Here is a 144,179-nt window from a genome sequence, read left to right as displayed (position 1 = left end):
TGACTGTGAGAAACACCTGGAAAGCATAATGGGATTCCAATGGAAGCTATAATGATTGAAAAAATCATCATCTATCCATTATGTTCATCTAGTTTCCCCTCAGCACATACACACCAGTCTCGCTGTTGTAAACGAAACACACATAATTGTTCACACAGACTCTCAGCTCATCCCAGATGTTACGTATGACTTTTTTCTTTTTCTTTTTCCTTTTTAGGTAAAGCTCTTACTTTGTTTCTTAATTTTCTGGTGATTTGCACACACTAAGCTGTGACAGGCTTTTATGAGAGCTGTTTTGTAGGTCAAGAAACCTTTGGCACTTTGACCATGACCGCAGCTGGCAGCTCTACCATCAGCTTCCCAGAGAAGGTGAAAACCCTCTAAAAGCTATCCTATCTGGAAGATGAATGAGGTCATCTCATGGGCATCTAAGGAGAATAAAAGCTTTGGAATCAGATTTACTAGCTTTGGGTGCTGGCCCTATATTTGTGATAATGGGAAAACATGGCTCTTTCATCTCTAAAAATAATGTTTTCTCTTTTAAAAAATGAGGATAGAAATGCTTATCCTACAGATTATTCTAAGGACTCAATGAAGTGCATAGAACAGTATCTGGAGCATAGAAAAACTTAAAATGGTAGGAATTTTTATTCTTGCCGAATCCCATAAAAAATTTATTCACAGAAATTATATCAACCAGACTTCCACAAGGTCAGGAACTTTATAACAGACTCCCTAGGAAAACAAAACAAAACAAAACAAAGTTTTGATATCAAAATTTTAGTTTCTTCATTGTTTTGAGGTATAACTTAATACATACATAAATCTGGTTCATATTCTGATATCACAGTCAGATATCCGTAATTCATGGATAAATGGCTTCTAGAAGCAATTCCTGTCAGGTTATCCCTTCATGAAATAGAAAATTGTTAAAATTGTTTGTTTATTTATTTATTTTTTTGGCAACAATGCCACTTCCAAGCAGAATTTTAAATAGCAAACAAAAATCGTTTCTTTTCTATCTTTCCTTGCTTTTGACTTTCTAGTTATACAAATAAAGCATTAAGGTCCTTTAAATAGAGGCGTACTTTTATGATATTGAATTTATTGACAACATAAAATCCTCTATGTGTGTATTTCCTCTGTCACTTTCTTTTCAGATTATACAAAAAAAAATCTTATTTCAAAAGCATGTAGAATTCCTATACCATTATACTCAAATACAAGAAGCAAATGATATTGTTCCATTTCTATCCAAAATGCCACTACAGAGTAGAAATTGAAAGTGCTTAGCAATGAACATGTTTTTTGAAAGTTATTTTATTTTTTTCATCATGATAAGTGTACTCTCTAATCCCTAATACCTATTTAACCCGCCCCCACCCGCCTCTCGGGTGGTAACCATCAGTTTGTTTTCTACAGTGAAGAGTCTGTTTCTTGGTTTGTCTCTCTTTTTTCCTTTGCTCATTTGTTTGGTTTCTTAAATTCCACATATGAGGGGGATCATATGGTATTTTCCTTTCTCTGGCTGACTTATTTTGCTTAACATTATGCTTTCTAGCTCTATCCATGTAGTTGCAAATGGCAAGATTCCATTTCATATATACACCACATCTTCTTTATCCTTTCAACTATCAGTGGACACTTGGGCTGCTCCATAGCTTAGCCATTGTAAATAATGCTGCAATAAACATCGGAAAGCACGCATCCCTTTGAATTAGCGTTTTTGTATTTTTTTGGTAAATAGTAGTGGGATTACTGGATCATAGGGTAGTTCTGGGAAGCCTTCATACCGTTTTCCACAGTGGCTGTGCCAGTTTGCAATCCCACCAAGAGGGCAAGAGGGTTCCTTTTTCTCCACATCCATGCCAACACTTGTTGTTTCTTGTGTTTTTGATTTTAGCCATTCTGACAGGTGTGAGGGCAATGAACATGTTTTTAATCACTGAGAAAAAGTTCCACATTAACAAAGCAACAACGGGGGGCAGCTGGGTGGCTCAGTGGCTAAGTGTCTGCTTCAGCTCAGTTCATGATCTCAGGGTCTGGACGGAGACAAGTGTTCAGCAACTACTCAGCAGGGAGCCAGCCTGTCCTCTATTCCTCTGCCATCCACCATCCCCCCAAATAAATAGGTGAAATCTTAAAAAAACAAAAAACAAAAACAAAGCGACAATGACAGCCAGTTTCTTTAAGTTCACTTCAAGTTTATAAATATTAAAGACTGGAATGATAAACTGTAGTCATAAAAAAAAGCCAAAATTATGACAATAAAGATCACATTTTGGTATTTATTTGAAGATGCAAATGGATGAATGCTATGGCTATTAATTGTCATTTATTAAGCACCTACTGTCCACCAGACACTTCATATGCATTTAAACATTCAATTGTAACAATAATCTTAAGTCATAAATATTCTTATTCTCCTCATGCATTTAACTAAGCTGATTATCAGAAAGGTTTTATCATTTGTCCATAGTCATGTTTGTAATCAATACCTGAATCGCTACTGGAATCTAGTTCTTTCTGAAGCTAAAACAAGGTTCTTTCTCCATCACCCTGCTGCCCCCAGCTCAGTGAAATGGAGTCAAGCAGGCAAATGTTTTCAGAATGTGGTTTCTGGGAAGGTTCCTGCTCCAAATATTCTTTCACCAACGATTATGATGCTTGAAATTTCTCCAAAGGATATTTATTTCTGTGAGTCTTAAGGGATTTTAATTCATTTAGAATCTTACACTGAAATCCAACTGCACTTAAGGTTAAAATAAAGTTTATTAGCTGACATCTTGACAATTATTGGTGAATGGCCGGCCAGAGCTTTTGTGAAGTAGAAGAAAGAATTACGCTGAATGGCCAAATGAGAGCAATAATGAGAACTTGTTACTTTTGCTATTTAGAAATTATGCCTTTTTGGTTGTTGTTTCTGCCCTTGCTATGTGGCTTTTCAAACATGAGTTTGAAGAGCAAAATATTTTGCTAATGTGGAATGATTTGTAACATTCACATTTTAGAATGGCAGTTGGCTATTGCCTTTGATGGTGTGTCTTAAAAGTGGTGGGAAGTGGCTTTAGGAAACGTTCAGTGGTAAACAGATGGCATGGGCTTATAAACACCACACATGGGTTTGAGAAGCTGCTTTATCTCTAACTCATGCACAAGCACATTAATGTTCTGTTGGTTCACTGTAAAGACTGGTATTTGGAAAGGAATAGTCTTGTTTTAATTGTAGGGGTTATGGATGTATGTAAATGTGTTTATTTGTGAGTGCATGTTAGTGTGGGTTTGGAATCTGAATAAAATGGTTTTATTTACAAATTTTCTGGATACACTGGCAAAATAGAAGGGGAGTGTAAACAAATTATTTGAATGATTCTAGTTAAAGTGATACTTTTACTTCCAAAACACAGCTCTTTCAAGGTAAAGAGGCAGTTGCTTTAATCCCAAATTCTTTCATATGTAGATATTCAAAATACATATTTTCAGTTGTTTTTCAAGTGAATGATTAGCCCCCGTGACGATGGTGATATAAACTCTCACCAGTAGCAAAAGATTTTTTTTTTAGTAGCAAAAGATTTTGAAAGAGGATCAGACTTTAAAACTAAACTTCTCTAATAATAATTATTATTATTGTAATAGTGCTCTTTGGTTTTAGATTGAGAGAATTCCCACTTGACAGGCCTTACTATGACTATTTGGAAAATACCTTGATTTGTTTAGAAAATCACACCAATCATTTTTATTTTTACTTATTTTTTTATTACAGTATAATTGACATACAATGTTATTATTAGCTTTAGGTGTACAACATATTCAACAATTCTGTACATTTGACAGTTCTGCACATCACTCAATGCTTATTGCAATCAGCATGGTCACCATCTGTCACCAAACAACATTATTACAATACTATTGACTATATTCTCTATGCTGTACTTTTCAGCTCTGTGACTTATTTATTTTATAATTGGAAGTTTGTATCTCTAAATCCACTTCACCTATTTTGTCTGTGTTCCTTCCCACTCCCCCTCTCACAAACCACCAGTTTGTTCTTTGTATTTAAGGGTCTATTTTTTCATTTGTTTCTTTGATTGTTTGTTCATTTGTTTTGGTTTTCAGATTCCACATAAAAGTGAAATGATATTGTGTTTGTGTTTTCCTGTCTGACTTACTTTATTTAACATAATATCTTCTAGGTCCATCCCATGTTGTCACAAATGGCAAGAACTCATTCTTTTTATGGCTGAGTAATATTCCATTGTGTATATATACCACATCTTCTGTATCCATTCATTTATCAGTGGACATTTGGGGTGCTTTCATAGTTTGGCTATTGTAAATAATGCTGCAACAAACATAGGGGTGCATACATTTTTTTGAATTACTGTTTTTGTTTTCCTTGGGTAAGTATCTGGTAGCAAAATTACTGGGGCATATGGTATTTCTAATTTTATTTACTTATTGATTGATTGATTGATTTAAAAAATTATTTATTTATTCATCAGAGACACAGAGAGACAGAGGCAGAGACCCAGGCAGAAGGAGAAGCAAGCTTCTCCCAGGGAGCCCAATGTGGGACTCGATCCTGGATCCCGGGATCACGACCCGAGCAGAAAGGCAGGCACCTAACCACTGAGCCACCCAAGTGTCCTGGTATTTGTAACTTTAATTATTTGAGAAAACTCCATACTGTTTTCTATAGTGGTTGCATCAATTTACATTTCTATCAATAATGCACAAGGGTTCTCTTTTCTCCACATCCTTGCCAGCACTTGTTATTTCTTATCTTTTTTTTTATAATAGCCATTCTGACAGATATGAGGTGATATTTCATTTTTCAAAGAAGACATAACAGATGGCCAAACGATACATGAAGAGAAAAAGCCAAATGAAATTTAGAGGAGTTCTAATTGCTAATAAAGGAATGCCATCTGACAATTACAGGTAAACTTTCCATGGGTTAGAATACTTTCGTTGCCTACCCCATCCCCATAAAATGATCATCTTGTCCCTTTAACATAAGTCTGTGGCATAACAACAGTCTCTGCAATATAATTAGATGATGCTAAACCTCTTCATTAATGGCCCTGCCAGCATTCTGTCCTTGGATTTCAGGGAGTATCCAGCATGAAATAAAGACTTGTTATTAAACAATATTTACTGGCAAGTTGTGTTTATTAAACAGTGTTTATTGGCATCTTATCTTACTGAGAATCCTGTGGCTCTCTGAACCATGAATAGATTTTTTTGGAGAGAAATTTATCAAGAACCTCTATTTTATTTCTGCTGCTTTCTTAAGAAATCTCATTTTAAGAATCTGTTAAATTACCACTACTGTTTATCAGGCCACAGAATTATCTCTTCTGGATTTCTAAAACATGTCTGCACTAATTATTCACTAATCATCAGTGATTATATGTCTGCACATGTGTGTGTATGTGTGCATGTTTCTTGAAACCAGAGATGATGTCTTTTAGCTTTTTGTATGTGTGCCATTCCCTAGCAGAATATGGCTTAAAGCAATACGTAAGTAACAGCAGTGTACAAAAATACTAGTCCCTTCAATCACCCGCATTACCACTTACTTTCTGAGAACAAACTATTTTTTTCCAATGTATTCTCTAGCTGGCACATTTATGGCATATTTTTCCTTTTCTACTTCACTGGTAAGAATTCCTGAGAGATTCTTTGTAGCAATTATCACACAAACATCTCATCTTTGTTAAATGCTGTCTTATGCCCCACTTGACAGACATATTTGAGAAGCAAATACCCAGAAATGAATGATCACTTACAGGCATCGGAAAGAACCCCCATAAGATTATATATACAGGCTGGATTTTAAATTAAGAGTGTCCCATACTTCACCTGGAAACATAGTCCTAAAACATGGCTTATTGGGAAGAACCTGATGTAACATTAACATTAGCGTCAGTAATCCTGAATTCAACTTCTACATCTGGCAATTGCTAGGTGTTTTTTTTGTTTGTTTGTTTGTTTGTGTGTTTGTTTGTTTGTTTTATTCTGGGAGCATTACCTCGATTCTCTTTTTTTTAGCAATCTACAGCAGCATGGAATACATTTTTCAGTGATGAAATAAGGTTCTTTTTGTAAAAATATCTTTCTTACACATACACAAAGACACACAAATAAAGATATAATGCATCACCAATAATGTCATTATATAGTATTCCAGGTTGGAGTTCATGCCATGTGAATGTGGATAGAAATATGTGAAATATTGGCAATTAAACATCACCTTCCCTAGGGGAAATTTTTTTTTTAAACTATGAAATTTTAGTGTGTTACATTTTAAAAGCTTCTTATGACAAAGAACATTATGTATATATTTTTTAATGATTTTATTTATTTATTTTAGAGATCATGAGAGTAAGAAGAGAGCCAGCAAGGGGAGGGAGAGAGACAAGTTAACTCCTCACTGAGGACAGAAGCCAATGTGGGGCTCAATCCCACAACCTTAAGATCATGACCTGAGCCGAAATCAAGAGTCAGATGCTTAACTGACTGAGCCACCCTGGAGCCCCTGTCTTCTTTTATTAGCTTTCAGATAGTAGATCCAAGAGAAGAATTTCAGAGCCTACTATCAACCCAAGGGAAAAGGTACAGGTGGAGAACATCCAGAACTGTCTAACATAGACTATTTTGCAAACAGGCTGGCCATGGATCTAAAGTCCCATAAACAGGAGGATAATCTGCCACACTCTGTTATTCTTTTAAGAAAGAGCAGTGAATTACTGTAACTAAACACTAGCATGGGGAAAATAGTTTTCAAAAGCTGTCATTGTGTTTACATTTTAAAAAGTCAAAACCCAAGATTTGATTTGAGAGATTTTAAGGACAAAGTATGGTAAATAGCTTCTTAGGTCAGAGCTTTGCAATACTATTTTCATTGTGGGTAATGTGAGGAAATAAGAAGAGAGAACATTAAATATGAGGTCCGCTCTCTGCTTGGATAATATTTCCTGTTTGTGTTATTACATTTCAACCATAAAGTAATTTGGCATTTGGATTTCACATCTTACCTATTTGTTTCTTTCGTTTTGTAAAATAAAACATTTTCACTATTGACGTGATTTTATACATACAAATAAATAAATAAATAAATACACATATAAAATTTTTCCACACAGAGTATTTTGCAAATGTAGTCAGAGATCAATACAATGAAATACTTATACCAAGAGTTTCAATATCCCAGTGATCTGAATTCCTGAAAAAAAATGGTAAAAAACAAACCTGGCTCTGAAATCTTAGGATATATCCCCTACACCTCTATCTATACTTTAGTGTTTTCATGCATAAAATAGAAATATTAACAGTATTCACTTTGTAGGGTTTTTGTCAGGATTTCCAAAGGGTACATTTATTAATTAAACTTGAGAAGTCCTGCTGTAAGGTCCTGTATTTCCCTTCCTATTAAATAGAGCTAAATGGTCATGATCTATGTTCACCCTTGCTTCCTCAGTGCACACACACCATGTACCTATATACTATCAGCTGTGAGTTTCTGTGCCAAAGAGATTTCTCCTGGTGCTGGAACTCCTTTGCTGCCCACTGAAGACCAGGAATACAGCTCTGAAACAATGTTTTCTGTTGTTGTTGTTGTTTGAAAATACCCAGCTCCCTCATCCCTCATGTATGATAACTGCAAAGCTTGTGTTCTGCAATGAATCCCAGAGTTTTTCCCAGTGAAGTTAAGCTCTAGTCCCAACAGTGATAGCTACCATTTATTATCTGTCTTCTCTGTCTTCCCAATTTTGCTACCAGGGCTTTTTTACCTCCAAAAATAAGTTCCTTCTATATAAATTCTTATCTCTGGCTTTGCTTCTAGGAGCTCAAACCAAACACTCTATATGTCACTTCTTCCTAACATGGTGTAGAATATCATGCAATTTTCATGTTCAGCTAATGTATTTAATCCAGTAAAAGAGATTATCAACTAATGTTTTTTATACAATGATGGAAGTGTTTGTGTTCATTTGCATTGCTCCAATTCCTATGGGTGGGCACTGCCAGCCATGAAATATAAAAGCAAGATGCCCTTGCTTTTGCCAAATAAGATCCCCAAGGGGAACTATTTAACAAATTTGAGTCAATGATCACATTGCAAATATATGAGAACTTAGAACACAAGAGACCTGGCTTTACAAATCAATGGTAAGGGATCCCTGGGTGGCGCAGCAGTTTGGCGCCTGCCTTTGGCCCAGAGCGCGATCCTGGAGACCGGGGATCGAATCCCACGTCGGGCTTCCGGTGCATGGAGCCTGCTTCTCCCTCTGCCTGTGTCTCTGCCTCTCTCTCTCTCTCTCTCTCTGTGACTATCATAAATAAAAAAATAAATAAATAAATAAATAAAAACAGTACAAATCAATGGTAAAAGGTCAGATTGTTTAAATACATGGTGTTGAGAAAAGTACTTTTTCTATGGAAGAAAATAAAACTTTAGATTGATTAAAGAAGTATATATGGAAAGCAGAAAACTATAAAGTTATTAAAAGAAAAAGTAGCAATTCATTATTTGTCTTTCTTTCATTCTTTCTTTCTTTCTTTCTTTTTTGTTTTTTAAGGAATCTATTTTTTTGGACTAGAGATCAGAAAGGATTTCTTAAACAAAACACCAATGGCAAAATTATTAACAATTTGATGCTATAGACATTAAGGATTTCTTTTCCAAAAAGGACAGCACAAAGTTAAAGATAAGTTGCTAGGCTGAAAGAAAATATTTGCAATGCCTAAAAGTTAAGAAAGATTAATAAAAAAAAACATGAGTAAAACTCATGAAAATCAATGCATATAATGATAGCAATATGAAGTGGGAAGTATCAATGAATAGCAAAATTGAAGAGGAAACACAAAAATCTCACAATCATATAGTAAGGTACACAGAATATTTTGTATCTGAGAAATGCACATTAAAACAATAATGAGAATGTAAACTTATACAACTAAGACTGGAAAAAATTACAAATCCAACTAATGTCAAATATTGATATGGTTATGGAGTCTGTCTGGATGGACTAATAAAAGCTATGAAGATGAATAACACCAAAATCTTCGTGGCTAAAATCACTGAAGGTTTATCTATTGCTCATGCTACATGTATATTGTAGTGTCAACAGCAGTCTTCTGCTCACTGTGCTCAGAGACCCAGGCTGACAGAGCACAACCAAAATTAAACATTGTTGGTTATGCTAGTGGGAAAAGGAGATCCCTCTGGGCAAAGAGCGTGGGTAGGATTGGAGGTGGGATGGAGTGGGGTGGGCCTTTGGATTGGCAAATAAATTAAATATGGCACTTCTACCTCTAATTTATTAGCCAGAAGTAGCCGTATATCTCCAACCACAGGAAATCAAAGGAGCCTTCATGCATTTCTGGTGGACGTGAAGACAGCTGTACTCATTTTGCAGAAAAACATGACAATACCTAGTCAAGGTAAGCTATGGCTCCATTCCCTTCCCAAGATCAGTGACTTTTTAATGTTTCTCCCTTTCAGACCAAGGGACAAACATCTCTTAACTGCTTTCAGCTTGGGATTTGTAGGGTCTCAGTTTTGTGTCCTAGATGATTCATTATTGCATTAGACCCTCCTAGAAAATGAAAAAAATATTCTTGCATTGGAATTTCCAATACCAATGAAATGAGATACTTGAAACTTTTAGGTCTTTCTTGAATGAAACTAGTTTCTTTTGACATTAATTATTTTAAAATGTCAAATTTTTTTATTGTAAACAATAAAAAATTCAAAGTGAAGTATATCTTTCGTACAGCTATTTCCTAATAACCCATGACAAATAGTGATTTTAAGCTATCTACTCTTGTTTTAAGAATTGGATCTTTCTGCTCACCTTGGGACCATTGTCACCATGAAGACAGAGATTCCAGTCTTGTCCAGCTTCTCTGTATCCTTGTTGCCATTTTGGTACTTAATGCATTTTTCTTCTTCCTCCTTATTTGCATGATTTCCATTCACTCTGTGGTCCATTTGAATCTTATCCCAGTGTGCCTCTTGAAGAATGGTTTGCTTAAACTGCTTGTGGCAAAGAACAAAGCATAAAAGGGAAAATCATTTCTAGATTGAAACTTCTCCATTCACATTTTTGAGCAACATTTGCTCAAGGTCTTAAGGATATAATCCAAGCAAAAAAAAAAAAAAATCTGTCTGTGGCTGCTGGACCACAGATGCTCAGTGAGCCCTCAAAAATACACTCTTGCAGTCTGTTTCCTCTTGCTAGGAACTATTCCCTTTGGAATGTCAGATTGTCCCCTAAACTGATGATTAAGAATGAAAAATTAAACTTTAGGGAAGGCAAGGAATTTCAAGTAAACAAATTCTTGACTTCTTCCTTAGTGTTCTGTATGTAGAAGACAAATGTGATTTTCTTTAGTATCTAAAACTTCTCAATTACAAAATTCTCTATGCTCTTTTGACTTTCAAATTTGAATGTCTATCAGAGCTGGAGGCATTCAGTGTTTGTTTTACACATTGTCTCTTGTGCCTAGAAGATAATATATGCTTAATAAATGTAATTTTTGTTAAATAAATAAGTAAATGCTCTGGTTCAAAGAGAAGATAAGAATGCATTGGAGCTCAGTATTCCAAATATAAATAAGTAATATGAATGGAGAAACTTGAACTTGGGAGACTAGAAACAGCATCAGATGATGAATCAAAGAGTTGCCACCTCCAAGGATCTATTGGTCAGTTTTAGAGTTTGAATTTTGTCTCCCCTAAATTTATACAGTTAAGTCTTACATTTTGGCATTTTATGGTGTGACCTTACTTGAAAATAGAGCCATTGCAGATGTAATTATTATAGATGAGGATATATTAGAATAGGGGGTGCTCCTAGTACAACAGGACTGGTGGTGACTTTGTAAGAAGGGGAGATTTTTGTCTCAGTCAGGCACACAGGGAGACACCATATGAAGATTGGAGATAATCTGCCACCAGCCAAGGAAGGCCAAAGATTTCTGGTAAACCCCTAGGAACTAAGAGAACGGCATGGATTGTATTCTTCCTCATAGCCCTCAGAAGAAACTAATGCTGCTGACATCTTGATTTTGTTTCTAGTTTCTAGAACTGTGAGGCATGACTTTCTGTTGCATAAGTCACTTAGTTTGTGATGCTTGCTATGGCAGCCCTTGGAAACCGATAGAGTTAGTAATACTAATCTTTTAAAAAGTTGTTAGAAGTGCTTAAGCTAAAGTCAGTAGCTCACACAATATCTCCTCTTTATACTCAGATTCCACTTACTGTGGGAAGAGACTCTCTTTTGAGATAAGCAATTAGAAAAATCTGAGTGATGGCTGGATCATTTATTACTGAAATACCAAGTGTGTGTGTGTGTGTGTGTGTGTGTGTGTGTGTGTAGGGGAAGGTTCTGGAAGAGAATATGTTCCTAAGAAAGCTGGGTGAGTTTACAAAATGTTTCCATTTTGAAGACACCGATTGCCTGAGCCTAATAGCTCCTGCTCAAAGTTTTCACATGATTAACTTGGGTAACAAGACACCTTTTCCTAGTCCCTTATCTACTTCCCTAATTTTAAAATAAGAATCTTAGTAAATTTAATGGAGACCCAGAGACATTCATACCCTCTTAAGACTAGAGGTCCAAAAACTGTAAAAAAAAAAAAAAAGGGGGGGGGGGAATAGTTTAGCTGTTGAATCTTGTCTAAAAGGCACAGGCTATATCAACTGCTGAGAATACATTTTGTCTTATCTTTATGCTTTGCTATAGGCAGGCAATCCTAAGATTGTTTAGGAAACTCACAACTGAGGAAGTGTTCAGGAGACTTATCGTCCAGCAGAAATGCCATCCCAACACCCAAGCTAAGAATAAAGGGTAAAATATTTTTACATTGGCTTCCACAGTGAATTTCTGGAACCATATTTATTACCTATGATATAGATGGGTCTTTAACATCATATCTATAGGATATATATAAAAAAATAAAGCACATGCCAAATCTGAAGTGGTTGATGAGGGAATTTTTCCATAATTCCTTGAAAGAACCCAATTGATAGTTTTTCTTCTCTTCATCAAAGATTGGAAAGAAGTAGTGAACCAAAGTTAGGCATTTGAAGTTAGGTGAAGAGTGGAAGCTATTTACATATTTTTTTTGTATTGTTGCTTTCCCACATCCTACTCTGACTCTTTTTAAATTTCACACTGGCCATTCAGAGCAAGGGGACATTTTAAGGGACATGTTAACCTGTTATGAAGACATCTGCCCTAGCATTTGGGGCTTGTGTGGGAAGGAATGTCTTAGCCACAAGCAATTCCTGTTGGCATTCGTACTAAGACAGCATCTAAAGAGATCCTCTACTCTTCAAAGTATAATAAAACACATATTTTAAAAACAGCAAACAGCATAGTCATTTGTGAGTACTTTGGGATAACCCTCTACTTAACTAGTTAAAGCATATATTTGCAACCAATCTATTTTCATATTCATTTTTTTGAAACAGATATTAGACTATCACCCACTAATTTTGTAACAATGTATTGGCAGAACAATTCTTAAGTTATTAGCAAGGTCTATGAAGATAACAAACGTAGAAAAAATATGTACACAACGTTTTGTAGAATCAAGAGTAAATAACAATGTCAAAGTGGAAACCATAGGAATGCAGAATCACTGGTCTTAGCCATCCACCAGAGATGGGACTGCCCATCCAAATGTACGGATCCCGTTATTCTTTTTTTATAAAATTATGTGAACTTTGTTTTGCTTTGTTAAGTTATATAACCTGGAATTCATTCTTGTTTTTCTCCCTCAAAGGCTAAATAACACAGAGATAAAATATCAGTTGTCCTGAGGAGTAACTGAAAATAAGTTAATAACCATACATTTACACAGACAACTTTATTTTTGTCATTCTGTTTGTCTGAATGAAAAAGCAGAGGTATCCAAACTGAATTTTTCCTTTGCTGTTATTAGTCATCCAAATATTTGCGTTCCCCTTGACTTAGGGTTTTAGTCTAAATAGCTTTCAATATGTTAAAATAAGTAACACACTATTAAGTATTGGCAGAGTTTTTTAATTAAAAAATTGAATGTATCATGCAGTGTCTGTTAATTAATAATTTATTCAAATATACGCTAATTAAATGACTTTTTTTCCCAAAGGCATTACATTTACTAAAATATTTAAATAGGTAATGATGTTGCCCCAAATTAAAATTGTAATACTATTTTCTTAGATTAAAAAACTGAGAGTCTGGGGATCCCTGGGGGGCGCAGCGGTTTGGTGCCTGCCTTTGGCCCAGGGCGCGATCCTGGAGACCCGGGATCGAATCCCACGTCGGGCTCCCGGTGCATGGAGCCTGCTTCTCCCTCTGCCTGTGTCTCTGCCTCTCTCTCTCTCTCTGTGACTATCATAAAAAAAAAAAAAAATAATAAAGGTTTAAAAAACTGAGAGTCTTAAAGACTCCTTAAAATACAAAACAAAATAGATTTAGTTACTATAAAGCATATGTGTCTGCGTATGCGGCAACGTACAATGCTTTTCTGTATGATTTTTACACAACGTCACGATTTTAAATTCAGAGATATGTCCTTCCAGAAAATGTTTGGGTTTAAACCAAATAGAAGACTTTAAATGAAATAAAATTGAATTTTAAATAAAAATATTACCTGCAAGGGCATCATTTATCAATCTATTAACAGTAATAAACTTTACCCTAATATATTAATTGATAAAAAATATGGAAAATGTACAAGGTTGAAAGTGTTTTTTGAAATCAATTAATATATTAGGGTGGTGGTAGGACCATACCTCTGTACTGAAGAGGACTGGCTGCCAGCAGCCCATCCTTCACATCTCTACCCCTGTGCTTCTTTTTGCTGAAAATAGATTGAGCATAATTATCTGCCTTGGGACTGAAAGGCCCAATATCATCACCCCTTTTATCTCTGAGATGTCGGTCGTCTCATTTTCCTCTATGTCTAATCTCCCTCCAGAGCATACATTGTTATTCTGAGCCCACTTCCCACTCCCTACTTCCATCCCTCCCACTCAGCATTATTTTCGTCCTTCCCATCATTCTGATGACACAGCCAAATTCCTTTTAACCTTAATAGATTTATGACAGTTTTCTCTACCTTTTTGCTCTGACGCTTGGCTCATTGGCACACAGCTTCTCTTGTGGGGTCAAGTGGCAGCTCAGTTGTTCCAACAAACTTGGTCTTATGGGCCTAGAGATGATGAGTAGGCATGCTCTTTGCTTTCTTTGCTTCTTTAAAGCTTTGGGACATATCGTATTTCCTCCTCTCTAAATTCCCCCAGTTTTAAATATCAAGTCTTCATATTATAACATTATCTACTGTATATTGGGCAAGTGTCTACTGATCCTAAAACTAAGCCCTTAATTCTCTGAAAATATTAGCCTCTAGTAAATACCACTCTCTCCAAAATACTCCTTTCCTAATTTTTGTGCTTGAAAACAACTGTGTGGACCTTTCCATAGATAAGTCTCTCTGTTTTTGACTTCCTTTACAGTTATTTTGCCCTCCATCTACTCAGCCACTCATCCACGTAGGCATGATTTTGTTGTTAACAACTGCAAACCTTCTATACTATCAATTTCAAGTATCACCGTCCAGCTTCACTTCCCACTTTGCCCACCCCTTCCAGCGCTCTGAGTCCAACAATCCTAAGGTCTTTTCCTTGTCCAGTTTCCCTTTGTGTTATAATGACCATAAGCTCTGGTTTGCATAAGAGAGTGTTGGGTTGAACCTGTTAGTTATCTCAGTATAAGAACGAATAGTGCCCTAGTTTAGAAAATAAATTATATGATTGCTTTACCTAATGTTCTCACTTTTTTTCTTACTGAGCCTAAGTTCTATAATCAACTAAAAGCTTTTCTTTGAATATACTTTTTGACTGCTTTGTCCGTCTTTCCCATAATCAATACTTTGGCAAAACCCCAACCCTGGTTAAATCTGACTCTCCAAATACTTTATATCTGCACCTGTGTCTCAGTGTGGCTGGAATCAAACACAAAACTCTGCTATATGATCTCATATTAAATTTACAATCCTCAACTTTAAGCTGTTGGGGAATCCTACTCTCTGCTGGTCCATTTACTTTTCCACTTTCCCAGATGATCATTTCATATCTTGTTTCTCCTTCAGCTTCTAGAACTTCTTAACACATTTTCACACTGAACTGATGAACTTCTATTTGAAATTTAACAAACTTTCACCCCCAAGAAAGGACTTGCCTAACACCAAACTCTCCACTTGTGCTCCAGACCCCACCCCATCTCAGCTCCTCTTTTTGTCATACAAATATGACACAATCTACTTACAATCTACTTACAAATACCACTAGCACATCTTCAAAATAGCTTTCTTCCTTCCACTTTCACTGATGCTATTCTGATCCGAGACATTGACATCTCTCAACTGAACAACTGTAGCCTGTAGCTGAATCACTGTCTTTTTTTTCTTTTTTCTTTCTTTTTTTTTTTTTTTTTTGTACCAACCCACATCTCCTAGCCTATTTGCAGCACAGGTGTTAAGTGATATTATCAAGATACAAGTTACATTATATAATTTTTCCTTTCAAATCCTCCCAATGGCTTCACATTTCATTCCAAATAAAAGCCAAAATTCAACAATGACTTATGAAGGCCTATGAATGTCTGCCTACTCCCACCCCTTACCTTTCTAGTTTTATCTTCCACTACCCAATTTTTATTTATTACCACTCAGCCACATTGGATTTTTTTTTCCTTCTCCTCAAACACTTCAGGAATCTTGATTCCCTAGGGATTTTTCATTGAAAGTTTCCTGTCCCTCAGATATCTTCTCTCTCCCACCCCCAAAGCCACAGGACTTAAGTCACCAGGACACCTTTTCCATAATGCTGCTGTAGTCCTTTCTCCTTAAAATGGAAGTCCCATCCCAAGCCCAACCCTCCTTATTCTTATCTCCTACCTTGTTTCTCTCCTTAGAACCTACCTTCTTGGGACACCTGGGTGGCTCAGGGGTCGAGCATCTGCCTTCAGCTCAGGACATGATCCCAGGTCTGGGGATCAAGTCCCACATCCGGCTCCCTGCAGGGAGCCTACTTCTCCCTCTGCTTATGTCTCTCCTTCTCCCTCTGTGTCCCTCATGAATAAATAAATAAAATCTTAAAAAAAAAAAAAAAGAAAAAGCCTACCTTCTTTCTACTTGTATAAGTACTTCTTTTATCAGGGGATTGATATACAGATATTTCCTTGAACAATGCAGGCTTAGATTGTGCAGGTCCACTTATATGTTTTATTTTGGGTTTTTTTTTTTCAGTAAATAAACCTATAGTACTGTAAATACATTTTCCTTAAAGAAAAAAAATATTTATTTGAGAGAGAGAGAGAGAGAGAGAGAGAGAGAAAGGCTTGATCCAAGGACCCTGAGATCATAACCTGAGCTAAAACCAAGAGTTGGTCACTTAACTGAATGCACCATCCAGGTACCCCTAAGTGTCTTTTCCTTATGGTTTTCTTAATAACGTTTTTCATCTAGCTTACTTTATTGTATAATACAGTATGTAACATATACAACATACAAAGTACAAGTTAATGGACTTTCTATATTATTGGTAAGGCTTTCAGCCAACAGTAGGCTATTAGTAGCAGAGGTTTTGAGGGAGTTGAAATTCATACATGATTTTTGACTGTAGGCAGTGTCCTTAACCCTTGTGGTGTTCAAGGATCAACTGTATTATTTCTTCTGGGATTCACTGATGTTATTCACAAAATCCAATGGTGTGGTGGTGAGGAATACAGCCAGAATATTACCTTTCTTCTTATTCACTGTAAAACCTCAGACATATTGTCTGACTTTTCTGATGCTCCACATCTCTATCAGTCTAGAGGAAGACTAAAATTGTCCTTTATTTTTCCTTTGTTATTTGGAGATAAATTACACGTTAAATGTATATATAATGTTTATCATAAGACCTAGTAGAAATTTGTTTAATAAATATTTTTCCTTATTTTTAAATTACTATTATTGGAATCATTTTGACTATTGCTAAGATGGATGAAAAATTCAGCCTGTATTTTAAACTTCATCACATCCCTGTGTAATTTCTGTGAAATTATTCGATTATAACTATAGGGACACCTGAGTGGGTCAGCAGTTGAGCTTCTGCCTTCAGCTCAAGGTGTGATCAATCCCGGGGCCAGAGATCGAGTCCCACATTGGGCTCCCTGAGAGGAGACTGCTTCTCTCTCTGCCTATGTCTCTGCCTCTCTCTCTGTGTCTCTCATGAATAAATAAATAAAATCTTTAAAAAAGATTGTAACTATAATGGATAACTATAAAATTGGCAGAAAACCCAAGCTTACAAAATTTAAAATTTTGCTCTTATGGTAGGCTATGTTGAAAAGCAAAATTTCAGTTGGTTTGGTGTCTGGAGAAAGTACTGAGAAAATATATACATTCCTTACATGACTAATTAAAACACCTATGTTTCAAGTATAAATAATTCAGTAACAAGAATTTCAAGTGGACAATTTAGATCTCCAATCCTGATAGTTCAGTTTATCTGAAATGTCTGTGAAGGGGAGGCCAAGATTAAAATGACAAAATCTTCAACTCACAGAGGGTATTTATTAGACCATCTTAGGGATTTCGTAAACCCAGATTCCAAAAGAATAGTATAAACCTGGTTCTCTTTGACAGTTCTACGTAAGTGGCTTAATTTCCAGAAAATGATACTATCACAACACCAAGCCTTAAAAAAAATGTCTAGTTAACAGTTTTATTTCTAGTAATTGGTAATTGGCTAAGATCTGAACTTTTTTGAAATAAGACTTCTGTAATGGTGCAAGAATGTTAGTAGGTCACTGATTTATCTTGCAGAGAAAGATGAATAATAAAAAGTTTTAAAACAATAAAGAGAATAATAAAGTTCTAAATTATTTATTGTACAAATACAGAGACAAAAATAAGATTTTCCCCTAAATTGCACAATAAATTTTTTTTGTACATTGGTGTGTCAGATTACAAATGTTATCTATGTACTTTTACACATGTAAATAAACATCTATTTTAAGTGTAACCTTCAAAGTGTTGTTTGTTAGAGTTTGGAAAATGAAAAACACACACGCACACAAAAGAGATGGGTGATGGACTACATTTAAAAGAAAACAATCTTGCTGATGAAAAGCATTTTAAAGAGGAAGCCATCGGCCTTATCTCCAAAAAGATCTATTCCACTGCAACTAATTACTCCCCAATATAGTTTGGAATTGGAAACAGCCCCCTACTCCCACCATCTAAATACCAGTGCACTGTAAATCCACCCTTCCGCCAGAACTGATTGTTGCAAGGAATAATTCAAACCAGAAATAGTCAAGTAGGGAGAATGCATACCAATCCGGCCCTCTTCATGAATTGCTTAAAACAACAGATTCTTGGCAGAATAACCCACAAAAGTTGCTCTTTACAGCAAGGATCAGTATCAGCCAATATTTCTTAATTTCTCCAGGGAACCCAAAGGGTGGAAACACTGTGAAGATAGGTCAACACCCTTCTTATAGGTTTCAAATTGCTAGCTGCTAATATTTTTTGAATTGCCTGCTTTTAATTATCCACATCCACATTGGCCAGTTAGCAGGTGAAATTGCTTAACTCCTCAAGGACTACATGTGGACTCAAATCAGCAATCTTTTCATTAATAACCTCTCCTTAGAGGAAACTTCTATCATATCAAGTGAACCCTCTCACCTGCTCCCATCTTACAAACGGAATTAATTGTTATCATTCCTTGTAAGCAGTTGAAAGGCTGCAGAAGTGAAACCAGGCACAGCACCCTGATAAGTTTCTACAGACAAGTTGCAGGCAAAGCCAGACTGCTGCGTGAAGAGAGCTGGCTCAGAACTTTCTTCCCCAAATGGCACGAGAAGCAATCGTGTCATAAGAAACCTCTACAGGGCAATGAAGCAGGCAACCCTGAATCACCAGCACTGAGGCCGTACAGGAGCATTATCATATAGGGAGCCACAAAGACCTCAGATAGAAAAAATTCTGGGGTCACCTGGGTGGCTCAGTGGTTGAGCCTCTACCTTTGGCTCAGGTTGCGATCCTAGGGTCCTAGGATCAAGTCCTGCAGGGAGCCTGCTTCTCCCTCTGCCTATGTCTCTGCCTCTCTCTGTGTCTCTCATAAATAAATGTGGTCTTAAAGAAGGGAAGAGTTCTGAAATTGAGGCAGCCCTGCCATTTGGCTTTCCCCCTACCCTGGTATGAAAACTGGCTCAGAAGAAGCCAGCCTCAAAAGCCACAGGTGATGACACCTCAGAACAGCTGAGTAGTTGACAGCATGAAGACCACCTTCCCAGCCCCTTCCCAGCCCCTTCCCATTACTTTTATGTTTGAAATTCCAGATTCTCGGCTAATTACAAATTCATTTGAGCTAAGGTTCGGTTCTCCTTTCAAATTACACCTAATCCTGGGGAAGTTTAACCAGACTGTATATAACTGTATATACTTATTTACCTATATTTATATAGGTAAATATAAAATATGTTTCTATTTAATATTTAGCTATGCATGCTTTATTTGAATTTATTTGATCAGGTTGCTTTCTTCCTAACATCTACTTGAAATTTTCAGACTTAAGAAAGGAATTTTAATGAAGGAATAAAGAGAGACAATTCATTTCTATCCATGCAAACTTAGATATGGACAATTCTGATGCCTCTTAGCAGCTTTGGGCCTCAGCTGACTGGGGAGAAGAAGAATAGAATGATGGGTTTTGAACCCTGAAGAACTGGGTACAGAAATACAAAGTAGTAGAGATAGGCATTAAGGGTCTTGCATGGGGCTAGTGGGCTAGCCTTGGGCTGACATTTCCATTCCTCCCTAATTTATATCTTGGTGCTTATGTTATGAGAAAAATATGCCAAGTCAGTCAGTTTATTCATGAAATAGTAGAATATAATAAAAAATGCATGGCATTTTAGATTTGCCTAGATTTGTCAATGTCTATTTTTTTTTGACCTCTGAACCATTTATTGGCCTCCTGCTCCTCAAAGGGTATCCTGTTTTGCTACCTCAATGCCTCAGAATTTTGGTGTCGTTGGTCTCAGACACCACCTTGCTGTGGTGATGGTCTTCTGGATGGTCTGCAAGGAGTTGCTGTTGTCCAGGGCATCAGTAAGACTGAAGTCCTCCCTGTCTTCCAACAGGCGACAGTAGGTGGCAATCTCAGCCTCCAGCTTGACCTTGACATTCAGCAGGGTCTCATACTCCTGGGCCTGGCACCTGCCCCTCTGCCTGGATCTGGGACAGCGCTGACTCCAGGTGCAGCAGGATCCCGTTGAGCTGCTCCATTTCCATCGAGTAGCAGGTGTCGACCTCCCTCAGGCTGTTCTCCAAGCTGGCCTTCAGGTTTCTCATTGAGTCCAGGTTGATCTCCAAGGACTGGGCCGTCTGTCCGTCTCAGCACCATGAGGGTCATCTCAGCTTCTCCTATCTCAGCGGTCTGTGTGGTGACCACTGTGGTGCTCTCCTTGATCTGCTGGGACCAGTACTTGTCCAGCTCCTCCCAGTTCTTCTAAGCCAGCTTGTCATACTGGGCCTGGATATTTGCCATGATCTTGCTGAGGTCCTGAGATTTGGGGGCATCCAACTCCACTGTCAACCCAGAGTTGGCGGTTTGGTTTTGTAGACCCTTTACTTCCTCCTCATGATTCTTCTTCATGAAGAGCAGCTCCTCCTTGAGAGCCTCGATCTCTGTCTCTAACTTCAGCTGAGTGACATTGGTGTCATCAATGACCTTGTGGAGCCCATGAATGTCACTCTCCACAGACTGGCGCATGGCCAGCTCCATCTCATACTTGACTCGGAAGTCATCAGCAGCAAGCCAGGCATTGTCAATCTGCAGAACCACGCGGGCATTGTGTCAATGTCTATTTTGAAATCTTATGTTATTTCTGTTGTTTCCTAGACTTCTTAAAAATTACCCCCACCCCACAAATATACTTCCGCTTGATCAAATTAATGACATAGGACACATATTGTCATTCTTTGCTTCTGAAACTCAAATAAATGTCTCCTCTACAGGGAGTGTTAATCTGCCAAGGGTGAAAACAAAACCAAAAGCAAAACCAACAACCAAAAAGCCAAAATAACTGGACTCTGTGTCTATCATACTGTATTAGTTTTCTTTATTCTGCCTGAATTTTGTTATTTTTTTTATTGGTAAGATATACAAAACATTATTTTTACATTAAAAGAAACATAGTTGTATACTACATAGACTGAAAAATTCGGATGGCTTCAGACATGTTCTGCTTCTTGTGAATCACTACTATTTACCTGTCTAGACTTTCAGGGTATAAACTTGTTTTAAATGTATGTCTGTGCGGAAGTTTTTAAAGCTAATGAATAGCATTATTTTGGGATTAGTTCTGCCACTAACTAGTTGTATAAACCTAACATCTTTCCCCTTTCTCTAAATCTACTTCTTCGTCTGGAATTTTAAAGGGATTGAAATAATACTCTCCTAGTTCCCTTGTGGGACACAATTGTAATATATGACAACTTTACATCACCAGTTTTGACTGAAAGAGTTGCAGCCCTCAGCCACATTTCATGACCCATATTTGACAAGAACTTTGCTAACAGATGTGGGGAGGGACAGCTTGTGGAATTCTTTGAGGTAATGTTATGTTATACCAAAAATATCTACTAAGGTTTTACAGAAATGCCAGACATTTTAGTAGAGCCTTTGGAATTCTTGCAGAAATGTTTTACATAGGAGCTGTCATATCTAATGTGCAGATTTTATTATGATTTCATCATGGAACATTTTGTTCTTTCAAATATATTTTTAAGAAATAACCTTGAGAGATAAATTCTTTCATATGATGAAGAACCCTCATTATCAAGCATAGGAATTCCCTTAATTTTCTTTCTTTCTTTTTCTTTCTTTCTTTCTTTCTTTCTTTCTTTCTTTCTTTTTCTTTCTTTCTTTCTTTCTTTCTTTCTTTCTTTCTTTCTTTCTTTCTTTCTTTCTTTCTTTCTTTCTCTTTCTTCCTTTCTTCTTTCTTCTTTATTTCTCTTTCTTTCTTGGAAAGTGGTGAACAGATGGAAAAAGAGAATCTTATGGAGGCTCCAGGCCCAGCACAAAGCCCAATGCAGGCCTTGATCTCACAACCCTGAGATCATGACCTGAGCTGAAATCAGGAGTTGGATGCTTAATTGACTGAGTCACCCAGCCATCTCTCTTTAGAATAATCTTCTAAAGTCTAAATATATATGAAATACTATATATATATGAAATCATATATATATACTATATATATGAAACTATATATATTTCATATATTTGTATATATACTATATATATAGCATAGTATATATATAGTGTATATATACTATATATGAAGTGTATACATAGTATATATATACTATACTATATATAGTATATGTACAAATATATGGTGTATATATAATATATATATGAAACTTTCATATATATATACTATATATATATGAAATACTTTTAATTTTGAGATGGATAATTTATAAAAAGTAATTCGTTCAACTACAGTTGGCTCTTTAAATAGCACAGGGGTTAGGGGCACCAACTCAGTCCCACTACCTCTAGTTGAAAATCTGCATATAACTTGTAAGTCCTAAAGAGCTTAACTACTACTAATAGCCTACTTAACTGGAAGCCTTCTAGATAACATAAACAGTTGATTGACATATTTTGTATGTTAGATGTATTAGGTATTATATTATTACAATAAGAAAAGATAAAGATAAAGAAAATGTTATTAAGAAAATCCTAAGGAAAACATACTTACAATACTATACTGTATTTACTGAATAAACCTCCTATATAAGTGGACCCATGCAATTCAAAACTGCGTTGTTCCAGAGTCAATTATATTTCACCTAATTTAAATTAAATTCACCTAATTTATTTAACTGTTTAATTAAGGCAAGGTAATCATAGCATGATGTTTCATTACTGTAACATTGCTTTTGTTTTGTTTTGTTTTAGCTTTTGTTTTGATTAACTAGATCTTTGAAAACAGATCTTTAGAGTTTGTTTTGCTAAGAGACCCAGGTGTCACCTTGAGGTGTTATGAAGATTTGGTGGCAAAATAGAAATAGTAGCTATCAATATAGTGGTTAATCTGGACACTCCATGACCTCTAACCTAATAAGCTAGAATGTTAGTGATGTCACAGTCTAAGTTTCCCATCTACTATAAGTGGGCCAATTAGCAGTGAACAGAAGCACCCTGTTCCATGGCTAGATATGAACTTACAAATGGTATATGGATGCAAAACTGACACTTAGCTTTCCTTTCATGTTGAATTACTGGTCAGTGTGCTCATCATGTTCTAGTCAGAGAAAACAAATAACTTTATATCCTGAGATAAAAACAAAACAAAGCGCAATAAAGCAAATGAGTATGAAAGGGTTTGCTTTCCAGATCTGGTTCCTCCCAAAATAAGTAAAATCTTAGCTATTATACCTCAATTTAAAAAAAAAAGTAAAAAAGAAAAAGATTGTAAAAAAATCCTAATATACTGGTTAATTTTACGTGTCAATTTGATTGGGCCACCAGTGAGTGCCCAGATATTTGGTTAAACATTATTTCTGGGTTTGTCTGTGAAGGTGTTTGTCCACTGAAGGCCTGAGTAGAAGAAAGGATTGAATAAGAAAGGATTCTCTCTCTATGCCTGTCTTTGAGATGAGACATTGTTCTCCTGCCTTTGGACTTGGCCTCAGTCTAGAACTTACAGTATTGGCTCTTCTGGCTCTCGGGCCTTCAGACTGGGGACTAGAACTGTACTATCCACTATCCTGGGACTTCTCAGCCTCCATAATTACATGAGCCAATTTCCTATGGTAAATTTCTTTAGGTAGGTCTATCTATCTATCATCTCTATCTATCTATCTATCTATCTATCTATCTATCTATCTATCTATCATCTATCTATCTATCTATCTATCTATCATCTATCTATCATCTATCTCCTTACCTACCTATTGATCTATCAATCCATTTACCTATCTTTATGTCTATCTCTATATAAAATCTCCTATTGGTTTTCTAGAAAAAAACCAGAATGATATACTTGGGCTTTCAGCTATAATTTCTGGCTTCCTAACAGAAACAACTTTCTCTGTCTTTTGCAATGGTGAGGTCTGATGATAGATCTCTTGTGTGTAAGATAATCCTGTGAGAACATTGTTTCTTTTTCACCATGAAAAGACTCATTGTAGACTTAGTGATTTTGTTAATTTTCTATCGTAGTTCTCCTGACCCCCGGTCCCTTTAAATATCCATTGTGAATTTTTGTTTGCTTGTTTGTTTTTTAGATTTTATTTATTTATTCATGAGAGACACACAGAGAGAGAGAGGGGCAGAGACACAGGCAGAGGGTGAAGCAGGCTCCATGCAGGGAGCCCGAAGTGGGACTCGATTCCGTGTCTCCAGGATCAGGCCCTGGGCTAAAGGTGGCGCTAAACCCCTGAGCCACCCAGGCCGCCCTTGTTTGTTGTTTAATGGAGAGAGTCTTTTGGAAATTCAGGTTCATTTGCAAAAATTTTTTACAACCACATGCCCTTTCTAAAATATTTTATATCTGATTAATTCTTTTCCAGATATATTACTAAATTTGAAGGGGAAGAAGGTGAGAAAAAATGGAAATCAAAGCAGACAATAGAAACAGACCATATAACTTCAGCTATGAAAGTTATCAGACATGTAATTTTAAAAAAATCACCAATACATAAAAAAAATCAATGAAAAAAGAGGATATCATAGAGAATCAAATTTATTAAACATATGGAGATGTGAAAGAACTGGAACGCTTGTGTACTGCTGAGTGGGAATGAAATGGTGCAGTTGCTAGAGACAGTAATATCATGATTCCTCAAAAAATTAAACACTAAAATTTGATATGATCCAGCAACTCCGTTTCTCAGTATATAACCCAAAAACGTGAAAGTAGGGCCTCTGAGACATTTGTACACTTGAGTTTATAACAACAGTATTCACAGCTATTGAAAGATGGAAACAATCCAAGTGTTCATTGATGGATGAATGACTAAACACAACGTGATATATACATATTATAAAATATGATTCACCCTTAAACAGAAAGAGAATTCTAACATGTGCTACAACATAAATCAATCTTGAAGACATTATGCTAAATGACTTGATAAGTCAGTCACAAAATGTCAGATACTGTATGATGCCTCTTTACTGGGTACCAAGAGTAATCCGATTCATACAGACAGAAGTAGAATGGTGGATGCCAAAAACTACATGGGGTGGGAGGGAAATGAGGAGTTACTGTTCAGTGAGTGTAGAGTTTCAGTTTGAGAAAATGAGAAAAAGTTCTGGAAATGGATGGTGGTGATGTTTGGACAGCGATGTGAACGTAATAACGCCACTGACCTCTATGCTGGAAAAAAGGATCAATTTTGTGTTGTGTATATTTTACCACAATAGCAAAAAGCACCTTAACAACAACCACAAAACAAGAATAATAATAATATGATTTATTACTATGAAGCTAATAGAGGATGAGGAGTGTAGAAATAAAGATACTTGATTTATCCAGAAAAGGGAAGAAATGAAAAGAGAAGAAACAAAACACTGATGAGACTAATTAGAATGCAAGTAGTACCCATGGTAGAAATTAATCTAAATTCATAGACAATGTTAATTATAAAGACTGAATTAAAAAATAAAACATCTGTAGATTGCTTACATGGGATGCATCTTAAAAGAGCATAGAATAATTGAAAGAAAAAATGAAGGAAAAGATGAATAGTGTAAATAGTAACCAACATAAAGCTGTAAAACTAGTAATATGAATCAAGTATTTATAGAAATGATTATTCATAGAGATACTCAACAGAAAAATTTATAAGGTCTAAATTTGTATACAACTAATATTATGTTATAAAAATTTATGTGGGGCTCCTGGGTGGCTCAGTTGGTTAAGAATCTGATCCCAGGATTCTGAGATCAAGCTCCCATATCATGCTCCCTGCTCTGCGGAGAACTTGCTTCTCTCTCTCCTTCTGTTGCTCCCCATACTTATGCTCTCTCTCTATCAAATAAATAAAATATTTAAAAAAAATCCTCTGGGACTTATGGGACAACAAGATGAATTCAGTCATAATTTGAGATTTATATACACCATATTTAGTAACTAATAGATGAGGCAGACAAAGATTCAGTGTTAGAAACGTAAATAATTAAACAACTTGACATAATTAAACAATTTGGTATAGTGCATAGATACATAACATAAATACTATATAATATATGTAATTCTCTCTCTTTACACACACACACACACACACACACACACACACCACTACACTCAACAACTGCAAAATTCAGTTCTTTTCAAGTGTCCTTGGAACATTTTCCAAAATAGGTCACCACATGCTGGGCCACAAAGCAAGTCCCAATAAATTTCAAAGGGTTTGAAAATGAAATCATAGAGAATATGTTCTGACAAAAATATAATTAAGCTGGGAGGGAAATTAACAAAACTAAAAAAAAAAAAACAACAACAACAAAACAAAACCCCCCCAACTTTGAAGATTAAGCAATGCATTTTAAAATTATGCATGTGCCAAAGAAGAAATCACATGGAAATGAGAAAATAGTTTGAACTAAGATGTAATGACAATATCACATGAAAACGTTTTAGGATGTCACATAAAAACAGTAGATATATATTAACAAGAAAAGAAAAAGTCTGAAAAATTAACAGCAATCTAAACTTCTATGTGAAGAAACTGAGAAAAAGTACTAAATGAAGTAGAAGAAAGGACTTCATAAAAAATAAAGACAGAAATCAATGAACAGAAAACAAATACATAGCAGAGAAAATAAAGATAAATTTTGGTTGTTTGAAAGTTGAAAACTGTTAAAATTGTAACCTAACAAACTATTCTTGATTAAAAGAGGGGATCCCTGGGTGGCTCAGCGGTTTGGCCCTGCCTTTGGCCCAGGGCGCGATCCTGGAGACCCGGGATCGAGTCCCACGTCGGGCTCCCGGTGCATGGAGCCTGCTTCTCCCTCTGCCTGTGTCTCTGCTTCTCTCTCTCTCTCTCTGTCTATCATAAATAAATAAATAAATCTTTAAAAAAAAATAAAAGAGAGATGGTGCAACTTTAAAAAAAATAAAAAGAATATATCTCTATCAAATAGATATGGACAATATCTAACAATTAAGATTATAAATAAAATGATTAAATATAAGTGAACCAATGTCTTAAAAACCACAGCTTCCTGAAACTGACATAAGACAGAATGTAAATTATTTTGTGTCTTTCAAAAATTGAATTCACAATTTAAGCTTTCCCCCAGGAAGACTCTCAGACAAAAAGATTTCAGTTTGAATCCTTCCAAAAATTTAGGGAGATAATATCATTATTACTATAAAAAGACCTTTGGGGGGTATCTCTGGGTGGCTCAGCAGTTGAGCGCCTGCCTTCGGCTCAGGGCATGATCCTCGAGTCCCGGGATCGAGTCCCGCATTGGGATCCCTGCATGGAGCCTGCTTCTCCCTCTGCCTCTCTCTCTCTCTCTCTCTCTCTCTCTCTCTGTCCCTCATTAATAAATAAATAAAATCTTTAAAAAAAAGATCTTTGGGATCAGAGGCAGAGGGAATCCTTCCCAGAACTTTTTTTTTTTAAGATTTTATTTATTTATTCATGAGAAACACACACACACAGAGGCAGAGACACAGGCAGAGGGAGAAGCAGGCTCCATGCAGGGAGCCCAAAGTGGGACTCGATCCTGGGACCTCCAGGATCAGGCCTTGGGCCAAAGGCAGGTGCTCAACTGCTGAGCCACTCAGCCTGCCCTTCCCAGAACTTTTTAATGGCAAGCATGTTGATGCCAAAACAAGGCATGGGCACTTTAAGGAAATTTGCAAACAAATTTATTCTGAGAACATAGACACAAAATTTGAAACCAAACATTAGCAAACTTCTTGCCTTAGTGCATAGAGCAGTTTTTTTTTTTTTTTTGAGTCATGGAAGAGCAGTGTAATATTTGTAATAAATCACTGTAACTTACTGCATTGATAAACTAAAGGAGAAAATATAGGATCATCTGATTAGATGTGGAACAATATATTGAAAAAATTAATTAAACATTTGTCAATGTTGTTAAATTAAAAATTAGACAATATTTATCAATATATTGATAAAGTCAATATCCATTTCTTTTTTATTTTTCACTTTGTGGACAAACTAGTATTAAAAGGAAATTTCATTGAACTGTTGAGAAACACTGTATACAGTTGCTTATTCCTGCTTAACATATCATGTCAAAACTCAATGACTAAAATATATATATATATATTTTGCTCTTGACTCTTTTGGTTGGCTGATCCAGGATAGGTTTGAAATTGACAAACAGTAATGAAATATTCAAATAATATCCTTCAAAATAGCATCAAACATAGCAAGTATCTGTTCTTGGAATAAATCTAGTGAAAGATGTGCAAAACCTTTACACAGAAAAGATGTGCAAAACCTTTACACAGAAAATTATTATAGTAATGAAATATTCAAATAATATCCTTCAAAATAGCATCAAACATAACAAGTATCTGTTTTTGGAATAAATCTAGTGAAATATGTGCAAAACCTTTACACAGAAAATTATATTACACAGAAAACAGACATTACTGAGAAAGAAAAGAAAAAGAGCAATTAAATGAAATAAATGTACCTTGTTTATGGACTGAAAGACTCATAATTTAAAGATATCAACTATATCCTCCCGCAAATAGTACATGCAATATACTAACAATCAAAATGCAAGCAAGGTTCTATCTGTGTGGATTGAAAACTGATTCAAAAATGTATGTGGAAATTCAAAGAGCTAAGAAGACCAAAGACAAATAAATTGGGGGAGGTACACTACCAGATACAATGTTTTATTATAAAGTTACAGTAAAATGTGTGATATTGACACAGACAAATAATCCAGTAACCCTAGAAAGGATACCCTACATTGTAATCATATAATGATACCCTACCATTTATAACAATGATGCATCATACTATGTACAGCAATCACAGCATTTATAAGGAAGGTGCCACTGGAATGTTAGGGAAGAAAGATGGATATTTTCAGTAGATGAGGCTGGAATAATTGGGTCTTTCTATGGGAAAAAAAAAAAGTTCTCAGTAGATGATGCTGAATCAACTAGATATTCAAGTGGAAGAAAAATTGGATTAAACTTTTTTTCACATCTCACACCTATATAAAAATTAATTCCAGATGGATTAAGATTCCAGATGAACTGAAGATCTAAATTTGAAAGGTAAATTATTAAAGCTTCTCTCCAAAACTGGAGATTATTTCCATGGCCATAACATGCATGAGTGGCTTTATACATTTGTGAGAAGTCAGTTGTGACAGTATCTTCTATACTCTAGAATCCCATTTATATAGAGTCTCCCTCCCCAAAATAAGTAAAACTAATCAGTGATGCTGGAAATCACAACAGTGGTGAACTTGGTGGGTTAATTTCTGTGAATTTGTACACAATTCAAATTCAATCTCTTGGATTTATGCAATCTCTTAGAGTGATGGTTATGTTTACAAAACCACTTACAATACTATCAAAAAGTGTCACATGCTTAAGAATAAGTTAAATAGAAAATGGAAAAGTCTCTACACAGATAATTAAAATATAAAAATTATTGAGAGAAATGGAACAAGAATGAATGAAAAAATAAATGATGTGACATTTTCGTGAGCTGGAAAGCTCATTATTATAAAGATGGCAACCGTATTCTCATATAATAAATGCAAACCAATCATAACCAAGAGATGATTTGCTATATTTCTATACAAAAAGTGTATATGTTATACTTCAACAAAAAATTAGCACAAAAAAGAAAACACAAAAAGAATTGTAATTGCCTACCAAAAAAGAAAAGAAAAAAAGAAATATGCTCTCGCTGCCCTGTAGTCTTGTTCTACCACATTTAGAAGGTGAGGATGAATGACTATCTGGATATGGTGCTAATGCATTCCATTCCTTGTGTCAAATTTCTCACCTTCTCAAATTGCATGAGTGCAAACGTTTTGGACCTTTATACCCATGACATTCTGGGAAATGACCTTACCATTCCTCAACAATATTTTACAAGTGAACTTGGTGTGGAAAGGATCACTGGCCTGAAATATATCTCTTTGATAGTGGAACTGTTAGCAGTCTTCTCAGTGACTACAGAACACAGTGATGTGCATGTGTGCAAATATCTTGAGGTCATCCTAATGTACTTTACTATCGCATGAGATGCAGCATCAAAGGAAGTTGGATTAAACATACCCTGTTATCTTGCTCTTTCTTTTGCAACTCAAATCCATGTCGGAGCATAGCATACAGCAGCTTCAGGTGAGAAGAATTTATGAATGTGAACTTACTTAAATGGAATAAAATATATCCTATGCATATAATAATTTAATAATTTTATTATAATTCTGCACAGCACTTCATGGAATCATTGAACAAAAGATTTGTGAATCTTTTTTTTTTTTAAATTTTTATTTATTTATGATAGTCACAGAGAGAGAGAGAGAGAGAGAGAGAGAGGCAGAGACACAGGCAGAGGGAGAAGCAGGCTCCATGCACCGGGAGCCCGATGTGGGATTTGATCCCTGGTCTCCAGGATCGCGCCCTGGGCCAAAGGCAGGCGCTAAACCGCTGCACCACCCAGGGATCCCAAGATTTGTGAATCTTTAGAGATAATTCAGCTTCTACCTGACACAGACTTTACCTGATACGTGCTTTTCTAAAGGCTCTCTTAACACCTCCAGGTGAGGAAGTTCATTATTTTATGATGCAATTTATTAATTTTTTATAGACTTCTATGTGCTTTTAGAGGACTCTTATGCTAATCCAAAATCTGTTTTCCTGTAATTTATATGGCTTTTTATTCTTCCCTGTGGTGCCATGTAGAATAACAGTTTAATTTCAGGCAAAGTCACATACACTTTTAAATTTTTCACAGTATTGGGGCACCTGGGCGGCTCAGTTGGTTAAGTGTCTGCCTTAGGTTCAGGTCAGGATCTCAGGGTCCTTGGATAGAGCCCCTTGTCAGACTCCCTGATCAGCAGAATGTATGCTTCCCCCTCTCCCTCTGCTCCTCCCCTCTGCTCTTGTACTATCTTTCCAATAAGTAAATAAAATCTTTGAAAAATATCAAAAATAAATTTTTACAATAGTTTTGGACTTCTAAATAAAATCAAATTGAAAAATAATCTAGTATATTTGAACTAGGCAACGTATTACAGTCAGTAAACATTTCTTAAAAGTGTATTTTGATTTTTCATGAACAAATTGCTAATTGGTTTCTACTCTAGACCTCCTTTATGCATGTCTTCTTCATCCAAAAGTACATCATCATCAACTCACTCACTGAAGCCAGATATCCTTAGGTCCTCTCTTCCTCAAACCCTCCATATCTAATCCATCAGCAAGTTCTATAGGCTGTACCTACATCATTTGCACCACTTTTGATCACTACAGTCCATTCTTCACATAGAGCTAGTAATCTTTCTAAAATCATAAAATCATGATATTTTGTAGTAGGCAGACTTCTAAGATAGCCCACAATAATTTCCATCTCCTGATATTCATGCCATTGTTCAATTCCTCCCCCTAAGAGTTGAATGGACATATTGGCATTTAATGAATAGAATATGGCAAAAGTAATGGTGCATTACTTCTGAGCTTAAGTTACAGAAGACTGTGACTTCTATCTTGTTTGCTCTTTCTCTCTCTCTCTGGCTCTTCTCAATCACACCCTCCAAAGAATCAAGCTGCCATGCTGTGAATTACCGTATGGGGAGACCCATGGGGCAAGAAAGTAAGGGTGGGCTCCAGCCAACAGCCAATAAGAAACTAAGGCTCTCAGTTCAACAGTTCACATGAAACCGAACCCTGCCAACAACTACATGAGTGAGCTCGGAAGTGATTTTTCCCCAGTGAAGCTTTGAGATGCCTACATCCTCAGCCAGGACTTTTTAGCTTTGTAAGAGACCGCGAGCCATATGTCCCAGGTCAGCTGCACTTTGATTCCTGTAGGAAATAGGGAGTGATAAAAGTTGTTGTCTTGAACCTCTAAGTTTTGGGACATTTGTTAGAAATAGATAACTAATACATATTCCTTTGCTTCAAACCCTTCAATCACTTTCAATAAAAAAATCTTTTTGCAAACGATCAACAGCCCATTGCCCATGGCTCTGTCCTCCCCTTCTGCTTCTTGGCTGTTTACAGAGCTCCAGACTGAGTTTCTTTCAGCTCTTGGAGCTAGTGAAACTCTTGTTTACTCGAAACTTGTCCTAGCTGATCTCTCCGCTGGCATGTTTTCATGCCCTGTCTTCTCCTGGCTGGTCTATTATCATCCTTTTATCTTCCCTGAACTCCTTCTAACCAGTCTCTTTAGATACCTTAATCCTATGTTAGGTTCGGAGCACTTTTCTAACTTGACATGATTTCAGTTATGGGGCTGCTTCTCTTTTTTAATCTTCCCTCCTACTGAGATCTGGTTAAGCCAGGATTCTGACCTGGAACCCAAGGGTCCCCACTGTGCACTGCTGCCAAAACTCTAGCCTATGCTCCTCTGTAAACTTCTAGAAGTTAATGCATTTGTCATCAAAATTTCTTTGTAGTTTTAGAGGATGCAATCTGAATAGGAAAAAAAAAAAGTTCAAAGAGCATTTAGAATAAAGGGCAGTAAAGAGTTACAACAAAGAATAGGTCCAAATCTAAGTCAGGTGTTAGCCATTTCTTAGTATATAGAACCTACTGCTCATGCTTTCTTGGTAGAAGTTTTTATTTTTATCCTCTAAGATTATACAGCAAAGAAATAATTTAGGAATTAATTTTTTTTGTAATGTGATATGTAGATTACAATTAAACTTTTAAAATCCCTCAGAAGATTGAATTGGATTTTTAGGTGATAAAGAAACAGAGCATTTTTCTCCTTCACCAGCCATTACATCCAGCCTGAAGAACACTTGAAACTATTTAAAATATATTGGTATGAACTGTTTTACCTTAATATCTTCATAGTTATATATTAAACAGAGAGCCATCTGAGATGAATGAATATTGAGAAAAATGATCAGGGAAAGGTTATATTTTAGGATTATATTACCATGTTTTCCTTGATAGTTTTGAAGACTCCACAAAGTGAGTAAAGTCATACCAAAAGCATTAAAACCCAGAGCCTAGAAGACTGTAATATAGGAATTCAGAAATCCTGAAAAGTAGAGCAATGCATTACTCCCCATTTCAATGAAACATAATAGCATTCAAGACAAGAGTCCATTACTTAGTTTTTACCACACGGGGTACCCAAAATCCCAGTTCCACTTTTAATGTGATTCCAACTATAAAATGAAATCATTCTCAGTCGGTCAATTTTATTTGCTCAATTTATCAAATGGTTCGCCGAACTACAAGAAAGGACAGTTAGTCCTTTCTTCCGTTTGAAAACATTCAAGCTTCCTTTTCTTTTTCCTTCTGCTGCTTGCCTCAGGGACATTTTATGCTTAAAAGCCTTTGGATTGATTTCTGTGCCCATTGGTGCTTCCATTTGCCATCTGTTAGTTGAAGTATTTATATATTTAGCAACACGGGAAAGATGGAACATGAAAAATTGGGGAAATTTGAATAGATAGGACAGAGCAACTGTCAAAGTCTTTGTATGAACAGTACTGCTTCATAATGTGTGGATAATTTCAAAAAGATATGAGGTTCTAAGATTCCTGAATAGCTTGTTATAAAAGCACTGGAACAAAGGAAAAAGTAGGGCTTTGATAACATATAAGAATGTGTAAAGAATGTTAATAGATACTGAGATTTTTGAAGACAGAGAAGTAGAAAAAACTTTACTCATGTTCTTAAAAAATTATTAACTTGTGAAAGGCCTTATTTTTCATGGAGGGAAAATGTAGGCCTTAAACTTGACTGAAACCATCGTAACCCTTTTCAGCCACTGATAATTTATTGTTGCTTTGAGAGCAAAGGAAGCTCTTTAATGGGGCGAAAAAACCCCTCACCTTGTCGCAGAGAAGGCAATTAGATTAACTTGGTGAAAATGTTAGGATTTAATTGTGTAAGATCTTTTGTAATTTTCACATTGTGCAAATTAATTCTTTTTAAAAGATTTTAATTATTTATTTGAGGAGAAAGAGAGAGAGGGAAAGAGAGAGCACGAGAAGGGGGAGGGGCAGAGAGAGGGAGAAGCAGGCTCCCTGAATGGGGTTGGAGGGGCTTGATCCCAGGATCCTGAGATCATGATCTGAGCCAAAAGCAGACTTTTAACCAACTGAGCCACCCAGATGCCCCTAAATTAATCCTCTTAAAAGTGGATTGAAAAAAAAAATTAAAAAAAAAAAAGTGGATTGAAAGACAAGTATCTTAGAATAATGTGATGCTGGGGTCTTACAAACGCAAAGAGAGTAACTTGTAGAATCTTTTATTCCATAATTTATTCTCTGAACTTTTAACACACACTCACTCACTCACTCACTCACATTTGAACAACCAATGAAAAGCATTACTCATTTGTTTATGTGTCTGGCTTTCTTGGCATTCGCTCTCTCTTCTCCTCCTCTCACTGCTTCATATGTTTTGCCTTATTCTCTTCACTTCCCCTCTGGTTCTCCTGTGACTCTGCACCTCCTTATGGTGGAGCCTGGCCAATGTCAACCATTGTTCCCATGATGTTTACTACCTCAATTAAATCAGGCTGCAACTGGAATGTACTTCCAAGATTTCTCTTCCCACAGCAGTAACTGCTCCCACAAAGAATACATTTGCCTAATATGTCAACATCTGGAAAAGCTGTGGCAGTGGCAGCTTATGATCCACAGGCCAAGCCCTGACATCAGCAAACATGTGAGGCAATAAAGAGGAAGGAACTCAGGGCATCACAAACAATACACACGGGGAGTGTTTGACCCAATCCACTGCTCTGTCCTCTAAAGGAATTAAGCAAAAAAACATTTTTTTTTTCTCTTGAGGACTGATCTTCAGAAGGGAAGGATCATAAAAGGATTATGGGAATTCAGAGCCATAAGAGAATTTAGAGATCATGTGGTTTATATGCTCCGTTTTCTAGTTTAGAGATGAGAATCCAGATGATGAAGGCAAAAAACTCCAAACTTGGTGACTTTTAATTATATGGGATTTTTTTAAAGATTTTATTTTGTATTTATTTATTCATGAGAGACAGAGACACACACAGAGAGAGACAGAGAGGCAGAGACACAGGCAGAGGGAGAAGCAGGCTCCATGCAGGGAGCCTGACGTGAGACTCGATCCTGAGTCTCTAGGATTACACCCCGGGGCCGAAGGCGGCACCAAACCGCTAAGCCACCAGGGCTGCCCATATCTGGGATTTTTATATAGATGCAAATCAAAACTTGAATTAGATTAAGTTTTACTAATCACTATACTCTTAACCTGGAAAAAAATTGTGTATGTGTAGATAGATGAATATTTTTGATTTTGAAATGATTTTGAAAAATCATTTTAATCTACTTATATAATAAGAGGATCAAATTTTATATAATAATGAACATATTCTTATGAAAGGCATTTAATAAAATTAACATATAACTATATAAAACTGTGAAAGCCATGTTGTAACTGGTAGTTGACAAAAATTAATGTTTTCTAGTATTTAATGATATATTTATGGATTTCAGTTTTGTACTTTAAAAAATGTTTTCAAATCATGTAAGTAATTTTTTAAAGATTTATTTATTTATTTTAAAGAGAGAAAGAGAGAGCGAGTACAGAATTGGGGGGTGGGCAAAGAGAGAATCTCCAGTAGACTCTTCATTCAGCACAAAGCCTGATGCAGGGCTCAATTCCAGGACCTTGAGATCATGACCTGAGTCAAAATCAAAAGTCAGACGCTTAACCAACTGAGCCACCCAGGGGCCCCTGTCAGTAAGTATATTACCCATCCCAAGTCTCAAACTTTTATGATATGCCCTTGGAAAATTACTGGGCCACTGATACTACGACTACCTTGCCTAGGTAAATAGAATAGCCCTGAGTTGATATATTGGAAAGAGATCTGAACTAAGCAAAAGAATTAGGTTCATGTTTTGCCACTAAGTTAATATATAGTGTTTGGCAAGTCACTTTTCCTATCTGGACTTGAGTTGAGAATTGATGGGATTAAACCAGTCATCTTATGACAGTTTCAGCTCTAGGATACTCAGAGACTATTTTGAAAACAAGGAATCAAAATTTAAATCCAGGAAGGGAGGTGAAACATCAGTCAAGCAATAAATGTTGTTTGGCTTGGAATGAAGTTAAAGTGTTCATCAAAATTTACAGGTAATAATCACTCCCTGAAGAAAAGTATAGCTTACTTTTTTCTTTTCTTTTCTTTTCTTTTTTTAAGAATGTATTTATTTATTTGAGAGAGAGAGCATGAGTGGAGAAGAGAGGCAGAGGCAGAGGGAGAAGCAGACTCCTCACTGAGCAGGGATCCCAGGGCTCCCTCAGGACCCTGAGATCATGACCTGAGCCAAAAGCAGACACTCAAATGACTGAACCACCCAGGTGCATCTTCATGGGGGTTGAACTAGAAAGAAATATACTTTATTTGAGTCTCATTTTTACATGAACATGCTTACTTGGTCAACTTACACTAGATAGAATATTGTTATCTGAAAAGAAACTAGGATCTTACAGTTTCAACCATCCATCTTTTCTTCTTTTTCTTCCTCTTCCTCTGCTTCTCCTTCCTCTTTTTCTCCTTCTCCTTCTCCTTCTTCTTTGGTTTATGAGTTTTAAGACCCAGATAAAAATCTCAGAAACTCTCCTAAAGAACATCTAGCTTTCAGTTATTTCTGAGATTTTCTAAAATGATTGATACATATCTCTATTGATTAAAATAATTTAAAAAATATATATATAGGGAGAGAACTTAGGAAGGCATCTCATTGGTGTTAAGGCAAATTCCTAAGTTTTCAGCATGTCCTTCAAGGCACTGCCCACCTTGGTCCAGCTCTGTGTCTCTGGCTCTCCCCCCTTCAATCTTCCAGCTGTCTTCCCTAGAGGCTTCTCTCAGTGCTGGGAACACTTCATGTCCCTTCCCTCTCAGGGCCTTTTAAAAATATATATACTTTTAATCTAATTTTAAAAATGCACATGGTGTCAAAAGTCAAATTATTTTCTACTGTTTATAACTAAGCAAAATTCTGAAAGCTACAAAAAGAAAATAATTTCTCTCTACAAAATACTCATTCCCTAGAGGAATTCATATTCACATCTTTTAGATATTTTTTCTGATACTGTCCTCCATATTTCTATATAATGTGCTGTACTGCTATTGCTTGAATTTTAATTAAAGTAGTACTACTGATTTCCTGATTTGAAAAATAGTTTCCATCAACCCCTCTGTCCTTCAAACATGTGCACATCTACCCCCACTTCTCATCCCACCATAATTGTGTCAGAATTGGAAAAGTTCAAAATTAATGATCATAATGTGTGTTTATCTAAGTGTTATTTTCAAGTGAATCATGGTTTAATTTTCTTTCTTTAGTATTTTTTCTTTATTTTTCTTGACTTTTTTTGTTTGTCTAGTTTTGCATGTGACAGCCAATGATTATCTCCAAATTCTTATACTAGAGGGTCAGATCTCCAAATATTGTGTTCTATAATACTCCAGAGTCTTTTTAAAATACTTTTTAATTTAAAAATTGGTCTCCTTGAACCTACTGTCTACCTGCTGCAATCAGAATGGTCTGCACTTGGACCTGTTGGACAGTTGTCATCCTGAGGTTTGCCTTCACTGTGGTCCTAGTGCTTCCTTACTCTATTTTTGTTGTTGTTGGGGCCTCTGCTTCTTAGATTTTAAGTTTTTTCTCTTCTAGGTTTCTTTCCTTGACTAATGGAATGCATATTCATAGGTTCATAAAAAGTGAGGATAGGGAAGGGATTTAGCCTTTGAGATCTTGTTTTCCCAAAATTTCTTTGTTGTGCCTTTATACTTGATTGAGAATTAAACTGGCTGGATAATTCCAGATTATAAGTCATTTTCTCTTAAAATTTGATCTTCAACTTCTTTCAAATATTTATTTCTGCTATTGTATTTTTTTCATTTCTATTTCCAGAGTATTTTGATGTTACTGCATGTTTCCAATATTTTTATAGATTTGTCTTCTTATTCCAAGTGTCTGTGGAACTCCACCACAATTTTTTTTAAAGATTTTTTTTTTAAGATTTTATTTATTTATCCATAGACACACACACACACACACACAGAGGCAGAGACACAGGCAGAGGGAGAAGCAGGCTCCATGCAGAGAACCTGACGTGGGACTCCATCCAGTGTCTCCAGGATCACGCCCTGGGCTGCAGGCGGCGCTAAACCGCTGCGCCACTGGGGCTGCCCCACCACCACAATTTTTGTTTCTTGAAAGTTCTTTGTGCTCCATGCATTGTTTCTATTTCTTAAACAATAAATAAATACACTCATAGTTAGGTATAGAGCTGCTACAATGCGATTAGAAACTCTGGATTTGGGCAGCCCCAGTGGCCCAGCGGTTTAGCACCGCCTTCAGCCCAGGGTGTGATCCTGGGGACCTGGGATGGAGTCCCATGTCCAGCTCCCTGCGTGGAGCCTGCTTCTCCCTCTGCCTGTGTCTCTGCCTCTCTCTCTCTCTCTCTCTCTCTCTCTCTCTCTTGAATAAATAAATAAAATCTTAAAAAAAAAAAAAAAAAAAGAAACTCTGGATTTTCCTATAGCATAATCTGGATTGACTGTTTTGCTAGGTAACATCTTTCTCCAGAAAGGAATCTTATTTCGTGTCTACAAGTTATAATCCTGGTTGCTCATCTGGGGAGCTGTTTGTAAGGAGACCTAGTGTGGTCTTATCTTTCAAGGTGCAGACTTTCACTTCATCTATTGGTTCTCCATATTTTATTCCATCTTCAACTATGACTGGTGGCCAAGAGTCCAAAATTTCTCTGGTTTTCTCTAATATAAATATCTAATTTTTGCCAGGGTTGGGAAACGCTGAACTAATAGAACCAGAGGGTAAAATGGTGGCTTCCAGGGGCTGATGGGTGGTGGAAATGGTGAGATATTGGGCAAACATCAAGTTATAAGATCAACTCTGGGAATCCAATTTAAAGCATGGTGACTATAGTTAATACTACTGTATAGTATACTTGAGATTTGCCGAGAGAGTAGATCATAAGAGTTCTCACCACCACACACACAGGAAAAAGGTGACTATATGAGATGATATATATGTTAATTACTTGATTATGGTATTAATTTTACAATGTCTACTTGTACTAAATCATCATATTGTACATCCTAAGCATACATAATTCTGTCAACTATACCTCAATAAATCTGAAAAAAAATTAAAAATGAAACAAAGGTTTATTCTTCACTTATACTAAATCATCAATGAGATTGCCATTTTCACTCAGGGTCCTTTACTCTACTATCTGGAACATTGCTGATTGTAGAAGTTATTTTCACCCATTACCCATACACATTGGCCACAAGTAGTTATTTGACCCCATACTTCAAGGCAGCAGGCAAATGATCCATGTACTCCCACCTAGAAATCAATATAAATCTGACATTAGTGACTAGTTGTCATGCTTCACAGGCTAGTGGATGCCTCCTAATCAGAGCTTAGAACATACTGCCATATATGAGATAAGCACCTCCTGTGTACATTGGCCTCAAAATCTAACCCAACATTCCCCAAATGCTATCCCCAAGCAATGCACTATGAATGCCTGCCATTGTCAGACAGGAACTAGGCATCCCTTTGAGAAAAGGGTCCAAATAAATAAATAAATAAATAAATAAGAGAAAAGGGTCCTGAGAAATATAGTCTCAGGTTTCTTCTCTGGGATAGGACACAGAAGCAACCAAGGGTAATGAAATCATCTTGTCCAGAGACAATCTAAGCATACTCAAGAAAGTTAAATAACTGTCTAGGCCCAAACAGCAAATACAGACTAACCCTTTATGGGATCCATGTTCTTGCTTCTAATTTCAATATAATTTTCATCATGCTGGTGTATCTCAGACTTCACACAATTATAATTTGTACTCTACCTTTAAAAAGCCTATTATGATATTTATATCATTCTGGAAAGAACCTATCTTTGGTTTAGATGCATCTATTTGAAAAGAAAATTAGTGCATAAGAAAATAAAAGTGAAAATTCAGGAGGGACCACGATGCTACACACAAAAAAGCTATTCCCGGAATTCAAAGGTAGAGGGAGTGTAGGAATGCCAGAGAAGAACAGAGATGCATGTCCCTGGCCCCAAAGGACTGAGACGAACAGAAGGTAGGCCTAGAGAGTGGGGTTCTCATAGTTCTGCAAGAAAGGAGAAAACTTGAATTAGAGAAAGTTCTCCCAGGGATGAAGATGGAAATGGATTAAAGTTTGGAACTGAGGATCTGAGGCAGTTATGGGCCTCACTGACACAATGAAATAGAGGCTGAGTCTAGTGAAGAGCATTGGAGTTGAGGAGAGAGATCTTGAGGAGGAGGAATCAAGGAATAAATTGCCTAGGGAGGCGTGGAGCTGCCCAGGCATGACCCTAGGTGATAACTTAGGGAACAGTGATTCAGGAAGACTGTAGGGTCTTAGATTGTTTTTAGGGGAAGGCTGCAAAGAGGGGTTGCTGAGGTTAGGGCAAAGGACTGGTTAGGGCTTTGGGACTGAGGTGAGGCAGCAAGAGCCCTGGGAGCCAAGCGTCCTGACCTGGGCTGGAAAGAGTCATGCATCATATCAAAGCCATTACAGGTGGTGAGACCCCACTGTAGTAGTCATCTCTGCTTCTCTGAGGACTTTGAATGAATCCCTTCCTATTAGAAATGGGAAAAGAAATTGGCATGAATACCATACCCCTTCTTTTATTTTTGCTTAGTGCTCAAAGGTTTTCTTCCAATCAAGTCCACACAAAGCAATAACAGTACAGAAAGAATGTTTTTATGATATGTATTAATTTAATAACATGTGCTTCCTTATCCTTTAATGTTTTTGTGGTTACAATAAATACCTGGAGAAAAGTACTGAGGAAATTCTAAATTGCTCACATTTGTTTTTACTTTTGTTTTTAGATTTTGCTTCATAGTTCAAACTGATGAAAATAATCAAGAGCTCAGTCAGTGGAGTAGGAACATGAAGATTATTTAATTTATTTAATGCACAATGAAAATATTTTCTATTTTTTTCCCTCAATAAATAACATGGTAAAGAACTCTGGCATTTTAAAATAGGGAAATCTGCTATTGAGACCATTGTTTATTTGGGGAAGGGGGTAGGATAAGAGGATATTTTATTCTCTTCTCTCTTTCTCGCTTTCTCTCTCTCTCTCTCTCTCTCTCTTTTTTTTTTCAGGAAGAAAGATTGAAATTAGTACTAAAATCTGTAGTGAAAGAGTTGCAAGTTTGCTTATCTTTATAAAGTTTGCTGATATCTAGACCTTGGGACCCAATGCTTAAAGCATCTTGTTTCACCTTGAAAGGCACCTCCTCATTAGAAAGACTTGTCATTTCAACAAAGAAAAGTCACTGGCTGATAATCTAATCTTTGAAAAAGAGTTTGGATTTTCCTGCAGCAAAGAAGAGAAATGCAGTATTGGAATCTATCTATCTATCTATGAATCTATGAAACTAAAAGCTTAAGAGGAAGAGGGAAAAATGCCTTGATCATAATTAGTACTCAGGCTGTTTCATCTGTTAAAAGACTTAGTACTGGGTGAGAGAGCTTGGTATTGTGGTGTCCAGCTTCAGTTAGAAACCCATCCAGAGTTCACCAGAGGGAGGAAGCAACTCACAAAAGATAATTTTTCTCTTTAAGGGTATTCTTTATTGATGAAAAAATAAAAAGAAGGAAAGAAAATCTCTCCCTCCCCATTTCCCCCAGACTGCTGTATTTTTAGCAACGAGAACAACAGCACAACAACATTTTTTACTGATCTGGACTAAGGCATGCCACATTTTTCTCTTGAAAATAATCACGATGATAAGAATGATTGGATTGTTGTTTTTGCTATTGTCACTGGGTCATATTGGCAAGCCTTAAAAACCAGAGTGTCAGGAAGTGATATGGGAAGGAACTCTTAAAAATAAATGTGCCCTCCTAACTTTGTAGATCCTTCCAAATTCTTTTCAGCTTAAAGTTTGTATTTTCTGCTCTAATGTTTCTTAAATTATGTTTTTCTGTAGTTCTCTGAAGTAGTGTATTTGTCTCTGCTATAACACCACCGGCTGGGTGGCTTAAGCAATGGAGACATATTTTCTCATAGTTCTGAAAGGTAGAAGTCAAAGATCAAGGATCAGCCTATTTAGTTTCTGGTGGAAGCTCTCTTCCTGGCTTGCTGATGGCTACTATCTTGCTATGTGGTCACATGGCCTCTTCACTGTGTCTGTGCAGAGAGAGAGAGAGAGAGGGAGGGAGAGAGAGAGAGAGAAAAAAAATCTCCTCTTCTAATAAGGCCACTTGTCCTATTGGATTAGGGCTCTACCCTTATAACTTTATTTAACCTTAATTACCTCTTAAAGGCCCAGTCTCCAAATACAGGGGTTGGGGCTTCAACATGAATTGGGGGCAAGGGGGCTACAACTGAGTTCATAGCAATCCGTATATGAAGTACATATTTATCAATGACAAATCATGACAAAAACATGAAAGACAATCTGTTTCTTGATAATACTGTGTTGTTATAAACACCTGAAATTACCTGTAAAGAGACCACTTGAACTTAACGGTTATTGTTTAACTTTAAAACATGCAACAGCTTACATTCTGGTTACACTTAATATTTTTTTTTCAATGTACTTCCTGCTCAAATATTTTGTGTGATCCTTCCAAGGCACTTGTGACGAGAAACCTATCATTAAGCCTTGGCTGAGGAAACTGGGTCATAACATAGCGGAGAGAGTGGTAAGTGCCCTGTGAAATGAGATCAGAAGAGAAGCTCTTCTGCTGTAGGGGGTTCAGTTAGTGTCTTGGGATATGGGACCCTCTCTCTAGAGTGAAAGAGTCGTTTTGGATGAAACTCCAAGGTTCCTCCTGGCTGTAAAATGGTCTGTATTTCTCTAAAACACAAAGAAAAGGAAGAGATTTTCTGACAGCCACACTGAGAATTAATAAAAGGTGTGGGTTTAAAACCCTGTTTTCCTGACTTACAGCTAATGGAAATTTCCAGAAATACTAAAGGTCTACTGTCAAGTCCCTCATCCTAATTCTCTTGACGGCATAGAAGTCTTATGTTTGCTTACTTCAGTGGTTAGAAACACAGAAGAACATCTCCCTTTAAGGCTTATTAAGAGAAAATAACTGCTTAACGTTCCATAGAGAGTGGTGCTTTTCCTTAAGAAAGAGGGGGAAAATGACGACTGCAGATGTTTAAGAGGTTGGCTATAAATTCAGTGAGCTATAAACAAGAATTGTGATGGGAATAAAATCCAATGCCCTTATAGGGAAACCCAGACATGCAGATTCGTACATGCGCCTCATGTTAGGTTTTTTTTTTTTTTTTTGTTTTGTTTTTTTTTTTTTTTAAGAAGCTTGTGGTGGTACTAAGGGTTTGCCTGTAAAATGAGACCTGAATGATGTCTGGCAGATCTGAAGCACAAAGAAAGATCTGAGAGCCCTTGTGTTTACACTTGCACGATGACGGTTGTAAGCAGATCTTTCTAAACACGACAGAGCAATTTAGAAGGATTAAGATCTGAATTTAGCCAAGTGTATGCCACAATTCTCCTGCTTGCTAAAGCTTCATGAAATTAAGTTCCCCCACGCTGATAAACCTAGAACAAAGGGATTTTGAAAGTTCCTCTTAAGGAATTTGCTCTCTCATGAGATCTTGTTGCTTGTCACTTGAGTTTATAGTGTTGCTTCTTTGTTCTATGGGGATAATCCATGTTGGTTATTTTCCATGTAGTAGCCAACAATTTCTCTATGAGGTAGCTCCCTAAAGCTAGGGAAGAAGGCACCGAGAGATTTTTCAGTCTCATTCTGAAGAGAATGCTTGCATCGCTTGAGAATATAATGGAAAACGTCTTTCAGTTTGTAAGTCATTCTTGTTTTGTCTCCATTCCAAGATAAATTCCGTTTGGGGGAAATTGCAATACAGTGTTCAGTCATTTTTGATTTATGTTAGAATAAAAGAGTAACTCAAATGCTGGAGCTTTTTCTCTAATGCTGTCCTGAGAGTTCATGTCTCAGTGCTGCCTTTCAGGTGAAATCACATCATGATTAGTCCTTTGGCTACTGCATTCAGTTAACACTATCAAATTCTCACCTCATGCTGGGGAGGAATCTCAGCTGTATGGGAAGAGGACATATGTTTTGATGCATTAAATTAGAAGTAACTCACGGAAGATTCATGAGTTTATGACGAAGTTATATATCCAGACGGTTACATCACTGAGTACTTCACATAGGTAAGAATGCTGCTTGGAACATTATTATGTACAAAGAAATAGGACTGATTAGCACACTTTGCTGAAAGGAAATTATATATATGATAGACATATTAAAATATGCATTATATATTAACATGTAACACGTAATTGTATTCATAAAATAAGATAACATTAATGACACATTAATTCTATATGATATTTACCATATAATTATACCAACCTTTCTTTTTTTAAGATTTATTTATTTATTCATGAGAGACGCAGAGAGAGGCAGAGACACAGGCAGAGGGAGAAGCAGGCTCCCCACAAGGATCCCATTGTGGGACTCGATCCCGGATCCTGGGATCACACCCTGAGCCAAAGGCATATGCTCAACTGCTGAGCCATTTTTAACTGCTATTAACCATTTTTAAAATATGGATCCCATTCAATGAAGTGCTTTTTGAATAATTTTATGAATTCAGCACTCTTGTTGGTACTGCTGAAGATACAAAAGAATAAGATAGCCCTCTAAGTGGTTCAGAGGGCTTTCAAGGAAGTTCTTTATTTCCATCCTTCCTAACATGAATCTTAACTCTTGGGATCCAGTGAGGAAAGTTAACTTCTTCGATTAAGTCTTTTTGGACTGTATTTCCAGTCTTTTGTGGAAAATAGATTTTCCTTGTTTCAGTGACAATAGCCAACATTCCCCATGGATATAGACACTGTTACAAGATTTATGACCTGTTTTAGGTTTGAGCAAAGGGAAAGCCTAATCTTAATAAAAATAAATTTTTATGGAATAGAGTATCATCAGTATTTTGTATCAGTTTGAAGATAAAGAAAAACTGTTCTGGGATGATGCTCTGAGGACTGATGCTCAATTGTGCCAGAGTCTACTTTTGTTTGGTTGTGTAAGAATCCAAAATTGTCATGTGAGGAGCAAGTTTGTGATGGACTTCCTACACCACCTCCTACTGGGAAGGTAGTGGCCTCACAGATAGTATTCCCAATACTGTGAGGTTGTTTGCACACTCTAATTTTTTTTTCCATACCTAAGGTAAGACAACATGACTTTATCAAATGAGTATATTCCCTCTGTGTCCCTGACAATTATCATTTCTAATCTTTATCAAGAAAATGGTTCAATAAGAAAACATGTTAGGGTGCAGTGTTGGTTAGAAGGGCAAGGAAGGGGCACCTGAGTGAATCAGTTGGTTAAGTATCCAAATCTTGGTTTTGGATCAGGTCATGTTGTCATGTTTGTGAGATCAAGCCCCACATCTGTCTCTGTGCTCTGCACAGACTCTATTTGAGATTCTTTCTCCCCTTTCCCCCACCATGCTTTCTCTGAAATAAGTAAATAAACAAATCTTAAAATAAAAAAAGGCAGAGAATACAGAAACAATGGAATTTTCTTTTTTCAGAAAGCAGCTTGATACTTAAAAAAAAAAAAAAAATTCCAGTTAGTGGATCAGGATCTAGATGCTAGATGCTACTAGATGCTACTCCATTTTCCTTCTTTACCATGTTTCTCTTGCCAGTCTCAACTCCCTCATCTCCATTAGGCCCATCATCCAGCAGTTCATCAGAATTTCTAGAAGATGAGGAATACAGAGTTGTGCCACCAACAAGAACTTTAGATCATCAGCACATTCCATACCACCATGTGTTCTCAATTATCTCCAGAATTTGATTAGATGACTCCAAAAGGCTATAGACTCAACTTTAAATTCAAAGATATGATACTGTTAATGCATTTAATGAGCCTGTGGAATTCTCACACAAGATCTTGTGTAACTTTATTATTATTTATTATTATTCATATTAGTCTTTGTCTAATGTGTTTGGATAGATTTTTTTAAAAGACTTTATCTATTCATGAGAGACACACAGAGAGAGGCAGAGACATAGGCAAAGAGAGAAGCAGGCTCCCCTGCTGGGAGCCTGATATGGGACTCGATCCCAGACCCCTGGGATCACGCCCTGAGCCAAAGGCAGATGCTCAACCTCTGAGCCACTCAGGTGTCCCCCTAGATTTTTATATGTAAATGAAATAACCATTCTTACTCTCACTGGCTTGTTTTTAGATAATTTTTTTTCACTTATAATGCTTTGCCTCTAAAAAGGTGAGATTTCTCTAACTTATTTAGATTATTTTATACAGTTATAACACATAATAATTTCTATTCATTCATTCAGAAAGTATTGATGCCTGTTTTGTAAAAGTTATGCTTTATCAAATTCATACATTTGCATGTTTCATCATCCAATAACACAGAAGATTATGAATAAAAGCAATGGCCTCCTTCCAACCAATCAGCAGCCTCACAAGATAAAGAACATCTTTTCAATGGTTTGTATTTTTCATTTTCCAGTGTAATTTTTGTCATTATGTATCTCTTATTTGATCTCTCCATTTTCCAGATAAAACCTATTGGCTTCTCAGTATGAAAGACTATGAGTTAGTTCAAAATCTTTACTTGTCTTGCACTTGGATGTTGATACCTATATTATTATTTTTGTTCCTCAAGTAGTCAGCTTTGTAGCTACTATAAGCTTTCTTTTTTAGTTTTTTTTTCAATTTTTTTTTAAAAAAATTATTTATTTATTCATGAGAGACCTAGAGAGAGAGGCAGAGACATAGACAGAGGGAGGAGCAGGCTCCCTTTGGGGATCCTGATTCAGGACTTGATCTCAGGACCCCAAGATCATGGCCTGAGCCAAAGGCAGACACTCAACCACTGAGCCACCCAGGCATTCCTACTATTAACTTTAATTTATTTTTTTCCACTAGCTTTCTACATCTCAATTTAAGCTAAGAGTACTATTTCTCCCATTCTTTACTGTATCTTGTCTCTCTTCTTCCTGCTACCATATTCCATTAACCAAATCTTTTCTTTTATACTCTCAAGATCATTAACATTTACAATCTATCTAGCAACCAAAACCAATCAACTTCCCATACCCCTGGTGTGGAAGGTCCAAATGTTTTGAGTTGTTGAATAGATTTTATAAGTAGGTTTGGTTGAAAAAGCTATGGAGAACTGGGAGTCCTAGTATACCAGAGTATTGGCAGAAAAATAAACACATAGATCAACAGAACAGAATAGAGAGCCCAGAAATAAACCCATAATATTATAGCCAATTAATATTCAGCAAAGGAGGAAAGTATATTCAAAAGCATATTCAATGGGAAAAAATAGTCTCTTCAACAAACAACATTGGGAAAATTGGATAGCTACATGCAAAATAATAAAACTTAACCACTTTCTTACACCATACACAAAAATAAACTCAAAATGGATTAAGGACTTAAATGTGAGACCTGAAACCATAAGAATTCCAGAAAAAAAAGCACAGACAGGAACTTTTCTGACATAGGCCATAGTAACATTTTTCTAGATATGTCTCCTGAGGCAAAGGAAACAAAAACAAACTATTGGAGCTATGTCAAAATAAAAAGCTTCCGCACAGCAAAGAAAACAACCAATAAAACTAAGACAACTGATTGAATGAGAGAAGATATTTACAAATAATGTATCTGATAAAGGTTTGGAATCCAAAATATATAAATAATTTATACAACTCCCTGCCCGCCCTCCCCCCCCCCAATAATCCAAGTAAAAATAGGCACAAGATGTGAACAGACACTTCTCCACAGAAGACATACAGATGGCCAACAGATGCAGGAAAAGACACTCAACATCACTCCTCATCATAGACATGCAAATCAAAGCCACAGTGAGATATCACCTTGTACCTGTCAGAATGGTTAAAATAAAAAACACAAGAAACAACACGTATTGGTGAGGATGTAGAGAAAAAGAACCCTCTAGCACTGTTGGTAGGAATGTAAACTGGTGCAGCAACTGTGGAAAACAGTATGGGGGTTCCTCAGAATGTTAAAAATAGAACTACCATACGATCCAATAATTTCATTACTGGGTATACACTTTCCACCCAGAAGTAATATTTCATTCATATTTCACTGATCAAAGCAAGTGCCAACACCCCATCAAATATTAAAGGGAAAAGTGCAATCTTACAACATGCCTAGAAAAAGAAGGAAATCAGATGATTTGTGAATAGTCATAATTCCAAACATTGCTTATCAATGAGTTTCCCTTCCATTTCCAAGGCATTATCTCATTGTCTTCTAACTGCTCTTCCACTGCTGGTGACCCATACCCCAACGAGGTAAAATATTAGAAATTTCATTTTAACTTCTAATATTATACAATTTTATCCTGGTGCGATTCAGTGTGGATTTTTAAAATTTCTTTTACTGGGCATTGAGTAGGACTTTTAAGACTGAAGGCTTAAAAAAAAAAAAAAAAGACTGAAGGCTTGCATCCTCCAATTCTGAATGAATTCTTGAATTATTTCTTCAATAATTTTCTCCATGTCTTTCTTCTATCTTTCTGGAATGCCTACTAGTTTACTTAGAGGTAAAATAGAGCTTTGAAAATCTTACATGAGAGATCAGAAAAATGAAATATAGTAGACCGTTCTATGAACTTAGTTTAATGGTGAAAAGGAAAGGTCTGTCTTGTAGGTCTGAAAACACCATAAAGAAGTAAATAAGTCACTAGTCACTACACTTTTAGCTATAAATCCATCATATTAATGTCTTTTTCCCCTAAATATTTTAATATTTTATTATATATTATATATTAATATTTTAATATTTTATCAAGGGTATGAAGACTGATTTAAGTTATTTTAAAAAATAGAAGAGAAATTATTACTTAGTATAATAGAAATTATTGCTTAAATATATATACCAGAAAATAAGAATAATGTATGTCAAATTTTAAATACAAAATAATTATTTATAAATATTAAATCCAAAACTTACATTACATTTATTAATTATACTCTGTATTGATGAAGAATATTTTCAGCTGTAGGTAAAGCCAAGTAATAATGGCAGTGGATTAAAGTAAAAGGATAATTATTATCCACCTAAAAATAGGTCCAGAGGTGTAGGCCTACTATTGTTTTGAAAGTTAAACCATATCACCAAGGAGCACAGCTCCTTATAGCCTTCCATTTTGCCAACCTCAGAAGGTTTATTTTTCTAGTGGATGTGGGTCACTTATTATAATACTATTACTTATATAGGTGGCAGCAATTAGGTGACTTAAGGGAAAATGGCTAATATATTTCCCAGAAGTCAAAATTATAAACTTATGCCTGGGATTTTCACCTTAACCAGACAAATGGTCTCATTTTGCTGTGCCATGTACTGTCCAAGACCAACCAAAACTCAATTAAATACAATGTTTTATAGGTGCCAGTTCTGAAATGTATGTGGGAAACAGAAATCTTCACCTCCACCCTCCTATACCAGTGATCAGTTGTCAAATCTTCAGGAGAAGGAAAATGATGTCATTTACTCCCTTGGGACCCAAGAGTTTGGATAAATGCTAATGCAAAGGTGTCAGATTCTATTCTCAACATCTGATACCTTGAGGAAGGTCCAATTTCATGGCCAGGAACCAATGCCAGGAACAGGAGCCAAGTACAGTTGGATTGACATGAAGGAAATTCTATTCTTGGGGCAACTTAGCAGCAATCAAGGTCCATGGAGCCTGGGATCGAATAAAGTGCCAGAGATATGGTGGCAAAAGTTACAGAACACATTTGCCAATAAGAAAATAGGCTGTCTTTTGTAATGATTGATCCTCTTTGTTCCTATTTGTTTAAAAGGCAGTGATTCTTTTGCTCTTAATTTTAGAACTAACAGAGGATAGATCAGCCCATAAGACAAAACCAAATCTATAGACACTACAGTAAGGAGGGATAGTCACTAGTTTAAGTAAGTGTGTTCTTTGCATTTAAGGCAACACTTTGTCCTGGTATTGTATTCATGTTCCTCTTATCCCAGAGGATGTTGTATTTTGGCCATTTCCCTTTTACCAGGTACATTCTTAAAACTTGGAGTGGTGTTTCCAGAGACTATTTTACAAATACAGTCATTTGAGATGTTGGCAGTTTTTTACATACTTGAAATCTATTTCAGAATAGAAAGTACCCAAAGAAGCACTAAAGTTAAGGACACTGGGTATTTCGCCTGCATCTGTCATGAACAGGCTATGTAAATGTTGGCAACATAAGCTTTCTAGAGCTTCTTATCTGTAATATGGAGCCACCAGGTGGCTAAAATCTTTCCAATTTCACTAGCGTGTGATTCCAAGATGATGAATGCTCTTAGGCTTCCCCTGGGATCACATCCCATGAGGCAACAAGGAAGCCAAGTATGGTGAACTCTCTTCTTCAGCCTGGCATAAACCACAGCTCTGGGGGCAGAATGGAGGTAGCTAGTTTTCACCCCATTTACTCCCTCTTACCTTAAATGTTGCCATTTCTAGGCTAATTCCATGCTCTTATAACTTAGGCATGAAAGTTCTAAGAGTTTTCCAGCAGGCCTTTGGTTTGCCTGTTGACTTTGTGAATCTAAAATCCAGCTTCCTTTGTTTCTTTCACTTCCTTTCTCTTTCTTCCCCACAAGGTTTAGATAATCCTCTGCTGTCATATTCGATTTTCTAATTCTTCCTCAGAGTGACAAGCCTATTGTATGTATTATACTGCATATGAGAGATATGGAAATATAGATTCCTCAACTACAAACTATTGAGTTATACCTCAAATGAACTCTTGTCCTAAAATCTTTCACAACGTGTTTGTACCTGAAAGAGCTAAACCAGATTGTTTGACATCTCAGCTGTGGGGCTGAGAGATGAGAAGGCCCAATTTTTGAGTGCATGCATGGAGAGAAATCTCAGAAAATGTGTTACTAAAATTCTTTCAGACTGGGATGCAACTCAGGTCACGTGGAAGCTGCTGCCATTTTGCATTGTCATCTACAGCTTGGCATCACTTTTGGGCTCTTTTCTTCATTCCTCTCATTTTATGGGCCGATGCTAATATTCTTCCTGATATACTTCAGCAATAGCTCAAGGAGCTCACCAGTTTATAGTCTACATAAATTTTTTTAATAAATTTATTTTTTATTGTTGTTCAATTTGTAAACATACAGAATAACAACCAGTGCTCATCCCATCAAGTGCCCACCTCAGGGCCCGCCACCCAGTCACCCCCACCCCCTGCCTACATTTATTGATCTGTATGGAACAAATAAAAGAAGCACAGCTTACACCGAGTTTTCTATGTATCATGTTGGAGTTTCTCATCACACAGGACAGAACAACTCCTTTATTAGAACCTATAAATTGACCAGCATCAATAAAGGAATCAGGTGCTTCACTTTTATTGATTGCCTATTTTATGCAAGGGATTATAAAGAAAGCAGGGGAGTATAAGATGCGCTCATGAAGAGCTCAGAATCTAGCAGGGAAATAATCAGCTTATCATAAAAAGATATAAGACACGTGGTAGGCAAAATAATGCCTCCTTTCCTCCCAAATGTCCAAGTCAAGATCTCTGAAATCTGTGAATATGTTATATTATCGGCAAAGGAAAATTAAGATTGCAGATGGAATTTAGGATGTAATCACCTGATCTTAAAATAGAGAGATTATCCTGGATTTTCCAGAAGGGACCAATATAATCACAAAGGCCCTTAGAAGTGAAAAAAGGAGGGATGCCTGTGTGGCTCAGTCAGCTAAGCATCTGCCTTCCACTCAGGTCATGATCCCTGAGTCCTGGGATCTGGATCAAGTCCCATGTCTGGCTCCCTGCTCGGTGGGAAGTTTGCCACTCCCTCTGCCTTTCATCCTATTTGTGATCTCTTTCTCTCTCTCAAATAAATAAATAAATAAAATCTTAAAAAAAAAAAAAAAAGAAAGAAAGAAAAAGGGAGGCTGAAGAGGAGTCAAAGTGAAGCAGTGTGAGAGGATTTTGACCTGCTGCTGCTGGCTTTGAAGATGGAGGAAAGGGGACATGAACTTTCTACTTCAGATGCTAGAAAAGACAAGGAGATATAGGTTCTGTACAAGGGCCTCCAGGAGGAATGCAGTCCTGCCAACAGCTTGATTTTAGTCCAGGGAGGCCCAAGTCAGATATCTGACTTACACAACCAGAGGATAATAAATGTGTGTTATGTCAAGCTGCTAAATTTGTGGTCATTTGTTACAGCAGCAATGGAAAACTAATATAGGGCACATGATTAATGCCCATTGAGGGGTTATATTATAACCAGTCAGAAGAGAGAGAGAAAATATGCATGAAAGTACTTTTTTGAACTTGAAAGCACTATTGAAATGCAATGTCCATTCTTAACTGCTTAAAAAAAAAAAGTAGCAAAAAAGAGGTTAATAATAGTACTTACCTCACAAGGCGGTAATGAGGATTAAGTAAATCTATACATATAAAGGGCTTGGAACAACGTCTGACATATAAGAAGTGACATATGAATGTGGAGTGTGACCATCACTTTAGTGTATTCTGTTAAACCACTTAAGTTCAATTAGCATTGCATAGGAGCAAAATATGCCACCCCAAAATACACCTCTTTGGCATAAAGATTATCCTGAGCTGGTTATTTTTAAGAAACTGCAGACATAGAAGAAGCTCTGAGAACAGAGTAGAAGTTACCCTTTTGTAAAGGACATTTACATTTATAAGAAAAATCTCCACGTGGAAGTTTGCCTCATTCTTTGTACCAGGAAGAGAAGGATGGGCTCTAAATCTCTAGAAACTCTTATCAATGGAGAAGGCCGTGATTTACATCTCTATAACAACTTTACCCTTGTTTACTATGTTTTACTGGGAATCTCCCATAACGGGACCTTCTCCCCAACCTCTTCTTTTGTCTTAAAGCTGAAGATGTTATTTAAGGTGGTGGCTTGGGCCATTTCAAGGAGTTACTCAGCTTTTTTGCAAATCTCCCTTATGTACAAGAGGGATATTGATATTCAATTTTTTTTGTTTGTTTTTCTCCTGTTAATCTGTCTTTTTATTATAGGAGTAGAAGGATAGAGGAAAATAATTTGTCCTTACCTGCAGTATAGTTTAGAGTGGCTCAGTTCACTTCAGTATATTGCTAAGAGTATAGAACCCTGCGCCCGTTAACTTAAGATCAAACCCTGGTTCAATTACTTTCTAGTGATGAGAACTTATTAATTTTAGGCTCTCAAATTCCCTAAGCACTAGTCTCCCTTCTCTTGAATAGTAAGACAGCATAGAAGTCATATGTTACATATATATATATCACTGTTCGGTTAGGAAAGCAGAAATATTTGTAACTGGAACCCAAAGGGTCCAAGAGCACCTGGCTTTGGGCATCCCTAACAGACCAGGTTCAGCTACTCACCACGGACAAAACCCAAAGGCAGAGAAATCACTGGTGGTGAAAGGAAGGAAGCAATTTATTTTAGTAAGATCAACATAAGGAAGATAGCAGACTACTGTTCCCAAATCTATCTCTCAAGTATTGAAAATACTTCTAGGTTCATCTAAGTAAAGTGTGAAACAAAGGCAGGGGGTGTACGTGCATCTGGGCAGTAAAGGTCAGGTCAGTGATTGTCTTGGGGTCAATCACACGGGGCCTCACAGATCAGGGCAGTTGTTGCTGGAGGGGTTAGTTTGGGTTGCCTTCAAGAAACCCTTTTCCCACAGGGGCTTTTGCCTGAGTTAAGAGATAAGCTGGAAAGAAGAATTTAATCAGTTAGAAGAAACACACTAAAGTCAAAATGGAGGTAGTTCAGGCAATAATTGGGTCCTCTTTCACACCCTGATGTTTGGGAATGCCACCTTCTCCTGTTGCCCTTCCATCCCTGGGGTGTTGGTGACTTTCTGCTGTGCTAGTCTCTGGATTGCCTCAGATCCTGGGCAGATGGGGAACCAGTCCACGGAAGGTGCTGCTGGTTGTATCCCGCAAGAGCTGCTTTTTGAAAGGCGGTTGCAGCAGCCTAAGGCTCCAGGGAGAAATATCTTGGCTTCACTTTCCTTCCATCCTCTGATCTCACAGTGCCTCCCACTGGTTGAACCCAGCCAGAAACCAATGAAGCAGTGCCTGGGAAATGCCTCTCTCCTTGCCCAACAGAGTGGAGCAGGAGGGGGAAGACAGGATCCAGAGCAAGCAGCAAAAGAACTGCACACAGGCATAAAAATAGCCCCTATGTTATTGGCTTGCTGGTGAGGTTTAAGCAATCTAAACTGTGTGAGGTACTTACATGGCACCTGCAGGCCCTACACACATGGTATGTGTTCATTTTATGTTTATTACTATGGATATTGCTTTATCTTTAATTACATAATTAAAGCAATGCAAGTGATGCTTAAATGTCTCACATAATCTAGGATTGCAAACTATTCTAAATGCTTTCAAATCTATTATTGTTTCCTCTGGAGGGAGCATATCAAGGTGTTGAGCTTTATAAGGTAACAAAATGCAGAAGAATGCTCTAGAGAGAGCTTGATTAGGGGAATGGTGATAAGAAATATTTGTTTGCGCTTTGGTTTCTCATACAGAGCTTCTAAAACACTAGGCCTTTCCTGATTCATAGTGGGGAGGGGCGCATCTAACTGTTATTCTTAGTAAGTACCTTTCATCCATACCTGATGACTCTTGGTCATCTCATTGCATAGCTTCAGGATCATTGCCCAAGGAACCAACCATGTGATTAGAACGTTGAATATTTTAGCCCTATCACACAACTTCCAGGGAGGGGAGAGGGGTTGGATATTGAGTTCAATCACCAATGGCCAATAATTTTATTAATCATACCTATGTAATGAAACTCTCCTAACACCTCAGACAGTTTGGAGAGCTTCTAAGTTGGTGAACATATCCGGACGCTGAGGGATGGTGTGCCTGGAGAGGACATTGGAGCTCTAAGCCCTTTCACCTATACCTTGCCCTATGCATCTCTTCCATTTGGCTACCCTTGAGCTGTATCCTTTATAATAAGCCAGTATAATAGTGCTCCCCTTATTCACTGGGTGTACATTCCAAGATCCCTAGTGGATTCTTTAAACCATAGAGTCTTGAGCCCTATATATACTATGTTTTTTCCTATACATTCATGACTATGCACAAAATTTAATTTATAAATTAGGCACGGTAAGAGATTAGTAACTAACAATACAATAAAATAGAACAATTATAACAATGTACTGGAACAAAAGTTATGTGAATGTGGTCACTCTCACTCTCAAAATATCTTATTGTACTACACTCACCCTTCTTGATGTGAGATGATAACATGGCTTCCTGATGAGATAAAGTGAGGTGAATGACACAGGCCTTGTGACATAGCTTGTTAGGCTGCTATTGACCTTCTTGACCAGACATCAGAAGAAGGATCACCTGCTTCTGGAATGCCGTTGACCTCAGGTAACTGAAACTGTGAAAATCAAAACTGTGGTTAAGGGGCAGACTGCTACAATGGTAAAGAAGGTGCTTCCTTGAGTTCTGTGAGCTGTTTTTGCACTGTTGGGCCTGAGGAAGGCATCATGGGACCCTCAATTTAGAAAATGTAAGCCTGAAGTATGGGAGTTGTGGGCCTTGCAATTGGCTGCTGAAGTGGGGGGCAGTCCTGTGGACTGAACCCTTCAATCTGTGGAGTCTAAGGCTAACTCGAGGTAGTTAGCTTCAGAGAGTCGGAGAATGGTGCTGGAAAAGACACCATGGATTTGTTGTCAGGAGGAAGAAACCCTCTCATTTAGCGTCAAGTTGTCAAAAGTAAACACAGCACAGAGAGACACAAACTTCACCCAAGGTGACTGGTGCTCGCAAACCTTTCCCTCCTTCAGCTATAAGATCTCGCTTTGAACACATGTTGGTGAACTGTACAAATAGCTTTTAAATCATCTTTTGAGAAAATTTAATAATAGTGCTTTGGCTGTCTCTTGAGTTTATTTAAGAAACTTATCTACTATATTGTCAGCATGGAAAATTGAATGTCTTGCCAAGTAAAATATACACGCAAGTCTTTGGTAAAGTGTTTCATTTCTATCTTGTTGCACATATATGTTTAGAGTTTGCATTAAAAAGATTCATATAGTGTCCTCTCACTTCATTCCACTTTTCATTCTTTTAAAAACATCCACATTGTGTCTGAGATCCTAGGTTATTTTAAGTCACTGAAAATTCTTGTATGTGTCTATACTGTCTTATCTATCTTGCCATATTTCTGCTGAGCTCCGAACCCACATGTAGCTACTGAATGGGTGTTTTTAATGGGTTTTCCAACAGAAAATCATATCCTGAAAGCAGTATATTATTGTTAGCCTCAAACCATTTCTCTTGCTCCTGTCATTAATATTTCGATGTATGAAGCCATCTTCCCCACTCCCAATGTTAGAAATGAAGAGTCATAATAATGTCTCCCACTCACATCCTTTTGCTTCTCTCCCTTCATACCACCTAAACAGCCACAAAGTTGTGAGTCTAGCCTGTTCAAGAGTTTCCAATCTGTTCTACCTTCCTCTCCTCCTATGACTACTGTTGTTGGCTCAGTCTCATGCCATCTTGTGCCTGGCTAACAGCCCAAGATTCTTATCTCAACTCTTGCTTCCAATCTGGCTCTTTTCCCATCTATTAGCTACCATTACAACTTGAATATTTTTACAAACATAAATTTGGTCACAATATTTCCAAGTTTAAAAGTATTTGTTTGTTCCCTATAATTTCAAGTTAAAATTCAAACTGTTAAGCTAGCTTGCAATGCTGGCAAAATCTGTCATTGATTAACTCTCCAGCATTATGTCCTGCAAGTACTCTTTGATAATATGAACTTACTTTTAAGTATATCAAGTAAGCAGCCCTTCCTCAAGAATGGTTTCCTGGAACTGCACCCTTTTTTAAGGAACATTTTTGTTTGTTTGTTCAATGGATAAATTTCTATCACTGCAGTTACCATACAGTGCTCTCATCCCCCCCCCCTTTTTTTAAACTTGTGTGTCTGACTACTTGGCCATAAGCTATTTGGGAACTGGTACCACACTTATTAAATTTTGTATGGCAAGTGCCTAGAACTGTGATGTCCAATATGGGGGTTACCCACTAGTCATATAAAACATGAAACGTTGTTGGTCTATGTTGAAAGGCACTATAAATGTAAAATACACATGAAATTCCAAATATTTAGTATGAAAAAAGTGTAAAATGTCTCATTAATCATTTTATATTGATTAAATGTTAAAATAACATTTTGGGTACATTAAGTTAAATGAAATTTATTGCTAAAATTAATTTCATGTGTTCTTTTTACTTTCTTTTAATGTAGCTTCTAGAAAACTTGATTAAGTATGTGGTTTGTGTTTGTGGATCACTTTAAAGCATCTATTAGACAGAACTGGCATACAGGTAATCAAGAAGTATTTGCAGGGGTGCCTGGGTGTCTCAGTTGGTTAAGTGTCTGACTCTTGATTTTGGCTCAGGTCATGACTTAGGGTCATGTCTGGCTCCCTGCTCAGTGGAGTATGTTTCTCTCCCTCTCCCTCTGCCCCTCCCCTTCGATCTCTCTCAAATAAGTAAAAAAAATAAATAAAATAAAATTTAGAGCATTTGCAAATGGAGACATGCTTTTGAAAAAAGACTTGAGAGCAGATCTAGATTTTTGACTGAGATCAGGGACACAAACTGAAGGACAAAAGATAAAGAAAACTGGATTATGCATTCAGCTAGGTAGTGGGGACCCAGTTGCCCATGGAGAAACCAGAGGTCCATGTGTTGCTTTCAGTTTATTTGTATTGGAGATAAATCTGAATTTGAATTCCGAAACATGAGAGCTGGAGAAAAACTTCTGAGGCACGTGTATTTGTGTTGGTTAAATATGGAGGGATGAATGCAAAAATTGACCTAGAGATCTCTTCAAACCCTTAAAGAAATGGCGGGCAAATACATTTTTGGAAAACAATAAACGGGCAGCCCCGGTGGCTCAGCGGTTTAGCACCGCCTTCAGCCCAGGGCCTGATCCTGGAGACCCGGAATCGAGTCCCACGTCAGGCTCCCTGCATGGAGCCCGTCTCTGCCTCTCTCTCTCTGTTTCTCATGAATAAGTAAATAAAATCTAAAAAAAAAAAAAAGATTTTTAAAAAAAGAAAAACAATAAACCCACAAAGACAAATAGAAAGTTGTAGAAGATGACAGCAATACAATTAAAAAAAGGAAATGATAGAGAAAAATAAAAATGAGTAATATGTAAGTATTGAATATGGTTGGTCTTCTAACAGGGATGATCAAAGCATAGAGCAAGAACTTGTATACTATGAAGCATTTCAGAAAAATATAAAAGAACCCTTGGAAGTTAAAAATATATTGATGGAAATGAAAAACTCAGTTGAAGAGTTGGAAGATGACATTGAAGAAAACTAGAAATCAGAGCAAAAAGACAGAGATACAAAATAGGATAAAAAAGATAAAAATTAGATGATTAATTTAAGACTTCCCACATCCCAAAAAGAGGAGTTTCATAATAAGAAAATTGAAAAAAGAGGGAGAAGGAAATTATCAAAGACAGATATATTTAAAATAAGTTTAACTTTATGGAACAGCCGTTTTCTAATTTAAAAGATCTTGCTAAGTGAGTGAAAATAGACCCAGACCAAGAAGCATAATTGTGAAATTTTAGAACAGTTGAGGTAAAGAAAATCTAGAGGCTTCCAGAAAGAAAGTTTTATGCAAGGGATGACAACCAGAATGTCATCAAATTTCTAAGGAGAATGTAGGAAAACAGAAGACACCAGAGAAATACTTCCAAAATGTTTTACAAAAATGATCTAAAACCAAACATCTGTAATACCTTAGACAAATATCCAGTGTGAGGTTAGGAATAAGGTAATTTAACATATGCAAGAACTTAAATTATCTTTCATAACCATGCAACGTTTTCAAGAGGTGTTTCTGCTGAACTCAGGGAGGAAACCAAGAAACAAGAAGCCATAGGAGTCAGCACAAGAAGGAGGCAACAGAAATTCCCAGGAAGGTGGAAAAGAAGTCCAAAAACTGTGGCTTTGCAGTAGGCCTGATCAACTGCTTTCTATTTTTGAGCACATCAGAATGAACCGAGAAAGATTTTTTTTTTAAGATTAAATTTTTAGGATACTTAGTGTGTTTAAATGTACCACACCAAGAAGAGATTTATGTGCTTGGCACAGCATCTGGAAATATATAAAAGATAAGAGGATAGTAAACTAAATAAAAAACAAAGCAAAGCAAATATAAACTTCAGAGAAAGATAAATGTTTTGCAAGAAGGAAAAAAATAACTTGTCTACATTGCTGAGCTTAGGATCAATAACACTGATTATTGTTCTAAACAAATTAACAGTATAACTATCATGGATTGATGGACAGAGTGAAGTTTATGTGTATGTGTGTGTTGGGCTTATGGGGTGGATGAATGTGGACAAGGGAAATCTTCCCTTTTCACAGGAAGAAAGTCAAGTGAAAATGTCTAAAGCTTAGCTTTTTAACATGCTCTCCAGGGATATAGGATCTTGTAATAATCACAGTTCCCCAGAGAAATCTTATAAAGCATATATTTATTAGATTTAATATAAAATAAACATAATATGAGATTTATAAAAGATATATACGTTTTATAAGGAGTTGGCTCACATGGTTATGGAGGCTGAGAAGTTCCATAATCTGCCATCTGCACGTTGGAAATTCAAGAAAGCTGGTAGTGTAGTTCTAGTCCAAATCTGTAGACTTGAGAACCAGAAGCCCTGATGGTATATATCCCAGTTTGAGGGCAGGCGAAGACCTGCTATTCCAGTTTAGTCAGTCAGGTAGAAAGTGAATTTTCCATTCCTCCACCTGCTTGTTCTGTTTAGGCTCTCAAAGTATTGGATGATTACTCTACCCATATTAGGGAGAGCAATTCATTTTACTTAGTCTATTAATTTAAATGCTAATCTCATCCAGAAACAGCATCACAGACACACCCAGAAATAATGTTTAATCAAACATCCTCGCGCCCTGTGACCTATTCACATTGACACATAAAATTAACCAGCATGGACGTTAATATAAAAAATATCCATTGAAGGAGGTTAATGTGCATGCCTCTGGAAAATATCAGTTAATTTATTTCTCATAATCAGTCTTGTATAATTCTTAGAATTAAAAAATGACAATGTGCATAAATAAACTTGATTACTTCATCACGTATGTGTGCATATGAGCAGGGACACTGCGCAGTTAAATCATTGAGACACAATTAGATCAGTCAAAATCTATAGACGAAGTTCAAGTCATAGCATGTGCTAGTGCAGGCCAGATCAAAGGTCCCAACTTTTGGTTAGTGATAGAAAGCTCCATCCTCAGATTTTAGAGAGAGCCATGATTCAATTCCCAAACCTTTGGCTGATGGGATCCAAAACATCTTGTTCAATTTTTTAAATACATTTTCAATAACTGAATGTATCTTACATGAACTAGCACAGATTTTGTAATTTGTACAAATTTTGGTGCATGGTCTATGTGAAGTATGATTGCTGCAAGGCACCTATTTCCAAGGAATGAGGAGCATTCCTGAATGCTTTGTAGGTGTGAAGCATTGTCATACTCCACAATATTTCCTCATTCAATAGTCTCATGAGATATAACAAGATGTAAGAATAATTATTTTCACTACACTGATGAATAAGTTAAAGCATAAGATATAAAATAATTTGCTCAAGGTTCTACGTGTACTTTTAATCCCAGGACTGTAATGATTACTCTAAACAAGTGATGATTTTTTTCAGAATAATTATTTTGAGGGGTGTTATGTGTATTTAATTGATACTTCTGCCATTGCTAAAATACTAATAAGCAGTATATGAATTTCCATTTTAGCATCACCTTTCACATCACTATTGAACAATCTCAGTCAGCAGATATTTTGTATTTCAAGAAAGGATTTGCAGTTCCTTTAATATTTAGCTGAACTGATACTTGATAAGCTAAATTGATAATTAATTTGAACATTTATTTATTTATTTGGTCAAAAACTACCAAATAAATCTTTCTATCTTGTCAATAGAAAGCATGATTTATGGCTAATACATTTGCTTGGGGGGCAGTTCCCCCAAAAGAATACCTAGTGTGTAGTGAGCAGACATTGTCATAAAAATATATGCAGCTTCATGTGGTAATGTTTTGAATGACAATATACATTCGAATATCTATCTATCTATCTATCTATCTGTCTATCTATCTATCCATCCATCCATATTTATTCAATACTCAGAAAGGGAAACTGAGGAGCATGCATTTAGGAGTAAATATTACCATCACACTGATCAAGATCAGTGTAATTGCCTCCCTTCTGGTCTTGCTATTTCATTATGCAATTTGGTGACAGACCACTGACACCATGACGATGAGGTGGCATAAGCATTCTGTTCACTGTGACAGGTATTCAAAACTGGTTAACCAAACAAATAACCTCACTCTGATGAAATGTTTAACTCTTTATTTCAATAGTGATATAGCACCTGTCTACTCATCTACCGAGTAGCCCTTTCTCTCTGTTTCCCTACTCTCAGCTACAATGTAAATATGGTTACTTTAGTTTCCTGTAAATAGGAAAGGAGCTTAGGTCAATATCCTCCCAGTTTCCAACTTTTAGCACAAACTTCCAAATTGTGGCTGAAAGTTCGTAAGTGCAGCTAAGTGCTTGCTGTGTGTTTTTATTATTCTCTTCTGCACCTTCATGCTTGTTTCAGTATTTTGGAATCTGTAGTCTTCATCAGATGCTGAGTGGCTGAGAAGCAACTCTAACTGCAAAACTCATTAATACCAGGAAAGAAGATTTTGCTAGTGTAGGGGAGGAAAATTATTTTCTTTACCCTTCTAGATTCTTTGGCTGGTAAATTGATATAAGACAGATAAGCAACAGAAAAACAAATTTGCTTATGCATGTATGGGAGCCCCATAAGAATATGAGACCCAAGGACCAATCCTAATTGAGCTTTATAAGCCATCCTGAACTTAGAAATGGAATAGGAGCCTGGGGCTTCAAAGGGGAGGAGGGTAATCCACAAAACAAAAAGAAGAGCAGATGTTTGGTAATTAGACATTTGTCTGCTATATAGATAGGCCATTCAGATAAAAGTTATCTCTGGTAATAGTTCTCTCTTTGAGCCAGGCTCCCTATCTAAATTCTTTTAGGTAGTTAAGGGAGTGGTAAAAGTTTTTAAGTCAGCTAGGTTTTGATTGCCTTCAACTCAAAATAATCAACATGCCAAAGTGGCATAATTGGGGGTTACATATTGGCTCTTCTTTAATAGAAAGACTAAGAATTAATATTGGCAGTTATTTCTGGTTTTCTATTAGCTTCAGTAGCCTGAATTCTAGTGTATACCTTACTGATTAAATCTTACACAATCCTTCCTCCAAATCAACAAAGATGTGAGTGACTTTTGAAAGAATATCACCTGGCTGGAAGAATTAAACCCTCAGCTATCAGGGATACAAAATATATAAAGAAAATAGAAAGGAAAAAAAAAAGAAATAGAAAAGAACATCCATTTGCAACAACAGGGATGGACCTAGAGGATATAATGTTAAGTGAAATAATTCAGTAAGAGAAAGACAAATACCATACAATTTTACTCATATGTGGAAAAAAACAAAGAAAAAAAGAGAAAAACAACAACAACAACAACAACAACAACAAAACCAGACTCTTAAATATAGAGAACAAACAGATTGGTTGCCAGATGGGAGGTGGATGGAAGGAAGGGTGAAATAGGAAAAAGGATTAAGAATGCACTTACCACAATGAGTACTGAGTAATGCACAAAATTGTTGAATCATTATATTGTTCACTTGTGGACAGTGAATATACAGTAAACTAATATAACTCTGTATATTAATTGTACACGAATTTTAAAAAAAGAGACAATAATGTCTTAGGGATAGGTGAATAATTCCACGTAAGAGATAAGTCACAACATTCTGCTATATCACCACTTCTGAATCATATAGAAGCTCTGGTGGAGACAGAAATATTAGACTTAGCTAAAAGGGAGATTGAGGGAATATGATTAAACTGCATTTTGCCCAATGTGGTTTAAAGTCATTATAGAAGGTTGGTGCAAATAAAGTGCATAATTTGTTAAAGATTGGAAAATAGAACCAAGGCTAGCCTTGGGCAAAATATTCAAGCAGAGATCTTTGTGACCTGTACTCCTCAACTTTTTCTGCCAATGGATTTACCTTATCTCTAATATCTATCACTAAGGGACCATGATTTGTAACTGAGATACTAAAATTTGCAGGTCCCAAAAGATTAATATATTATTCTCTTGGACGTTTTTTGGAGATCAAGAACAGATTTCTTCAGGATCTTAAGCTAAAAGATACCTCAGGGGACAGATGAGCAAAACTGAGGACTTTCTTGGTCAGAATTCTATTTTATTTACTTTTTTTATATCTTGTAAGTCAAAACCACAGAGATATTCATTTCACATCTTCCCTTCGCTTTCAGAGAAAATAAAATTCCCTTTGCTTTTCCTTGTTTTCTGAAGTCCCATGGAGGAGTTAACATGCCAGAAATAGTTTGCACTTTATGGTCATTCCTTTAGGAACAACAAAAACAATAACAAGAAAAGAAGAAAGCTCACAGTCTCTTTTCTTTTGTAAAGTTATTTGCTTATATTTTTCTTCAGGAGACTTTGGATATCACTAGAGAATTGCTGTGTGGTTTAATGGACAGTGACTGGGTTTGGTAATCAGGGAGATGAGGGACTGAATTCCAGCTCAACTGCTAAGTGGCTTTGTGATTGCTCTCCATTTAAATGTTCTAATCTGTAACAAGAGGGCAATAAAGTCCTCCTAACATAGTCCTTGAGTGTCTGACAGGAGACCGCCTTCAGACTTCAACCACGATGTAAGTTTTTTCCTGGGTCTCAAGCTTGCCAGCCTACCATGCAGATTTTGGACTTAACAACCTTCAAAATGGCATGAGCCAATTACTTAAATCATTAAGAAATAAACTTCTTAAAATAAATCAATAATGCAATAAAAACATATAAAAACATACACAGAGAGCTCTTTCTTTGGAGAACCTTGACTAATACAGATTTTCAAAGTAAGATCCTTGACATTTGGTGGGTCTTCATTACATCCTCATTCTATCACCATATTCCTACGTGAGAGAAGGATCGTGGTCACCTTTTTTTATTATTCATTTTTATGTTCTTGGTTTATGTCAGAGAGGAAGGAGAACTGGGTAAACACTAGAGCTCAAATAAGTCTTAATAGTCAATGATGAAGTCTGTGGAAGACTTATTGGACACCTAACAAACATTTGATTTCTACTTGTCAATCCAGAATTTGTTAATTCACGTATTGATTTATACGTCCATTCACTCATATATTCAACAAATATTGAAGTCACTGTTATGTGCCAGACAGTGTGCTACTTGCAGAGGATACATAAATAATCTTCCAGTGGGAAGATGCATGACCACACTAAATGAGGCACGAGCCAGCAAGCTCAACCAAGTTCGTGTCCTTCTGGGAGGCTGTGCTTCCACTCCCCTTACTGGAGGGAGGGCACCTAGGTCTGTCTCTGTGCTTCCAGGCATGGGTGGCCACAGCCAGTCCCGTGAGCCACACAGAGTCAGCAGAGACTCTGCTTCACCACCCAGCAGGCTCTTTCCCTCGTGCAGGTCCAGGAGGGCCCACCCCACAGTGAGCAGTCTTTGTCCCATGTAAGGCACTGATTGCTTTGGCTTTCTGATCTTCATCTCATACCTTTTCCTGACCCCCACTGAGCCTTGAAGCTTATGGTGGGGGAGGGCCTCCAGCCCCCTCTTGCCATCTGTCTGCACTCCCCTCTCCTCCCCACACGTCCTATAGTAAAGTTGGAGAGACTAAAAAAAAAAAAAAAAAAAAAAAAAAAAGCATTATGATAATTATCACAATTAACATTTATTTGATGAATTCTCATTGAGTGCTACACACTGTGCTAATTATTTTTACATAAATTATACTGCTTTTACCTAGGAAGGACATTATGAGATTGTGATATTGTAACTTAAAATAATAAATAGATATTTGGTCTTCATTTATTTTTTTAATGATTTTATTTATTTATTTATTTATTTATTTTAAGGATTTTACTTATTTATTCATTCATGAGAGACACACAGAGAGAGAGAGAGAGAGAGGGAGAGACACAGGCAGAGGGAGAAGCAGGCTCCACGCAGGGAGCCTGATGTGGGACTTGATCCCGGGACTCTAGGATCACGCCCTGGGCTGAAGGCAGGTGCTAAACTGCTGAGCCACCCAGGGATCCCGATATTTGGTCTTCAATGCAGGTTTTGGCACAGAGTTCCCAAAACCCTTGGAATGTCTCAAATGATGACAGCAATAAAGCTGTCTTTCATTATGCTAATGGAATGACTTTTGGGAAGTATCTAAGGATGGGAGCTGGTTGACAAAGGAACAACCATGTGATTAGAAGTTGGACTGTTCAGTCCTACCCCCTTGATCTCTGCAGAGGAGAGAGGAGTTAGAGGTTTAATCAATAGCCAATGACCAATGATTTAATCAATCATGCTTATATAATGAAGCCTTCCTAGATACCCATAAGGATAGGGTTCAGATAGCTTATGGATTGGGGAAAACATGGCGAGAATGTTGTGCCTGAAGAGAGCATGGAAGATTCATACACCTCCCCCATACCTGGTATTATGCATCTCTTCCATCTGGTTATCCTGAGTTACATCCCTTTATAATAAACTGGTAATGTAGTAAATAAAGTGGTTTTTTTTTTTTTTTTTTTAAGTTTTGTAAACCATTCTAGCAAACTAATCAAACCTGGAGAGGGGGTTCTGCGAACTTCTGATTTGTAGCTGGTTGGTCAGAAGCATTGGCTTTATTACTGGCAGTTCTTATAGGAATGAACGCTTACCTTGTGATGCTATCCCTAAGTATAGTGTCAGAGCAGAGTTGAATTACAGAACAGCCAGCTGATAAGTCAAGAATTACATTTTGGAATTGGTACCAGAACCTATACTTAAATAGATGTTGTTATTATAACAATTTTACAAATGAGAAGATATAGAGAGATTAAGTAACATTTAAGGACAAATATCTGAAAAGTCTGACAGCCAAGATTCTGAAGCCTCTTAGCCATTTTAATTTTACCTGGAAGATATGGGGCGTAGGAGCAGTTTGGAGCTATGAAGATTAATAATCAGTTTCACAGATGAGATCATCTTTGACCTGGGAAGGTGAGAAGAAATAAGGGAGGACAGATTAATAGGGCTCAGGCCAGAAATGGCTTTCATTTTTACAACATCTTGTGTGGATGTGAAGACATCTAAACCTTTTTAAAATGTAAATTATGTGATCTCATTTGGGTTTTAGAAAAGTAATCCTGGCAGTAAAAGGGAGGGATATTGGATGGGAATTGGACCAGAGACAAGGAGACAGGTGAGGGTACTTCTAGTTATCTGGGTAAAGTTGATGGAAAGCTGACCTAAGGCAGCAGGACTAAGAGGAGGGCTGAGATATGTCAAAAGGAGAAATGAGTGGCTGAGATAGGTGTATTAATTTAGGGCTTTTCAGGAGAGAAAGGAGTCCTGGATGACTCCTCCTCTTCCATACCATATTTCTATTTGGGGTAACTGGATCAGAGAAATAAGACTTCCATTCTCTATAGTAGCAACTAAAGATGATGCATACCCTTCTCTTGGGTGAGGGGATAGGAGGATATGCTCAGTCCTGTCTGTGTTGAGTTTAAGAAGTCTATGGACACTGAGGTGGAGATTCCCTTATTCTGTGAAATATGTAGATCCAGAATCTCAGAAGAAAGACTGGGGCTGGCATATTCTGAAAGCCAACAGCATTTAGGAAGTACATGAGGCCAGGGAAAGTATGGACATAGAAGATGCTCCAGGTGAGAGTCCTGGCACAACCCAATATTTCAAGAGTGAGCAGAGGGGAGAGGCGACAAAGGAGACAATGAAGAAACAACCAGAGAAGCAGGAAACAAAACAGGATGCTTTATTATCCTAGAAACTGAGAAGCAAGGAAGTCTCAACAGTAATGGTTATTAGTAATCTATTTATTATAATAATATTAACAACACCATCAATAATTATTGCAATTTTATCTTGCTCACATTTTCTCACTGAACCTTCATAACACCCTAGTAGTTTACTATTACCACCTCTTAACTGAGGCTCCAAGGAATTAAATACTCATCTAAGATTGCATAGAAAATAAGTATCACAGCCAGGGTTTTAACTTGAGGAGACTGCTGCTAACGTTTTTGTGATTGACCATTGATTAGAAATTTAAAGGTCAAACAAAAAAGTTATGACCTGAGAAGGAATTTGACACATAAGAAATCGAACCAAAAGCCAGATTTCAGTTGGTTAAGGAGAAAATGATAGTTAAAAAAATAATAATAATTCAAATACTCTTTGTAGAAATTTCACTGTACGAAGAGGGAAGGAGAGAGAGATCTTTTATTTTTATGACTTTTTTAGAGTAGTAGAGCTATGCAACCTAAAATGAAGTGAATATGCTGAAGAAGTGGAAAGTTGGTTCAGAAGGAGACATTAACAATTTCTGGAAAATAGAAGTAGATGAAATTCACAGGAAAAGTGACTGACTGGCTTAACATATCTACTACGAAAGTGGTATTGACTTTTTCCTCTGTATTCAAACTCTGAGTCCTTAAAAAGAATCAGTAGCTTTTCATTATTTTAGCTTTTTTTTCTTTTTCATGATTCTTAACCATATGAATGATATACATATGACTGCATTTTCATAATTTATAATCATTTATCCAAAAATCATCTTATATTGTGGTCAGCTGTCTCCCAAATTTAATTTTTGTACATATAACTATGCATTTTGTCCTAGTGAAGAGATCTATGAGCTGACTTCTTTCCATCAAATGCCCCTAGACTCCTCACATTTTAGGAGTTTCAATTGACAAAAGAATTTCTATCCCTCTTAGACTTTCTCCAAGTGCTCAATACTTTGGAATGGCCACATGCAGGAAACAAATGACTCTTCTGACGTTGGCTGCTGAATGGTTTTACTTTCTCACACATTCTTGGACCATGTAGTGTTTTTCCCGTGCAGGGCCTGTGACCTACAGATGGTTGTGGCAAATTCAATACATGGAAAAAATACAAAGATGTTCATTATTACATTATTCTACATTTTCCCTTCTCTTCTTGTGGGATTGTTTTACAATAGCTAAATTTAGTGGTCGGCATTTACCACAAGTGACTGGTGGCATAGGAGCCCAGCATATAGAAATTTATTTCAGCTGAATGGACTTCTAAAACACAATTGACATAGAAACAGAGGAATCATAAATTTTAGCTGAAAGCTAATATGCATATATCCCAAAAGGGAAAATGTCTCATTGGACAGTGTAAAAGAATTTTGAGGTAAAAGTTGCTAAGAAGAGTTCAAGATTTGAGAGTGAAAATATAGGAAGAAAAACTTTAAAATCAAATAAATGGGAAATAGTATCTTAGGAATTTTGATTACTCATGTAATCAAATATCTTTTACTGCTAAAATTGCTTTTATATTCCTAGGTGAGTTCATTATAACATACTTGGAAACAGACTATTAATGCTAATCAATTGTGGAATAAAAGCAAATACATTTGTGTGTTTATGTGTGTGTGAAAGAAGGCCTCTATCTTCAAGAAAGCCCATCTTGGGATTTCTTTTTTGTTTGTTTTGTTTTCTATTTTGAGAAAGGATAATCTATTAGACCATCAATGTCAGACTCGCCTGTCACAATATTTCCTTCCTGTTGAATACTCATTCACAAATACCACGCTAAGAATGTTCTAATGGTGTTCCTTTGTGTTTGAAATGCATCTTCACAGCTAATGGATGAAATAGGAAGGAATCATAATAAAAAATTCACACCACTGTGGGCAGAAAAGTTAGGAGGAAGAGAGACAATGGTTAAAGATTTTAGAGTTAATTATCTTCAAAATCCTAAGTTTTACTGTGTAATTTTGGGCAAGCTTTAGATTTTATTTTAAATCTTTCAGAACCTTGATTTCTCTGCAAAATGCTGATGTAATATCACTTCAAGCAGTAAAGTTTACCATAGTAGAAAAAGCTCAGTAAATGGTGGTTTTTGGTCAAAATGAACAAGTCACCTTAATGGAATTATGTTCATTAGGCTGATGGGGATGAATTGTTTTGGAGTCTTCTGAAGCAAGGCTGTGGTAGAAATGTAGAGATGCTTGTAAGCCTTTTGTGGGAGGTGAGAGGTGACAGGAAGTGGGGAGGGGAAGTTGCCCAAGACAGCCCAACTGTTTGGTAATGAGTGGAGTGTTTGTGGCAGAGTCTTGATTGAAGAACTAGTTATTAGGTAAGAGGCTCTTGTTATGTTCCAGTGACCATGTAAGTGAAGAAATCAGAAAGCAGGGTAGAGATGAAAACCTGGGAAGAAGGTAAACAAGATAAATTGTGGATAAATGGTTTGGAACTGAGGTGGTGGTGAAAGTCACTACAATATAGTGTGTAGGGAAAGGATGTGGGGTGTCAACAGCTGTGAGCTTGGCTACTATAAGCTATAAACTATACAAATGTGTGCTGCTAGCATTGTGATGTTGAAGAATGGGGTGGACTCAGAACATCAGGGCCAACATTGTGAACTTATGACTTGTGTAGTCACGAGGAACTGCTTGCTTAGAAAGACTCATGCTTGGTTTGAGATTCTTAAAATTTTTGAACAAGTGGCCCACATAGTTATTTTGGAGTGGGCCCCAGAAATTTTGCAGACATCTCGTGTAACATGCTTGTGCTAGTTGAGTAATTGTCAACCATCTAGTAGTTGTGCTACATGAGTGATAGCACCCTCCCCCCCAGACACTTGGTAATATCTGGGATCAATTTTGATTGCCATAACTGGGGGAATGCTACTGGCATCTATTGAGTAGAGCCCAGGAATGTTGCTAAACACCCCTAATCCACACTAGAGCCCCTCACAGCAAAGAATTATCTGGTCTATAAATGTCAGTGGTGCTGAGGTTGAGAAACTCTCATTTGGTTTGGTGGCAGTTTTATTAAAGGCAGATTTATCTGTGGATCTCTGGACAATATTATTGCTACCTAATCTGGAAAGGTGCTAAGTTAACTGGTAAACGTCAGACAAATTAAGCTGCGTACAGTACCAAGTTGCACATTTTGCATAACATTCTGGCTAATGGATGGATGTATTTTTATAACAGAGTCAAAGTGTCATAAAGTTGAACTGACTTGATGCCAGAAAAGACTCATTTGACTTGGCACCTATAATTAGCCCACCAGCAGCACCTGTGTAATTCTTATGATCCTTATTTTTTAAGTCCAGCAGTGAAAAGATGGATTCTGGCTTAGTGGTCAGAGGTTTCTTTCCTAAGTGCCAAATCAAGCTTCTTGCTATAGTTCACTTCTGGGTCAGTTTCCTATTAGCTCAGAGAAAACATCTCACTCTCTTACATTCATTGGCTGAAACAATGCCTTGCACAAAGTAGTGTTTTCTTAAAAAAATTTGGAATAAGAGCTGTAACATGTAAGGAGGGCCTTGTCAACTGCTTGCTCTGTCGTTTTTGTGAATTTGTTCTTGTGGATTACAGAGATATTGAGCCAAATAGCTTTGCACACTAGGGATTATTTTACATGAACCCAAATTGTGAGTTTCTTCCCTACATAGGCAGGATTACTTCAGCCATGGGGAAGGTATTTTATGACCTACAGATCTGACATGCACATCTAAGGGTCAGGTCAGATATATAGATGTGATGGCTAGGGACGTAAACGGGAAACAGATGATAGGAAGTGGATAGACTCATTAGCAAGACTGGAAAGAAGCACAAGGTGAATGCCCTATTTATTGTGGGACAATCACGGTTGATTTATGCAAGAGCCAGCAGGGTTATTCTTAAATTTTAATTTTAGATCATGGGGTTTTCCTTTACATGTCTCTCTCAGATGTTTCTTCCTATTTGGTATGAGAATTCTTTATCACTCTTCTGGAAAGACTTTAAGATTAATTTCAATTAAATTACATTGGATCTGAGGGAAATTTAAATGTATCATTGATTCTGACTTCTCTGCTTTCAAACTGTTTACATATTGGTTGTGGAGACTTTATAAGCCCATTTGAATTTTAAAAAGTGATTTTCATGATATCTTGTATTCGCCATATCTTATAGACATCCTGGAACTCAAGACCACAGAGAAAGTTTGCAAAATCTGGAATCTCTTAGGCTCTTTGGTATCGGAAATGTTTAACATGAAGAGATGTTCTACACATCAGATATCCACACATTTCTGATAAAATCTTAGGTAAAGTCTTTACATATAGTATAAACTAAAAAGTATGAAATCAGTCTTGTTAAATGGAATTATTTTAAATGTATTATTTAATTGTATTTTTTTTCTATGTGGACAAATCAAACTTTGTTTCCTGAGGAAATTTTACATGTTTATACTGTTTAATATTATTTTTGATTCTGAAAATAAGAGACAGTAACTTACATTATGGTTTCTTTCTTTCTTTCTTTCTTTCTTTCTTTCTTTCTTTCTATCTTCTTTCTTTCTTTCTTTCTTTCTTTCTTTCTTTCTTTCTTTCTTCTTTCTTTCTTTCTTCTTTCTTTCTTTCTTTCTTTCTTTCTTTCTTTCTTTCTTCTTCTGAGTGAGCCAGCAGTTAAAGAAAAAATGTATGCTATAGAAAGAATCACATTCTGTAGCGAAAAACATTGGATAAGATATCGCCTGTAATGCTTTGGAACACCAACTACTTGTTTACTAAGCCTATAGAGGAAAAAGGTGGGAAAAAGTCAGATATGAGAAGTTTATACTGATTATCATTTGATGAATTTAGGAAGTTATTACAAAGAAATAGATGAAGTCAGGTAATAATTGGCCTGATTGAGAGCATACATAGAAATAATAATAACTGTGTAGGAACTTGGGGCCTCTCAGGATTAGAAAAGCCTCCATTACCCAAATGGAAAGAGATAAGGCCTAAAAAGCTTTCAGTTTCAAGGAACCATTAAGACCCAGCATTGTGTCAAAGATCATATTAATGATAAATCTTATTCTCCAGCGTATTGGCACAACAACAATGTAGCCACCACAGACCTGAAACAGAGAGTACCTAGACCTATGAATTCAAGACATGAATCAGGTTTGGTGATAAAATATAGAAAAAACTTTGGGTATTATTATTGAAAATGTACATAACGGATTCAGGATAAGATTGCCAGATTTAACAAATAAAAATACATAATACCCAATTAAATTTGAATTTCAGATAAACAACAAACAGCATTTTAGCATAAGTATGTCTCGGGTATTGTATATTATACTTATAGAAAATATTACAGGGGGCATTCTTATACTGAAATATTATTTCTCATTTATCTGAAATTAGAATTTACCTGGGCATCCCACATTTTATCTGCTAACCATAATTCAGATGCCTTCAGTATTTTGAAGGGGCTTATATTACAAAGAACCCATGAACTCAAACAAAAGACATCCTTGAGTTTTGGAGTCTTTACACATCAATTGGGTCCCCAAAATTGCATGAAGGAAGTGAGCTAGGAAATCTGAGAAGCCCACTAGGAAGGCATACTTCCAAATGCCTACTTCAGATGTGGCCATGGAGAGTAATGTTAAGAAAGAAGCTTCCAGAAATCAGAGCCAAGGGCTGAAGAGAACAATGGACAAAGGCATTCCTCAGACTCAAGGAAAAGCTTCCAGTGCTAGGGCATTCATACCTATTGGTGGTTTCCAATTATTACTGTGTATGTTGCTCTTGAGCCTCTTGTGTTTCCTTGTTGTGGAAGTTGATGAATGTTGTGCCATCCCTCCTTCCTCATTTTATATTGACTGTGGGGATGTGAGTGAAGGTGGGATGATAACTTGCACTTCAAGATTTCCTGGATCATAAGAAGCTGTATCGGGATGGGAGGGTAGAGATCCTAGACTTGGAGTTGAATGCTCTCCTTGGATGGTGGTTCTCTCAGAGAGATGTAAGTCTTCTCTATGTGGGAAGAAGTCTGTAGGTAGGAATTTGGAGGCTACAAGGGCTGAAAAACCCAAGTCATAGGTTTCCCCCATAGTGTAGGGAAGAGTCAACAAAATGTTGGTGAAGTTCCGAATGGCAAACGTTTGATGCTTTGTAGGCCAATAGGTAAAACAAAGGACATAATGGAGCTATGTATTTAATAACTATTTTAAAATGTAAGAGGCATTCTTAGCTTATAGGCCATGCAAAAATAGGCAGCAGCCTAGATTTAGCCCCAGACTATAGTTTCTGACCCCTGAGATCATTCTGCTAGTGAGAGACAGGTTCTCACCTGGGATTTGATTTCTTTGCAGGCTCTCTTGTGGTTTGGTAGGTCATGTGACTAATTCTCACCAATGGAATGTGAGCAGAGATAAGTATGGTCACTTCTGGCCTGAAGGTTCTCATTTTCTTCTCTACTCCATCACCTGGTTTTCATGTATAGGATAACCTGGGCAGCCAGGAGGTAGAAATGCAGAACCAAAATCAGCTGGCTGCCTAATAAGAAGATGGGGCAGATATCTACAATCCCAGGAACACATGCTTGGGTAAATTATGTGAAACATAATACATTTCAATTACATTAAGCCATTGAAAAGTTGGTTGTGTTTTGTTTATTTAAAGTTACGGGTTTATTTAAAAAATGTATAACATAGTCAAATGATCACATTGTGTGGTCCCAGAATTTCAAGTGGTGTGATTTTTCTGGTTTGGTGTTAGAAATACCTATTTCATTATCTAAAAAGTTACAAAGAGATAGATCTAGAAATAACTATCAGAAATATGGGTAGATACATCTTCTATAATCCACACAAAAATTTGTTGAGGTAATAAATGAGGCTTAGACTTCTATAAATCATATATTTCAAAACAAACAATAGATACTGTGTTCCTAAAATGGTAGGTAAATCAAAATAAAATCCCAGCTGGTAGGTACCTCCTGACCTCTTCCACCTGTCCCCTATCTTCAGTTTCTGAGGCTTTCCAGATCCTGGCCTATGGAGGGATGTCACACTGCCAGCTGAGGGGTCTTCTTTCCATGGTCTGCTAATTCAGTTAGCATTTGTCTGTAAGTTTTTCAACGTATCACATTGTGTTGCTGTTTAATTCTCCTTCATTCTTTTTATTTTTGTGGGTGTATGATTTTTGTTTGGGGGAAAAATCCTCATTTGACATACGTGTGAGGTCTTAGAAGGATATGAAACCAGATATATATCAAATCCACCCCGCCTATTTGTAAGATTAGGTATTTTTTAATAGTCAGATCAACACAGTTTGGTGATGCTGGAAACTGGGTTTTGGATAGGCAGAGTAGTTTCTTCAGAGGGAAATGTCTGCTTTTTATCAAAACAACAGTCCTCTTAGGAATGAATAGGATCTGACCACCAACCATTGGTGCCTAAATTGCTCATGTCATTAAAATAGAACAGGGCATGGTCAATAGAATCCACCCAGGTTTGTTATAAATAGCCAGGATCTTACATGGGGAATTTAATCTCATTCTCCTGGAATCCAAACCTTGTACCAATTTACTCAAGGTTAGGAATGTACTTTTGTTTTCCTCCTAAGAAGAAAAATATGAAAATATAATTATACAGTTTGTTCTTGGATATGTTAGATTTGATGGGGTCAGCAAACTTTTTCTCAAAAGGGTACAATGGTAAATAATTTGGCTTTGTGGGCCATATGGTCTCTGTCATACTACTCAACTTTGTCACTCAAAAGCAGCCATAGACAACAGGCAAACAGAATATTCTTAGGGTACATTGGGAGGCACCTGATGGCTAGGTATGACCATGGAATCATTTTTTAAAAATTTTATTTATGTATTTGAGAAAGAGAGAGAGAATAAGCACCTGTGAGCAGGAGGAGGAGGGGCAGGGGGGAGGGAGAGAATCTCAAGCAGACTCAGAGCTCTATCCTAGGACCCTGAGATCATGACCTGGGCCAAAATTAAGAGTCAGATGCTCAACTGACTGAGCCACCCAGGTACCTGATGGAAGCATTTTTTTTTTCATGGTGGATAGTTTGTTTGTTTTAAATATTTTCTTTCTTGGGGATCCCTGGGTGGCTCAGCAGTTTAGCGCCTGCCTTCCGCCCAGGGCATGATCCTGGAGTTCTGAGATCAAGTCCCACATCAGGCTTCCTGCATGGAGCCTGCTTCTACCTCTGCCTGTTTCTCTGCCTCTTCCTCTCTCTGTGTATTTCATGAATAAATAAATAAAATCTTAAAAAAAATATTTTCTTTCTTTATTTGAGAGAGAGAGTGAGTAAAGGAGAGAGGGAGAGACAGAAAGCATGACTGGGGGAGGGGCAGAGAGAGAGGGAGAAGAAAATTCCCTACCAAGCAGGGATGGAAGGTGGGACTCCATTCTGGGACTCCAGGATGATCGAAGCAAAGGCGTTTAACCAACTGAGCCACCCAGGTGCTCCCCCATGGAGGCATTTTAAATGAAGCATTTCAGTAGCCCAGATAACAATGTAAGAAGACAAATTGTTATTATAGAGCACACTACTGTAAACTATCAAACAAATATCAATTCCTGAAAAATAATTTTTAGCCAATTGGGAATTTCTTTTACCCAGGATATTACCCCACAGCTGCTAAAACATAGGTATTTACATAAACCATCTGTAATAAAATGAGGCTCAGAGACATGGTCAGCTAAACTAAAAAAGATAGAAAATAGTTTGTATTGATATTTCCTTTGTTTTTTTTTTGTTTTTATTTCATCTTTTCTTTTTTAAAAAAGATTTTTAAATTTATTTATTCACGAAAGACACAGAGAGACAGAGACAGGAGAGACATAGGCAGAGGGAGAAGCAGGTTCCCTGCAGGGAGCCTGATGTGGGACTCAATCCCAGGACTCTGGGATCACACACTGAGCCAAAGGCAGATGCTCAACCACTGAGCTATCTAGGTGCCTTTTTATTTCATCTTTTCAAGTTCAAGTAGCTCTATAAGATAGGGTAGGGTGCTGAACCTCAAACTTTAGCATGTATAAGGATCACCTGGAGGGCTTTTTAAACTATGAATTACTGAATCCCACTACAGGAGGTTCTGGTTTGGTAGATCTGGCATGGTGCCTGGAATTTTGAATTTCCAACTTTCCAAGTGCTACTATTTCAATATAACCACCCAGGGAAATCTTCACTCAACACCTACTTAAGTAAATTCTCTAGGATTGGGGTCTGGGCATATAAATTCTTAAAATTTCCATCCTGAGATTTCAGTATTCAACTGGATTTGAAATCAATGTCACATATATATGTATATATATATATGTGTGTATATACATATATACATATATATACATACACACACATATAATATTTTCCCCTCAATGCTTTTGTAGAATAACTCTAATTTTGAAATCTTGCTGATATCTGGCTATTAGAAAACCAATTTTGGTTATTAGAAATGGACTTCAGAAAAGACAACATCTCCATTTGAGACATTCACAAATATTGGATAACTGCTTGTAGCCTCAGGAAACTAAACCACCTTTCCACTCTGGTCTTTCATGAATATGGAAAGTTGATGAAGTCTGTTTTCCACATTCCTTCCAGACTGATGATAATGACAGAAAGGATAATGATGATGATAATGATAATGATGATGATGATGATGATGATGATTTAACAAGTACATAGACTGATGTGTTTCTACATTTCTATTTACTAGCACTCTGTCAGCCTGGATAAGTAATTTTGTCAACTGAAAAATTGACTTCACTTTATAATATGTGCCATATTAGATGTTAGAATACTGATGCAGGTATTAGATTTTTAGAGTTACTACCTATCTTTTCCTTTGTTGCTATCTTAACTGGCAAGATCACCTGTTATTTCAAAACAGAGTCACAAATAAAAAGCATGTGCACTGTAATACCTGTGTATTTATGAGAAGTGGTAAAACAGAAAGAAAATTTCCTAAGACTGGACAGTGCAATTGCATAATTTTTCTTAGAAAACAACCATAATTCTTATTCTTTTATTATAAACATGTGATTTAGGGGGATTCAAAAGCTATAAATTATTTCAATGTCTCTTTGTATATTAAATTTTTAAAATAACATTGGGTTTTATGAGTGCATTCCATTTCTTTTCCTAATCATTCTCTTGAATAAGCCAGATTTTTAAATGTTTTCTTTGAAGTTCAGAGTTCGTTCCCCAAAAGTTTATGTCTTTCCTCTTAGCCCTTTTTTGTTTGTTTGCTTCCTTCTTACATCTACCAGGATTCAAGTTTGAGTGGAAAACTACTGGACTTCCTTTGTAGGAGGTCTCTGTTTGCAGGCACCATCACTCTCTTGTATAAGACTTTGCATTGGCTTTCTACTTGTGAGCAGAGCCGTAAAAAAAAAGAATGAAAACCTTCTGGACTTTCCTTCCAGGAGGTTTTGATCCTTTTTGATAATTCTGACACTTTAACATATAGTTTGATTGATAATAGGACAGGACAATAAGAAGATACTGCATGCGAATTGTTTCTTACTTTCAATGATCACAATATAGTGTTCTTTAAACATCACCTGAGGGGAAACAGGAAACCCCAATCTTGCTCACTTTGTTGCTTTCCTTATTGGAATCATGGAATTGCACAGATAGATGTTTGGGAGAGTCCTTTAGCATTATAGTAAGTTGAACTTTGCATATTAATAACTTTTGGATAAATCTAATTTTCAAAAACATATTTTTATTTTTAATTTATTTTAATTAATTTATTTAAGTTTTTATTTTAATTCCAGTTAATTATATTAGTTATACAGTGTTATGTTATATTAGTATTATATTATCTGTACAATACAGTGATTCAACAATTCCATCCATAACCCAGTGCTGATCACAAGTACCCTTCTTAGGATGACAGGGTGACTCCAGTCGATCAAGCGCATCCCACTCTTGATTTCAACTCAGGTCATGATCTCAGGTTCCTAGGACTGAGCCTCGTGTTGGCCTCCACACTCACTGGAGAATTCTCTCTCTCTCTCCCTTTACCTACCCCCACTCACATGCTCTCTCTTTCTCAAATAAATAAATAAATTAAAAAACAAACAAACAACACACCCATTTGCCATCACCTATTTCATCTATTCTCCCCCCTCCCCTCTGGTAAACATCAATTTGCTTTCCGTATTCAAAAGCATATTTTTAATCTCTTATTCTGACTTCCCCAAAGTTATTTGGTCTGCAGATAACACAATTGTCGATAAATGAAAATATGAAAGGAAGGAAAGAAAGGAAACATATAATGGTTTGGCAGAAAACATAAGGCAATCTAGTCTTTTGTTATATATAAACATTTGATAATGGGATTCTACAACAAGGGGGATTTAGATTACACCACCAATTGTTTTCTCATGGGAGAAAATCCAATTAGGAGAGAAAACCCAGCCTCACAATTATTTTATGTGTCACTTCTGCTGTCTTGATCAAATGCCCCTTGTTTAATGATTGCTTAGTTATTATGAGTTTTACTGACCTTTCCCACAGGCTTTGAAAATCCATTCAAATTCCTTTTCTCCCTTGCAATTTCTTTACTTAGCACTTATTCACTCTACCCGAACATTTTCTGTTTTCTTTTCCTGTTCTCACTTTCTTTTTGCCACTGTTTTTCCTTGTTGGTAAGATTAGTTACTTTCCCATTAACCCAGGCCACATATTTTTCTACACTGCCTGCATTCTTTGGCTGGTGTATGCTCCCACAGATAGGTCCTAAGTCCCCAGCTTCACTAAACGATTCCATTCTGGGCATCTGGTCCTTTTGATCAAGGTTTTGAATCATTGTGGGAGATAAATATCTATTGACTCTGATACCCAGAGAGATTGCACTTTATTGAAGGCTGCAAGCTAGAAATGATCTAGGGTGTAAAGGGATTTCGTTTAAAGCCTGCTTATTGAAGAGGCATGGGCTTTACCAATCCCTCAAGTATAGAACTGCACAGAACACGCGAGTTAAAGAAAGAGGATATACTATGTGCAGTTGAAAAGGAGAGAGATAGAGAAGTGATATAAAACTTCCTGTTGGGTTTCCTGCAGCTAAAATAAATGAGTGATGCATTCCTGACACAGGTAATAAACTAGTGAAAAAATGAATTAGCCTTCTGAGGAGGATTTTCAACTAACAGCCTGTTTTGACAAAATCTCTTTCAACTGAATACAGAGGGATTGAAAAGATCTTGACTTTTTCCAATCCTATTTGAAAGGAGGCAGAAGAAAGGAATAGAGACAGCAATCTACATAATTTTCATCAATAGGGAGTAATTGACTGGTTGCTGGACGGAAGAAGATGGTAGAAACTTGAGGACAAGAGACTATGCCATTTTTGTTTGTTTGTAATAATAAAGATTTGCAAGAAAGGAGTGCAGCGTGAGCTGCCATGTTTTGGAAGACAGGTATTAAAATGTTCAGATAAAGTAATTCCATTGTTTGAAATTATGAAAGATGATATGTTTTAAGAGAAGAGATAAACTTAATATAATTCTAACTGTAATCACAGATGTTATCAAGACTGAATAATGGGAGATGAGATTTTAAAATGATATCTCTGCCATTAAATGTGGAAATAAAACAATATAGTACTGAAGAGTTTAGGCTTTGGAGCCAGACTACCTGGCTTGAATCCCAACGACTGTACTGATCCACTGAGGGATACTGTCAAATTACTCAACCTCTCAATGCTTCAGTTTCCCATTTAAGAAGTAAGGATACAATTTTACCTACCTTTTAGGTTTTTGTGAAAATTAAATTAATAATACATGTAAAACATTTACCAAACTTACTAGCACTTGGCGTGTAGCAAAAATACAAATCCTAGGTATTATTTAAAAGGAAAAGTTATAGAAATTGGATGACAAAGAGTATTATAAAATTATATACACTAAGATAGTTAAAAGACAGGCAGAAAAATATCCCCAATTGAGCTGAATCATACAAACAATATTTCCCCCCATTACCACAATATGCTGAACGAGAAAGATAAACTCTCTGTGTTCAGTAATGCAACACTGATGGATAAAAAGAAAAACAAATAAACCCCTGTCTTTCTTGTAAATTATCTGGCCTGAATGATCTACAGAAGGAAAGTGATAGGAATGGACATAATTTAAACTCAAGATATATGAACACTGAATAAGCAAACATCTCGGATGTTTTAAATTATAAATAGTCTTGTGTTTAGAATAAATTTTATGTAATTTGATCAGGATTTGAATGAAAATGTAGAGATTGGGAAGGTTCCGGAAAACTGGAGAAAAGCAAATGTTTACTAGCATTCCAAAAAGGAAGAGAGTGAATTCCACACTTAGCAATAGTAACAATGGTAACAATAGTAGTAGTTACAGAGGAGTAGCAGCAGCAGAAATAATTGTCGAAGAAAATGACAATAGTGTACTTAGAATAGGCTCACTACAGTATACAAAATGCTTCAATTAGTTTAAACTTTATGAAAAAATGTATAAAGTATACATTGTTATTATTCATATTTTACATATAAGGAAATTAAGAAAAAGAAATGGAAGTCATGGAACTATGCATGATGGAACAGAAATAGAACCCAAGCAGCCTGATTCACCTTAAACAGGTGTCCTTGTTTTAACCCTGTTCAGTAATGAAAGAAATACATTTTTCATGTATTTAACTTACATTTGCAGAGGAATGCTGCAACAGGATCTAATGTAAATAATATGTAGGCTTTATTTTAATAATGATTTTGAGAGAAATAAAATGCATAGTAACTTTTCAATCTGTTCTCTTTTTTTTTTTTTGCTAAGAAAAAAATTGTAATTTAATATTTGATCCATGTGATTTGGCTTTCATACCAAGTATTTGCCTAGTGTCTTTAATGAATTTTGGGTTGTTTAATTTTCCAGTTACTTGATTTATGACATCTTGGCACCTTTCCGACAAAAACTGATGACATGCAAAACAGTGATAAATTGGAATCTTCAAGCACAGTGCAAAATTGATGCTTTGGCCTATTTGTTGATTGTGTAAAGACTAGCAAATATTCTAAGGGGGATACACCCTTTTCTTCTGTAAATTATCATGATGTTACAAAATATTTGGGAAATATAAAATCCTTGTTTGAAAGTTAGTGGCTTACTCTCAGATTTGTTCTCTTTCTCACTCTGTATTTACTAGGATTCTATTGACCAGGATCCCCTGCCTTTGACTTCTATGTAATGTTAGGAGGCCTGACTTCTGAGTATGGAAGACTGGATATTAGATTCTAAGTTGACAGTCTCTACTTTCTGAATCCTGTCATCCTGGGTTACAGATGTCTATTCCACTAGGGATTGCCTGTAGGTTAGAGCTAGGTTGGCCTTGTCTTTCCATGCTTGCCAATTTCTACACCAAGGTCTAGAGCAGACATCTTATTATCTAAGAAATTCTAGTTATCCTTCTTGGACCATCTACACTTCTGTCCTCAGTTTCAGTCTCTCATGGAAACTGCACACATTTTCCTCCCTGCATTGTTCTCATACGTAGTTTATTCCCCACTGAAATGCTTGCCAAGCAACCCAAGGGTAGGGATTGTCTTATTCCTCTATGTGACACCAGCCTACTGCAGGTTGACCTAAGTAAACATAGAAAGTAAACATATAACTATAGGTGACACATTTAGTCATAGTTTGAAATATACCATAAAGAGACTGGTGTCAAAATTGTGAGCAGCCCCCTAAAAAACTAATACACTCAATGAATCTTCTGTTTTTCCTTCAAGTATCAGCATGGGCCACCATCTCAGATGACCGTCTTGAGCTTCATGTCTGTAGAGCTTACCATGCTTCTTCCCATCTTCGTAGCATGGCACTTCTGAAAACAGAGATTCCATTACTCTTAGGTCAAGATACAAACTCATTCATAATATATTGCAAGTGATCCATCATCTGGCCTCTGCCTATTTAGTTAGTGTTGCTATGTGCCAAATAACATTCATTCTGATTGCCATGTTCCAGCAGTACCAAACTCCTATCCTACGTATACTACTATACTATTTGTTCCACTGGTACCTCTAAGTTTTGACACCTGCTGCTTTCTCTGCTATGAGTTACTTCTAACCCATCTTCCAATATTCTTGAACCTTTATCTGACTGAATTTAATACAACTTCCTCTTGGGAGGTTTCCCTGATGCCTAGTGACTGACTTATAAATCTGCTATCACAGAACAAAAGATTTATTTTTCTAACAGCATTATTTACTTGCCTTTGTACCTCAAAAGATGATATTTTCCTTGTAGCCAGGGATGTTTCCTTTATCTTTTTTTAAAGATTTATTTATTTAATGGAGGAGGGGGGTAAGCAGAGTGGGGGGATGGGCAGAAGGAGAGGGAGAGAAAGAGAATCTCAAGCAGACTCCATACTGAATGCAAAGCCTGATGTGGGGCTCGATCCCACAACACTGAGATCATGACCTGAGCTGAAACCAATAGTTGGTAACTTAACCTACTGAGCCACCAGGTACCCCTGTTTTGTCTTTGTATTTCTACAATTTGATGTAACACGAGGCTAGCAAAATATAATAGATTTTAAAATTCTAAAGCATGAACACCTTTGTAAAGTCTTACGAAACTGTTCTGAATTCTACCATTCTGAATCCATTGTAACTCAAATCTCTTACTTCCATATTTTATTGTTGGTCAAAACTTTGTACAGTATTTTACTTTTCATGTACTACTGTTTGTCAAGCATTTAGTTTACATGCTTAACTCCACTGAATAGTTTTGTGAGAAAGTAGTGTGGGTCTCCCCTTTTTCATGTACTATTGCACAATTCTGGCATAGTTCTTTATAGTGTAGCATTCATGATTTTCATTAATAAAGAGAAATAAATGATCTCATAAAGTAAAGTAAATTTCTGCCTTGGTAGTAGGGCTGATATCTTCTTGGAGTGAAGTCTATTTAGACTCATTCTAGCAAAGCTTAAAAACACATATCAAAAAGGATAATGGTAATATGCTAGTAACTTAACTGTCTACCAAAACAAAGTCTACAGTCTTTAAAGAAAGTCAACAGAATCTGGACACTGAGCAATCTAAATTCATAATACTTAACATCCAGTCAAAACATATGAAACATTCTAAAGAGCAAGGAAACATTACCCATAACAAGAAGATCAATCAATAAATATAAACAGATGCAGAGATATCTGTAAAAACAACCATGCTTTCTAGTTTTTGTATTTGATGCTTTGACATCTTGGAACCCCTGTCAGGGTCAGCCAATTTCTAGAGATAGTAAAGGACTTCGCTATAAGCCTGTCTTTCACATGAGAGTCAAACAATCCAGAGCCCACACCTCAACCCCCTCATTTTCTAGGTTTTCTTACTCAGGGCTACTTTTCCCCTATCCTGATTACCTGAGGTCCAGGTACCAGACAACTAGTGACAACTCCTATGACTCAGAGCCTGCTGAAATTACTCAAATTAGTCAATTTGAAACCTGCTTACTCGTCCAATTTCTGTCTAGGGTAGCCATAATAAGGACTCTAGCCCACATTTCCCTTTACTCTCTCTGCCTTCTGATGGACCCTGTTTAAAAGGAGCACATAAACATAATAAGAAGACAAGAGGGAAGGAGAAGCGAGAAGCAGATATTTAAAAATGGAAACAGTAAAAAAAATCTATCCAATAAAATACAGAGAGAAAAAGTCTAATAAAAATAAAGCCTCAGCCACTTCTGGGAGAGTATTAAATGGTTTAACATCTGTGTAATGGAAGTCTCTAAAATGGGAGACAGCCAAAAAAATACTTGAAGAAATAATAACCAAAACCTTTCTAAATTTGATGAAAACTCTATCAAGTCACATTTCCAAGAATCTCAACAAACAGGCAGGAGAACATACATGCACTTAGAAAAAAAGGAAAAAAAGGTAGGATACAAGACTGAAGACTTTTTCTGCATGCATGTCTGCATATATGTACCCTGTACACAGAAAAGAAGAAAGAAAGAAATAGAAAGAAAGAAAGAAAGAAAGAAAGAAAGAAAGAAAGAAAGAAAGAAAGAGAAGAAAGAAAAAGAAAGAAAGAAAGAAAGAAAGAAAGAAAAGGAAAAGATGAAGGAGGGAAGGACAAACAATCCAACCTTTTTTATCAAATTACTGAAAACAATGATAGAGTAAATTTTAAAGGTATCTTCAGATTAAGACACATTACCTTCAAAAGAATAAAAATGAAAATAATTGCACACTTTGAAAGAGATACTACTAAAGTGTATGAATAACATCGTTAACATCTAGAAAGGCTACACTCTGGGGTCTTAGAAGCAAGGGCTTCAACATAGGGATACTCAAGGGACACAATTCAACCCATGGATTATCCATACAAGATTGGATAAGGAGAGAGTAAGCCGTGCAAATGCATGTATTGGTTGGAGGCGATTAACTCATGTTTCAGTAGAATTGGTTGTTATGAAGACAAAATGATGGAAATGGCCATAAGACTTACAGTGTCTGTACACAATGGATTAGCTTGACAAAGCTATGGAGCAGAAAAATTTTGCACTGAGACATCTTTCCCTGCTGCATTAGAAAATTATATTTTTCTCTCTTTTTTTTTTAGAATGCTACTGCCCATTTTGGCTTGTAAATTCTCTGATTAAAAATTCTCCCATTAATTAATTAATTGATTGATTGATTAATTAATTAATTCTCTCTGGGGCTTGGTTACTAGGTTTTAGAATAATCACTATTATTATTATTATTATACAAAATGAGAATAATGATCATTTTTATCTATTTCTTTTAGTGTTAAGTCAGGGTATGAATAAATAAAGTTCCACAAATAACTTTATCACTATGAAATGAAATCTGCCTCACTGTATTTAGCATTGTGTTGGTTATATCAGATGCTCAGTGGCTTAACACCACCTTCAGCCCAGGGTGTGGTCCTGGAGACCTGGGATCGAGTCCCATGTCAGGCTCCCTGCATGGAGCCTGCTTCTGTCTCTGCCTCTCTCTCTGTGTGTCTCTCGTGAATAAGTAAATAAAATCTTTTTTAAAAAGTTCTTACTCAATAACAATAAAATACTCAGTCTTGATATCTCAATTGAGAATAGACCTAATTCTTTTGACCTAGAACAGCAAAGTAGTAGAAAAATCACACCCATGTTAAAATAGATACATTGCTCTTACCTCTACAGAAACAAATACTGGATACACTATTAAAAATGAAATAATGTTTTAATTTGTTTGGATCAAGAATTAAGTGCAAATTTATTTCTTTCCTGAATTTGTTGAAAACTATTTTTATTGCTTGAGGTACTCTTGAGGAAATCAGGAATATGGACTTTGACTCAAGATTCCACCATTTTTTCGAGGTTGCTGGCTTCATTGTGTTTTCTCACAGCTGACCATCTTTCTCCATAAAACAAGCCAGTCAACAATTCTAGAACCTTAACTATCTAAACTTTAACCAAACAAGAAGAGATAGACTCTATCTTCTATAGCTCCTAAATGCTTTCACTTAGGAGTGACATCCACTCCTGACTTATCAGCTGTGTACAGGTGTGGAATCTTGGAGGAGACTGTCTATCTTCTGTGAGGTAATGATCACTAGACAAATCCATTTATAGGATTAGGAACTAACAGAACATATCGGAGCTAACATGAAACCATATGTATGGGTGCAAAGAGGTAGGTGGGACATGAAGAGAAGCAATTTCTGGAAAGAAAAAGATGCTGAGTAGATGTCCCCCAAAAATGGGTATCCTACAATTTTGTGTCTCTAAATCTTACTCAAATTATATATTCATTTTTGGTGTGTCGTTTTTGTTTTTTTTCCAATGGTTTTTAATTGGTTACCATTATGAATAATATAATCTTTTTTTTTTTTTTTTTTACAGAATTGGTGTTACTTTTTTAGTATAGTTGATACACAGTGCTACATTAATTTCAGGTGTACAATATAGTGATTCATTCTTTATTTATTCAGTAAAACCTTTCTGAGTATCTCTGTGCCTGACACTGCTCTAGGGTTTGAAATAAGGCAGTGAATAAAACAGAGTGCATGATACCATGATGCTTACTTTCTGATGTGAGGTCAAAAGATGGGCAGTAAACAAAGGTATGGATAAATACCTTGTTCCATGGTGTGAGAATCATAGAAAAGAAGTTAAACAAGGAAAAAGAAAAAGAGAGAGCTGAAGTGACTGGACGATGTTTCTTATTGGTGATTAACAAGATTCTCTGATAAGGTGATGTTTGAAGAAAGGCCAGACGGAAGTGAAGGAGTGACCCATGAGGCTATGAAGGGAGAAATTTCTGATAGCAGGAAGGGCATATTAAAATCACCTAAAATAAACAAAAATTATATTTTGCTCTAATCATGGTAGATATGTAGATTAGCATGTTTTAAAACTTAATTTTCTTTAAATAATAATAATTGTAAATATTTATGTAAACAATAATTATGTAAATAATTGTACATAAAACTGAAAAAAGATTTTGTTAACATTAGATTTGCTTACTCAGGACTATGTGACCCTCACATTAAAACATATTCCCATTTCTCCTTCCAGTAATGGCATGATATTTAAAGAAGCATAAATATTTCAATGTCCATTAACATTTGAAACTAAAACCTATAAAATAATGATAAATGATAAAATACTATCTATAAGATAGGGATTATATTCCCTATCTCTAACAGTCACCAAAAGAAGCAACAAGAAAAATAAAAGGTTTATAACTCCCCAATTCCTCTTGATTTGTGTCAAAATTTTTCCCAATCACTCCTGTATGAGTAACTCATTTACCTTAAAAGTGAATTTCATGGTTGATGATGCAACCATTTTTGCCATGGTTTACCAAGGCAATTACCAGCATCAATATGGCTAGTGACTTTCACAGACATCTTTACACTCTAGCTTGATCACCTTTATTTATAGTGATGGGCAATATTCCATATATAGTGATGGGCACTATCACTATAATATTCGTTTTAAAGAGTGAAAAAATGAAAAGATCCTTTATTGAAGATATTGGCGTCTGCAGATGTGAACAGTTGTAGTCATTATATTTGTTTTGTGACGGCTGAATGGCTTCCCATTCAATGCAAAAGGAGTATTTTCATTTCCTTCAAGTTCTCCCCCAACATACCATGGGGCACAGTCTTGGAGTCATGCTGAATAATCAGTATGGCTTAAAAAAGACTGGCAATAAATAATACCAATCATGAAAGAGAGTTCGATTTAGATATCTTGGGAAATAAAGAGATATTTGGCAGCTGCTGGCAGTTATGTCTTTGTTACAGTTTCCTAATCTCCTGCAAAGAAAGAGATGTAATGTATCTGACAGGTTCCTCTACTAACTGCTCAGGCAACTGCTCAGTCTGGAGGAGAGGCTGTCAAAGGCTGCCTCCCCTTTCATTCCATGCATTCCCTACCCACCCTCCTCTTTTGTCTACAAGGCCCCCTTCCACTTGTTACATCGAAATATCTGTCATCCATTTCTATTAGTTCTACAGAACTTTGATTTTTGCATTCAGAATAGCATTAAAACAACCATCGGAAGGTAGTGTTTGAAAGATAATTTCTGGGCTTATTTTTGTTTTGCCTAATAAACATCTGTTTTGCTACACACAATACTCTATAAATTTATTCTCTTAGTAGATATGACTTGAAAAAGGATTTTAAACAACATTTAGTATTCAGTGACATCTTCAAAGTACATCTGAGTTATCTGTCACTGCTATTAAATACTGTTTAGGACTATACATGTAGAATGTAGAAAGAAATAATGCAACTTGAAGCTTATACTATGATTTATCAGTTCTTACATCAGATATAATCTTGAATGTTTATATTTGTTTGTATGAGTTCTAGGATGAGACATTTGATTGCTCACATGAGACTCCAGCATTCTCTGGGGAATTGTGAAAGGTCAGGTTGCAATGGAGGTGCCATAAGACCGAAGCAGCCTTGATATCTGGCTCACCAAATAGAGATGAGTTGTCTTGGATAGTCACTGTGACCCACAGTTAGCCTTAGAGAACCAAAGCAAAATTGAATTGCTAAGACAGGGACAAAAATGGAAGATACTCAATGAGGGGCATGAAGTATAAAGAAACTTAACCTCATCTAACAGGAATTTACACTGTTTTCAGAGATCAGCAGAAGATGGCAGCCAATCCTCAAATGCCAAAGCTTTTCACACCATGTCTGGACTTCCTTGCTCCCCTGATTCAGCTATTCTTATCCAAATGAGAAAGAACACCAGTAGGCAACTAATCAGCTGAAGAAGCCAAATAGCTCCTGCATTTATCCCATAAAAATCCCTTAGTTTGGGAGCAACTCAGAACTCACTGTTCCCATGGCCTTGAGTTTTCTGGCTTGCAAGTGCAAACCCCTGAAATAAATTCATCTTTCTGTTTTGCTCCATTTGGTACACAGAGTTTGTTTTTTGACAGCTTTCCATGAACAGGATATAAACTGTTCAAGTATTGAGTTAGATTGTGTCGTGTTTGCTATTGTTGGGTACTTTAGTATAAACTAAATTAATTAATTCAGATACTGATACTAGAATTAGTATGGTACTATTAAAAAATAGAAAACCCTGAAAATGTAAGGTACTGACTTAATTGTTAGGCAGTGTTTAGCTTCTAGGAATTTCTAGGAATATGGTTCCAGAGACTAAAAGTATGACAAAGGACTTTATTACTCATGGTGCAACGTGTTCAGATTGGTTCTCCTTTGTATCCATTGAGGTGTCCTGGAGAGACGCAAGTGGATGCTGCACACACGGTAGGTTTGCATCATACCTGAAGGGCTCTAAGTTTTGGACACTTATAGCTGGCTGTAAGCATACCTGCCTGACCTTTGCCCCAGAGGGAGACATTACCTTTATTTTACTGGAGAGCAAATAAACCTGCCTTCTGTTTCACAGGGAGAGACTGTGGCTCCCAAAGCTGTTTTTATACTCACCTTCTAGAAAAAAGGATCTGGAACAAGGATGGCCAGTGCCCACAAGACCTACAGAAATGTAACAAACTGTGGAGGATTGTCCCCTACCTATCCATCGTGCTATTTGTTTCCTTGCTCAGTCTCTCAGAATCCACCTCACATTCTACTCCTTCATGACTTCTTTTTTTTTTTTTTTTTTAATTTTTATTTACTTATGATAGTCACAGAGAGAGAGAGAGAGGCAGAGACACAGGCAGAGGGAGAAGCAGGCTCCATGCACCGGGAGCCCGATGTGGGATTCGATCCCGGGTCTCCAGGATCGCGCCCTGGGCCAAAGGCAAGCGCCAAACCGCTGCGCCACCCAGGGATCCCCCATGACTTCTTTCTTAACTCCACCAATTAAGTACATTTTCCTCCTCTTAACCCTACTGTATATTGTGTTTCTTTTTTTAGATGCATGTTGGTCTGCACTTTTTTCTATTTCCTTTTTATCCTATACCCTATAAACTGAATATATCTTGATGGCAGGGGATGTTTTATTCATCTTTATATTTCTTATAGGAGATGATGCATCTCTTACCTATTTCTTGTCCTTTTTTCCTAGAGAATGTTTTCCTAACATAATATCTCATGAAATTCTCCCCAGTGAATCACAGAAGCAGCAACCCTATAGTGAGATATGGTCAACAGACCAGAATACAACAAAACACCTAAAACATCTTTTGGATACATTAATTTACTTGAGTCAAATGACATCCCTGAAATATTCAATAACAATAATTTTTTTTACGTAGTTGATCTCTGAAGAAAATCCAGGTTATTCTACAATTACATGACATATTCTACAATTACATGAAGGATATGAAATGTCTTACAGTTACTAACATTGCTTCTGCTATCCCCTGTACTACTTCAATCATTTTTACTTCTACTAGTGTTTCAGTATTCTGTGGAAAGCTAGAACCTATGTCAAGCACTTTGTAACATTGAGGCTTTCATTATTTCTCAGAATTCTAGGATATTGGGATGTTTTTCATTTCAACTTTAAGATCAAGAAATTCAGACTTCTAGGGGCATCTGGCTGGTTCAGCCAGTACAGCGTGTGACTCTTGATCTCAAGGTCATATGAGTTAAAGCTCCACGTTGGGCATAGAGCTTACTTTAAAAAAAAAAAATCTAGGTTTCTAATCTACCTAAACTCACATAGCAAATAAGTGATAGCGTTGGAACTCAAACCCCTCTTTTGCTTGATACTAATCTGAACTCTTAATCATCTTACAATCATAATGCCCTGGGATGAGTTTATAGAGACTCATGACTAAGTCTACAACTGATTAGTGAGAGAATATTCTCTCATGTTGATTGTATGCTATTTCTTAAACAGTCTCCAGTTCAGTTTAACAAATTGCAACACCCTATTATTCTCAGCTACTGAGGATGGAACTCTCCTGATGTGTAACTATAAATTATTTTCATTCTTCTGCTGCTCCCACTGGTATATGCAGAGTATTAATTTATAAACTATGATAAAAACCAAGAGGAGTAAAAAACTCAGTCACTGACTCCTGGAACAAGTCCCATTCCTGAGGATAATAAAGTTCATAATATTTTGGGTAGCTTTTTCCCAAATACCAATCAACATAGTGATAATTTTAAGGATGCTGATAGTTGACGTCAGACTTCAGAATTCAAAATCAACATCAAGATGATACCTGGATTGTTGTCTATTACTTGTGGGAGAGGTAATTAGAGGCTATTTCTCAGAGGGTACCACTGGGCAGCCTAGCTTTAGCATTCTGATTTGTATGGTCATAGTTATGTTACCCTAAAGCTAACCTTCTAGCTGCACTACCTCTCATTGAACCATTGTAAATGGAGATAACATTTTTTTTTTAATAGAGGAAATTGGGCTTCATCTCATGTCAAGACATGCTATTTAAATTTGGGTGACTTCTAAAGTATGAGACAGTTTTTCATGGGATTTGGCTTTGGTTGCTTTTTTCCTCCATCAGATGGTCTCACACTGCCAAGTTTTGAAGTTTGCATGTTCAGGTTATTGAGAGTGCTGTTTTTCTGAGTGCAGATAGAGTTCAAGTTGCTTAAAATAGGGAAAATTATTGCTCCCTACCCCCTCCCACTTACAAAGAGGCTACGGTTCAACATTATTTGATTTAGGTCGAAACTAAAAATAAAATTCCTCCACGATGTGACTAAACAAGGAAAACTTCTCAAAAGCACTTTAAAAAGTCACAATTGAGTGTGAAGGAGGTAGATGAAGGTAGCTTTTGGCTTTGAAATTTAACCTTGAGGAAGTATCTTCTGAAAATAACTGCAAGCCCAAAGCTAATGCTTTCTAGATCTGTGAGCTTTGATTAAAACCTGATTTTGTTATTGATTTGCTGATTTCTGTCAACAAGTGAGATTTTTAGGTTTCCAGCCTTCAAACTAGGTGTTGCTTAATTTGCATACATTCATGAGAAAGCCAATTACCAGCATTCTTAGAAGGAGGAAGTATTTTACAGATGCTTTCTCATAAATAGTGTCAAGTTTCAATAGGACTACAACCATGGCGAGGCATTTTAGTTCCCTCTCAATTTTCCTTTCTGTTGTTCCTTCTTTCCTAAGGTCCCAGCATCTATCTGCCTGTTTGCCATACCATGACCTTCTTTGTAAAGTCCTTGTCTACATTATCCTTCCTTTAGCAACACAATCTCAGGTTGTATATAGTCTTCTTCTCTACAGTTTTTTTTTTTCTTCATGACTTCTCTTACATGTATGTCCTTTTACTAACTGTCCTTCTGAAGAATCAAATATATTTTTATGTATTTTACTCAGCACTTGTCACTCTACATACAATGTCTTCTCTGAGCCAGACACTATTAGAATCATTAAGAATATGGAGATATACAAGACAGTGGGTTACCGCCTTAAAGGAATTTATATTCTACAGGGAAAACACCTAAATAATAAGGAGCCAAATAAAAATGAGACAGGATTGCTGATTGCAGTGATTGCCAAGACAGAGGTAACCATGGTGATAATGAAGAGGGATTCTAGTTGTTGCTTGTGGCAGGGGATAGGTGATGGAGATAGGAATGTTGAAGGAAGCCTTTCTGAGATATTTTTCTGCTAAGACTTGAAGGTCAAATAAAAGTCAGTTGGGTAATCATGGGAAGAACATAACTCTACCTGTTCCAGGACAGTGTGTCCAGAGAATGGTCTACAAGTGGCAGGATGATGTGAAATGGGGTGGAAAAGTAGGGAGGGGCCTGCTTTGAAAAAATGTCCTTAATCCATCATGAGATGTTTGGTTTTTGTTCTACAAGCAATGAGATACTATTGTGAAATCAGTAGTTTGCTCAATTCTGAAATAGTGTTTTGCCCTGACACAGTATGAAGTCAAGAGCATGTGTTTGTTGACAATGTAATGCCTTGATCAAGTGAATGGTTCTACACTGAAAGAAATTTTAGGCAATATGAGCTATGTGTCATTTTGAGGTAAAAGGAAGACTTGAAAGTGTCTTAACTCTCATTAAGTAGGCAAGTGTTTATTGACATTTTTATTTTTCCCTAGAAAAATAAAAGGTATAAGCTTTTTTTCTTATTTTGGGAGTAATTCGGATAATCTGGACAGTGCATTGACTTTATCAATAATGTTTTCAGCATCCATGTGACCTGATAAAATTTGTATAAGCTTCCAAGAATTTTCATTTACTCATTTGGAAAATTTGGCTATTAAATGCCATTCTCAGTATAACGAATTAAAGGTTAATACCAATCATGTCACAGAAGTGACATGTTAAGAACAGCAAATTTCTATCCTTATGAAATTTTCAACCTAAGATAGTCCACATATAGATATAATTAAGAGCAAAGTCTTATTGGAAGTAAATGGTAAGATGGATTATATGTTTGATGTTCATTATTATTTTTGGAATCTTTTCCAAGTTTTAACCAATTATATCATATATCCTATAGTATAAGATTGTTGCACCTTAGCTGCTCTTCCTACAATTCTTCTCTTAGATTTTGCCTATCCATTTTCAGGCAATATGGGCAAATAGTATTGACAGGAGGCAAAAGAGATCACTGGACTCAAGGCTGGCTTCATATGTATGTGACCTGAACTGTCACACAAAGCTCCATGCTCAGAATGGTACCATTCAGCTAAAATCTTGAAGTTCTTAATATTTTTTTCCTTGACCTTCTGTTTTATAAGTGAAATTTGACTGGGCAGTGGAGCATGCATTTTTTTCTTTTCTTTCTTTTTTTTTTTTTTCATTTTCCACTTGACCTCTAAAAACTATATAGCCTGTCCTGAATGACCCATCACACACATGCCTATTGTCATTAATCTGTGGGTGCCAGTTTCCTGTATCTCTGTATGATCATCAGACCATGTAACCAGGTTAATTATTGGTTGGGCATTGACAATTTTGAGCTTTGAGGTATGAGATAAGCTTCCAAGGTGTGTGCCAGGATGATGAGCTACAAGTAAAATATTTTCTTTCCTGTAAATTGTGGTAAATCTGTCTTAAAATTGTAAATGTTTTCAAAATTTGTGTTGCTAAATAGCTATGCCTTTAAAACAGAGGTTGCAAACTAAGGGCTGGCTAATGGGTCAAATGAAGTCTATACGTTTGACCAGCATAGAGATTTACAAATGTGAATATGATTGCTTTTAACTGGGGCCTGAAGTTCTAGGAAGCCAATGGCCTAAACATTGGATTGTCTTTTATAAGCCAGTTTTTATAAGACAGTTATATGAATTGGTTTACATTTTCTGGTCTTAGAGAACATTCACAGTGGTTCCCAAACTTTAGCATATGCCTAAATCACCTATAGGACATCTTAGAAAGATTGCTAACCCCATCCCCAGAGTTTCTGATTATGGTAGGCCTGGGGTAGGACCTGGTAATTTTTAACAAATTCCCAGGTGATACCAGTGCCACTCGCCATTGACTATAATACACATCACCTATCAGTTATGAATAAAATTATGTAAAGAAAGCATATATATTTTAGTCAAGCTAATTGAATAGAAAGTGTAGCTGTGATAGCATATATTAACTGAAGCAATTAGTCAATCCGCAAATGTTTTCTCTCGTAGAGGGAAAACTATGACACTATTCACCGATCATCTCACAATCTCATTTCAGAGTTCTCCATTTTGTCTACCAATATGCTTTGCTTTTTCCCAAAATAGTAAAATAGTTTTAAGATAATCTGATTTAAAATGAAGTAAAGTTTTGTCACTCTCATAAATATCAAGAGCAATGAGGTAATGGAACAAGATTGCTGGGACTGTTGATGATTGATTCACATTGGACGGACCCTTATCTGACTGTCAAGGGGTTGTAAGTGCCCTGAGCCCACCATGCCAAGATTTTCCTAGATATTTAAGAACTCTGCAATATCCTTCACTTAAATGGGACTCTAGGCTGGCAGCCGTGTGGCTAAGTGTTCCAATAGAATATGCAGTTCACTCTGGAGTCATTGCTCTGCCCAGTTACCTCTTTGAGATTTAGTGTCAAGTCATTCAAACAATGTTGCTCTGTGATCATAATTGGCCATTGGCTTCTCAAACCCACACCTTTTTGAGGATATGTGATACAGCTGTGAACTGTTTTTTTTAAAGCTAACGTGTCCTAAAATCCCTCTTTATGTCTGCTTTCCATTTGTTTAATATCTTTGGTTGGATAATGGAATGGAAGGTGACTTTAAATGAAAATAGCATCTTAATTTTACCTTTTTTTTTTCTTTTTTTTTCCTTTTTTTGTGTGGGGAGTAAAGAGTAATTATTAATACGCTTTTATTTGGCGCACTGGTGGAATTTCCTTTAAAATTTGCCTCTAATAGGTTCATTAATTTTACATATTTCTTTAACCATCATCAAGCATAACTACAGTTCATTTAGTTTTCATATTCAGATCATCCATTTTCTGTAATAATGGGAGATTGTGAGAATGTGAATAAATTAAATCCGCAGTCCCGCAATTACGCACAGGCCTCTCTAATCCTCCAGACCGCAAATCACTTGAGCTGGGAACCGTGTGTCATTTATCTTTGTCCCACACGGCAGTGAACATAAAGTTGCTGTGTATTATAGCTGATATTCAATAAAGGTAGATTGAATCGAAATGACCCCCTCACCTCCACCTAACACACACACAACTTTTTGTTTTAGCTTCTCACTTATTAAAGAGGAGTAATGGTTTCTACCTCACCAGTTTCTCAAATGGACTAATAATGTCCATGTAAAGCACTTAGCCCCATGCCAGGTAATAAATGAACATTCGATCTATGTTGGCTTTAAATTATTAATAGCTACTCTTACTGCTTTTCTGATTATTACCTGTATTAATGGTTTCAAGCTCTCCTATGGTAAATGCTTTAATGAGAGGGCCATTTTACTGAGCAAATTGGACTGAGTTACCTTCTCTCTTCCTTATTTTCTGTCCAATGTTTTGTTAATTCCTTCATATTCCTGTAATTTGGATTGATGTTAAATCCTGATGTGAACAAAACACTCTTAATGCGTGCACTATAGCCTCAAGGGTCAGGGGTATAAAGTTGTGATAGAGCAAAAGCATAGTTGAAGAATAAACACAGAACATTCCCTCTTCTCAAAAGACAATTCCCTCTCCGAGGTGAGGAAGGAGGCATGATCCCCGGGGATGTCTGGATTGAGCATTCAGTGTACTGTGAGACAGAATCATTTTTTATTCGAAGTTATATTTTAATCAGTCATTTATGCTGATACCTATTGCATATCATTGTAATATGTGATATTTCATTAAACCTCCTTTTCTCTGAAGGTTTATCCACAAGATAATGCTGCAAGATGAGTCAGAAGATCTGGGCTATTTTCTACTCTCTCACTTTTTCTTGAACATATCATTCATTTCTGAATACCAATCACTTCACTTGCAAACAGGGTAATCTCTAACATAGATATAATGTTGCTCCCTGGGATTTGTGAACTCTCTTCCCAAGGTTACCCTAAAGCTGGTCCAGATTGGACCCTGCACAACTCAGGGGTGAAATTCACATTGATTCACAAAAATACTGACTATCCCTTCCACTTCTTTTCACCCATGAGAAAACAAGAGAATTAAGCAAACAGGTGTGAAAGGCTTTGGTCATCAGGCCATCACTTCCCTGACATGAAGTGTGGCCTATTACATAAATTATTTGTGTGCGTTTCCAAAAGCAACCAAGAGAACAAGGAGGTCATTAACCATACCTCATGGATTTACTTTCTGTTTTTACTGCTTAATCTTTAAATGGACTGGCTTTGGTGGATTCCCTAGAATTGAGGATTTACATGGAGCCATATGACTGTTTCGGACAGGATTATAAAACTAAAAACACTGTCAAAAATCTTTTTCATCTAAATACAGATTGGGTTTGTGTGTGTGTGTGTGTGTATATGTGTATGTGTGTATATGTGTATGTGTGTATGTGTGTATTTTTTTTTTTTTTTTTTTTTTTTTTTAAGGAGCACAGTTGCTTGTGTTTACCTGCAAATATATCTAGCAGATACAAGGAAGTCATCTCTATGCGTTAGCTGCTTCTGGTACTCCACATCTAGGAGAAAGTGGGGCTGTATGGTGAGCCCAAAACAGCACAGCTGTTAGCAATAAGGGGCTGTCTATGTAATTCAGGACTAAGGTCAGATTTGCCTTTGTAGCACATCTTGTTTTTAGCACACAATTCCGTATTTCACTTCTCGACTTGATTTCATAGAACTCAGAAATTACTACGGAGAGGAAAAAAGTATAATGAACTCTTGTTATTCACTGGAATGGTGCCAATGGGAAATTAATGGGCTTTTCTGTAATTACTGAATCATCTCAATTGATGAAGTATTGGGCACTCTGGGATTTCATATGAAGAGACCCATGTGGTTTCAAAATCTGAAAATTGGTAAAAGCCTTTGACAACAACCTCATCTGTATTGGACTCAGTTTTAGCCCACCCCCAGCTCCTTTTGGCCCTGTTCCTTCCCCCCTGTCATGGGCAAGACATCAGGTTATCACCACCAGTTTTTTAGTTCTGGGCCTATCTCTGCCTCCCTGGGAGCAAGGCTGGCCTTTGCCACAGTCTAGGCTGTAGCTGTTCTTAAGGGAGCTGTCCTGCTGCTGGGATCCCAGTCTGACTCCACTATGCCCACATTGGCTGGGCTTTGTCTACCTGTTTCTGTGCTGGAGAGACAAGAAACTGGAAGTAGCTAGCATATTTGTTCACCTTCTTCCCTCCACCGGATAGACTGTTCTGAAATCTGGAGGTATGATCTCCCTGGAGACCCTTCTTCATGTCTAACCATGTGTTTTCCTTTCAAAGCTGTGGCCAGTTCAACTACTTCCCACCTTTTATTTGCGTCCTTCCATTTCTGCCTTGTTTTCCTTTGTCCCTCACCCTTGCCCTGACATTGCACTTCCCATTCCTTACCCCCATACCCCAGAGCCTTAGTGTGTAAGCTTTACATTAGGTTCTGTGCTTTGGAACCTGGGCCAAGCCATGTTTTAAACTCTTGTCTAAAGGACAGGAAATGGAGACGCAGGGCAATTACATTATTTTTCCATCGTCAAAGATTGTAAAGTACATTTTTAAAAAGTTCATTTCCTTTGCTCTCCTTATGAAATATCTATGAAACAGCTACCCTGTTATCAACATCCAATTTAAACAACCCTTCTCTGTATCGCTTTCCCACCCCTTCCAACTCCTGCTGATCACTCTCTGATGAATAAAACACATACTTTCTTATTTTGCTGCTATTTGACTATTTCTGTCTCATAATTTCAGTTGAAATATGACTTATCTCCATCTAAACTAGTAAGTTCCCTGAGTGCAAGAAGCTCATTTTGATTTTTTTTTAATTCCCTGGAGTTGGAATCAGCAAAGACACTCCATGCAGGTTAGGGAGTTTTGGTATATTTATAGAATTCTTCTATCTCCCGTGAATGTTTACAATCACTGTGAGACTTCTGAGAAATTCTCCATTGCACACTTTTAAAAATATCAATGACGAATTATTTTATACCTTTGTACTCCTCACGGGTTTTGTGGCTCTTTTTCTCTAATATCTTTCTATCTATACTTGAGCATTTTTCTATCTTGGACTCATTCTTTTATAAGAAGGATAAATTCCCTCCCAAATGAAATATTCTATGAGTACATACTGCTTCCATTATGCCTTCCAGAAAATTTATAAGACCTAGTATGTTGCTAAATGTCTCAGGGGTATGCATTAATGAACACTTACTGCATGATCTCCGTGTTTAAGATAATTAAAGGCTAATTTATGAAACATTATAAGTAAAAGGCCACTGATTATGACAGGAAAGCTATTGAATTCAGGATGAGTAGTTCAGCATTTGAATCTTTAAGTCATAATATATTCATAGAGTAGATACAGGAATACCTCATTTGATTGTGTGTCACTTTATTGCATTTTGCAGATACTGCATTTTTTACAAATTGAAGGTTTGGGGCAACCCTGAGTTTAGCAAGTCTATTGGCGCCATTTTTCCAACAGCATTTGCTCACTTCGGGTCTCTATCACATTTTGGTAATTCTTACAATATTTCAAACATTTTATTATTATTGTATCTGTTATGGTGATCTATGATCAGTGATTATAACTCACTGAGAGCTCAGATAATGGTTAGCATTCTTTAGCATTCTTTAGCCATAAAGTAATTTTAAATCATGTACATTTTTTAGACATAATGCTATTTCGTACTTAATAGATTACAATATAGTATAAACATATTTTTTATAAATATATACTGGGAAACCAAAAGTTCATTTGACTGATTTTATTGCAATATCTGCTTTATTGCAGTGTTCTGGAACCAAACTTGCAATATCTTCAAGGTATGTCTGTATGTCTAGACCAGTCCTTTTTCTGTAAAATGACCCTGATCAAAGTAACATGTAGGAAACATAGACAATACTGTAATTAAAATTATCAAGAGCAAAATGAATGTGATGCTGTCAAATTAAGTACAGCTCTTTGAAGTGGACAAATAAAGTCATGCGAATTTGCAAGATTACTTTGACATATTTGACGATCTTGAATTTCTCAATCTCTTGAAGTATGTTATTTTGACCAATAGGCCATCATTCTCCCTACTTATCATCTTCCTTCCCTTAGGAGCTTTTGCCAGGGCTTTATGGCATCCTCCATTCATGAATCATGGACTCATTCCTTGTTTTTCTTCCATATTAAAATCTACTTCTGGGGGAAAATGATCTGTTATAGGCAATAACAGTAAAGTAATATCAGAAAGCATGGTTTACCACTTCCATGATCCTATGAGTTATTCCAAGGCTTATCAATGAATTCAGTTTTTGGTCAGGTTTAGAATTCCATTGCTTGTGAACAAAGGAATCTCAACTAATACAAGCACTCTGTGAGATAGTCTGAAAAACAAAGTTATTCTGTAGGAAGAGTCATGTGAAGTGGATTTATGATGGGCTTAGGATTCAGGTAGGTAGTTCTACTTCCTGTGTAATATCTCCTGAGAAGTCTCTTTCCTTCTCTTTCTGTTAGCTCACTTGTTTAGGTTTTATTAGTTTTTGGCTGGTTTATAGAAACAGGTCTGCCCTCATATCTCTGCCTTTAATATTTCCAAGGGCAGTAATTCTGAACTGACCATCTCAGTCACTCTTTTTATTTGTATAACTCACTTATCTTCAAGCTTTCACTAGCTCTTTATGACCTCTTTGAACACTCTTCCCAGCAAAAACCAGACGCTTACAATCCATTCTTATGTAGAACTTTATACTAGGAAACACTTTCAAATGAGCTTGGTTTTCTCAGTGTTATCCATGTGCAAGTGCTCATTGCAAACTTCATCCTTGCACCAAGTTCTCATGCTTTCGTCTTAACATTAACCATAATCTCTTAGTCCATAGAGTTTTTACCTATTGGAAAATAGCACAAATGATCTTCCTGGAGACTAATTTTTCCTATCTAGTTCAGGAGCACATTTAAATTCATTTTCTTGTTGAAAATTTGGACCTAATTTCAAGTATATCTAAAACTGGCTTACTGCAATGCTATACCTAGGTGTGTACCTGGGAGTAGAAGAGCATATAAAATTTATCAAACACAGTTGACAAATACTTTAACCTAAAAGTATATGTTCTAAATTATACATATAGGTATAAATTAATTCATACCTTTCTCTAGAAAACTAAGTGTATGAGGTTTTCTGCAGGTTGGTGAACAGTGTAACAAAATTTATTGCAGTTTTAAATGAAAAGGAATCGACCTCCATTTTTTTTAGCTTCTTTCTATCTCATCCCTTTGTTAAAGATATCTGTTCTTATACATGGTAATAATGTAAATTTGAAAAATAACATTAACCAAATAACATTAATAACCAAGCAAAATTACATAAATGGCTATAATTTTAAACTCCCTTATTCAAAGAAATACATGTGCATTAGTGGCAAAATCAATGATTCTCTTTTCTTTTTAATTACATTTCCATATTTATTATATATCATTTCTATATTTGTTTTAATTACTTTAGTAAGCTCATATCCTGCCTTTATGTATGTTTCTTTATGTGATACTGGGGTTAATTTTGTTTCAACACATATTCACAACTTATACTTTCTTACCTAATATTTCTTCCTTTTTTTTTCACAGAAATTGCTTACCTAAGTTTATTGTTAAGTATTATTATGACTTCAGACATAACACTCCAATGATGATAGTAAATAGTTATGTGTTTAAAATAGCTTCAATGTTTCAAGCTTTGCTTTTGTTGTGAAAAATACTAACAATGGAAAATATTTCCATACATATTTACTTCATGCCATAAGGGTGAAGTGAAGCACTCCCTTGAACTTTCTCATTTCATTTTACCTTTCCAACATCATTTTCTTCTTCAGAAGACGTGAAGCCTTCAATGTGTTAATCCTGTTTAAGTCCCTAAGTGAAGGGTGTCAAGTAGAGTCACTGTCTTCTCTTAAATGTACCTTTTCAGATGAAACTGCAGTCAACGGTTCATTTAAGTAATTAGTCTGAGAGAAAATCTCTGCAACTTCTTTCTACTGCAGAAAGACAGAATGAATATAGTGCCAAGACAATAACTTAGTTTTTTTTGTGTGTAGGATGCCTGTCATTGTAATCTATGTAATCAAAACAGTATCTTTTGAGTTATTAGGATTAGAATTTCCTGATTGAACAAGGAAAAGCATGACAATTGAATTATGAAATAAGCACTTCATATGGTTGAACATTATGAGGCTCGGTGGGTATTACATAATTTTTAAAAATATTTTATTTGTTTATTCACAGAGACACACACAAAGAGAGAGAGAGAGGCAGAGACCCAGGCAGAGGGAGAAGCAGGCTCCATGCAGGGAACCTGACACAGGACTCGATCCCGGGTCTCCAGGATCACACCCTGGACCGAAGGCAGCGCTAAACCGCTGAGCCACCGGGACAGCCCGATATTGCATAATTTCTAAAGAAAATGTCCAGTGTTTACTTCATTAATTAGGAAAAAGAGAGAAAATATGGCATTGATCTTAAGGCATCAATTAGGTATTTGTACTTCTATTTCTTCATATCTGAAACAATCCTTTAACATTAAACAATAGAAATCCTCATGGTTCTATTTTTCACCCTTGATGCTCATGTTATTTGGTTAGGGATAGTCCTGAATAGTTAACTGATGAAGGTAAATTGAGTAAAAAAGAATCATTGGCTTTTGTTTACCTTAGTTTGATGTTTTAGTTGCTCATGGTTAGATAACTTTTAACCATGACAGCTTTGTCACAGTCATGAAAGTATAAGGGTTCTGCAACTTTTGCCCAAAAGGCAGTTTTATAATATTGTAATACATGCCTGAAACTTATCCCTTAACACAGAAAAAGAAATTCCTTTGCCTCACATGTGTTTGGCACTGAAATATGTTTGAAGAAGGCCACTTAAAAGTTGACAATTTTCTGACATCTCACAGTTTCTTCCACAATTTTTATACATAATAGTACAATGTTTATTCTAAAAAAATCATTCTTAAATTTGACAGAACAGTTCTTTATTAATTCTTAAATGCACATGGCAATACCAAGGGGTTTTGTTGTTCTTCAACATTTCTGACTCAATTTACTATAAATCAGTTATATTTCCTGCAGTGGTTTTTAAATTAAGCTTTTGGCTTCCTTAAATAGAGAATATTGATGGAGTGGAGTGAAAGTGTGGGGAGAGAAGACTTAAAATCAACTTAAATCGATTATTAAGGAGTCAGGTTTCATGGCAAGCAGTTACCTGAGGATGTTCTGTGAACACCATTTGTTCATTTATTTTTTTGATCATTTATTTATCAAATGATACTACATGACATGAATTATACTGGCTGCCACTGTCAGCACTTTTTTGTGATTAGAAGGTATATAAGCCAGGGTCATTAAGCTAACAAGGTATACAATCAAAGGAGTATCTCCTACAGATGTGGATAAAATTAAATGATACCATTCAGGAAATTAATAAAAAATTTTACTTCTTTTTTTTTGTTTGTTTGTTTTTTAGATGTGATTTATTTATTCATGAAAGACACAAAGAGAAAGGCAGAGACATAGGGAGAAGGAGAAGCAGGCCTGCTGTGGGGAGCTGCTTGTGGGACTTGATCCCTGGACCAGGGGATCACGACCTGAGCCAAATGCAGAGGCTCAACTACTGACCATCCAGGTGCCCGCCCCCCCCCCCCCATTTTACTTCTTTCTGAAATAATTAGCGGTGAGATTTTGAAAGTATGATATTTATGTAGAGGAAAGGATCTTTCAAAGTCAAAGCTAACAAGGATAAACTATAGAATATGGAGTATGTTTTAAAATCTAGTCTGAGCTCATTTAGAAAATAGAGACATTCTGATCATTTTGTCAATCAATTTACCCAATGAATTGGGTCAAGTGAGAATTTTTTGATTTTTAATTTAGATTTTAGTTCTAGAAATTACTCATATATATTTTTTTCTCTCTAGATGGCTTGTTTGAGACAAGTTCCAAAAAACAGTCCATGCTTTGCATCTGGTGGAGTCTCTTGAGTCTTTTTTTCTATCAGCTTCCTCTTCCATTCTGTTATCCTTGCAAATTACTTGTTGGATAAACAAGATTGTTTGACGTGTACAGTTTTCCCATGTCTTGGATTTTGCTGATTGCAGCTTGTGAAGTCCTTAATATGTTTCTCTTTCTTTTTGTAGGTAGTTGGATGCAGATGTCTGATCAAGTTCCAGTTCCAATTTTGGGGCAAGAATACTCCCCTCCATAGGTGATCATGTGACTTCTATCAGGTGACATAGTGCTTGTCTCTCATTTTGTGACATTAGAAGCCAATGGTAATCATTGTCTACTTACATTATTTTATTAGAATTTAGCAAAATGGTGATTCTCTAATACAATCATTCTTTCCATTTCTATTAATTTGGACTATTTTTATGGAGAGGTTTTCCCAAGACTATTTGTTTATGCTGAGGTACAACTTATATAGGAAAGGCATAGTAAATACTTATTTTTCCCTTTATTAAATAGCAGAAGATAGAGCTGGTCGGTGAGCATCTTCTAAATGTAATGGACTATTTTTCCTCTATATATCATTAGGAATTCATAGATTTTAGCATACTTGATGAATTTGAATCAATTGCAGATTTTATTATATTGAAGCTCAATATAAGTTTGCCCTTTTAAAACCTAGAACACTATGATAGTCTCCTTGCTCTCAGGTAAGACAAGCTGTTGTAGGCCCTTCTTACGCATTTCCAATCTAGACCTTAATCAATTATTTTCCCAAAAAAACCCTCTGATTTTGTTTAATAGGAGCATTTATTAGAGACCACAGTAGAGATGCTAGTACGTGTACAATTTTTAAACTTAGAAATATTTACTGTGAACATACTAATGAATGCTAATATTTCTGATTTTCCTCCTGTTCCTAGAATATGCATTTCTGAATACTTTACTATTGACTTGGGGACACAGAGGTAGATGGGGTAAAAGGGTTATTATTGAAGGTGACACGTCACTTTCCAAAGTGAGCATTTAAGAGCTAATATGTGATTTTCCACATTCTGCTCCATCACCAGAAACAGAAATCTTGTGTTTAGTCAATGTCATAATGTGGTGATGAATCCTTCAACAAGCTGAGTGACCAGAGAACACAGCCACTCCCATTGATCCATATTTATCATTTTGCACACCTGAGAGTTAATTCTCTGTTGTTTAAGCCTCTAAGGTTTTTAGAATAATATGTTCTACAGTGTAATCTGGACTGACAAAAAAACTTTTTTAAACACACAGAGAAACTATGCTACATCACCTTTGTTTCTTAGTTTAAATCCCCAGTCTAAAGTTGGCTAATATAGTTAAATTTCTGTTCTTCACTAATGGCAATGGGTTCTCTCTTTCAGCATTCAGTTCAGCACATTTGTATTTCTTTTGACGTATGGTTTTCTAAAGTATAGTATAATAACCCTAAGTGTTAGTTGTCTTGCAAACATACCTGTTGATCATTTTCAGCAAGTCTGGATTTGAATCAATTCATCCTGGAGACAGTCTGTGACATTTTAGGACACTGATTTTACTTAAGTTTGTTTGTATTCAGTCATGTATATAATCTGCAAAGTATGTTGTATTGATGATTTGACTGAATGTTTCCATTTTCTGTGGTATGGAGATATGACCTCATGTATATATATCATATATCTATCACCTCATAGAATCTTTTCAGCATAGGTCATTGTAGCTGTAAACTTACTTTGCTTTGGAAAATATTTTGGTGATGCATAATCATTTTGGGCCCAAAGAATCTACTGTTCCTGCTACATGACTACATATAAAAGAGCCCTCTATAATAGGACAGAATCAGCATGTAATGCTGGCATAAGCAGGTGCTTAATAAATATTCATTAAATAAAGGGATAAAGGTTGTTATATTTCACATCTTCTGTCAAGAAATAAATATATGTACAATATTAGAAAATTTCACATCAGAAAAGGTTGTATTCCACTATTACGACCAGGGATAGCTCATAGCGAAGTCTTACTAATACAAATGTACAAAGCCTGATCCTCTTGCCACAAGGTCAGATCACCCAGTGGTGTGATTTTTACTCAAGGGCACCCCATAGATCAGGTCAAGGTTGAACTTTACTTAAGTCACATCCTTGTTCAGCGATTTCTTTTCCTTACATTTTCTTCTCTTGTCTTCTTATGAGTTTTTTTTTTTCCTAAAGACTAAACCATCAATATAGCACATGCATTCACATTTCTATTTTACTCTCTGCTTCTAGAAAATCTCATCTAAGAGATTTCATCAAGAATCTACCCTAGGAAGCAGTAGAGTTGCTAAGATGAGATTCTGGAGTTAAATCTCCCACTGGCTGTGTGACAATGAGGACCACAACACTGAAGATAGTGACACCACTGAGTGTCACCATTCCTGGAATGCTGTAGCAATAAGAGTGAACTGGAATAGGAGGCAGTTAGACGTGAAGAACTGGCCTGTGCAATGTGTCTAATGTTTGAGAAGTATAGGGAGGCAGTTAATAGGACAATTGTGATACTGGATGACTATAGCTCTTGATTTCAAAGGTGAAAATTACAGGTTCCAGGAGGTCAAACAGAAATCCAGAAAGACATGTGGAAGTCAGAGGCTATCAATGGCAGTGTTTTTAAAGGTCTCATCTCCGCTAGCCTGAGAAATGGCCAATTTAAAGACTAGGCTTACAATGATAAGAGTAGTAGAGCTTCAGAGGTGAATAAATAATCAGCTCATCAAATTGATGCCAAAATAAAGACTCTGATAAGGAAAGAGTGGGGCTCTGAATCTTAGCATGGAGATGCTCTTAAGAACCTGGCACTTACAGATTTCCTTGCACTCACTGAGCCTAAACAAATGTCCTGCTCTTCTCTTATAGAGAAACATAACTTCACTCTATTTCCTTTCCATTTGGGAGCCCTCAAATGTGTTGGACAATGTTGCCCTCCTTATGTGCAGCATCAACTCCTTACCCACTTAGCATCCCTTAGCCCATGCTACTCACAACCAGAACAATAACTACTACCATAAACTTAGTTAATAGTAGCCCAAATAAAAATTTCTGTGTCAGCTATGGTATCTTCATTAAAGCAGATGAATAGCCTCTGGTGTGGCTATTGACCCAATGAATGAGTTATTTTTCAAAGACATTAGAAAGTAGGATTAGAAAATAATAGTTCACCCATAACACTTAATTATGTTTATTGTCTTGTCCCAGAGGTACGTTATGTCTGCTCTTGACCACAATATACAGTCCAAAGTGCCTTGGTCCATCCGGATATCCTGCAGACCCCTCATTGGTCCACAATTTGATGACATTATGTTGCCTGGAACTTGACAGGCAATGGAACCTGACAAGTAATGCTAATTCCACATGCTTTGGTAAGAAATATTTACTCCAGAGGATGGAAAATAAACTAAAACATTCAAAATCCTACTGCATTGGTATTATTTTAGAGACTCCAGTTGTCTGTGGCAACCTGAGATTTCCTTTCCAAGGTGAAGGACAAGTTACTGAACTTCACATCTCCTTCTACTAAAACAGAAGCACAAACCTACTAGAATTATTCAAATCCACTTATACTCCACAGCCCATTTATTAAGTGGTATGGTAGGTCTCTAGTTGTAAGTGGCATAAAGAGATTTGACTTTGTGGCCACTCTAGGCAGTTATGCCCATATCCGATAGACTCCTTTGTTCTAGATATATCTGTGATTTAAAACAAAACAAAAAGAGCTCATGTGGAGTCTCTGGCAAACTCTAAAAAGAGCCTTGCAATGAAAATTCCTAGTGCTGTGGGGCAAGTTCATGCCGTGTGCAGAAGGGAGATACACACCATTAATAAAGCAGCTTTTGAAATGCTACTGGGCCTTGATAGAGACAGGATATACAACCATGGGACACCAAGTGACCTGTTGCCCAGAATTGCCCAACAGGAGCTGGATACTCTCAGAGCCCTCAAGCCATGAGTTTGGGTATCATAGAGGGCTGGTGATCATCACTGGTAAGTTTCAAATAGAAAGTAATGCAGAAAATTAAAGGTGGGAATATTTGAATCTCTCCTTTTTCTTATCTCAGAAAGAAAAAAAAAGAATTCCTATATGTACATGATATTTGAAGCTCTAGTGGAGAGATATGAGATAACTTTTTTGAAAATATGATGTTTTAAAATAAATATAAATCATTGGAAACCATTTATGGAGAGAAAAGTAGTTATAAACTCTAAATCTATTATCCATGATATTAAATTCCATCCTGTTTCTGAAAAACTTCTTTCTAAACCAGAACAGATAATTTTGTAATGGTCTTCAATTGATTTTCAATTTTTTCACCCAAGGAAATCTAGACTAGGTGATATGAATATCTTTTGATCTAAGAAAGATGAAAATGATATAATAGTTTGAGACCAGGAAGGGATACTCAAAGGTGATTTCCCTTCCCGCTAGAGAAAATCTAATAAGAATACTAGTTTATATTTTTATAAAGAAAGCCATTATGATAGTTTTTCTTATACCCTAACATAGAGAACTATCTTTGTCCCCTTAATATGATATTTGAAGGTATCAGAGAGGGTTGGGGTATTCTGGAAAGATCCTGGACTTGCATGAACAAATGATATACATAACATATCTGTCTGATATTCTGCAAAATTAATGTTTCCATGATCCATGAGCTATATGCCTGTATATTGTCAAGAAGGGGTCAATTCCTTTCATTTAATACTTTGGGAGTTAATACTAGAATGCATATAAAATCTGATCTTCGGTCGTCTAAGACATCGCCTAAGAAAAGACAAACACTGGAATAAATGTACCATGAAAACTGAGAACCACTGAGCAAGGAATGTGAAATTGCAAGTTGTACTGGTAATTAAATTGCATTGTGTGAAGATCACAGATGTGTTTCTTGTTAATATTCAGTCCATTGAGCTGTTTAATTAATTTATCCTCTGTTTAAAAAGAAGAAAAGAAAATGAAGGTGTTAAATAGACCATTAAAAACTAAAACTAGAAAAATGCCTTTAATTGTTATCTATTTAATTTGCTAATTAGATCATATGGTTAATTTAAATGTTTAAAGAAGTAACAAATTGTTTACTGACCTTGCATAAAATAGCCTATTTATTTTTAAAGCAACTACTTTGAATTTAATTGACTCTACCAATGAGGTAGAAAATAACAGCAACTTAGAAAAGTGCATAACAAAAACAAAAAAAAAAAAAAGAAAGAAAGAAAAGTGCATAACATTATGGTTGGTCACAGTGTTTTCTGGAATGGAATGATTCCTATTCCTTCATAGGTAATTATATATGATTCAATATATTGAAAACAACATAAATGATGTTTTTTCATAAATGATGTTTTCTAGTAAAAATGTATATTACAGCACATACTATGTATGTCTTCATATAATCAAATATTTTATAATCTATGTCCCATTAGCTGGCCACATCTCTTTTGTGAATAAAGTTTTATCAGAACACTGTCATGCACATTTGGTTACATATGTCCATGGCTGCTTTCATTCTACAACAGCATAGGTGATTTGTTGCAAATAATAGCTTATGACCTACAAAATCTAAAATATTTGCTCTTTGTCCCTTTACAGAAAAAGTTTGCTGACCCCTATTACAGTACATAAAATAAAGTAATATACAACATATAATATTACCTATAATAAATACATGATGGCCTCATATTTTAAACTACCATGTAGTAGCTGCTTTAGAAATCTCATTTCAGGGATGCCTGGGACGCTCAGTGGTTGAGTGTCTGCCTTCAGCTTAGGTCATGATCCCAGGGTCCTGGGATTGAGTCCTGTATCAGGCTCCCCTCAGGGAGCCTGGTTCTCCCTCTGCCTATGTTTCTGTCTCTCTCTCTCTCTCTGTCTCTCATGAATAAATAAATAAAATATATTTTTTAAAGAAATCTCGCTTTATTCTCCTAATATTGTAGAAATGTGCTCTGTTTTCACTTAAAGCATCTGTAGAAAGTAGGAATTAATGAGTATTTATTTATATATTTATTTCTCAGGTCAGTGCCTGTTGAGAAGCTCTGGAGAAGATTCTAATAATAGCCAAGATCACCTGATCTCTGGTGCTGAGTTGAGATTTGCTCTGCCAGTTCTTGGGAAGAATCCAGAAGGATTTCAAAGGAGGCTGTATCTGGTGATGCAGAATCCTCCACAAGCTGTGACCTTGCATCTACTCTCAGAGTAACCTTCAAATAAGATTAACAGAATTTGTTTCCACTCTTAAAATAAAGTGATAATTTGAGCCATTAAAATAATGTACTTGAATAATTTGAAATGTATTTGTTAACTATAAATATGAATATACAAGATAAATTACAGAATATCAAAAATAAGTTCTATAATTATAATTTATATAAATAGCTATTTTTATTTTAATGAACAAATGAGGAATTTCTTATAGAAAATGGTTGAGACTTTAAGGCTATGACAACTTGTTAGAAATACAATCTGAAAAAATATGTTTATTAGCGTGTGTGTGTGTGTGTGTGTGTGTGTTTCTTTTTGGCACCAAGCATAAAATAGATCCTTTGCCTGGGAAGAAAATACAATTCTCAAAATGCTGATATGGGTGGTGGGGGTTGGAAAACTTGATCTGGCCAGTGAATGTTGTGTTATTTGGGATGGGAGAGGATTGAGGTGTGGAGCCATTTTAAGAGGCGGTATAAAGGTTTTGGATTTAATTCCAGGAAATTAAAAAAAGTCAGAACTGGGTAGGTCAACCATTTCAGTATGTGGTAGTATGGATAGTTTGTTTAGTATGCATGAGGTCAGGATTCTGGGATGTCTGTCCAAGCAGAAAAAGAAAGCCAACAAGAAGGCTCGAACAGGCAGGTGTTAGGTCCCTGGGTGGCACAGGGAAAGGAAGAACAAAATTACGTACTTAGGCATTGGTTTTCCATTGCTTGGGTGGGGCTTAAGTGTGGGAATTCAGCCTACAGAGGGAATAGATACTGGGTGGAATAACAAACTTTTGGACTCCCAAGGGAATATCAATATATTTGACCTTGGCAGTCAAGGAATGATGGTAAAATAAGGACTGTTCCTTGGCAAAGTTACCTTTGCCTGGAGGCCAGAAATACTTGAAGGAAATTGTACCTGTTTCTAGGCTCTGAAAGTAGAACTATTTGAAATTCTCTGTTCTCCGGTGGGTGAGAGGAGACATTTTCAAAGTAGGCCTCTCAGTTGTACTGATCTAAGCTGTGGAGTTGTTCAGAAGACAGCAAACAAGCCAGGACATATTGTATTCATTGGAGTTTCCTTTGGAGCCATCAAACACATCTGAATTACACAACTCAACCCATTCTACTTAGGAATGGCAGAGGGTAGTGGAGAGTTCTCTGACAAATTTCAAAATATACTTACTAAGTAAGAAGTAGTGGCCAAAGGACCTATCAGATATTGTGGAACTCCCATATTGACTTTAATTTGGTGATCTGAATTATATCTCCTGTGTTTCAGCTTTTCATTCCTGCTTACTGCACCTACTTCATATTACATCCTGATTTCAGAGTTTCTAACACCAGGCCAGCAAGGTAATCCTTGTTTTTCCCAGGAATTGATAGTTTAATATGTGTTCTTGACCTCAGGTGTACTCTGGCTGCAATTAACCTGCCTTAATGACTCAGCAGGAAAGGCTCAAATCCCTTCCACATGCAAAATGATGATCTTGTTATTTTTTTAACACTGCTTTGTTCTGCTTTTCCAAAATCTATCTAGCTTGGTTGTTGCCTGATAGCATGCCAATCAATGCTCACTTGCACAGAGGCCACACTTACAGTAAGTGCTCCAAGAATACTTGTTTATTGAATTCTAATGACAATCAAAAGCTTGTAGTAATTATTAAATCACCTCAAACCATAGCTTTCAATTCTGCAGCTTAGATATATACATGTAAGCTTCTGAGAATTTACATGTTTACTCATCACAGGTTATTACAATTATTTAAAAAATCAAAAGGTAGCTAGAGGATGAAAATTTAATTGCAAATGCTTTAAAGTAGGAAATTCCTAGGGATGATATTAGTATTAACTTACAAACCCATGGTTCAAATTGAAAGAAAAGCTATTGAGTGTAATAGACTTACATCACTTCTCATAGCCTTAATCGAAAGAACATACTTCTCACAAATTCTAGGGAAATATAAGGTTGCTCTATTTTAGGTTTAGGTCTGGTTTGTCAAAGTGTAAGCTATGTACTTGTATTCCATTCAATTATGCATAAAATCATAAAAAATATTGGTTTTGAAAATAAGTTTGATGCAAGAACTACAGGGAAATTAGAGAAAATGCGGAATTTAATTTAATAGCAAATCAATTGGCCAATAATCAATTACAAGAGAAGATTATAAAATATCGATAGTTTGGAAAGAGATATAAGAAAGACAGCAGATTGCATGTTTCTTTCCTGCATCAAAGGATATTTTAGGAGCCCAAGTAAGAAAACAACTCAATGAAACTGAGAAAAAAAGAAAGAAAAACATGATGGAGGGATGAGTGTTTATTCTAGGCTTGTCCATGTTAAAGTCTGCAACTTAGTAGGAACATACATTTAACTAAGAAATATAGATTTTGTTAGATTTTTTTGGTATTTCTAATTTACCAAATGATCATTGTATATTGATACTAATTCAATACACCAGGGACTAATGACAAATTTATAAGCCTAAACTGTGTTTTGCGGTAGGTACTTTATAGCCAACTGGTAGGTCCTGAGATGATTTCAGGTGTATGTTAACAGACATTTAAAACATTTTTATTTAGGCAATAAATATGAACTTGAAAATGTAACTGGCACATTAACAACATCATTTAGGTAGTTGCCCAAAGTTTTGGGTTTTTTTCCCCTTAATTATGTAAGTTCAAAGCATAAGAGAGACTCTAAATGAAATGTTAAATATATAATGAATCATGTCATATACAGATTTGACAAAATGTGTAAAAGTAACATGAAGTCAACTGAGGTTTTGGAAATCCTGAAATAGAATTCCAATGAGACCAGACCTTTTCAGGAATTGAAATGCTCCCATTTATCCTTGGCATACTTCTTTCCTGGTTAAGGGATTTGTGAAGCCAAATTGGAAATTGGAAAGTTGACTGGTAATCATAGACCCAACAGTGAAGGGATTTGGCTAGTTTTGATAACCATATCAGTGGGGTCCTGGACAAATCAGGAACCCACTTTGGAACAATGTTGGCCTGTTACAGCTCACTATGGCTGTATGTATAGATGTAGATAGAGTTGTAGATATGAATTTTTTACAATACATGAGACTTCCCTCTATTATCAAGGGATAGTCTTTATAGGATCACTTTGTAGGAGCATCCAGAGAAGCTCTTAAAACATTGAGAGTGGGCGGCCCCAGTGGCGCAGTGGTTTAGTGCCACCTGCACCCCAGGGTGTGATCCTGGAGACTCGGGATCGAGTCCTACGTCAGGCTCCTTGCATGGAGGCTGCTTCCCCCTCTGCCTGTGTCTCTGCCTCTCTCTCTCTCTCTCTCTCTCTCTCTCTCTGTGTGTGTCTCTCATGAATAAATAAAATTAAAAAAAAAAAAAAAACATTGAGAGTTACACTCCTGAGAAAACAAAGTGTGTCAGCTTCTAAAGGGGACAAGGTTCCTAAGAATGTAGGGCCTCCCCTTGAGAGAGGCAGCAACTGAAACATATATACTCACAGTAGGAAGTACCAGACTTTAGTCAATGGAGGCGTGCTCTCGTTGAGTATAAAATAAAGATAATATTCCACTCTGCCCTTACTTACTAACTCTCTAGTCTATAAAATAACTTACAGGGTTGCTGAGAAGATTAAATAAAATTCACATATTCACATGGTAGGCACTCAATAATAAAACTATGATCTTTTCTCTGAGAAGCTGGTCATTGTGTGTGTGTGTGTGTGTGTGTGTGTGTGTGAGAGAGAGAGAGAGAGAGAAGTAAAGAGAGAGAGAGAGAGAGAGAGAGAATGTAAATTGTGAAATTGAAGAAACCATATTGTTTGGACAGACATGTGGGAAGTGTGGGCAGGCTTAAGTATAGACTCGAAATCGTTCTGAGGGAGAACATTCTTTCCACAGTGGAGCTCTGGCAGTAAAGGCTGCTGGGGTGGCAGCAGCAACTATAGTTAGCACGTGGCATGGAAGTAGCAAGGTTGACCTGGCAGTGTCAGTGGGGAGTTGATAGCAGCATGAGTGAAGAGACACCTCAAGATTCCAGGAAGTATCTGGGGAGAGAAAGGATGATCCATTTTAAGTCCCAACACAAAGAGGGTCTTTGAGAGCAGTGTAACACGATGGTTACAATGGTGGTTAAAATAAGGGATTTTTTTTTTAAAGATTTTATTTATTTATTCATGCGAGACACACAGAGAGAGGCAGAGACATAGGCAGAGGGAGAAGAAGGCTCCTCTCAGGAAGCTTGATGCAGGACTCGATCCCAGGACCTGGAATCAGGCCCTGAGTCAAAGGCAGACTCAACCACTGAGCCACCCAGATGTCCCTAAAATAAGGGATTCTAAACTTGAATAGGTTCACTGCCATTTATACAACTTTGGACAAGTTATTTTAAAAGTCTGTGGACTCATCTGTAATAGGTATAATTGATGCCAACCTCAGAGGATTTGGGGGGCATTCATTGAGAAACCCACATAACGTGCCCTGCCCCATTAAAAGCACTCAGTAAATCCTGGCTTTGAAGGAAAAACAAGAGAAATAAACAGAAACAGGGAATCCCTGGGTGGCTCAGCGGTTTGGTACCTGCCTTGGGCCCCGGGTGTGATCCTGGAGTTCTGGAATCAAATCAAGTCCCACATTGGGCTCCCTGCGTGGAGCCTGCTTCTCCCTCTGCCTGTGTCTCTGCCTCTCTCTCTCTCTCTCTCTCTCTCTGTTTCCTCTTTCTCTCTCTCTCTGTCTTTCATGAATAAATAAATAAAATCTTAAAAAAAAAAGAAATAAACAGAAACAAAGCACTGTTATCTGCCTTGTTATAGTGTTGAGAAAATAGAGCCTTGACACATGCCCGCACTGAATCTATGATTACATATAAAATGTGTGTGCGTGTGTGTTTTCATTCTGAAACTTTTGATTTTGGCACTCACTAGGAAAGCCAAAGCATCAGGGGTTTCTTGTCCACATTTATGATGATTAAATATTCATTTTCAGAGTGTCCATTGTCAGAATGCCAGTCAGATCCATCTCTAGACATCCTTTAGGAATAAAGATGAGCAGTTTTTCTTCTCAGCATGTAAAATAAAGGATCCTCTATTTCTAAGAAATTAGTGACAAGCTAGTATCTTTGAAAATATCTGTCCTAGCAAATTTGATAAAACACTCTATAGAAATGGGAAAGCATCAAAGTAAGGAGAGAGGATATCGGTTGCCCTAAAAAGTCCTAGTGGAGAGCAACGTGCCACTGGGGAGATGCCACTAGGAATGCTGAGCAGGCCAAGGCCTGTACTTGGGGCAGGATACACAGACGGCTGCTTCTGGATCTGATGTCAAGGATCCCTGGAAGGTACCTCACTGTTCACAGTATGGGAGGGTCTTCCTATGCTAGGGTCCTCATACAACACAGAAATAGCATTGGAATGTTGACACATCAGGCTCGTGTTCAAGAATTTTATTCTTTCCTGTTTCTGTTTCTAGATCTTGAGTATTTAGTTACAGGCATCCCCAGTGCAAAAATTCATCCTCAGGATATGAATGAGAAATTTGCCTTCAAGAATGTGATGGCATCCAGAACAAAGAGTATTAAGTGAACCAAAAGAGGGTTTTTATCTAAATGAATCAGTGTAATGGACTTCGATTATCATTGCTTTTGTCCGTGCAACACAGGAAGTGCTTACGAAAATTGAAGAACCTTACAAGAATCCCTTTTGTGTGCATTTGTCAGCTCTGTTGCCTCTGAATCTGTGCAAAAATACCCCTTTAAAGACTGAAGTTATGGAGAGGGGGTGCCTTCTAGTTCTGTTTTCTCATTCATTTGTGACAGATATGAGTGGGAACGTCAAAGCTAAATATCCCAAAGTAAGTTTATGCGTCTTCTCCCCAAAACAATGTTTACAAGTTAGAGAGAGAAAGGGGGGCACACTGAGTTCTGAAGAGGGGGAGATTAATACCAGAAACTAGAAAGGTATGAAGGTCTTTTCTGAAGGTCCTGAAGGTGGTTCAATGTTGTGGATGAGAGCAGAGCCTGGCTTCAGATGATCCTTATTCAAAACAGACTCCACTACTTGCTAAGAGTGTAGCCTAGATGGGGATGCCTGGGTGGCTCAGCGGATGAGCATCTGCCTTTGGCTCAGGGCATGATCCTGGGGTCCTGGAATTGAGAGCCCTGCTTCTCTCTCTGCCTATGTCTCTGCCTCTCTCTGTGTGTCTCTCATGAATAAATAAAATCTTTTTTTTTTTTTTTTTAAGAGCATAGCCTGGATCAAGTTACCTAGCATTCTGTACCTTAGTATCTCCACCTCTCAAAAATCAGTAATAATAAAACCTACCTCATAATACTTGGAGACATTAAATACAATATTAAATGAAAACACTAGAGGCATCAATGTGGCTTTCAGCTTACTTTATCTACATAAGTATTAGTTATCATTATTACAGAAAAGTATGCATGTAAGTCAGACGTATTTCCCTTGTATGTTCCTTCATGAACTTGTTTTTTGATCCTTGAATTCTAAGATTACAGTATGGACTACGCTTTCCTTCCCATTTTGTGTACATTTGTAAAGATGCCTATGAGTCTTGGCTGGCAGCCACAGCATCTGACTCTAATGGTTGAGGAAACAGAGATGTAATTTTAAGGAGGTTTTTTTTTTTTTTAAATCTTCACAAATTCGACATATAAGAACTAGTGACTTCTGAATCAAATTATGCAAGTTAATGTGTTTGAAATAAAAATAACGAAAGATGTTTAAATATGGACATTTCTGAGGTAATCCTTTTAACTGTGTCCTTCACATAAAGTAACAGAGTGGAATGTTGAGACTAATTTAATTTTGATAGCCTGAATTTCTGTACTGTTTTAAATAGAGTTTCATCATAGCTTGTCAAAGACATCTGCGGTGTAGTGGAAAGTTGATTGGATTTGAAATTGGACTAATGCTTTCCAAGCTGTTGTCTTCAGGAAACAGGTCCTGCAAGATGTTTACAAGTATTTGATGAAGAGAAAATTCTTTGACCAAATAAGTGGAAAAATGCTGAATTAACAGGTCTGAGTTCTGAATCTAGCTCTGCCATTTGGAGGAAATGAAAGAAGTCACAGGTTTTCTGAACCCTATTTGTAAGAAACTCAAAATGCTATCTCACAAGTTGTGTGTGTGTGTGTGTGTGTGTGTGTAATAAATTAGATAATACTAATGAAATGACCCAAGAAAATACCCTTGATGTATGTTGATGAACTCATCTTTTGAGTTCACAATGAAATGGGCCGGAAATCAGGCGTTCTTTTCATGTGGTTGAGAGAAATTTTAGAGAGAAATGGAGATGGAAAAAATCTTCTGTTTATGAGGAAGAATTTTATCTGCAGTTTCAAACCTAGAACTGAATAGAGAAGTTGATATATTATTAATGTTGATAAAACATCATTTGTTGCATGGGAACACTTTCTCTTTGATGCTTTTTAAATTTATATAATATTTTGTTATTATGTTTTCCAACAGGTAAAGTGGAAAAAAAGGGGGGGGGGGGAGAATCATGAGAATGATATCTGAATAGGAAGCGGGAAAGATTGAAAACTTTATGATGCTGAACTCATCAGTTAAAATGGATGCAATTACAAAAATAGTTTGGTTCTTAGGTGTTTAGGAAGCCTATGAAAAATAGCAGTGGAGAAGCTACTGTGTTTCAAAAAGCAATACTAATGGTGTCTATATTGAAAATCAAGTGGAGTAACCAGAAATATCACACACTGGTGGGAATGTGAAGCGTACGACCATTTTGGAAAATGATTCAAGGGTGTCTACTAAAGCTGGACATAGGCATACCCAAGGACCTACAATCTCAGAAACACATGTTTGTCAAAAGGCATGCATTAGAATCTGAAGATTAGCACAATTTGAAATAATCCTCAAGTGGAAGCTACCATCAACAGTAGAATGGACAAGTGAGCAGTGGTCGATTTCCTCGATGGAATGCTACGGAAGAAGGGAACAAACCACCTAGAACTTAAGCAATAATGCAAGTGCCTCTCAAAAACAAATTTGAACGACAGAATGCAAGAGTGTGTGCTGTGTGGTTTTATTTGTGTAAAATAGATAAAAACCTATCTATGTTAGAAGTTAGACTAGTGATCACCTCAAAGAGGAAGTACTGGAACAGAACCCAGTGGGCCTGCCCAAGATCTGGACAGGTTCTGTTTCTTGATCTGGTGCCGGTTATAGGGATGCAGTTAATTTATAAATATGTATTGAGTCTTATACCCAGGCTATGTATGCTTTTTTGTGGTATAGTTTTCAGTAAAAAGAGAAAATCCTTTTTAAAATTTTAAAATAATTAAATTTTACCCACCCTCTACCCCTTCCCCACGACTGCATCCAACTTCAAAAATGAAAATTATCTCTAGATGTTACCTGAGATACCCAATGATTGGTTTCTGCTTTATATACAAGATGCTTGTTATTTTCTTCTTTTTATACAGTGTTAGGGTTGATCTGCTGTGGAATAATGTTTTATATTTGTTTTGGCTACCGAGCCACTTCTTTCCTTAAGTTGTATTAAGTACTCTTCAAACACCAACTAGCGAGAGCCTTCAGAGCAGGTTGTGTCATAGGCCATTTTTAGGTCCAGCAGCTGTCCTTACTCTGTGACTTAGCCAAAGCCATCCTTTCTCCAGTCACTTTAGAAAACAAAGAAAGAATAGATACACCAATTATTACTCTATCAACTGCAGTTAAGCCAGATCCAGAGACTTTAAACATACAAGTAACTGAATGTTTGCCATCGGTGCTGACACTAGACTTCAGCAAGTACAAAATGAATTCTAAAAATTCATATTATGGACAATTGGCAGTGAGATCTCAGGAAGAACTTGGCATTTAAGACAATTATTCTGCAAAATGAAAATAATCTGCATATGGGCATCAGTTATATTTTAATAAAACTATGTAGTCTGTGAATGTATTTTTCTGAAGCATAAGCTTCTGATTTTCCTCTTCATTCCCTTCCTTCTCTTCTAAAATGCTAGGGCTTTGCCACTGTAACTTCTCTGCTTTGCCTATTTTCATTTCTCATAGCTCACTTAGTGTAGACTTGCAACATAAAAGCAGGAAGGATATGTGAGTGGCATGAAGAATCATTAAAATGTATATCCCCAGAACATGAGTAGGAAAGAATTGGGTAAGTGGACAAATTGCTGACCAGGATTTCAAAGATTCATTCTCTAATTTTTCAGTCTTCCAGGAAAATGAGATTATTGTTTTTTCTTCAGTAGTGACACATGCTCACTGCTATTTAATACATTGAAATATTGCAAATGCTGAAAGTGTCTAAATAAAACTTTGAAGTATTATTTTAAAAAATGAATAGATTATTACATTAAGAAAAATAAATTTGTAGAGGCATCCTTGCAATATGCAAAAGTAAGCTGTTTACGCCTGATACTTTACATTAGCCAATAATTTATTAACAGTGACTTTTAAAATTTAAGATCATGGGGCTACCCTAGGGGCTCAGTGGTTTAGCGCCACCTTTGACCCAGGGTGTGATCCTAGAGACCCGGGATCCAGTCCCATGTCGGGCTCTCTGCATGGAGCCTGCTTCTCTTTCTGCCTGTGTCTCTGCCTCTCTCTCTTCTCTGTGTATTCTCATAAATAAATAAATAAATAAATAAATAAATAAATAAATAAAATCTTTAAAAAAATTTAAGATCATGAAAAGACTATTTTGAAATAGTCAAGTGTCTTAAATTTTCCTTCAGCTCATGATGGTGCCATGAAAAATCTTTAATGCTCAGATCTACTTTTGAAATAAAATATTTAATCCATGAAAACCCATTTAAAAAAGACACTTTCTAAAACTTCTTTAAAAATACGTTAACAAGTAACATGGCTCACAGCATCATGTGGATGCGATATCCTCTCCTATGCCATTAGCAGACGAATAGTCCATGTTCAATTATATTCTTAGAAATAGGTTACTATTATTATTAAGTTATGCTTTGAGTAGTTAGTTTTCCTGGTTTCATTGCATTGCATTTCCTCATTAAAGCGATGTATTTTCTGGTGAGGCTGTTCCTAATTTAACAACAACAAAACACAAACCCAAAAACCTGCTTATGTTATTACAACCAGTATTAAGATAAGCCAAGCCATATTCATTGCCCAGTATTGAATTCTACCTCCTATTCTCAAAATACAAGACTCCTCATTCTCATCTGATGACTTATGGTAAATACCTACAAATGAATTTTGACAATGAATAGCTCAGTGGCTGATAGCCAAGGTGATGTGTAGTAATTGCACATTAACATTTTCACTTAATAGAAATATGGATTTGGCTATTAACCAACATATTGAGAAAAAATGCTAGATAGAATCACAAATATTGATACTCTGTGCCATTTGGACATATAACATCCATCCTTTCCCAGTTGTTTTAGAGATCTTGCCTATTACTGAATCCAGAATGTCTCCTTAAATCAAAGTCATTTCCTTTTAGGTTATCTCATATTTTGAGTAGGTGCATATTGCATTTTTATTGTCAAATTCTCCATGGCCATTCACGAGTGAATAACATTAGAAGTTTGTTTATTTACATTTTTTTAAAGATTTATTTATTCATGAGAGACAGAGAGAAATAGGCAGAGGGAGAAGCAGGCTCCCCGCAAGGAGCCCAATGTGAAACTCAATCCCAGACCCTGGGATCACACCCTGAGCTGAAGGCAGACACTCAACTGCTGAGCCACCCAGGTGTCCCTAGGAGTTTATTTAAAAACACCATACTCTTTTACATTATTTTTATAGTAAAGTTGGGACGGTAAGTTGCTTATCAAGTTTTTTGAAGTCTTCTAGTGGATAGACCAAAATTTTAAGACCTTATTCAGAGGATCCAAGCTTTTGATTTTAAGAAACTCTTGCATATAAGACTTTATCCATTTCAGAAATCTTGAGAAAATATAAACATAAAAGGATTTTGATAGATTTTTCTTTTCCATGTTCTATTTCCCAAATACAGAGTTCATAAATAATTATAGATACTTTCCAGATAGTGTCATCCAGAAAGCATATTATGATTATTATGTGAGTATGGGTATAGTAAAATTGTTATCCATATTATAGAAGGTTGAATGTCCTGAGTAAGTAAGGCTTCTCTATATCAAAATTTTCATTTGTCTTTATGCATGTTGAATGCCAATTTTGCTCTGATGTATTGCAAATGAGCTGCAAAAAACTCTCAGGCTTTCTTGATGACTTCAATTATGCTCAAGGTCTGGAGCCAAAGCTTTTCAGCCTTGGACTAAATTCTTGAGGTCATTAAATCCAGTTAACTATTTGATGAGGGTTTCTTTATCAGTCAGCTGTTTCCTTCCAAATGTAAATGAGTAGCCGGCCATGTGTCCTGTAGGAGCAAAAACAAGGCTTGAATTTCAGATCTGGCTCTTTAATTACAGCTCTGCTATTTTAGGTAAAGCACATAGTCTCACTGAGCTTCACTTTTACAGGTATAGAATGAAAATAATATTTACTAGGACCGTGATAAGGATTCAATATAATATGATATGATGAAGCATAGTGAGCTAAGTTTCTACTATACAGAAAATTACAAAATATGGAGGGAGGGAGTGTTGGTTGCTCCCAATATCAGAATCACAGATAGGCATATTTAAAATAAGTATATGGATATTTATAGATAGATTTAATATAAGTATCAAATATCAGTTACATGTCAATTGTGACTTGAGGTTTTTAAATCACTGCAGGTAAAATTGCTTTTAAAAATTTCTTATGATATTTAAGTATGATATTTAGTTCACTAAGATGTATTAGAAACACTGCAGCCCTATATTGCATATGACAATTTCAAAAGCCACTTTTATTTTGAGAAACAACAGTAGGGAGTTGATAAAATGGCTCCTTTGTGCAGCTAAGAGGAAAGTTACTGGAGGAGAGTGCTGCTGGCTGACTCTGCTCCTACCTGATTTGAAAAGCTCACTTCTCACTCTGGATCTCAGACTCTTCATCTGTGAAATTGGGCCAAGAATCCACAACTGAGCTGATGTCCAATTATACATACGTGATCTTTTCTCAAGTTCAAATACAAATCTCTTCTGTAGAGTTTTTTTCAGTAATAAGGAAATCCAATACCCAATATTAGAGTTTTTGTAATTAGAGCATCTGAAGTTATTCACAGAGCAAAACATGACATTAAAAACTATTAGACTTTCAGTTGAGAGAGAAAATGTATAGGTTTTCAGTAAGTTATGGTAGCAGATGCAGGTACTTATTGGCTTTACAGCACCTTCCCACCCTCTTTCCTCCTTCCTTCTTTCCTAAAATAAACCTTTAGATTTTTCAGGAATCTTATCTGGTACATATATTTCAGGAAAGTCTGGGCTCCTTCAACCTTTACCAACAATCTTAGTTAATTTAAATAATGGTAACTCTATACTCTTTCTTTGGGATTGATTTAGAAGGGTTATTGTGACATAAATCATGCCAATGACACATTAGAAGACATATGCTTGGTGGCTTTGGGAAAGATTACTTCTTTTTTCAAAGGAACTGAGAAAAGGAGTTCTCTCCTGGTCCTAGTGTATTGTTGTGTAAAGATTTGGCACATGAGTCTGAGGCAGCTATCTTGTCACCATGAGGATTGTTTGGGTTAGGGTCCAGTAAGGAATTAGAAGCCACAGAGGTTATTTTAATACCATAGAGGATTTAGTTTAAAGAATGATTGATCACATACTGGAGGGATGCCTGGGTAGCTCAGTCAGTTAAGAATGAGACTCTTCATTTTGGCTCAGGCCATGATCTCAGGATCATGAGAATGCACTCAGACTTGCACTCAGACCAGAATCTGCTTAAGATTCTTTCCCCCTCTGCTCCTCCTCCTCCTGCTCACAGGCCTGTGTGCATGTGCAGGAGCTCTATCAAATAAAAAGTCTTTAAAAAGAAAAAACAAACAAACCATATATTGGAGAAGTCAAAAGGGATAAGAGAACATTAAGGTATCAAGGCATGGTAACTGTAGGAAGCATCTTCCACCTTTATGGTTGAGGAAACAGAGGAAAGAGTTTGGAATTACTGAACTGTACAGTTGGAGGAAGGGCTCTGACAACTTCTATTCTGACCACTAGCTCTGGTGTCTGGGAGGGTGAAATGGGACTGCTTCAGAGGCCAGGAGCACCTGCGAACTACAGTCGCCTCATGGCAGTGGAAGGAGCTGCCCCTGTGCAGTTCACCTCACAGGGACAGGGACAGGGAACAGAGGAGAGCCAGTCCCTTCACACATCCAGTGCAGTCTCTCTCTCTCTCTCTCTCTCTCTCTCTCTCTCTCTCTCTCATGCCTCCTACTGGGCTATCTCGCAAGGAACCACCTGGCTTCCCAGCCTCAGCCTCACAGTACTAGAGCATGACTTTGACACTGATGGACAGTTGCTCAGGGGCTGGCACAGGGTACAAGTATCAGGACAAAACCATCATGATGAGGACAGAAAAATGGAAAACGACATCATTGAGCTCCTAAATTAGCCAACTCTGAAAAACATAGTATCCCTCTTTATGTGTACATCATGACCTCCTTTTGTCTAAGTCCATTGAGTTAGATCTTCTCTTTCTTGCTATTTAAAGTGTCCATATTGGCAAAAGTTCAGTAAAAGGTCACTCTGAAATATCGATTGTACCAGTAAAAATTGATAAAATCAAATGAAGACAATTCTAAAGTTAAATAATTTTTTTAAAAAATGTGTGTACATTTTGACATAAATAGTTATGCCATTCAAAAAGAATTATCGAGGGATGCCTGGGTGGCTCAGAGGTTGGGCAGCTGCCTTTGGCTCAGGGCATGATCTGGGATCGAGTCCCACATCAGGCTCCTGCATGGAGCCTGCTTCTCCCTCTGCCTGTGTCTCTGCCTCTCTCTTTCTCTCTGTGTCTCTCATGAATAAATAAATAAATCTTAAAAAAAAAACACATAAGGAATTATCGAGGTATGTGCAAGAATGTATGTGTGATTATTTCCTTCACAGTGTCATTTTAACCACAAAACCTGAAAAGTTTTAAAAATTGTTTTAAAAGACTGTTTGCATAAGAATTGGACTCACAGTGTGAAATTGAGTACGTTCTCAATTTTCTAAATAACCTGTATATTCTTCCTCTCTCTCTCCATCCTTGTCTGTTTTTCTATCACACACACACACACACACACACACACACACACACACAGCTCAGCATACCCAAAGACTAGGATGAGTCTATATCAAATTTTACACAAAGACTAACTACAAATGATAGAATTACCCCTTCTCCCTCTTCAGTGGATATCTATTCTTTTTGTAATTACACAAATATTTTTTAAACATTTATTCCTTTGATCTTTGTTTTAATGGTATTTCCTCACGTGGGTTTTCCTGGTATATCATGTAAAATTATAATCTACTAGAGACTTTCAATTCCCCCCCTTTTTTTTGTTTTATTTTTCTTTTTAGCACTTAACAGTAACATATTATACATTATATTTATTTTTTGTTTGTCTGAGAGCCAGGATTATTTCCTGTTTTGTTCACTGATGTGTCCCTAACACCCACAATGGCCCCTGATACAGTGTATGGGCTCAAGAAATATTTGCTGAAAATAAATTACTTTGTTAAGTTCACATTTGTGATATTTGCATAATATGAAGCTTATTTGTTATGCTAAGCAAGGCAAACAGTAAAGGAATTAAGGTATCGTGTCCTCATGAATAAGGGATTAAAAATCAAAAAACCTTTTAGTGAGATTAGCAAGATCAAATAAATACCACACACAGAGGCCTCCCCTTAGTCAATTTGATACTATCTAGAAGCACGGATGTCTTTGCTAATGACTTTCATATTATAGCTTTTTGCTAAAGCTGAGCAGTGGTTTGAGGGTGGGCCCCTGTGGGAGGGAGGCAAAATACTCAGTGCAGAGGGAGATAAATGGCCTTTACAGAGAATACAAATGCATTTTTTGATGCTGTGGAAAACCAGTTCTAAGAAAAGTTGGCTTTTAAATGTTTGGATAGTTCTTGCAATTCCGGTTATGCTAGTATTGAGGCAAAAAGGGTGGCAGCCTTGTAGCAGTTCCTACAAAAACTGGCTGGAGCCCCCACTGCTGTTGCGATCCACTGAGACCTGGCAGGAAAATGAGACTTCGGTTCTTTCATCCCTTTTCTTCTGCTACTTATTTGCTTTGGAGCTTGGGACCTCACTTGTTAGTGAGTGTTAACAAGGCCTTTTAAAAGAAGCAAGTAGTAAGGAGAAAAATAATAAAAGAGTGAAGAAGAGAAGTCAAACCAAAAACAGGAATAGAGTGGAAAGCAAAAGAGAAAGGAATGATTCCAAAATTGTTTAAGTGACTGTATTTTAATATAGATGCTATGACAATCTGGTTCGTTACCAAACCATGGGAATAGCATCTTCCAAAAATCCATCACTTCCTTTAAACTAAATTTCTTCAGTGTGCAAGTTACTGAAAGTGAAGTCACACCATAATAAACATCATACTAAACCAGATTCAATTACTGAATAGTAGATTCATCCCGGCTGTTAGGATCATTGAAATGACGGGACCACCAACATCTTCATCAGTTTTATTTCCTTATAAAATAAATAGTTTTGATGTTTGAGGCACTTGATGTTAGTGACTAAAAAATTAAAAACAACCAAACACTTGGTTTGTTTTATATGGATATCATTTGAATAAACAGTTATTAAAAAACACATGTACTCTTTTCATTTATTAGAATAGTAGTTAGCATCCTGACTAATAATTAAATCAATGATATTTGAGTGACTTGAAAGAGGTCAAATATATGAATACCTAAATTAATCCTAATGGGTATTTTGTGTACCAGATGCTCAGAATTAGGATAGTACAAAAAAAGGTTAATTAGAAAGTTATTTAATCCTAATTTATTAACTCAAACACATTTATCAAGCACCCTCTATGCACCAAGCATAGTACTTGGGATATGCATGAATCAGCTCTTTCCCCTTATATAACCCCTTACCTCTTTGTCATGGATCCATGGGTTATCTGTAGCTCTTCTGGGCTCTGTAGGGCTCGGTTGAATTTGCACTCAGGATTGATTTAGGCACGTGTGGGATTCAGGTCTGCTCTCCTATCATTCCAGGAACATGTCCAAAAAAGTAGCATTTACCATGGACATGCCCTTTTCATGGAGGAAAGCCTTTGTTTAGAAGTGGCACCCTGTCATTTCTGCCCACATTCCATTGACCAGAAAAAGATACAGAGCCAAGTTCAACATTAGTGGGGTAGTAAAGTATAGCCTTCAAAAGTACATATTTGATGAATAAGAAAAAAAAAATAAAGGAATCTGTCAAAAGTATAGCAAAGAACAAAAGAGAAAAAGATACCTATAGTTGTGGAGCTTACATTTTTGTGGGGGATAAGTAATAAGAAAATAATATAGCACAAATACATTAATGCATGTTAGAAGATAGCATTTTAAATAAAGTAGTGCAGGACTCATTGAAAGGGTGAGCTATGAGCAAAGACTTTAAGTAGTGCTGGATTGGGCCATGAGAATATTTAGAAGGAAATCACTGCAGGCTGAGGGGCGAGCCTTTGCTGAAGTCCTAAACTGAGAGTGTGCTTGGCATGCTAGAAAAAAAGTAAGGAACCAATGTGTCTGGAAGGAGATGGACAATGGGGAGAAAAACAGTGGCTGAAGTCAGAGAAGCAATGGGGCAAGGCATTATGTGGGTCTTTCACAGCTAATTATTAGGATTGTGGCTTTCATTCTGATTGACTTATGGAATCAGGGCAGCCCGGGTGGCTCAGTGGTTTAGCGCACACTTCGGTCCAGGGCATGATCCTGGAGACCCGGAATCGAGTCCCACGTCGGGCTCCCAGCATGGAGCCTGCTTCTCCCTCTGCCTGTCTCTGCCTCTGTGTGTGTGTGTGTGTGTGTCTCCATGAATAAATAAATAAATAAATAAATAAATAAATAAATAAATAAATAAATCTTAAAGAAAATTGTATGGATTATGGAATCATTGAGGGAGACAACATATGTCCAGAAATACACAGTACCAGTGTTTTATGGCATTAAAAATCACGAACAAGAGAAAATTATCAAGGAACAGGTGTACATCATGAAAGGAAGGAAGACTACAGGCAGAAAATCAAAGGGTACTGCACAATCCATGAGAAGTTTCCTGTAGAATATTTGTTTGCCTCACACTTGCTCAATATCAGTCAATACAGCTACAAAACCTTGGTGGTTTTCTTGTCTACTTGCTTCTCTAATTCAGAAAATATCTGTGTGGGTGTGTAATCTACCTATGTATCCTGCCGAAATCGCTGTTGTCCTTTCTGATTAGTGGAATTATGCCTATTGGCTGCTAAACCTTTTGAACATGGCTTTAGTCTGATAAACACCTACAAATGTTTATCTGGTTTCTCTTTTCATGTTTCCAATGATGAAATGGGCTCACGTCTACATCAAGTAGCCCATGACTTTATTGGTTACTTCTGGTCGTAAGAATCTTTCTAGTCTTTATCTGATGTCTCTCTCCCTGTAATTCCCAGCCTTTGGTTCCAGTCCTGGCCTTAGGAAAGTCACCATTTGCCAGTGGTTCGAATATTTGTAGGAAGCTGTCCTTTCTTTAAGTCTCAGCTCTGCTAAGCAAAACATTTTAATATCATTCACTCTATTGTGTAATATGGTTAATTAAGCCTGTACATGATACTGCGCACTCTCTTTTGGGTGTTTTCTAGTTTGCAGCTTACAACCAAAGTGACTTTAAAAAGGACTTCTCATTATAGAAGACAGTGAGTGCATATTCTGGCTTTTAGAATTATCGTTATTTTATGAATGTTTTTATTTTGCAACAGTGCTTATAAAATTATTACTTTATAAATGCTTCAATTTTATGATCTATTTATAGACAGCCACTTATTTATATTTGTCAAATTGTAGAAAATACTCTAACATTCGTCACTGCCTGTGAAACGAGCTAATATGTAGATTCAAATCATCTATCCATGTTTTCCTTTACTTTTTTGAAAACAAAAGTTTAAACATCTTTATTGAAATAACATTTTAAAATCACATTTAAAAAATAACCTTAAATGCTCAGTTTATCCCAAATCGCCTATTTAGTGACCTAGAGGTTACTTTCTTTTCTTCTTCATGACAATGTGTCACTACATAAGCAAAGGTCCATTTCTGAGATGTTATTCTTTTACATCATTTTTTATGTCTCTTTACTCTTAACCTGGCCATAGGATCGCTCCCAAATTGTTAATTCTACAAAACCTGCCTGGAAATGCAACTTCTTCCTGGCTGTTGGTAAGCTTAGGCTTTCCTCCTCTCAAAGTTCTTGTCATTTCCACTTCACCAACCTGATAACAATTTTTGATAAGAATAAAGTTAGAGAAAAAGAAATTCTAATAACAACAATAATATTTGAAGTCATGGACTCTTCTAAATGCTCTACATTTGTTAACTCCTTTAATTATCACAAAATAGCTTCATTTTAAGGATGATGTAGTAAAAGCACAGAGAGATGGAAAATTTGCTCATCATTAATTTAGTTAAGCTCATGAGGCAAACAACTAGTTAGATGTTGCTCTACTGGGATTCTACTTCAGGCAATCTGCTGTAGAGTGTGCACTATTGGCCACTAGGCAGTTCATATGCAGGTTGAGTTGCCGGATCAATTTTATTCAAAATTCAGCAAATATGAATTGAGCCCTGCTACATTTGAGGCACCATGTTATTTGCTCTGGACTCTACCTGGTATTATCGGAGACTAAAAAAAGGAGATATTACTGAGTCAGCAGGTCTGAGAGTATTTAACAATGAAAATGTCATTATAGTAGGCCTAAAAATGTGAGTTTAATTCCCAGTAGAGAAGGATACGGGAAGGGGACAGCCTATTAGGAAAATATCTGATAAGAAGAGAAGGAAGAAAATAGAGGTGAGAGTGTATGAAAGAAAATAAAATGCAATGGAATAGTCTGGCTATAAGAATGTGATCAGTAATTTGGATTTGTCCTGCAAGCAACAGCAGGGTCATCTTTGAACATTTCAAAGCAGAGGGGAGATTCAAACATCGATAGATTTGAAAGATGTCTCTAGCTATGTTATGAAAATTTATGAAGATTTGTGGAACAATTTATAAAATAAGGCACGTCTTTTTAAAAGGTAAATTATTAGTTTTTGTGACTGTTTTTTGAGGCTTTCTCTTACTTTGAAATTTAAAAAAGAAATATGTCGTAATCTGTATCACACTTTCCAGTCTATCAGTCTGTGTAATGGAACTCAGTGCATATGGATTATGGGTGTTTTTGTAGTTACTAATTTACTCTGGCATTTGGAGAGCTCATTACATTTGAACTCAGCTTCTCAATGATTTACAAATTTCAACAGCTACACAATTCTAAGTACAAAAGTGTGAGGACACAGAGATATTTGGTCAGTAGCTACCTATGTATGAACAGTCTATATAGAGGTAGATTAAGTGAAGTTGAACTTCACTTGGACTTGGACTTAACTTGAAGTCCTGACTTCTCCAACTATAACCATGTAGATGTACACTTCAGAAAAAGATATTTATTTATTTATTTATTTATTTATTTATTTATTTATTTATTTTTAGAGACAGAGTGCAATGCAAACACAGATGGGATAGGGACAGAGGGAGAAAGAAAGAGAAATCTTTTAAAGATTTCTTTATTTATTTGAGAGAGAGAAAAAGAGAGAGAGAGAGAGAGGACAAGCAGGGAGAGAGAGCAAGAATCCTCAAGTAGATTCCCCGTTGAGTGCAGAACTCAACTCTGGGCTGGATCCCATGACTCTGAGAAGGACCTTAGCCAAAATCAAGAGTCAGACACTTAACCAACTGAGCCACCCAAGTGCCCCTAGATGTACATTTTCAATAGTGGCTCTCTTTTCAAGAAATGTAAAAATTAATTTTTTTTTTATCATGGTGCAGAATAAAACAATGACTAAACATAGTTCTGAAACTGACACCAAAATGAAACTCTAAAAATAGATCCGTACCTGAGATTAACTTGTCTGGTGTCTCTCTGCAAATGCTCTCACTAGGGAATGTATAATCTTGATATTCATCATGATAGAAGAGACATAATAAACTGACCAACCTTCTTCTTCTAATATAAACAAATTCTTATTTTTTATAGTCCTTGAGAGTTAGAATAAATCAAATTTAAATAAATTATATATTTAAATAAGTTAAATAATATTTAGTGCATACGCTTTGCCTAAGACAACATGTTTTAACAATATCAAAAATGTCACATTAGCAATATAATTGTTCAAACTGTATTTTCTTTCTTTCTCTCTTCCTTCCTTTCTTTTTTTTTAATCTCTCTCTCTATATGTATAGTTAAGATTCTTTTATTTGAGAGAGTGAGAGAGAGACCCCTGGGGGCAAAGGGAGAAGGAGATAAATCCTCAAGCCGACTTCCTGCTTGTTGCAGAGCCTAACTCAGGGCTCCATCTCAAAACCCTGAGATCACTACCTGAATAGAGTAGTCAGACTCTCAACTGGCTGACCCCATAGGGGCCCCCAGTATTTTCTTTAAATATACTTTAAAGTAAAATTAATGTTGAAATTCATCTAATCCAAAGTTCTCATTATTGGATGAGCTATCGAAGTCTAGCAAAGCAAAAAATTCACCTAAATTGATAAATTCGCCTAGCTTTTCTTTATCCAAGTTTACTGTTGTTGCCATCACACCATGCAGGCATATAACAACCTTGTGAAACAGGCCTTGTGATTACAGTCTGTACTTTGCAGACAAATTTGAGGCTTTTACAAATCCACTAGCTTTCCTAAGTCACGTAATTGGGGAATGGCTCTACTAAGGTCATATGTTATAGTTTGAAGGAAAATAGTATTGTCATAAAAAAATCATGTTTTAATGAATTAATCTTTTATATAATTCACAGGTGGCTCTTAGTGAATAATTTTATTGTCAATAAAAACAATTTTCAAAAAATATTTGATATTCTTTAAACTAACGATCCATGGCATGTCCAGTTCAAGCTTAGAGTTCCTTGATTGGCCTTTCTTTTGCCCTTTTCCATTGCACCTTCACTAATGTTCACTCAGAAAGTGCACAAAGACATAATAAAATCTTAATCAAATCAGATATTCTAAAAGCCAAGTCATTTTGCCAACTAAGCATTTTTTGTTCAATGAAAATTTGTATGAAATATTTTAACTAGTTATTCTAGTTTAGTAAGCACAGACTAGAAAGTACAATTGAAGCTTTCTTTGATGAACTGAAGATTGTATTATCCTAAGCCTAAATTTCTTTTTATTATTTTCTTTCTAAAGCACTTTCAAGTATCACAATTGGAGAGATGAAATCCATTAGGCTTCCAACTTACAATGTTGACAATGGAACTTATTTTCGTTTAATAATTTGCAATGTTATGCTATATGTTATATTGTGAAAGACTTTCTTTAAACTATATATACTGGCAATAATAAGATTGTTTTATTTTTATTTAATATTGTCTTCTGAGTTTAAGAAAAAAAAATGGGAAACATACAATGTTTTCTGGTTAAGTGAGCACTGGTTAGCTAAGTTACCACTGTATTGATTATCAGTGTAAGTCCTAGGCTTCTTGATAGAATAAGCAAATCATCAGCTTTTTAAAGTTAAGGTAGTGTAACATAATTTTAGTGGCATAATTTCATGACTTTGAATAACAGATTAACAAATACCTACCAAGAACCAAAAAGAAAAATGAGGAAAAGTAATCCTGAACCATTTCACTCAATAATAATGTCTTAACAATATAACTTGAACTATATAATTTCTTGAAAAAAATGTATGAGTTCATTTCTGTTCTATGGATTTTTATTGTGTATTTAGTAAATTCTAGATGTTGTCATAGACAACAGGGAGGATGAAAGACAAATAGGACATGACCATTCCCATTAATGAAAATCAATCTATTAGAGGAGATAGATTTAAGCATTGTCTTAGAATTTGCTAAGTTCAGTGACTGAGATGAACAATTTCTAGAGCAGTATTATTCAATAAAAATACAAGATGAGCCACAAATGTGAGCCACATATGCAATTTAAAAGTTTCTATTAGCCACATTAAAATGGTGAAATTTATTTTAATGACATATTTCAATTAATCTAATATGTGAAACTATTTTCATTTCTTTATGCAATCAATATAAAAATGATTAATGAGATATTTTACATTCTTTTTCTCTATTAAGTCTTTGAAATCTGGCATATGTTTTACCCTGAAACAGTTCACCTCAATTTGGACCAGCCATAGCTCAGGCACTTCATAGCTTCACATGACTAGTGGCTACCATATTGGACAGTACAGATCTAGATTAACAAAGCAGTGATTATTTCTTCTTAAGAAAATCAGGAATGCCTCACTGAGGCAGGGGCTTTTGAATTGGCACAGAGAATGTACAAAGCTTTGAGAAGTGGAGCAGAATAAGGAGCTTCAATGTGAGTGGCTTGTCTAGAATGAAGGAGTAGCAGACGGGAGGTGGGGGCGGGGCAGCAGGGACCAGACTTGGAAGGACTTTACCTACCACTCCACATCTAAAGAGTTCTTATCTAATGACTCCTTTGACTTATAACAAGACTGTGGTATTAAATCTCAATGGCCTGAACCTCTCAGGAGAAAAAAAAAAAAAATATATATATATATATATATATATATATTAATTACATTTCTTCTCTGTGCCAGAGGGAAAAAAAATGTATCAATGAGTAAATGTCCATCTTAAGAAAAAAAAGACTATATGTCTTCACTTTAAGGCTGTTGAAACCACCAGCTCAGTCTTTCACCTTCCTGTTCTTTCTTACTTTGAAAGGCAAATTTGCAAAAATGACTGGGAAACCTACAGGATTAGCTCATGTTTTCCTTGGCCTCTTGCAATTTTGCTCTTCAGATGCCCACGCTACATGTTTGAATCCTATGCTGGCAGAAGACAGTAAAATATTTGGATTCAACCAGAGGAATGTGAGAAAAAAGTGTTGAGAAATGTTTGGTGCCTTTCGTTTCCTTTTACACGACATTCTTTCATAGATTCATTTGTTAGGGCAAGCAATTCCTAATATTGCAGCCACAACCACAGACTTCTGACCTTTACTTCACAGAGAGGATTTTTGTAAATATAGACTCTTGGGCAGGGACAGAGTGGCCTAGCGAGAAGTCATTCATTTTTCCTCAGGGTAACCTATACTGTACTCTTCCAACTGAGGAAGTACACAGCAATAGTCTCTATCCCTAGAAACTTGTGTCCAGCAAGCTACAGGAATTGATCAGAGACAGCAATAGTCTCTGATCCCTAGGAACTGTGTCCAGGAATATTTGCTTCATTGATTTTGAGGATATTTAGTTTGGTTCAGACTTCATTTAATTTTGAAAAGAAAAAATGGAGTGAGATCAAGAAATTTCTATGTAAAAAAACATCTCTCCATCAAGTTTATGTGAGGGAATGTCATATGAAAAGTAGCTAAATATCTTTGGTGCTCATCTCATTTCTTTCTATCTTTTCTTTCATATGAGATCTAAATTTAAAATACATGCAAGTGTGTGTGTGTGTGTGTGTGTGTAAAATATATTTTGATTTGTGAAGCTGTTAGCTACATACTCACTTTTCTTCCTCTACCTTTCTCTGTAAAGACTGATTTTCTCCAATGCTTTATTTTACAACCATTTCTCTCCGAGTATTTACCCTCTCTCTCAAACCACATTTGTGGGTTTGGCTAACTCTTATATAGTGTTCATGTCTGCTTCCTATTGCAGATGTTAGAAATTTCTATAAACATAGTGGCTTCACACTATACACATTTATTATCTTACAGTTCTGGAAGTCAGGAGTCCTAAACTCAAAGGTGTGCTGGTGTGTCTGTGTTCCTGCTGGATGCTCTAGGGGAACTTCTGTTCTCTTGCTCTCTCCAGGTTCCAGAACCTGCCTGCTTGGGTGGTTTCCTCCATGTGGAAGGCCATGTGTATAACATCTCCAAATCTCTCCCTTTCTATAACTTCTGTTTCCTTCTTTCCAGCTCCTTCTCTGACTCTCCTGTTTTTTCACTTTCCCTGAAAGGACACTTGTGATTATATTTTATCACTTGGATAATCTAAAATAATCTCCCTATCCTGAGATCCATAAATTAATCATATCTGCAAAGTCTCTCTTGCCATAAGAATTCACATATTCATAGGTTCTGGAGATGTAGGGGGAGAGGGCACTCTCCTGCCCACCACAAGGAGGACTCCTAGCCTCTTTCTCTGGATCCCTAACTCTCCCTTCATTTTCCAACTGCCTGCATGCACGCATGCACATCAAACACAGCAGGCTCAAAGACGAATATTTATTATTCCCATAATATCACCTCTGTTCCATGGGAGCCACTGGAACATTGCCTAAACAGAGTTGCCAAGCTAGAGAACTAGGGATGGTTCTAACTCGAGCATTTTCATCTCCACTTGCACCAAAGCCAAGAAAGACCTATTTTTTTTAACTACTAAATATATCTAAATGCATATTCTCTGCTTCATGTCTCTTAACCTCTCTCCCAGTTCAAGTTATTTTTATTCTCATTTGAACTGCTGCAGTACCCAGGAACCCCCACTCCCAACCTGCCCCCTCAGATATATTCCCCACAATTCCATCTCAAGTGAAAATTTGACAGTATGGTTCTTACCATGAAGAACTTTTAAGGTCTCCTGGCTGCCTATTCTCCTACGCATCCTTTCACATCCCACATGAAGCCTTTCCTGCTCTAGTGCATTCTATTTGAGGGATTTGGAAAAAGTATTTGCTTTGTAACAAAGCAGGAAATCATATTGACTACCTGAAAAGCAGGTGAGCTTTTGGCAAAAGAAATACATAAACATACTTCAAGTAAAATACACTTGTTTAGAATTTCCCTGTGGTTGAAATATAGGCCCTATTATTTTCTTTCTTCTTTCTTTCTTTCTTTCTTTCTTTCTTTCTTTCTTTCTTTCTTTCTTTTTCTTTCTTTCTTTATTCTTTCTTTCTTTCTTTCTTTCTTTCTTTCTTTCTTCTTTCTTTCTTGTGGTTGAAATATAGGCCCTATTATTTTCTTTCTTCTTTCTTTCTTTCTTTCTTTCTTTCTTTCTTTCTTTCTTTCTTTCTTCTTTTTCTTTCTTTCTTTCTTTCTTCTTTCTTTTCTTTCTTTCTTTCTTTCTTTCTCTCCACTCTCCTTTTTTTTTTTAATTTTTATTTATTTATGATAGTCACACACAGAGAGAGAGAGAGAGGCAGAGACACAGGCAGAGGGAGAAGCAGGCTCCATGCACTGGGAGACCGATGTGGGATTCGATCCTGGGTCTCCAGGATCGCGCCCTGGGCCAAAGGCAGGCGCCAAACCGCTGCGCCACCCAGGGTTCCCTCCTTTTTTCTATTTCTTTTTAAACAATATGCTTGAAAGGTACCATAATTCATTGTTCTTTTTTTTAAGTATGTATGTATGTATGTATGTATGTATGTATGTATGTATGTATTTAGAGAGCAAGCAGGATGAGGGGCAGAGGGAAAGGGACAACATCTCAAGTAGACTCCCTCTGAGCCCAGAGCCCATGTGGGGATCAATCTCAAGACTCTGAGATCATGATCTGAGTTGAAATCAAGAGTCAGAGGTTTAATTGACTAAGCCACCTGGGCATCCTAAGTCACTGTTCTCATCAAGGACTTGGTATGGGGGTGGTTTCAGGCATAGGAATCTGTTTTGAAAAGATCCTATAATACTCTTTCTCATCCTTCCTTCAGCCTCACCCCTGATTTAACCTAACCATGACCCGAGCAGCTCTTACCACATCTCTGCTTCCATCCTTCACATATGTGTATTTTTTAAAAGTATTACTTTAGCATATGAAACTCAAATGCAGCTATCTCATTTTAGGAGATCTAAACTATCCTAACAACTTTAACCAGTTACGTTTCTGTAGATACCCCATACAACTTCTAAAACAAGAGATTGGTCACCCAAAGAAATTCCCTAAAATAATCTTTCCCTCAAGCAGTCCCTGCTGTTTGTGTGTGTGTATGTGTACAATCTTGTTTTACCTAGAGGTCATGTGACACTGTTCTGAAGAAATGGGTAGGATGAATCAGTATTTACAGTATTTACAGTAATGTCATTCATACCAAAATCAGATGCATCAGATGGCAAGTTCTCTACTGCAAATGGATACTATCAAGTATAGAGTATTGATATTTCTTCACCCACCTACTATAGCAAACCTCCCATCCTGGAAAGGATGTATGCACTGTTCTTGATCCCTAGCTGCCAAAATGTGGCCATTTGACCTTGTGTCTGCCAATCAGATGCCTCCATTGAGAAAATGGCACAAGGATATAAAGGCAGACAAATCCATTGAGGAGGTGATAGTTGAAAACCCAAGGAGCTATCATGAGTTTCTAGTGATTGAGCTTTCTAAGAAGACAGTTTTTAAGGGAGAATTATGGCTATGTTCTCAACCGCCCACCTCTCTTCTATCAGTTTCTCACCCTAGTTCTCTAGGCTTTCACTAATTTTTGGAGCCATCTGGGAGCCTTACTACAAATAGTTTCTACCTATCAAGTTTGCTAGAATTGGTTTGTGTTGCTTGCAACCAAGAATACTGACTCATTTAGTCAGGAGTTGGTGAAAGAAGAACATTGAGAAGAGGTGTCTCAGTAAGAGTTGCCCCAGAAGCAAACCTTGAGGCATGGATCTTATTTGGAAGGTATCTTCAGGGAACACTGGTAAGGAGGTGGGAAGGAGTAACCACAGCTGAGTATAACTGGGCCTCATTCCTGCTGGGAGAAAAGTTGTCACTCCTGAGGGTGAAAAAGCTGACATATTTATCCTTATAGTTCTATTTGTCATTGGCTGAGCGTGCTCCCTGGGGAAGGTAATTCTCCAACATTTCCATACTATCCAGTTCATAGATTAAGAAAAAACTCGGCCTGGGAACCACATGCTTACACTTTCTACCCACATAAGAGGAGTGAATAGTATGGGCTTATATAGGGAACACTAACATCGTGATTGCTTTTGTGATGTGTCAACTGGGCTAGGCTATGGTTCTCAATTATTCTACCAAACACTGACTGAGATGTTGCCATTAAAGTGTTTTATAGATGTAATTAAAGTTTAAAGTCTTAAATAGTTTTTAAGTAAACAGGATTATCCTAGATAATCTGAATGGGACTGAATTAGTCAGTTGTAAAACTGTAAAAGGAGGGTTGACATTTCTCCAAGAGAAAGAGAAGAAACTCCTCTTGTAGACAATGCCTTAGATCTATTCCCATGGAGTTCCATTCTGTTGTGATCTTCCCTTCTTGTGGATGAGTTTCAGATGGTGCCCCTTCTTTATCTGCTGTTTGGATTGTGGACTTTGATAACCAGTCTCCACAACTATGCTTACCTATTTATCTATCACACCTACACATCACAAATAACACACAGACACACACCCCCTACAAGTTATATGTCTCTGGCTGAATTCTGACTGGTAAAGACAATTGTGGTACATGGAAGTGGGTGCTGCTACAACAAATACATAAAAATGCGAGGATGGCTTTGGAATCAAGTGGGTGGAGTCTGGAAGAAATCTGAGCCAGGAAGAGGATCTGCACCAAAAATCAAATCTTCTGGCACCTTGATCTTAGACTTTTCAGCCTCTATAACTGAGTAATTAATGTCTGTCATTTAAGTCACCAAGACTATGGTATATTTCAGGCTTATTTCAGGAATATTTCAGATTATAGGAGCCTGAGTTGACTAAGACCTGGCCAGATTTTGGTCCATTCAGAGTAAGCCTCAAAGACAGTAGTGTAAGGAAATCCTACCATGGGGGCAGATCTTCATCCTTGAGTGAACTTCTATCTATTGTTTTCTTATGAAACTATGGTTTCTACCTTCCCCATTTGTGGTTATCAATGATCTAGGAAGCACCTAGATATGCCCCCAATGAATCTCTTGATGCTTATGCCTCTATTTCCTAACAGGAATCTAATTTCCTCATGATAATCAGGGTTGATCACTACCAGTACAGTAACACCTCCTTCCCTAAATCTACTGGGACGAGGAACCCCAAATGACCAGGTGCAATTAGTGATTTTATTTTAAGTTGAATCTTTGAATCTTTACCATTTTTCTTGGTAGAAGAGTCCTCTTTACCCCTCTCATCTTCCACTAGAAATCAAGACTTCTAGTTCAACAAGGCCCAAAGCTATTGGGAAGGGAAGTATAATTTCCTTCAATGGATCACTGGCAGTAATGGTATGAGAGACCATACTTTTTTCCACCTTTTGGTTCCCGAGTCTGTGTCCTCTTACTATCTATCTCATGGTACCATGCTGTAGCTATTATTCTAAGTCTATACTTTGTCCTGAATGACAATGCCTCCAATCTATAAACTGTCATCTTTAATCAACACCATAGCTATGCTGCTAAAAGGTATTTCAGTATACTATCAGGCAAACATCTCCATGATACTAAAGTACATACTACAAATAATCAGTCCTGTGTTCATGGGTCCAGGGTCATAGGTGCTTCCTATAACTTGAACTTCCTTAGTTCAAGGTGATATTTACTGGTAAGCAGAATCATAATTTTTAATGAGTCTTTGCATTTTGGTGCTGGCCACTGCCCTACAAACATGACAGGAAATTTCAAATTCAGAAAACACATTAATCTCTATAAAGGAAAATGGCTGCTTCCCCCACTTTACTGTTGAAGTGTGTAAATCTTTTGTGTCTCATGTCAATGCCCCAAAGAGAAGACTGGTTGGTTTCCTCAAGGGTTAGTATTATTACTCAATGTTTTTCATAAGTCTGCTCTTGATAGGTTAAACATTTAACAGCAGTAAAAGTTTGATCAGACTTGGTAAAAAGAACTAAATGATTTTATGTTCTTGGACCTATGTGTTGCCTTCTATCAGACATACTTATGGATGAGCCCATCATATAGCTATTGGGATGTTTGATGACAAAGTTTTTCTTAGCTCTGCTGATGGGTTATCTTGTCTACTAGTTTGTTTAGTGCCTTCCAGATTTTGCTGCTTGCAGGCACTTGACTAGGCAGCCAAGGCATTGGGCACTGCTCAGAATCCCATCAACTTAGGTCACTTCTCTTTCCACAGAAAATTCATTAGCACAAAAACATCTCAAAGCTCGGCGAACTGACAGCTTTCCCTCTCATCAATATCCTTTAGGGTCATCTATAAATGAAGTTGTGATGTGACAGCAGTCTATTTGGGTTCATAGTAACATATTGAAGTGACCCATCCATGAACGGAGTCCAGATTTTTTTCCTATCCTGTCACCTGGTTATAGGGAATGCTCCACAAGGTTTTTGATAGGAGCTAAAACATAAGTATTGGGGAAAGAGGTCTGGGTGACATAAGATCTTATCACCTATTTGTATAATTTATTCATGCTTTTTAGAATTGGTTTGGCTCAATAGCAAATGTACTATTTCCATCATATGATAGATGTTCCTATGCTTGACCTAACTTACGATTTGGTGGATATGAAAATATCCAGCTCTTGATGGGCATCTTTTTATCACACAATCACTAGACATCATGTGTTCTATTGTTTAGTCTCAAGTAGGACCCAGAAGCACATAAGGAGTTGTTTTTCAAATGGTGATTAGTTCTTTGCTAAAATGGTATGGCCTTGTTCTATTACATTGGTCTATGTTGAAGTTTTCTCTGTGGCTTTCCAGAGATTGGATATGATGTATGTATCTACCAACATCACTTCCTGCACTATGTACTCTGCTATACCATTTAAGCCAAGTGGCAGAAATACTTGTACCACAGCCTGAAACTGCTACAGCACCAACCCACCATGGATCACATTCAAAACTGACAGCCTTCTGAGTTTCTTAATACTTGGGTAAAGCAGTGTTCTCAAGTGTGGTATGCACATTTTCCAAAACCCAGAGGTCAATTGAGGTTATCAGCACCTGGCTTTTCATCACTTGTGTGGATTGGAGTACAAGGGAAGAGATAATAATTAGTTTTGTAATACCTCTTCATAAGAAATACTTGGGGTAAATGATAGTTTTATGGATCATTAAATTGTTTAGCTGCTGTTAGTGATTATACAGATTCTGAAGGAAGAAAATAGAAGACTATCGATAAGGCCACAGAGTAAATGCCAGAGGTGATTCTTTGTAGCATTTAAAGAGACTCAAATCTCCTTCAAATTAAGAATAGAATGTGTTGGAAACTAGGCAGAGATTTGATAACATGACAGCTAGAGTTGAAAGGAGGCTAAATTCATATTACCCCAAAATTCTTTTATATTGAATCCTAGGCCTTGCTAGGGGAGAACTGGAGTATGGGGGCTGGAAGCAGGCATTTGGGAGGCTACATTAGAGAATCTTAAACCTTGTGATCCAGCAGGACAAATCCTCTCCTTCCATCTGGGTAGCCCTCATTGACTGAAACTATCCCAAGATTGATGTTTTTCAAGCTAGTGTCCTCCTTACTATCTATTCCTATGTCCCATAATTAATTATTTTTAGACCAACCATGAAAGACAAGTCTCAGCATAGCCCAACCAACAAAAATAATGTTTTTTCCCAGGGGAAGAATCATTCCACATATAACTACAGACCTGGTTAATATCTACCAACTGCCTGGGAATAGAGCTTGGAGATGTTAGATGAGAAACAACCAAACACAAGCCTGGAAAAGGATGATTGTTTATATGGCCACAATTAGGGGGTGGGGGGGGGGAGAACTAATCCATTATATCTACAGAAATTTAGCAATTTGTGTATCTATTTTCTTCTCAAATTTGCAAGTCTGACTTCTTGCAAGAGTCTAAGTCCTTTGAGGCCCCAGGACACCATCGTGGATAACTGCCCCTAACTTTCTATGATTTCAGTAAATATGTATTGAACATATGATGTAGGAATGATACACAGGAAGGCAGTAAGCCCCTGGAAGGTATTATAATAAGCTTGTCATTCATTTTCATTTGCCCCAACCAGGCCTGAAAATAGATATTTTGCACTATGAGCCATTCTGAGAGAGAAAGTAACACCAATGAGAGTCTTGAAAGGAAATTTGTACTTAATTTTAGAATTTAATTTGATTGGTGACAAGAAAATTTTCATAAAAGTTGTAAGTTGTAACTCTTCTCATAGGAATGTTAGATGATCAAAAAGAGTGGTATAAACTGAGCTATGTGCAAGCAATGAGTCCTTGTTAAAAAGAAAAAAAAAGGAAAATATTCCTAGATTCTAGAGATAATTGACAATTTGGAAAAATCCACCCGGCCAGTTAGCTTTCCTCATTCTGCAAACATTGAATAGTGTATTTTCATTATAAACTTACAGCCAAAGTGCAAGACTAAGCTCTGAAATGCCTGTGATCACTCATGTGGGCAGGGACTGCTATGATTGGCTGAGATTCAGGTTTGAGTGTCTGTGTAGACAGAGCAATGCCAAAAAGTATTAGATCAGAGCAAATCTCCTTCAACATCTCAGAGGGGAACTGAACTAGGGGCTCTAGAAATCCTTTGGTTTCACTATTCAACCTACTTCAGAGACTCCCTGCCCATGAAAATAGGAACTGTCACTCCCTAAGAGCCTCACAATAAAAAGAAATAGAGTGGCAACCCATGCAATATAGCATATTTAGTGGTGGTTGGGAGTAGCAACTGCTGTTTTTCAAGAAGGCTTATTTATTTTCTTTGGTTTCAAAATTTCTAATTTTTCTTCTGATAAACAGTATCTTTGGAAACCCTATTAATTCAATTCTGGGGTCCATCTGCAGATAAATATATATATATATATATATATATATATACACACACACACATATATATACATACATATATATACATATATATACTTGCCATATGTGCTTGTCATTTTTATTTCAAAACATATTAGTGATTTCTTGTGGTTTGAGTTCTTTCTTGGTGGCTTCCATCCTAGTCCCTGCTCATCTTACCCTCAACTTCCAGGTCTTGAAAGTCCTCACTTCCACTCTTTCAAGCAGCTTCTTAAAGAAAGTCTACAGAAGAATAACGTATTTGTGAAGAAGCAAAGTTTGAAGTTTTCATTAAAACAAATTCCTTGCTTCTCTCTTTGCCTGTGTCTCTGCCTCTCTCTGTGGGTCTTTCATGAATAAATAAATGGAATCTTTAAAAAAAATAAAAAATAAAACAAATTCCTCACTGTGGGTTTGTAGCTCCCTTCCTTGAATGTTTTATGGCCAGGTTATATCATCTAACATACCTTTGCTTCTGTTCTTAAAAAAAAAAAAAAATAAAACCACAGTATTGAATTAAAAGCCTTCACTTCTGCTGTGAGGCTTATTATATTATCAAATGCTCTTTTCTAGCTTTTCTGTTTCAGCCAGCTTTACTTTTGTGAACCATGGGGGGTTTCGCTGCTTTGTAAGCTCTGATGCAGCTATTTTCATTGATCTATAGCTGTTCATTGGTTATTTTTTCTTTTTTTTTTTTTTTTGCTTCTTTTTTTCACAGGAGAGATGAGTGTTGGGACCTCCTAGTCTGCTATCTTGCTGACATCAACTTTCATAGTACAAATTTAGAAACAACTTATATCATGATAAAAAAATGAAATTTGGTAATTTTTACTTTATTTGTTTTTTACTAAACCTATAATATTATAATAGGAAAATATGTGCCCTCATCAAGCAATGACATAAAATGGTTGAAGGCTTTATGGAATTCACTTCATGTTCAATGACCCACTTTGATTGTTTTTATTAATAGAACTGACACAAAAAATTTTTTTCTGGTGAAACTGCACCATATCATATCAAAATAATACTTGAGGCGTTTTCTAAAGCTTAATATGCCTGTCAAAAACACAAGTAGAAGGGTTTATTTCCTCCCTAAGTGGAAAATGGGGAAATAAAGAATCTGACTGCTGGAAGTTTACCAGTTGAAGTAAACATAAGACTGGTCAGTTTGACAAAGAGACTGGTTCATTCTTTTCCTGCAAATCCAGAAGTTTCATGTGGAAAACATACATTCAGTAGCATAGTCTAAGATATACAGAAATAATATGAGAACTTTGGGAGTATAAATAATGGAACTGGTAAAGAGGAGAATATTCTTCTTCATTACCAACTACTACTCTAAGAACCAGTACACTACTGTCCGAAGTCCTAGTAGAATGCCCAAGCACCTGAACAACACGCTGAATTGGGCCCCTTCCCCCCCCCCCCCATCACATACATTAACATTAAGTCAGTAGACGTACAGGACATCATGACATTTTATAAGGATGATAATAATGGCAATCCTTTAGGTGCTGGTGATCTGAAAGTATTTTTTTTAGTGATGTTTCCCAGCCATTCTTCTGATCTATAGAAATTCAAATTGAAGCTAAAATAGCTAAATCATTGAGTTTTAGGAAATAGCCTTATTCTCTTTCAAAGGAAATTTTGGAGACAGTAGAAAGGCAGGATTTCATATTAAATATCAACTCACTGAAATCTCACAATTCAAATGAATCACTTCTTTTTTTTTTTAAGATTTTATTTATTTATTCATGAGAGACACACACAGAGAGAATGACAGAGACACAGGCAGAGGGAGAAGCAGACTCCATGGAGGGAGCCCAACGTGGGACTCAATCCTGGGACTCCAGGATCACACCCTGGGCTGAAGGCCGCACTAAACCGCTAGGCCACCAGGGCTGCCCAAATGAATCACTTCTATAATTTGCACTGAAAGTGTCTTTCTCTCTTTCCTTTGGAATTATTTAATTAGTTTATTTTTACAGTAGTACCCCCTTATCTGCAGTTTTGTTGTACATACTTCAGGTCACCTGCCATCAACCCTGGTTCTGAGACAAATGATCCTCTTGCTGACATATCGTCAAGTCATTAGTAGCCTACTGCTTCATCACAGTGCCTTAGGTCATTCACTTGATTTCATATTATCCAGTAAGCATTTTATCATTTCACATCATTGTAAGATGAAGAAGGATAAGTACAGTGCAATAAAATACTTTGAGACAGAGAAAGAGATCACAATTAAATAACTTTTATTACAGCAAATTTTTATAACTGTTCTATTTTATGATTAGTTTTGAATGTTAATCCCTTACTGCACTTAATTAAAAAATTAAGCATTATCAGAGGTATGTATGTATACATACATAGTATATATAGTATATATAGAGTTCAGTACTACCTGTGGTTTCAGGCATGCATTTTGAAATGAATTCCCTGTGAATGAGGTAGGATTTCTTCGCTCAAATTCTAATTGATTGAAAAAAAAAATCAAAAGACAAAAGTTAATTTCCAAGATTAAATCAATTTGAAAGAGCTGTTACTCACTGGCTGATTAAATTTAACTTTTCTCCATAAATATATACACTTAGTATTCTCTAGAATGAGATATTAGCTCTTCGTGGGCATTAGCTTTTCACAAGCACTTATTTGTTCTTCTCTCCATGATCTTTCATTTTCTTTGCTTTTGTAGTAGATAGCTCTGGTGACTATAAAGCACATGCAGGATGGCATTCACATTCCCAGTACTTCCCTGACATCTTCC

The 144,179-nt window shown here is 36.5% G+C and overlaps 1 pseudogene; it reads right to left on the bottom strand.

Moving 5' to 3' along the window:
- Positions 1–20,070: 20,070 nt before the first annotated feature.
- Positions 20,071–20,920, bottom strand: LOC112917732 (keratin, type I cytoskeletal 18 pseudogene; annotated as a pseudogene).
- Between the last annotated feature and the right edge of the window lie 123,259 nt (positions 20,921–144,179).

The sequence above is a fragment of the Vulpes vulpes genome, chromosome 15 (genome assembly GCF_048418805.1).
Source record: "Vulpes vulpes isolate BD-2025 chromosome 15, VulVul3, whole genome shotgun sequence".
Lineage (NCBI taxonomy): Eukaryota > Metazoa > Chordata > Mammalia > Carnivora > Canidae > Vulpes > Vulpes vulpes.
This window is presented reverse-complemented; position numbering and strand designations above follow the sequence as displayed.